The sequence below is a fragment of the Vipera berus genome (genome assembly GCF_964194415.1).
Source record: "Vipera berus genome assembly, chromosome: 3".
NCBI lineage: Eukaryota > Metazoa > Chordata > Lepidosauria > Squamata > Viperidae > Vipera > Vipera berus.
The window spans coordinates 114,218,652-114,344,422 of NC_138204.1; the positions used below are offsets into that span (position 1 = coordinate 114,218,652).

The 125,771-nt window shown below is 41.9% G+C and overlaps 4 protein-coding genes and 1 long non-coding RNA gene across 7 annotated transcripts; 3 read left to right on the top strand and 2 right to left on the bottom strand.

Annotated features, from left to right (window-relative positions):
- The first annotated feature begins 445 nt into the window (after nucleotides 1–445).
- Nucleotides 446–18,905, top strand: KIAA0040. The gene is made up of 3 exons (XM_081323691.1): nucleotides 446–624; nucleotides 15,993–16,076; nucleotides 17,255–18,905. Exon 3 carries the CDS (start codon nucleotides 17,391–17,393, stop codon nucleotides 17,712–17,714), a length of 324 nt encoding a protein of 107 aa, XP_081179817.1. The 5' UTR covers nucleotides 446–624; nucleotides 15,993–16,076; nucleotides 17,255–17,390; the 3' UTR covers nucleotides 17,715–18,905.
- A 4,370-nt stretch (nucleotides 18,906–23,275) lies between these two features.
- Nucleotides 23,276–66,981, bottom strand: TNN (tenascin N; the record flags this gene model as incomplete). Its single annotated transcript, XM_081325534.1, has 14 exons — nucleotides 23,276–23,422; nucleotides 31,285–31,448; nucleotides 37,689–37,856; nucleotides 39,892–39,988; nucleotides 41,721–41,872; nucleotides 43,625–43,757; nucleotides 46,372–46,502; nucleotides 48,444–48,707; nucleotides 51,121–51,384; nucleotides 59,234–59,323; nucleotides 62,120–62,302; nucleotides 63,831–64,094; nucleotides 65,472–65,843; nucleotides 66,579–66,981. 14 exons carry the CDS (start codon nucleotides 66,979–66,981, stop codon nucleotides 23,276–23,278), a joined length of 2,832 nt encoding a protein of 943 aa, XP_081181660.1.
- Nucleotides 66,982–97,515: 30,534 nt separating this feature from the next.
- Nucleotides 97,516–101,035, top strand: MRPS14 (mitochondrial ribosomal protein S14; the record flags this gene model as incomplete). The annotated part of the gene is made up of 3 exons (XM_081324784.1): nucleotides 97,516–97,590; nucleotides 99,113–99,271; nucleotides 100,727–101,035. The coding sequence occupies 3 exons, from the start codon at nucleotides 97,516–97,518 to the stop codon at nucleotides 100,907–100,909; spliced, it is 417 nt and encodes a 138-aa protein (XP_081180910.1). The 3' UTR covers nucleotides 100,910–101,035.
- Nucleotides 101,036–104,469: 3,434 nt separating this feature from the next.
- CACYBP (calcyclin binding protein) lies at nucleotides 104,470–112,091 on the bottom strand (the record flags this gene model as incomplete). Of its 2 annotated transcripts, XM_081325376.1 has the most annotated exons (6): nucleotides 104,470–104,798; nucleotides 106,340–106,434; nucleotides 107,253–107,352; nucleotides 108,152–108,248; nucleotides 110,842–111,037; nucleotides 111,948–112,091. In XM_081325376.1, the coding sequence occupies 6 exons, from the start codon at nucleotides 111,954–111,956 to the stop codon at nucleotides 104,642–104,644; spliced, it is 654 nt and encodes a 217-aa protein (XP_081181502.1). In that variant the 3' UTR covers nucleotides 104,470–104,641. The 2 variants fall into 2 exon arrangements, with proteins under 2 accessions (XP_081181502.1, XP_081181501.1); XM_081325375.1 differs by lacking the exon at nucleotides 111,948–112,091 and having other exon boundaries at nucleotides 110,842–111,052.
- A 614-nt stretch (nucleotides 112,092–112,705) lies between these two features.
- Nucleotides 112,706–117,232, top strand: LOC308666889. 2 transcript variants are annotated; one of them, XR_014026185.1, is made up of 2 exons: nucleotides 112,706–112,808; nucleotides 114,697–117,232. It is a non-coding gene; the product is annotated as an uncharacterized lncRNA (long non-coding RNA). The 2 variants fall into 2 exon arrangements; XR_014026186.1 differs by having other exon boundaries at nucleotides 112,791–112,885.
- The last annotated feature ends 8,539 nt before the right edge of the window (nucleotides 117,233–125,771 follow it).

Genomic DNA, 125,771 nt, shown 5'->3' on the forward strand with positions numbered 1-125,771 from the left:
CTCTACACGCTGGAGCCTACATACAAGCGCGACGCGTTCAAGCACTCAAATCCTCACTCCCTTTTCAGAAGTCAACCTTTTTTTAACGAGGGTTGTGTGTGTGTGGTTTTTTGGGAGGGGAGAAGGGGGATGCCTTTCGTTTCGTGACACGCTCCTTAGGAACCTGTTGTTTTGTGTAAGGCGAAAAGGACACCGAGACTTGCCTTCCCCCTTCGTAACTGGGCCGCTGAGTGGGACGGAGTGGCAATGGGGAAGCGGGGGCCAGGGGGGGGGGGCAAGGCAGATTGCGAGCACACGAGCCCGGCATCCTGGTCGTCTGAAAGGCGGTGACGCCACCCTGCGCGAGGAAGGCGCTGCTCTGTTCTGTTCTGTTCTGTTCTGTTCTGTTCCGGGACGGGTTCCAGAGCCGGGAGGGGAGGAAGCGTCGCCCCAGGAGCCCCGGTCCCGCCCAGGTGCAGCCGAGGAAAGGGGCGTGGAGGCCCAGGCAGGCAGCTGACAGCCCGCGGAAAGGCGGAGGCTCCCGTAGCCGTCGTGTGCGGAGCAGCTTTCCCTCCCTGCTTTCTTTGCCGGAAGATTGGAAATTGGTTAGCCGGCTGGAGAAATGGAGACGCTAAGAGGCAGCCGGTGAGTTTTGCTTTCAGTTCTCGTCCGCTTTCCTTTGACCTCCTGAAACTAAGCTAAAATCCGTACTAATCCGGGCTCCAGCCGGTTCAAACGGGCCAATCTTCCCCCGTAGTTTCCCTCCGTTAGGCACTTTCTCCCCGTTCGTTCCGACTGAAGAGTAGCGAGGCGCTGCCAAAACGTACTCAACTTGGAAATAAGTCCGGTTGCTCCATTCGTTATTTTACGCCAGCTAATTCGTTTGGTAAAAGTCGGCCGTGCTCAGTTCGTGCATTTGAATCAGACCAGCCACTTGAAAGCCTGAACCGATTGGGCTCTCGCCTGCCTAATGGCTGCCCACAGCTGGATTTGGGTTTCCGGAAATCCCACGCGCCCTCGAAAAGTGAGAGTTGTCCGGCCGGTCGTTGGCACTGGCTGTTGATTCTCGACAGCGGGAGGAGGAGAGGATCTTGTAACTTTCCTTGGAATGAGTTACCAAACAGCGTCACTATGATCCGTTGACGTAAGTGGATTTAATTAAAAAAAAATCTAAAATATTGCCAACCCTGCTTTAGTAGGTGGTAGAAGCCGAGCCTCCGTGGACAGTGTGCTACGGAGCAGAGATAACTGTTGCCTTCACCCTAGTTGTAGGTCTTCTCTCAGCCACTTGTTCGGCAGCTGTTGGAAAGCAGGTGCTGACCATCATGAGCTGTTAGTGCTATTAAGCAAAGCAGTTCTTGTGACTTTGGTAAGTTATGTAACTTGAAACAATGGTGTTGAAATCACACGGTTAGGACCAGGAGAGAGGAAAGGGCCAGCTGTGACTGTTTCCTGGGTGAAAACAAATGTGAGCTGCAGAGTGACCTACTCCAGCTCACTTAGCCAGACTGTGCCAGGCCCAGAAAAAGCAAGAATTTCCAGGGCTTTTCCTGGAGTCCTGAAACAAAAGTAAAGTCTACTTTCCTTGTCTTGGTAACTATAATAAACAAGGTTTAAAATGTAAATATAAAATACGTAAAATACTGTATTGCTTTCCCAGGGTTAGGAAGTGAGACTGGTCCTTTTTTGAATCCTGCACTATAGGCCATATCAGTTTGTCCTTCCTGTCATTTATTTAGCTATGCTGAGATGGGAAATGGAAGTCAATCACTTAGTTGCAAATTCCCATTTTATCTAGAAACATATTTTCTTTGCAAACCTACAATAAATGAGGTGGCGCAGTGGGCTAATGCCTCCTTAAGTAACACCAGCTGCCTGCAATTAGTGCAGGTTCGCATCCCACCAGGCTCAAGGTTGACCCAGCCTTCCGAGGTAGGTAAAATGAGGACCCAGATTGTTGGGGGCAATAAGCTGACTTTGTAATAATGCCGCTTGGGGGGGCCCAAAAGCCCTAATAAGCAGGCATATACATAGAATGAAGGCTATTGCTAAGCACATTGGTTTGTGCTTAAATTGTAAGCCGCCCTGAGTCTTCAGAGAAGGGCGGGATATAAATGGGATTAAAAAATAAAATAAAATGAAAAAATGAAAAAAGCACCATTACTTTTGTTTCATCACCACTGCCTTTGTAATAGAGTTTAATACAAATTATGTCTGATAACTTGGGCAAGGTGTGACAGATTCTCCACTCAGAATCCTTTTGGTGGCAACAGGATAGATATGAGATGCTATTGAGCTCTAGAAACTAAAAATGCACAAACTGAATAGGAACCGGATGAAGAGACACCCAGATTATGCACAGTGAGTGTACACACATCTGATCTTGTAGGTCTGAATTTGCCAAAGTAGAACTTCGCAACCTGTGTCCTCGGATATATTATCCTGGAAAAGTCCCTGAATTTTCTTGGCAGGATTTTACAAGTGATTTGCCATTGCCTCCTCCCTAGAGCTGAGAGAGTATGTCTAGCCTCCAGTCACCCAGCTGACTTTGGGCCCAAAATAGAACTAGAACTCCCTGTCACCCAATTTCTAGCCTGATGCCTTAACCACCACTGTACACCAAATTTGCTTTCTGGCTATAGTACGATTTCAAAACCTTATGACACCCGTAAAAGTAGTGGAGTTCTGATCTCATGATTGTAGCTATCATCTTGATATATTTTACCCTTCCTCTGCAAGCAGAAAGAAGGAAGAAGTGCTGAAGCATGGAGGAAAGGAAGGCCTATACTTGGCTGTAACTGTGGTTTCATCAGTTTGTTCATCATTTTGGAATGTTGCCCAGTTCCCAACAGATTTTCACTGAGGAAAAATTACCTACCCTGATCCAGAACTCAGAAGAAATATGTTGAGGTTCCCTTGATCATCTGAGAATTCCACTAGTTTCCCCATGCTGAGAATCAGGCTAGTTATTTATTCGCCGTGCATCCATGTTTTGGATGCACCAACTTTTATATAAATATTAAATACATACATGTTTTAAATTAGGACCCAACATAGTTTGGAAATTATCCAAACATTATTTGGAAGTTGTATAAGAATGGTACTTCCCTGCTATTCATTAAAGCAGGCCCTTTTTTCTTGCTCCACCCATAGAGAAGTGTGCTATGAAGCCCAACTTCTGACTCTTTTTCCAAGAGTACATACCCTTGGGCAGGGGTCTTCAAACTTGGCCCTTTTATGACTTGTGGACGTCAACTCCCAGAATTCCTCAGCCAGCATGCCTGGCTGAGGAATTCTGGGAGTTGACGTCCACAAGTCATAAAAGGGCCAAGTTTGAAGACCCGTACCCTAGAGGCTTCTGTAAGGGAGGTCTTTTAAAGAGTCAAGATCATGGCCACAATTCCACCTATGTTTGTGTGCAATGCATGTAAAAAGGGGCAGGTTTTTGGCTGAGTAGTTGTGGCCTGGCAACTATTCTGACCTTTTTTTAACCACCCCCCAGATGTTGCTGGCAAAGCCTTAAATATTAGTTAAGTTAGAAACTTAAAACTGCAGTCCTCTGCAATTCTGCTTACATGAATAATTCATAATTAGAATTCCTAGTCTGTATTTCCTCTCTTAATCATAACTAACATACAGATGCTAATTTGACTGGAGCAATAGAATTATGTTTACCTTTTTCCATCAACAGAATAGGGAGAAACTTTCTCTCATTTTCTCACCTGCCAAACTACTAAATATGCAACCAAAAAAGTGATTAGGAAAAAATGGAAGATTTCTGCTCCTGTTTTCCCCTCCTCCTCTCCCCCCCCCCTTCTTTTTTCCGGGTAGTAGATCTAATAGCTTCAGGTGTAGAACATTCATTTGGGAAAAGATGCAGAGGCATAGGGATAATTTCTTCCTCATAGCTGCTGCCATAAGACAGATAAAAGAGTTCTTAAATGTTTAAAAAGGCACCTGAAATCCAGTCCAGATAGTGTTTAATTTGAGATATTCCAGGGGTGTTCATCAGAAGGGCTCCATCAAAGATTTTTATTGCTTTTCACATCAGTGGGGAGGAAGGGAAGGGGAAACCGTCCTCTTGGTACAAATGAGTGGAGGTAATATATTATTGGTCCATGCTTACCTAAATGTACTGTCAGCCTGGATCAGGGTAGGCAACCTTGGCTCTTTTATGACTCGTGGACTTCAACTCCCAGAATTCCTCAGCCAGCTATGCTGAGGGGAAGGGAGAGGTTTCCAAGTTGAGCCATGCTGGCTCAGGAATTCTGGGAGCTGAAGTCCACAAGTCATAAAAGAGCCAAGGTTGCCTACCCCTGGCCTGGATCTTCTGGAGCTGTAGTGATTCTGCAGCCATTCCTTCACAAAGGACCTGGAGGATATGCAGCTCACTTGTTGAGGTTAGGCCAAAGGAAAAGGGGGAGGAGCTGAGCTGCTGGCCAATGATTTGATGCTTTAGTGCTCCAATGTTGTTGAAGGACATGGTCATTTTCTTCTGTTGCAATTTGGAACATGGACAGAGAACTGTAAACAGTTCTGTTAAAAACTAAAGTTGAAATTAGGAACTAAAGAAGAGCTTGCAAAAGGAAGCTTGCAAGGAAATGCCAAATTGAGTAGATAATACAGGACCTTGATATTGGATTTTATATTTCTCTGGTTACTGTTCTTTTTAACAACCTGCCCCATTTGTGTTTTTCCTTGGAAGTAAACGCGTGTTTTAAAATCCCTCTTATAAAGGCTGCTGTTGATCTTCTGGTAACTGCCCTTTTTTGAACCATATCCTTTTAACACACTCAATCTCATTTCAGGCCTTATTCTTCTTTAAAGAGATAAGTAGAAAAGAGTCAAACTAGATGTTCACATGCAAATAAAATGCACCTGCATATTAGAATATGTTTTTTTTAACAGTTTCTCCCCTCAACCCTCCAGATAACAAAACCACCTCCTCGTTACTGTACTTTTGGAGAACAGTAATCATATGGCTCCTCAGAAAGGTATTTGGAAATAAGGAAATCATGCCTATCCCAAATTGATTGATTCTACTAATTAATATCACAGGATGAAAAACAAAAATCAGTCATGCAAAGCACTTGGAATCTCCAAAAATGCAGTATATATGTGGGAGGAAAGAAGGAGTAACTTCTGTTTATCTGCTTAAATTACTCTTACCACGAAGGCTGAATCAGAGCAAATGCAAAGAGGTGAAGAAATCCATCTTCCTCTCTTCTTCATTGAAAATAATTTTCTTTAAAGTTGCTTCGAATCACTGGTTTTGTGTGGTGTGAGTGTGTGTGTGTGTTTTGGATGGAAATATAATTGTGGAAAAGGCATTAACTCCATTTTCCCACCTGCTATCCTGGCAGGCTAGGAATTAAGACAATAACTTGTAACTGAAGAAACATGATTGGTCAGTACATGTGTGAACATGCAGACTAGGTTTCTACTAAACATTGTTACAAACTGCAGTGACTAACTTCGTGCAACATATTAAGCCAATATAACCACACCACACCACATAATGACGTAGTATAAAGTGTATATGGAATTGGTTTTCTGGCCTACTGAGTAAAGCTACTAAGATTTAATCTAAAATGTAAATGCTTTAGCTTCCTCTCAGGGTCCTATGAATGAGGAACTGGAAAGCATGTTTTGTTTTGCTACGGTTTAGGATCTTAGCTCTGCCATTTAGTTTAATCTGTCCCCTAATCAGAGAATTGTAATTTTTCTGCCCCTACCAAGTATCATTACCAGGGCTTTTTTGTTGTTATTGTCATAGAATGCTCAGAACGAAGTTCCGGCACCTTTTTTGGATGGAACCTTGTTAGGCAAGGCGGGTTGTATAGCATGTGTGAGTTCCGGCACCTTTTTCTTTTAGAAAAAAAGCACTGATCATTACTATAAGCTCTGTCTTGCCTACGGTGCTTTAAAAGTATGAATTCAGGTACAATCTTTTGCATAGAATTAAGGGATCATGCTCTTTTCTGGCTACCCTTCTATACAGTAAAACATAATCTTGATTCCTGTCCGTTCTGGAAACATAAAGATTATCCACAAATTCTGTGCCAGTGGTTGAGAATATTGGTCAATAACCTAGAGGATTAAGATGGTTCACTGCCATTAAAGCTAATGCTTAATAAGGTAGACTACTACCTTAAGAGAGAATACCAAGTGTCTACTTCTTGGAGCCTTGGCTATAGAGTTTGTTTGCTTTATGGCAGTCAGCCATGACAAATAGTTCACTGAAGGGTGTAAACTGTAATCCTTTCCATCAAGATGATCCATCTTTTTTTTTCCTGTTGTAGACTTTTTCAGCTTCTGAGGGGCTGAAAGAAGCCATAGAAATAGAAAAATAGAAATAAAATCATAGGCCTGGAAGGGATCAGCATCTTTTTTGTATTGTGGCGATCACAAATGGATGAAGTATTCCAAGTGTGACCTCACTAGTACAGTATAGAGTGATACTGTTGCTTCTCATGATCTTGATACTATCCCTCTGTTGATGCAGCAGGACTGCATTGGCTTTTTCGGCAGTCGCAGCATACTGTTGACTCAGACTTAAGCTGTGGTCCATCAGACACCCACTCACAAGTACTACTGTTGCACCAGGTACTGCCTATTCTGTACCTGTGCATTTGGTTTTTCCTGCCTAAGTGCAGGACCTTACTTTACTTACCACTGAACTGTTGGATATGCTTGATATAAATGATTTTAGTGCCTGAGTTAAAGCCAAAAATTAGCCTGTTCCCTCCTAAACTACAGGAAAGTGACAAACAACTTTTATCAAAAATATAAACTAAAGGCCAAAGCACTTCTAAATCTTGGCAAATTCAATGTGAGAGTGTAGATTTGGCCATCTCTATACGAAACCCATAAACACAATTTAAGAGAAGTTGAAAAGCTACCAGCAAAAATAGGATGACTGAGGAGGGGCTATTGGTCTCAGGAGAAATCTACCATTGGGTGAAAAAAAAATCATTCAAGCATATCCAGTTATATTCAAATCTTGCCAATGTGAGTAGATCACTTCTCCAGATGTGACAACACTTGGGTTTAACTATATCATTAAGCTAGGGCTTAATCCTCTGCCCTACATCTTCTGCTTGAACATGGGGCTGGACTAGAAGACCTCCAAGGTCCCTTCCAGCCCTGTTCTATTCTACAAGTGAATTCCCACATACAAAGTTTACTTTTCTGTTAGTGGAAATACAGAAGGATTCCAACATAAATCATCAGGAGCAGTTTGAAAATGGGAAATTGTAATTTTTCAGGAGGCATAGCTTTGAGTTGGTAGCAGATATTTGGTACAGATAACAAGAAGTTCTTAAATTCCATGAGCAGAATAAGATATGTAAGCTATGCAGTTTTATTTTGCCAAGCATATAAGACAACTTAGATCATTGTACAATTCTGGGCCAAGAAAAAACTGGAGTAACAAAAAAAAGAGCAGTGGGCTAATGCCTCCTTAAGTAACACCAGCTGCCTGCAATTAGTGCAGGTTCGCATCCCACCAGGCTCAAGGTTGACTCAGCCTTCCATCCTTCCGAGGTAGGTAAAATGAGGACCCAGATTGTTGGGGGCAATAAGCTGACTTTGTAATAATGCCACTTGGGGGGGGGCGAAAGCCCTAATAAGCAGGCGTATACATAGAATGAAGGCTATTGCTAAGCACATTGATTTGTGCTTCTTAGATTGTAAGCCGCCCTGAGTCTTCGGAGAAGGGCGGGATATAAATGGAATTAAAATAAAAAAAATAAATAAAATAAAATATAACAATTTGGGGCAATGAAATTCCCTGCCTGTTCAATTGAACATGGACGTAGCTGGTAGCTGTCATTGTCACCCTAAAATACCATCTTCCACCTTAAATCAGCACCTCGGTTTCTCAGGTTGCTAGTGCCAAAATCAGGTAAGTAGAATGCTAGATTGCAAGGGGAGGAATTCTTGAACATAAGAAATTGGATATACTATGAGGGATTTTTTAAGACACATCAGAAATCCTACTTCATGTCAGTAGGAAAACAGTGAAAACAGTCACTTCCTTGTATATGCACAAGACAGTGTGGCACTAATTTTCTACACTATGCAAGAGATAACAAAAATCAACCAAACAATGGACAGCATTGCCAAATAAAATATTCTTTCGCACAGAAATACACTATCATGTAATATTATCCATTGTTTAGTATTTATGCTGTTTTAAATTCTTTATGCATGGCAAGACTATGATTGATGATTCTACAGCATATAAAAACAAAAAATATGTTGTGGGATTAGAATAGGAACAAATCACTAACTTGATATGAGCACTTTTATCAAACTTTTCAAACAAAGTTGACTGGATTAACTTTGACTTGAATTCTACTGCTAGGGCAAATTATAGGGAACTAACTTTGACAAACTGTTGTGTTTATATGAATTATTTTCAGCTTAATACTGAGGATGCAAAATATATGGGAAGATGAAGGCCACTGCTTGTCTCTTTGACTCTTGAGTCTCCTGGCTGATTAAATTGCCAGGTTGATCTGGCCTTAGATTAAGTAAGTGATCAGAGTTGAGTTTAGAATGTTTAAAGTAGTTATAAGACTTTTTGTGTGTGTGTGTGTGTGTGTGTGTGTGGAGACTGGTGAGTCTGAACACGGAAGTCTTTATAATTATACCTGTCTGAAATGTTCCATTCTGGATAAGGTCATATTGGTTGCTTTGCTGCTGTAGATGCATTTAAATGAAATTGACCATCTGGAGCAATTTCATTTAGAGTTTCATCCTGGATATATTCACGAGACAACTTGGGCTAACTTAGACTTTTGCCGGAAATTAGAAGAGGAGAGTATGTAATTGTTATTTTTCCCAGACCTTTCAGTGGTTTTCAGTATCATTGTTCACTGTATCATTCTGGATCATCTGGAGGGGTTATTCATGAAAGCAATTTTTCAAGGTTTCACTTCTTCTTGTCTACCCTATTACCCAGTAATACAATAGTTTACGTGGAAAAAAAATAATGTTTACCGTTTATGGGCAATTGTTTACATATTCAGAATAAAAAAAACATTTGTACTGATATGTTACAATTCTACATTTTTTTCTTTTATTGTAAAGTCATTAATAAGGTGATTGACACATCAGATCTAAACAGTCCAACAGTGAGAAATATTGATGAGAATATTTCCTTAAATAAAAAGATTTAAATGTTTGGCTGTAAGATATCAAGTGAGAGGAAAGAAATGGAACAAAGCTAACATTTGGCCGAACAGAGATATGCACCCTACCATCATCAATGATCTCAAAGCTCAAAAGGATTGATTGACCTATTTAAATGGGGTAGCAGGTGATTATAGCTGATAAGTAAACAGACATAGGCCTCCAAGTGTTAGATGCTACCAATTTGAACAGATAAAATAACTAGAAGGAAGTCAAATGAAAAGCCCCTATGCTCATTCTCCATATTTTTTGAATGATTTTCCAAAATTTCCCTTCTAAGCAACAGTTCCTAAACTTGTTCTGTCTTGGCAAGAGATCATAACATAAGGGCTTCTCTATCCCCATTTTATTTTTCCTTTGGCATTTCTGAATGAGCTGAAGAGGCAATTTAGGTTAGAGAAGGAGGCTGTTGTGCTTCAGGCAAAGAAAACATTCAAGACACAACGGGAAGAAGTTCCGTTCTTGGCTTTGCCTAAAACTTCCTGAACAACCTCAAGAAACTCACATGTTCTCTATGCCTTGATTTCCAGCTGCATTGGGGGGGAGGTAGTATTGGCTGGATGTGATGAGGCTTCCTTTGTCTATTTAGATAGTCATGCAGTTCTTAATGACCTTAAGTAACATCTAGTTGCAGAACAGGATGATCAGGTCAGTGATTTAGAGTAACATTGGCTATGCTACTCTTCCCCTCTCCCCTGATTGCCACCAACAAATGTCCTAAGAGAACTTCCTAGAATGAATTTTTTTAAAAATGGTTCGTTGTGATTTTTGTATTGCTCATTAGGTGCTTTGATGGAATTTATATCCTAAACAGTGAAAAACACATGGAAGCTATACGATTGGCCACATTGTTGTTCAAAAACCAAAGAAACCTCCAAACCATTTCTAACCCACATATGTGGCGTGGTGTGGTGTGGTGTGGTATTTGTTTTTATTTTTTTAAAAAATTCCATTTATATCCCGCCCTTCTCCGAAGACTCAGGGCGGCTTACCAACTTAGCAGTAGCCTTCATTCTATGTATATGCCTGCTTATTAGGGCTTTCACACACACCCCAAGCGGCATTATTACAAAGTCAGCTTAATTGCCCCCAACAATCTGGGTCCTCATTTTACCTACCTTGGAAGGATGGAAGGCTGAGTCAACCTTGAGCCTGGTGGGATGCGAACCTGCACTAATTGCAGGCAGCTGGTGTTACTTAAGGAGGCATTAGCCCACTGCTCCACCAAGGCGTGGTGTGGTATGGTGTCACCTACTTTGGGACCTTCAATACTCTTAAAATGTTGAATGTAGCATTTTGCAAGCCAAAGTCACATCTGTCTGCTTTAATTATCAGGGTTAATAAATCCTGTTTTTCCCATCAAAAAGGTATTAAAGCACTAATGTATGGGAAATAGATCATCAATCTGGCTCTAGCTACTGAAAATAGCAAATATGCGGTACTAAACAATAACTCTGGAGTGTGGCTGCAAGGCAATTACGCATCCCTGTATTACTATTATATTTCAATCAGACTTCCACTCTGTATAAGAATTTGCTTATAGTACAATTTTGTTCCTTGTTCTGCCAGCTAGGTGGGGTTTTGAGGAGTGGGGGGGAAGGATTCAGAAGACCATGGGGGATCGAAAGAGAGCATGTCAAGAGAAGCAGGACAGTCCTATTTTTGCTAGTCTTTGACAAGAGCATTTTTTATTGAGTGTCTATGGAGATTCTCATTCATCCAGATCATACTTGTCCCAAAGATGCTTTTTCACAAGGCAACTGGACTTTCTTGTTTTTCTTTGAAGATGTTTCGCTTCTCATCTAAGCGCTGAGGAAGCTTCTTGGATGAGAAGTGAAATGTCTTCAAAGAAAAACAAGAAAGTCCAGTTGCCTTGTGAAAAAGCATATTTGGGATTTTTCATTGAGGCTGGGAGGAGATGAAATAAGTACAATTCATATCTGAACAAGTCTTATGTGATCCATAATTTATTTCTAATGATATTGTTAGGCAGATACCCTATACCAATACCTATTCTGATTTCCCTAAGGCGAGATTTGCTTTCTATACTCCTCAGAATAATAAAAAAAACAAAGAGGGAGCCACAGATCTTATATTATTGAGAAACAGAGAAAGCATATTAGCCTGTGAATTACCTTTGAAAGGAGAAGGCAAATAGTACCTATTTATTTATTTACTTGATACATCTGAACAATACTTTACAATCCAGTTGTAGTAGGTAAGTTACAGTTTAGGTAATAATTTAGTCAAGGTAAAATGGTTTCCAGTGCACTTCAAAAAAAAAGATGTCAAAACATAACAAGACCAATAGGGTTGGTCAAGGCAGCCAAAGCTCTCCAAAATATTTGGAGGCTTGGCAGTTCTATAAGGACCCCTCAGGTTTAAAACTGCAATCATTTGGGAGAGAGGGGGTTCAAAAAAAGTCAAGGTGGGCAGAGTTTAGATCACAAGATTCTGGCTGCCATCTTGATTTTAGAGCTCCTCCCTGTATTTACCCTAACAATTATACAAGTGTTTCCTGAGGCTAATTTACATACAAATGTTTAAATTAAGTCCAAGAAAATGTCAGAATGGTTAATGAGTAAATAAACTAGCCAAAATGAGAAAATGAACGCCACTCCCAAATTAAAAGAACAAAAAAGAATGTACAGGAGGAAAAAAACATTTTATATAGGCTGCTTAGGGATAGTCTGAAAGTGCAAAGATTTTTTAAAGTAAAAACTGGCAAACCTATTTTTCCAGCAACTGGGTAGTAGAAAGACTATGAGCATATAAGTAATTTCATTGCAGAATTTTAAGAACCCATCTTCCCTCTCCTGGAAATGGAAAGAGAACATCCCCTAGGAGGATGCAGTATAGTATTATTTGAAAATATAAATTCAGAGCAAGAATTGCCTGACATTTTAAACACCGATTTACTGTATACAATTATTTTTGCATCAGCAAGCACATTTTTACTTATTTCGGATGGGAGCTGTTCGGGTGTTGAATGTTATGTGCATAAGGAGGCTTGAGAGAAATCCACTTTTTCAAGAAGTTTCTACCATTCCCGCTGTCTGAATTTCTCCTTAGATTTAGCTCAACTGTCCTGAATAAAATGTCATCCCTTTTCTTTATATATATTGTAGCAGTTACCCTACACTAGGGGTGTCAAACGTGACGTGTTGCAACATACCACAACTTTTTTCCCATTGCCAGCATTGGGGGGGCGCAGTTTCGGTGTGATGCATCCGGCCCGCCGGCCGGCAGTTTGACACCCCTACCCTATACAGAGCTAGTTATGAAAACTGTGTAGAAATAATTGGCTGCTCCATGCCTAGAAATGGCTGAGTTGGCTAAGCCATAAGGAGATGCAATCAAATTTGTGAGCCAGATTGGGCAACTAACAAATTTAAAGTTTGGAGCTGGTGATTCACCTTATTCTTTCAAACCTTGTACAGTCTTGAATTTAATTCTTGATTTTTATTAAATAGCATGTTACTTGATTATGCCAATCATATAATACATTGTTTTCAACATTTATTGGAATCATTTGGAACAAAAAGTTAAGTCACGATAGAATATTCATTTTAATTCTTGCAGTTCTTAATCCAACAATTCTTCCTGACCAAGATAATTCCAGCTTTCTCCATCTTGACATGTTTACTACTATATTCTCCCAAATCTATGAATAGTTACTTCTAAAAATGTCTTTATAATTTTTGTCAAATTCTTAGATATTGAATCTTTCAGTAATATTGAACTCTGCTATTTAAAGCAAATGTTAAGCGTCAAGTTTCATGTCAGCATTTGAGTCATACTGCTGTAGGTACCCACTAACTATTAACGAATGTAATATGTACAATTACAATTTATGTTCTTGATTTGCTCATTTGACTCCACAAATTGTGTTCTGTAAGGAGGGGAGAAGAATGAAACCAAAATTTTAGCCAAAATGTAATATGTGTAAGATCAATTCTATAAATTCTTAAACCAATGTCAAAGTAGGACAAAGTAAATACATGGAATATCTGTGAAACTGTGTGAACAAATATGGTCTTTTCTAGATTATAGATTGAATAAGAATGGAAAAGTTTGGACACCAGTCTGTCATATATTTTTCAGAGCTTCCTCTTTTGTTGTTGTTCTTGTTTTCTTTGTTGTGTATGTAGTAGGGTATTGTAATTTCAATTATGGCAGTTGGGGGAAGGATCATCATTCATATCTGCTATTATTGATAATATGGCAGTAGTGTTGCTAGATTAAACTGCGGTCTATTTATCCCTGTATTTTTTTTCTAGCAATAGCTAGCTACGTATTTACCAGAGCAAATATCATTTTATTTTTTTTAACATTTTTGTTCCCCACAATTCTGCCTTTACCCTATGGAGTAACCTTTCCAGACTAAAGTCTTCCAAATATATGGGGCTAGTATCCAAAATTCCAGCTCACCTGACCAATGACTAGAGCGTGCAAGCAACAGACTACAGAGATGTACAGATATTTTTCATTTGAGGCTTGAAGAGGCACTTTTTCCTGACATACAATTTTGTATTTCAGGTTGAGCATGCAGAAAATCATCCTATATATTTTGCAAGGGAAGCTGGCTCTTCATAGTAGTGTCTTGAGTACTATTAGTATGCATATTTTTGCCCTTCCTTAAGGAACTTTTCAAAGTTTTTTAGGATTTACTCTGCTTTTTAAAAGGGGGATGGAAATGGTGACAGAATAACATATTCTTAGAGCACTAGAAAAATAAATTTAAAAAGCAGTAGTAAGACTGCCTTAAGCAAGAAGATAGTTTGATTCACTGGATCCGCCAATGTATTGTGGAGTTAGTGGCTCTAAGGTTCAGCTGCAGTTGGGAGGATGAAGAAGCACTGGTAGTACTTTGCACCCTTTTTCTTATAAGTCAAACCATACTCTAAAAAGAGAAAAGAAGGGAAAGCTTCACTTATTCTATAATTTAGCATTTCCAAGTCTATTCTGCCTTCCTTTTTTCACATCTCATGTTACTGGTGTGTAAGAACTGCACATATTAAACATTAATCAAGGAAGTTTCAATTCTCCAGAGAGGGGGGACCCACTTTTTGTTGTAAATTGTGGCCCATTTTACTCTTGCATGCCAAAATATTTGGTATATTATACAAAGAATTACAATCAGATAAATCTTCCTTTTGTACATTAGCCTGGCTTATATTAGGCATGTCCAAAAGAGTTAAATCATGGAACAGCTGCCATCTCTGAGGATAAGTAATTATTTAATTCCCCTGCTCCTTTTCCTTCCAAGCATCTCCAATGCAGATAATAGTTTGAGGGGAATTAAACAAAGCACAATAGAAGTAACTATTTTCCTTTGGCAGACAATAAGGCCACTAACCAACAGGGACGCGGTGGCTCAGTGGGTTAGGAGGCTGAGCTTGTCGATCAGAAGATCGGCAGTTTGGCGGGTCGAATCCCGAGTGCCGCGTAACAGAGTGAGCGCCTGTTACTCGTCCCAGCTTCTGCCAACCTAGCAGTTCGAAAGCACGTAAAAATGCAAGTAGAAAAATAGGGACCACTCCGGTGGGAAGGTAACAGCGTTCCGTGCGCCTTTGGCGTCTAGTCATGCTGGCCACATGACCACGGAGACGTCCTCAGACAAGCGCTGGCTCTTCGGCTTTGAAACGGAGATGAGCACCGGCCCCTAGAGTTGGAAACGACTAGCACGCATGTGCGGGGGAACCTTTACCTTTACCTTAAGGCCACTAACCATGAAGTAGACCTTAGATACTGTATTTTTTTCAAGTACAACAGGTTTCAATTGTTTCTCAGTCTTTTCTACTATCTGGAAGATACCACTTTTCCAAACTGTACCAGCCTTCACTTCATGGATTGCCAACTACAGTTAAGCCATCTCATTCTTTAGATCCTTTTAACAAAACATTTGATTATCATCATAGCTGTCAACATCAAGAATACACGGAACACTTGCTATTCTAAACCAGCTCACTTTTAGCAAATTTAAATCTTAATTCTTGTGGATTATAGCAGCGCTGCCCATCATACCTACGTAAATACTGCAACTAAGTTCCTGATAAGCTGGTGCTGGATTGTCAGGCAGATCATCATCTGTCACAAGACTGTGACATCATCACTGTGGTTGGACTGTCAATGAAGATTACAGGGGAAATACTCTTGTGTCCCGAATGGGGTGATTTTAAAAAATGAATAAGTAAAATCTGAGATTTGTTTGTTGATAAGATGACATAATCGGTATCATCAATAGAAAGTGAGAGTTTGGTCTAGAATCAGCACAGTACAGGTAGGTGAAGTATCTCAGTTGTCAGCAAGGCCTTTTTTGTTGGGTCATTCTACAAATTACAAATAAACCAGAGTTGCCATCTTTAAACATACTGGCATTTTTAAATGAAAAATAGAGGCTTTGCACACTTGGTGAACTGACAACAGAACATCAACTTCAGCATACCTCCATCACTGTTTCTTTCTGCAAAAGTAAATTGAAACTACTGAATATTTATGCCGGCTGCTTACCTACCAATAAGTCTTTCACCTCTGTTGATCTGATGATGATGTGCCAGATTGATATTGACTATTAATTTGATATTGAAAAACAAGGGGCAAATAAAAATAAATGTCTCTGCCTCCACAAACCTTATTTTAAATAGAGGTAGTTTAATGGATGAAAAATGAAAATGACCCTTGAATAGAACACTTTTGTTATCTATATCTACTTCTCCACACAATCACCATAATTCATCACACATTTCTGCCAATGATAAATGAACTTCTTAAAACCATCATGAAAAAACTCTATACTTTGTCTGTTTGAACAGGTCATTTCCACCTGTTCCAACTCTGTTACTTGAAACAACAATGAAGAGTTCAGAAGCACAAGAAGAGTGCTGCAGCATGACAAGGTAAGGCGCTGCTGCATCTAGAGCCACCCGAAAGGCAATTGCAAAGTTGAATCTTATCCCCAGTGCTTTTTTTGTAAAAGAAAAAGGTGCCGGAACTCACACATGTCATACAACCCGTCTTGCCCTACCCTACAAGGTTCCATCCAAAAAAGGTGCCGGAACTCCGTTCTGAGCGTTCTATGAGGAAAAAAGCCCTGCTTATCCCATAGTCCAGGCTTTGTACCATGTCACTTTTCCCAACACAGAAGAAACATCCTCATGGGCATCTGAATGGGAATGGTCTGGCAAGATCTGGTTGAATAGGAAAAGTGTGGAATTCTTTCTTGATTAATTTACTAAAATGTCACTATTTAAACCAGAATTATAAAGGAAGGGGCCCTACTTTTCATTTAACCTTCACTTAAAAGATTTTTCTCCAGGATTATTTTCCCTCAACCTAGTCGTTCAATTCTTCTGATGATAATATTTATTGTCTCTGTAGATCTCCTTTCAGTAAAATATCTGATTATTTAATCCTACCATTTATCATTTACTGATCATGTCAGGTTGTACCAAACACTTAATGTACATTTTAGGATAGTTTAGACCAGTGTTCTTAGATTCATATTGCAGAAGGAGGAATTGAAATAGAAAATGACTGAGGTAGCCTACTGAGTTTATGTAGGGGTGATATATGACTTATGATTTTCCTGATTTGTAATTCTGCCACTGTTATTAGACAGTTCTCTCATAACTTCATGTCATGCAAAGAAAGAATTTTTAGCAATTACCATAGAAAAATACACCATGATCTCTGACATTTTAATCTGAATTTAATGGTAGCACAATTATGAGGGTATTTCCTATAGCATTTCATAACTTCCAATTCAACCTTTCTGTCATCCTCACAAACATTTCATTGTTAATAACAATGTGATGGTTAGAATGTTGAATGGATTCAAGGATGGGTGGGTTCACCATTCAGCTGTAATTATCTTGACCCATCTCTTCTCCTAACATACTTCATTAAAATATTGGAAGAATAATATGGAAAGCTGTATAGTCTGTCTTAAGGTCCTTGGCAAATATAAAATTTGGATCACAATGTATATTATGGTCATTACCAGCAGGTGCATTAACTGAAACATTTTCCCTTGTTCATTTGGCCCATTTTTATGTTTCATCTTCTACCTTTGCAGAGATTGAAAAACTGAAGACGTTTACATATCTTCAAAGACAAGATCCACAAAGAGTTTTCATCTAAGACAGAGGCAAAGGTCAAGGAAAGCAACTTTAATATCGTATCAGACCTGTTTCCAGTCTGTAAAAACTGCCATGGAGCAGATCAGTAATTTTTTCCATTCCATCTGGTCTTTTATCTGCTTAAAACATCAGGAGGGCATCTATAACACAATCTGTCTCGCTGTTTTAATGGGGTTACCTGTTCTTGTCCTCCTTGTAGGAATTTTCATCTGTTGCCATTGTTGTTTTTGTGGTCAGCAGCAAAGGGAGAAAAGTAGCCACAGCAGCAGTGGTCCAATCCAGGGGAAAAGAAGATATAATATTATGAAGAAGAAAAAAAAGAAAGAAGAAGATCTGTGGATTTCAGCCCAGCCCAAAGTGCTCCTGCTGGCAAAAAGACCATCATTGGTGGTTTAGAGGAATGCAGGTGGACAAGAGTTACTTCCCTTTCCCATACAGGAATATTCCTATTCCTATCTCATAATGTATTCAGCTCCACATCATAAAGCTGAGAACATGCCATTCCGTTTTACTTCCATATGAAGGAAGCTACTTTTTAAACTTAGGAATGTAGTTGCATTTTCAAGTTGGACACGTTTTACAAGCAAGCTGCAACATAGCACCAATGCAGAATGAATGAGTGGTGTGCATGCACGGAATGCATATTATTTCAGTGTACACCAAAAGAATATGCTTTCATGAACTCAATAGCAAATTGTATTCTACAAATAGGCACTTGTGCCCTTAGGATGCAGAATTCAAACTAGAACTTTTGCTTTGCCTAACATAGCTTGCACTGAAAGCTTACGTGCACTAGCAAGTAAGAAAATGGGCAAACACTGTTGTATACATGTAGGTATACATCATATATTACCATTCACATTTACTTATAGAATTGGATTGCACCGATATGTAAGCCAAGGTATTGGATTAGGTGATTAGGAAATTATATCATCATGAAGAAGAAGGCTGTCAGTGATTATTTGCTATTTTTGGAAGAAAATTGCTGAGCTAGTTGGGTCCTTGGTCTGAACATTTGGGCACACAAGAAATCGCCTTATTAACAAATGTCTCACATTCTTCTCTGCCTGAACTAGTCATAATTTTATAGGTTTTGCACATTGCTTGGCATACCAATAATCTCTACTTTCATTCTTAAAAGGGTTAGGTGTTTAAGACTTCTGGCTCTGCTGACAGCTTAGAATGTACCAAATTGGGGGAATGGGGTAAGCTGAGGATCAGAATGATGAAACATTAATATCCCACAAGTTATAGAAAAATAAACACCAATGTCATACCAATCAAAATGGTGAAAAATTTGGTGTGGGAGGGAACCCTCCAATCCTGGGACAACATATTACGACAGGGGAATAATAAATCTCTTGGTCAAGGCAATTGCAAATATATTTTTGCATTTTCATGAAAAGTCTATTACTCTGTGCTTAGATTAAGCAATGCAGTGATATAACAATTTGTTACCAATATGTATTCTGTTCTTTATTTTTCGACTTGCATCCTAGGGTTACCCTAGAGATCATTAAAAGAAACCCACAACCTTTTTATTTAAGAATAAATTTATTTTAATGAAATTGCTCTTGATTACATTTTGTGTCCCAACTTCTGCTGTCTATAGAAGAAAATGATTTGTTGTGTTATTTTTCGGACCATGGGGGAGTAATTTGCTCAAAAATAAAAACATAATCAAATGTGGATTGTTATCTTAAATAATATGACAACCACATGTAAAAAACCCCTCTATTTTCATAAGAGTTGTGTCTGCATAATATGCCAAGGACTGCCAGATGCTTTCCTTCACACTGAACTCCAGATGTTATGCTCTAATTCATCTCACTCACACACACAAACTGAGGGCCTGTTCCCATAACCTACTTATTGTTAGTGTGTTGTAGAAGTTCTGCAAACACAATCATCCAGGAGCTTACACAAATTCCACCCAGTCATATGGTATCTAAACCAAGGCATCAGACCTATTTTATATATATAGTCTTCCAGGAAAACATATAAAGCAACTGAAAAAGCAAGCCTCTTAGCTACAGAATTCACTGCTGAAGATTAGCAGCAGAGAATACACTTCCTATGCCCTGACTGGTAACCTTAGCAAAGTTATGCTTATTGCTCTGCATCTGGGAAGACTCTTCACAAGTTCATGAAGCCTTGCCAATACTCTCCTGATACAAGGATTCAATAACGTTATCTGAAAGAATATAGAGAGTATCTGTATTCCCCTAGTAGAATTCTTGTTAGGAGTGTGTATTGTGAAAACCATTGCTAAAGGAATTGGATTTGCAATTGTTTGGGTTAAGCATTTTTGAAGGAAAAGTCGTCATCAGGGTCCAGCCCAAGCCGGGAATAAACAACATGGTGACTGCTTTAGAAAGAAGGTTGTAATTTATTGAAGAAGGGAAGAGCCAGCAGAAAGATGGCTCTGGAAAAAAAAAGAGAGCACATGTAGGGAGTGAGTTTTTATACCCTCTTGAGGTTGTTTCCTGTTCCTGTTTGAGGCTTTGTATTTCCTGTGTCATGTACTTTGACCTGAGTCTGAGTGTGCCCCTTTGGCATCTGTGAGTTAATCCTATTATGTCCTGTCCTAGAGTTTGGGTGGGGTATGTTTTTGTCTTCCTAAGCTTCTAGCTGGAGGGCTCCAACCTTCCTGAATGGATTATTACATCTGCCTTTCTACAGAGCTGGTTTCTGCTTGGGGAAGGGAGACTTGCGGCTAGTAAGAAAGACTGGGCATGTTTTTCTGCCTCTTTAAGATTCTTGGTGGAAATATAATATACTGCTCTTTTAATATTTCCTTCTCTGGAGGCGGAAGCTGACTTCCCACAGCATGTTGTGAGAATGGCTTTGTAGTGCATTAATGGAGTATATCAGTGATGGTGAACCTTTTAGAGACCAAGTGTCCAAACTGCAACCCAAATCCCACTTATTTATCATTGGGTGCCAGGTGGGCGTGGCCACTGGGTGGGCGTGGCCACTGGGTGGGCGTGGCCACTGGGTGGGCGTGGCCACTGGGTGGGCGTGGCTGCAGTGGTAATGGCAGACTTGGTGGGCATGGCTGGGGTGGGTGTAGCCACCTTGATGTTTTTCATGGGGTTGCCTGTGGGGGCCGGGCATGGTTGGGGGAGATCCAAGGGGTCTCTGGCAGGTGGGACAGTGGGCAGGAGGCTCATCCTGCGAGAAGAGGCAGGGGGCAGGGCAGGGGTGCCACTTCCATTCAGCATTTCTTGCAGACGTCTCATGACCCAAACTAGGTAACATCAGCAGTGCCAGAAGAGAATGGGTTTTGTGGAGTAGGGGAGAAGAAAGGAAGAGGAGAAGGAGGGCCGTTGTGGGTTCCTTGGTCCTCTCTGAGCTTTGTGGCTTTCTTGTAGATGTCTCATGACCTAAACTAGGTAACAACATTAGTTCACTTATTATCCCACTTTGGGTCCTCAAATGTCTGCAAGAAAACCACCCTCCTTAGAGACCCCACCCCCAGGACCCTTCATTTTAACTCTGAGCCAGAAATATTCTCCTTGATTGGCATTCCAAACTGTCTCAGGGCAGAAGACCCTGCCCGGCAGGACCTCATTCCTCTTTCCCATGGGGCACATACCAATGCCCCCATCCTTCCTCCACCATTTCCTGGACCCTAAAGGCCAATGGAGTTTCTCTCAACCACCAGCACTGGCACTCCCGGTTCCTCTGAGCTGCTCCACCACCTCCAGTTTTGCCTAGCTCTCAGGGCTTCACTACCACCCCCGTTTGTGGATCAGGATGCTCCTCCAAAGGCCAACTGCATCCTCCCTCCTAGCTGCTCCCCCGACCTTTCATCGCCTCAGCTCCTCACAACCCCGAAATAACCTTCCAGGAGCAAATTCTCCTTTTTTCTCGCTCAACCCAGCTGCCCCTCACAAATACCTCGCCCTTCGCCCACTCCCCTCAGACACATAACCAGCGCCCTACTCCAGCAGCCCCACTCCAACTTTCAGTGGGGCTGGGTCCTTCGGTAATGGTGGGGGTGATATTGAGGGCCGGCAGCACCAGTTTTCTTTTGGCCAGAATGGCGGCAGTGGCAGCCATGGCGGAGGCTGGGGCTTGCATTTCGTAGTGTCTAGTGAGGGACCCACTTCAGAAGCAGCAGCAGCAGTGGGATTGTCATCACCAGGCTTGGCTGCCCTAAGCGATGCCGAGGCAGTAAGCGAGGCCTAAAGCTTTCACCCCAGCCCTGAGGTAAAAATGCAAATAGGTGAGAGGAGGAGAGGACAGGGGCATGGCCAAAGCGTAAGTGCGTCCTTGGGTGCACAAGGGAGAAACTGGGGAAAAAATCTTCTCCCATCAACTCACCATCCCGCCACTGGCTGGGGGTCTCGCCACCATCCACCCAACTTTTCCTCATGATTGGACGGCTTGCCCAGGAGGTTGAGGCAGGCCAGATAAAAAGACAGGTCGGGCCGTAATTTGAGGACCCCTGAGCTACAGCTTTGGTGGCTCTGTAGCTGCAAAATTCTCTTCTCTGACAGAGCTACCAAAGCAGCAGGTTCAGCGCCGGAGGCTTAGGGAGGGAGGGTGCTGAAGTGGGTGGTTGGGCCATTGGCAAGAGCAATGTATCTGAGTGGAAAGCGGCCTCAGAACAAGTGGAGCAGGTAAGGAAAGAAATCCTTCATCCCCCCAGAAATTGCCTTTCTTTCCTTACCTGACTCCTAGCCCCATGCCGTTTCTCCTTTGCAATCTGCCACTGCTGCCACGTGCAAGGAAACAAAGGAAGATTTTTTTTGGGGGGAAAGGTCAGTCAATTGCAACTTTCTGGGGGGAGAAAGGATTTCTTTCCTTACCAGCCCCACTTGTTCTGAGGCCACTTTCCGCTCAGACGTGTTGCTCTTGCCAATGGCCCAACCGCCCACTTCAGCACTGTCCCTCACCGAGCTTCCACACTCCACCTGCTGCTTTGGTCAGCCTGCCAGCCACCACCTCAAAGCCCTGGCCACCACCGCCCAGCATGGCTGCCCCATGGCTGCAGGGGCTGGCCTGGCATGGGATGGGCATGCACCCCACCCTCCCGCCACCATGCAGGGTAAGGTTGCTGCGCCTGCTCGCACCCAGATGCCCTCGCCTCCCCCAAGCGTTTTTTTTTATTATTAACCTGCATTCCATTTCTCCCTTCAGTTCTTAGCCTTCACCACATGTTTGTGGGACTATCGGTAAAAAAAAAGTTCCATCAGACTTTAACTTCTTGAGATCTCGTGAGGTTAGAAAGTCTGATGGAACTTTTTTTTTTAACTGATAGTCCCACAAACACGCGGCGAAGGCTGAGAAGCGAACGTAGAAATGGAATGCAGCTGAAAGGCAGGTTAGTAAAAAAAAATGCTTAGGAGAGGCGGAGGCAGCAACCTTAACCTGCATGGGTATTGATGCAGGTTGCTCATGGATGGGACGGAAGGCCTAGGACTGGGGCGACAGCACACATACCCACAGAGAGAGCTCTGCGTGCCACCTGTGACATGCGTGCCATAGGTTCGCCACCACAGCCCTAGCCTACCTGGCCTTGGGTTCTCAAAACTTGTGAAGGCAACTGAGTAGCATAAGCCACCTCGCTGTCAAGTATAGAGGGATAATGAAGACTGGATCAGAGCTCTAACAACTTTAACAGTTTCAAGCAGCCGTTATGGTCACAGGGAGCTTTAATGGTCACAGGGAGTTTAACCAGCGCCAGCACCACCAGCACTTGAGAATGTAACTGAGAATTTGGGGCTTTTTTTCCACAAGTAATGCAGACACATAAGGCAAGTAATACAGATGTAGTGCATATTTTGTTGTGTTCTCAACAAATTAAACCCGAAAATATTTCTAAGGAAGGATTGAAATAACTGGTGTGATTATACTTATATTAAAATGTGCACCAAAGGCCTGACACACTATTACATGATCATGCATTGCTGTGTGTGGTTAGCAAACACAGCGCTTCCAAAATACTTTTAAACTCTAGGCTCCTTCCTCTTTGTAGCCACAGATCTCCGTTTTCTACTCAAGACCGCCTCAAAGCTACGTGAACGTGGACGGATCTTCATTTCAGTGTAAGGGATAGAATATAAATGGCCTTTCCATGGCTCCCAGTTAATTCCCTGGAAAGGGGAAAAAATAGGACATTAGAGAGCTTGTTAGATCAAGCTTTTCGATCTATAAACAAATGTGCAAAACCTTATATGTAGCAATAATACAAAACTATATATCAATATTCAACTATTATTAGGGTTTAGTGGGTTTTGCATATGAATTTTATGTAAAAAATCTTTTTAGACAGACTGATAAATTGTCTCATTTAATCCAGTAACAACTATAATTACATGGTACTTCACATAAATTACTTTGTAATTAAGGATGTGCAGCCCCTCCACCAGTATCCGTACCCCTTAATGAAGCAGCATTTTTGCTTACAGTCCCAGGAAAGTGCACATTTCAGATAGGTGGATAAAAATGGCAAATCCAGTCTAAATATCTGGTTGACTGCAATGAACCATAATAATAACAATGCACATGAAGGCCACCACAAGGTAAAGAACACGATTTCATTTTTTGTATACATAATAGTAGGACCTTCACAGTCTGAGCATCTTAACCTTCAGTGTCTTCTAACAAGTGACATGCAGGGATCAAACTTAAAAAGCTTGACTGTCAACTACCATACATCATGTATGATATTACAGGCATCTTTTTGACTTTGAAGGATAAAAGTCATGACTGAAATGCAGCAAAGAAAGGCAATGTAGTTTAGTGGCCAAGATGTTATATAGACTGTAATGTATTGGGCCTTGTTTTACTGAGTGTACCACGTGAGTTTCAATGCTGGAAGGTTGCTTAAGCAGGGAGCTGGCTAACGGCTCCCAGCTCCTCAGACAACCCATCTCCAGAGCCGCCATTGGCTGCCTCTAGGGCAGCAATAGGTTGCTTCAAACCTATTCACCGCCACCTAGAGGCCAGGGTATAAATAGCTGCATTCGCAGCCCTGTTTCCCACTTCGGTTCTTGCAAGCAAATAAAGAATGTTCTTGACTGAACTCACTCGCCTTGTCTCTTCTCTCAAGCAACGAACCCAGTACACAACATTGGTGACAAAGGTGGGATCCTGCTCCTTCCACAGAGGTGAGAGTCACTAGGGGTGAGGCCGGAATGCGCCTGGCGGGAAAACAAGTCCCCCCCTACGGTCGGCTAGCACAGCCACGCTAGCGACCACAAACCCTGTGGATCAGTCCCTAGGCATACGGAGGAGCAGGATACGAAGACAAGCCCAGCCGCAAAGACTTCACCGAAATGGCGAAGGTTGGAAAGCTGGAAGAATTTGACCTAGCTCACCCAGAAAGATGGTCTTCATATTTATCCATGGTCAAGTACTATCTCCGCGCCAATCAAGTCGCCGAAGACGGCCTGAAGGCCGCAACGCTCCTGTGTGTTTGCGACCCAGCCATGATCAACATTGCAGAGAACTTGTTTGCTCTGACACCGCTGGAGTCTGTAACATTCACGGACTTGAAGAAACGGCTCAGTGACCATTTCCAGCTCAAGCTTTAGATAATAGTTTGGCAACATGCATTCGAGCAGAGGGTTCAACAGTCGGGTGAATCAGCATCCAAATTCATCGTGGCATTGAGGCAAGCTGCACGCCTGTGCCAGTTCTCCAACATGGAGGAGAGACTTCGGGACCGGCTCATTTGTGGTCTCCGAAATTGAGAGTTGCAACAAAAACTCTTCACCAAAGAGACTCTGTCATTTCCAGATGGGTTGAAGGAGATCATGGCGGACAAAGCTGCTGGCGGGGCTGTAAAAGCCATGCGGCCCGCCAAAAATGGACAACATGAGGAGACCATCCACCACGAGGATGCTGAACACGCTGAAGACTCCGATGACAACCTCAAAGTTGACAAGCTTCAACGGCACGACGATCAGCAACATCGCAGCAACAATCAACATGGAACAACCTACAAGGCAGGTCCCTTCCTTAGGTGCCCAGGGTCTCGTGGCCACCACCAACGCATGGACTGTAGATTCTGAACAGCCACGTGTCGGACCTGCAGAAAGACCAGCCACATCGCGTCCGTCTGCAGAGGTCACCAGAAGGACTGACAATCGATCTGCCAGTTGGACATTCCAATCAGGAGAGGTACCAGGGCCCCGGGGCAACTTAATGTAGGGTTTTACTCCAGCCACAGAAGCATTTGCCACACGGGAGCTCGCCGCCCCATTAAGCTGAAATTTTGACTTCAGGTCGAGCTGCAAGGGGTCCCTTGCAAAATGGAACTAGACACGGGGTGAGCCATGTCCATTATATCACTTGAAACATTCAGGTTTGTCTGCAACCACAGCAAGAGATGGGCCAAGCTTAGGCCATCTGACATTATACTGACCGACTTCCAGAATGCTAGAGTCGCAGTCAAGGGTGAAGCCACATTGGCAGTCAAATTCAAGGGGTTTTCTGGGCACCTGGACGTTGTCATAGTATGGGGTCAGCGAATGAGCCTGATTGGGCTCAATTGGTTTGATGCATTAGGCATCCAAGTCACCAGTATCAACCGGAAGCAAGTCACGAGTTTAGCGACAGTATGTGAGAAGTTTGCAGATGTGTTTGACTCAAGCCTAGGGACTTACAAGGGCCCGCCCAAAACTCAATCCTACTGTAATGCCTGTCAGGATTAAACCTCATAGAGTGCCATTTGCTCTTAAACACAAAATAGATGCCGAATTGGATAAGCTAGTCGAATAGGGGGTACTACAGCCCATAGATGGGGGTGAATGGGAAACCCCAATCATCACACCACTAAAAGCCAATGGAGAGGTCAGGATTTGCACTGATTACAAGTGCACAATTAATCGTGCGCTCAAACAGCATGCGTACCTGGTACCTATAGTAAGCCACATTCTGGCATCACTGCAAGGGGGTACAGTTTTTGCAAAGTTAGATTTGGCTCAGGCCTACCAACAGCTTCCTGTGGACGAAGCCACAGCCACAGCACAGACTATTATAACTCCCAGAGGGGATTTTAAAGTAAAACGCCTGCAATTCGGGGTTACTGTAGCCCCTGGCATTTTTCAAAGCATTATGGAGCGTACAATCAAAGGCATTCCGGGGGTCTGCCCCTACTTCAGTGATGTGCCGGTGAGTCCACTGAGGTGCTTGCAAGGAGGCTCAAAGCCGTCCTTCAACGGTTTCATGAAACGGACCTTAAACTTAAGAAAAACAAGTGTAGTATAGGAGTTCCTTCAACTGAGTTCTTGGGTTTCTGTATCGATGCCGGTGGCATCCACCCTGCCGAGTCCAAGCTGAAAGCCATTCAGATGGCACCCAGCCCCAAAACAAAGGTATGAGCCATGCAGATGGCCTCAGTAGAATTCCATTGCCTCAAATAGAGCCAGATCTAGCTCTAGCGGCTCTCATTTTGTCTATTCAGGACTTGCCTGAGTTTCCCCTCCACGCAGGGGATGTGGCCGCATAAACTGCTGCAGACAAGGTTTTAAGCAGAGTGCTATCCTGGATTCACACAGGGTGGCTGGAAAACAGCCCTGGACCTGAGTTCCAGAGCTACTTCACACATAGACACGAGCTTTCAGCTCACAAGGGTTGTATTCTATGGGGGAGCAGGGTCATTGTTCCCACTTCATTGAGAGACAGGGTAATCAATTCATGAGGGACATCCGGGCATTGTCCAGATGAAGGCATTGGCACGAAGCTACTTATGGTGGCCAGGGTTAGATAAGGCTATAGAAGCTCAAGTACATGGGTGTTACACATGTCAGCAATCCAGGCCTGAAATGCGACATGCTCCTGTACATAGATGGGAGGAGACACACACTCCCTAGTCGAGGATTCATATTGACTTCACTGGGCCCTTTCAGGGACAGCTATTTTTTATAGTGGTCGACAGCCACTCTAAATGGCTGGAAGTTATTCCAGTTGTGAATATGACTACTGCTAAGACCATCCAGGTGCTTAGGAAACTTTGTGCAATGCATGGGCTGCTGGTCGTCCTAGTATCTGATAACGGGGCCCAGTTCACAGCAGCAGAATTTCAAGCCTTCTGGAAGACTAACTTCATTTGGCACGTGACATAGGCTCCATTTCACCCTTCCAGTAATGGGCAAGCCGAACAAATGGTGCACACTACAAAAGAGTCACTGAAGTGCATAGTGACTGGGAACTGGCACCACAGAATGGCCGATTTTTTGCTCTGCCAGCATACCATGCCTTGCACAGCAACAGACAAGAGCCCAGCAGAGCTTCGCTGGGGAAGGCAACTAATCACAAAACTGGACAGGCTGCAACCTGACCGGCTGGCAGCAGACACCTCTCGCCCAAGGTCTCCGAGGGGATTACAAGTGGGTGATGGGGTGTGGGCCCGGAACTATGGGCATGGGAACTTGTGGGTGCCAGGCAAAATTGCTAAAATCTCAGGGTCTCTCTCATACGAAGTGACATTAGATGGCAGGTGAGTTGTTCGCCGCCATATTGATCAGCTGTGGAGGCGGTTTCCAGAATGGCCACAAAGTGAGGACCTCGTCCCAGGTCCAATTCAAGGACCTCAAACCAGCAGCCAAGCTGAGCAATTCACATGCTCTGAGGACCCCAGCAGTCAAAGCAATGGGTAGGTGGTCTAGGTGGTCATAGAGGGGCTAAGCCCGGGAGTGCAACATGGGTCTCCTGATGGGGAAAGTCAACCTGAACAATACAGCCGCTGTGCTAACTCTGCTCAAACAATGGACTCTGCGGTGGACCAACCTGGAATGGCCAGCCAGAGGAATTCGAGTCATGAACTCAATGATCCTGGTCTACCCAGCCCGGCGGGCAAGCTGGTAGACCGGGAGTTGCCGGGATCCCCCAGGTGATCTACAAGGGTTCGTAAACCTCCAGCTTATTTACAGGATTTTGTCCTAAAATAATTGTGCTGTAATGTTGTGTGTGTCACTGAGATTGCTGCCTGCTCAGGAAAGTCTCTGCATTAGTGAATACATTGGAACATGCTGAACGTGCATACTATTATCTTGTACTTTTGTAAACTCTGTAATTGCTGTACTTATTCCTTTTGTTGCTATAATGTGTGTACATTCTAGGGGGAAAGGGTATAATGTATTGGGCCTTGTTTTACTGAGTGTACCACGTGAGTTTCAATGCTGGAAGGTTGCTTAAGCAGGGAGCTGGCTAATGGCTCCCAGCTCCTCAGACAACCCGTCTCCAGCGCCGCCATTGGCTGCCTCTAGGGCGGCAATAGGTTGCTTCAAACCTATTGGCCGCCACCTAGAGGCCAGGGTATAAATAGCTGCATCGCAGCCCTGTTTCCCAGTTCGGTTCCTGCAAGCAAATAAGAATGTTCTTGACTGAACTCACTCGCCTCGTCTTTTCTCTCAAGCAATGAACCCAGTACACAACATAGACTATGATGGGAGAAGCCAACTTTGAAAATTTAACAAGCAGATGATTGTATATTAAGAAGTATCTCAACAAAGTGAAGCATCTGAAAAAAATGAGGATCACTAGACTGGAAAGATCTGGTTCGGTTCAAATGTAATTGAACAGTGTGACATAATAGCTCAAAGCATTAATGTACTTGAGATGGGATTAACAGAAGCAGAGCGTTCACTCAGAATATTTTTGTTTGGTTTTAATCAGGACATATTTGAGGTGCTGTTTATACTTCTGAACACATTTTAAAAAGAACTTTTATAAACTAGAGTATTTCTAGAAAAAAGCAACCAGGATGGTGAAAGAGCTGAAAATAAAGGAATGGAATTAAACCTATGAAGAATGGATGAAACAACTGAAATATTTTACAGAGTCCTATATTTTAGCAAAAAAATATAATTGCTAACAGACCCAATCTCTTGCTTCAGAAGAACAAAGTTTACAACAATGGAAAGAAATCAAAAGGAGGTCGATTTCATAATGTTATAAGAAACTTTCTAACAGTAAAAACTGCCCAACATTACAAGTGCCCTAAAAATGGGATGGAGAATTTTACTGCAGTATTTAAGCAGCGACTGGACAACCATTGGAAATATTACAGTACAGGCAGTCCTTGACTTACAACAGTTCATTTAGTGACCATGCAAAGTTACAATGGCACTAAAAATGTGACTTATGACCATTTTTCACAGTTATGACCTTTGCAGCATACCCGTGATCATGTGACCAAAATTCAGGTGCTTAGCAACCAGTTCATATTTATGACAATTGCATGGTCCCAGTATTTTAGTTTCTAAGATGGCGCCTGGATTGGCTGCGGCTGCATTGGCTGCCGAAGGTGAAAAAAAATTGGAGGGATATAAGGGATATAGGCCACATGATCTGGAAGGTTTTAATGTGTTTGAGCAACATAGTGGGACTAAGGTAACATACGACCGACAATCTTTGCTGGTATGGCGAGTTTTTAGCTGTTTCGGAACTGTTGGTGAGACCATTAAAAGTTGTTTGCACTGTTTGAAATTGTTCTGCCGGCAGCAAGATTTGACTGCTGGCACAGCGACGGATTCTATTGCAAATTGGGGCTGTTTCCAAAGGAGGTAGAGGAGGAGAGGTGCTGGGTCTTATGAAGTGAAGGAACTGGATAAGGCTGTCAGCAGGCCGAGACGATGGGAGAGAGGCTTTTGGAGGAGTTGATGACGGTGGCAGTGTGCTCCAGGGGCGAAAAGGAGCAAGGCTTCTTTAAGGAAAAGGTGGAAGAGACAAGATCATAAAAAGGAAAGGAGGCGAGGTTGTCATGCAGGAATACAAGCTAATTGCGGGCTAATCCACATGGACCTCCATTTCCATCTGTCCTGTTTGCTCCCTAGACACTAAAATGGACGTTCTGAAACTTGAGCTGGCCATGAACAAGGAGTGTATATCGGAGGTGGTGAACCTTTGAGAACTGTATGCTACAAAATTTCATTTTGATGTATGCCAATTGGTGTACATTCAAAGTGACAATAAAGTTGTTGTTGTTGTTGTTATTTTGCAGCCTTCTGACAAGCGAAGTCAATGGGGAAGCCAGATTCACTTAACAGCTTGTTACTAACTTATCAACTGCAATGATTCACTTAAAAACTGTGGCATGAAAGGTTGTGACATGGGGCAAAACTCAGTTAACAAATATATCACTTAGCAACAGAAATTTTGGGCTCAATTGTGGTCGTAAATCGAGGACTACCTGTAGTAGATTTCACACTGAAAAGACTGACCGGATCATGGTTTCTCAACCTTAGCAACTTTAAGATGTGCGGATTTCATCTCCCAGAATTCCCTAATCAGCATGATGGGCGGGAAATTCTGGAAATTGAAGTCGAGATGTCTTGAGTTGCCAAGGTTGAGAAACAATGGACTAGATCACTTTTAAGGCACCTTCAGAGTTTATGAGCTTCAATAATAGAAACTTCTTTTCCCCAATAGATGTGTATATGTATAAGTTATATATGCTAATCAAGAAGCAATCTCCTTCCACAGTCTACAGGAAAACTGCTATTCTTTTATTAAATAGTTATTGAATGTGTATAAATATTACAGTTAGTTTTTTTAATTAAATTTGTATACATATCATCCATACAAATGAAAACAGATCTGAAAAAAAGTTTTATTTTTAAATCTTAATTTATTAGCCATTTTAAAAAGGCATTCCCTCCTATGTAAAAAAAAATGGAGGAATGACCGTTAAGATATTGTTAGCTACCTTTACAATATTTTTAGAATCTGCTACCAACTTAACTGGGATTATCGTAAGCAGTGAAGTTTGTTAAATAGAGTCATTGATTCTTTTTTAAAAATTGCATAAGTGTTGCAGCCTTAGAAATAAGGATTCATTGTATTATTTCAAAATCAAGCAATAGTAGATAAATTCTCCTTTCCTTTCATAATAATGATTAAGATGGTCTAAACACTTAGTGGCTATCACACGGAGAAGTATTAACAGTAATTTGTGTATTCTTGAAATGGTCACATGTGATCTAGACAGATTATATACCAGACTCACCTCACTGTGCTTCTGTTCTCCATACTTCCCATTGAGATTAGCCAGGTGGCAGTTCTTATACCACCAGCCACCATGGTGTGTTATCGCGCAGTTGGTGATAGCTATATCATTATCCTTGTCCAACGTTGTAAATTTCCTACCATTATGGTAAGTCATGGCATCCCCTTAGGAGAGAAATGGAACATTAGAACCAAAGACATGTCCTGAGTGGGCAGAAATACAATTAAATGCCTTTCAGTGCCTTCACACACAGAAACAGACACATGCAGAACAGATATAAAATCTTGCCCAAGCATAATTTAATATCAGTTAATCCTGGGTTTCTCAGTGCATTACCCATAAGCATGAATGTTCAGCAGTCACCTCTCTTGCTGCCCTCAAGCTCCAATCAAGATTTTTTTTCCAATTTGTCTTATTAAGAATAATTAACCAAGAAGTTGAGCAATTTATCAGGTTGGCATCTTTATACAGAATACCTATAAATATGCATACACATCTTAAGTTGAGTGGTGCTGACAGGGAATGACTTAGCTTCAAAATGTGTCTCAGCACCAAGTTCCTTTTCTCCACCTGACGTCATCAATTTGACTACGTGAAAGTTTTTCCCAATCTTTAAAATTACTGGAAAGTGACTAACTGCAGTCCTTTATCAAGGCAATAAAAAAACAATATGGCTTCAGCAGAATTTCTCAGCTTCAGAAATTGGCTTTTCTTTCTCTGATTCCTTTTTTCCTTTCCTGATTTCTGAGAAATTGGACAGCTGGATAAAATTTCAAAGGGTGTTTTTCTTTTTATTTTGTTTGTATACTGTCTGCTTTGAACCAGAGAAGGGAATGGACAAGAGTGGGGAGGAAGAGGAAGCCAAAAAGGGTGTATGCATCTTTGTGAGTAAAGGAATGTAAATATAATTCTTGACACCTTGGCTAAACTGGTTTCTTTCTGAGTGAAAATATTATGGTTTCAAATACATTAATTTGCTTATTGTTGTTCAAACTCTGAAACTGCTTTTGCTTTCCAGGCAGACAAAAGGAAATACAGTATAGATATTTCCCAGATAGGTCTGTTCTGTGATTGACTATAATTTTTCTTAATTATATTTAAATGGAATAGGAGACACCATACTATGTAAGCAGCATGAAAGAACATGCTGCTGAGTGGTGAATGTGTTTTGTTCTGATAGACGAGGACTCAGAGTGGTTTTTGCAATGAACGAGTTTATTGAATACACAACTGTCAACTGGCAACTGTCAAGTGTTGCAACCTTTTATAGTGGAACTATTTGAACTGTAACCAATCAGAGGTGTTTATTCTCCCGCTTCTTGCTAACTGCAGCCAATGATTGCACCGGAATCTCCCGCTCAAACCTAGCTCTGGTGCGGTCTGCAAAATCCCTTGCTTGCAACTATTTACATACACAACACCCCTTACCCCCCAGTTGTTGTTATTTCTGAACAAAATCCTTCAAGTATTTAGGTGGCCTATGGATTCTAGAAGGGTATCTATTGCCCTGACTGCTAAGGACACCCTTACCGGATTGTCTGCTTGGCTGATTGTCTCCATTGGACCCGTGCTCTTGATTAACTGGCTCTGATGCTATCCTATTGCTGTTTTGTGGATTTGGTTGTGTTAGAATATCATCTGATCCTGGCCTACTCCGCAGGGGTATTTCCCAATCATACTGACTATATTGCTGTTGGAGGTTACCCGGGACTGAGTTGTTGTGCAAATCAGCAACCCCACTATCTGGCAGGTTGTTATCACTGAACCCGGGTGTAGTGTTCCCCACAAATATGCCAAGATCCCCTTCTTCTGGTGCGCACCCACTATTTCTCTTCCTCAACTGGTCTATGTGTCTCTTGCAGATCCTATTCCCTTCCCCCTCAATAGTGTATGACAGGGGCCCTAAAATTTCAGTGACCACCCCTGGAAGCCATTTGTCCCCTGGTGCATAGTTCCTAGCCCAAATTAGATCCCCCACTTTAAATGTTCTATTAGGAATGTCCGGTTCAGCGCTTGCTGGAAGTCTGTCAGGGTGTAATCTGTCCAATTTGGTTGTTAGTCTTCTTCCCCACCTCATTTCAGCTGGACTTTTGCCCGTGGCAGTACATGGGGTCGTGTGTTGGGTCAGCAAGAACTCGGCCAGTCTTTGATGCCAGTCACCTCTGATGATCCTTTTTAAAGCGTCTTTTGTGGTCCTCACATTACGTTCTGCCAAGCCGTTGGAGGATGGGTGGAAGGGTGCTGATGTCTTGTGCTTAATCGAGTTGGCCTTGAGGAAATCCTGGAATTCAACAGAGGTGAATTGTGGCCCGTTATCAGACACGATTACATCCGGTAACCCGTGAGTGGCAAAGAGGCCCCTTAATACCTGTATTGTTCTACCAGAAGTCGTAGAACTGACTGGTACTACCTCTAGCCATCTAGAGAAGCTGTCAACAACCACCAGAAATGTTAACCCTTGGAATGGTCCAGCGAAATCAATATGAATCCTGGACCAAGGATTCCTCGCTAACTCCCACTTATGCGTACGAATGTGTTGTTGTTCTGGCCTAGAGCGTTGGCACAGATGGCAATTGGCAACGCATTCCTCAATGTTGTTGTCCAACCCAGGCCACCACAAGTGGCTCCTAGCCAACGCCTTCATGCGTACTATTCCTGGGTGGCCTTCATGTAATTCTAATAGAATGGCTGGCCTGTGAATTTCAGGAATAACCACACGGTTTCCCCACAGTAAACAACCCAAATGAACTGACAGTTCATCTTTCCTTCTGAAATATGGAATGTACTGGGCATCCGGATTGGCATTAGGCCACCCACTTAGAACCCAGGCCCTTATTCTCTTTAAAGTAGGGTCAGTGTTTGTTGCCACAGCTATATCTTTAGCTGTTAAGGGCCAGTCTGGGATGTCCTGTAGGGACATGATTTGTCCCGCAGGGGCAGGGTCATCCTCAGTGATGTTCAAGGGCAGCCTGCTCAGGGCGTCAGCATGACCCATGTCTTTGCACGGTCTGTATTGAAGGGAAAATGAATATGCTGAGAGGAAAATGGACCACCTCAGCATTCGGGGTGACATAATTTGGGGAGTCTGTTTATCTGTGGTAAACAGTCCCAACAGGGGTTTGTGGTCAGTCAGTATGGTAAAGTTCCTACCGTAAAGGTAGTCATGGAACTTCTTTACTCCTGCCACAATTGCCAATGCTTCCCTATCAATCTGCGCATAATTCCTCTCGGCCTTGGTTAGTGTCCGGGAGTAATATGCGATTGGTCTTTGTATCCCTTGGTTGTCTAAATGGCTGATCACGGCCCCCACACCATAAGGTGAAGCATCACACGCTAGGTAAATGGGTTTATTCTCTATAAAGTGGGTTACAGTTGATTGGCTGGAAAGAATGTCTTTTAACGTTTGAAAACTAACTCTATGTTTATTCTGCCACTGCCAAGGAGCCTTCTTATCTAAAAGTCTGTGGAGGGGTTCTGCAATGGCAGCCTTGTGAGGTACAAACGTATGGTAAAAATTTACCAACCCAAGGAAAGCTTGTAATTCAGCCTTGTTTCTTGGCTCAGGAGCCCATTTAATGGCCTTAATTTTGTCAGGGGTAGGATGTATTCCATTCTTGTCTATCCTGAAGCCCAAAGAATCAGTGGACTTAACCCCAATGGAACACTTTTCCTTTTTTAATTTCAATCCAGCCCTCCTAAATCTGCCCAGTACCTGTTCCAGCCGCTCTACTAACATTTCTTCATCTTTTCCAGCTATCAGGACATCATCAAAGTAAGGGCATACACCAGGTATGCCCTTTAAGGTCCTCTCCATCACTTCTTGGAAGATGCCTGGAGCTGCTGCAATACCAAATTGCAGTCTGTGGACCCGGAACGCCCCCTTGTGGGTAACAATCGTTTGTGCTTCTGCAGCCTCTTCAGAGACAGTCAATTGTAAGTACGCATGCGCCAAGTCTAACTTGGCAAACATGGCGCCGTCCTGGATCGTCGCGAGGACCTGCTTCACCGTCGGGACCGGGTAAGCATGCTTTTTCATTCCAATGTTCAGGGTGGCCTTATAGTCAGCGCAGATTCTCACATCCCCATTAGGTTTGAGGGGTGTGACAATCGGCGTTTCCCACAGGCCGCCCTCAACAGGTTCTAGGACCCCTTGGCCTACTAGCCTGTCGAGCTCGGCCTCGATTTTTCCCTTTAGGGCGAAAGGCACCCTTCGGGCCTTAAGCCTGATAGGTTTCACTGAGGGGTCTAAGTTAAATTTAATCGGGGGCCCTTTATATTTACCCAAAGACCCATCGAATACGTCTGCAAATTCATTGCAGACTGATTCGAGGGTCTTATTTTTAATTACTGAATTTATTCCCCCTACCCAAATGCCCAGGGCTGGGAACCAGTTAAGGCCAACTAGGCTAGTCCTATGCCCCTCAGTAACTATTAAATCTAAGACCCCTTTAAAGCCTTTAAATTTTACTCTAAGGCTAACCTTTCCTTTTATTTTTATGGGGCTTTTTTGAAAGTCTGTTAACTGAATTTTTGTGGAACTAAGTGGAATTTTTCTTCCACTTAATTGTTCAATCCTCTCCAGGGTTTCACTGGAGATTATTGACACTGAAGCCCCTGAATCTATTTCCATTCTGCAAGGAACCCCTTGCAGATGGACTATGATTTTTAATTTTCCTTCTGGAAAATTGCTGTTTTTCCCTTTTCCCCGGCGGTAGACACGCGCCACCTTCCCTAGATTTGGAATTTTAACCCGGGGATTAGGGGTCTCTTTGCCACTAAAGTAAGGGGTTACCCTACCTTCGGGCCACACATCGACTTCGTGCAGGCGGTTGTCCCGAGCGCAGCTCCTACAGATGGCCTGGATGTGGCCCATCTTCCCGCACGCCCTGCACTTTGCATTTCGGAATCGGCAAGATGCTCGGGGATGGTTGCCTCCGCAGCTGCCGCACCGGTTTTGGCTGTCGTTGTCTCTCGGTCTGGTTGCGGTGTCCCTCCATGGTCGTTGTGCCGCGGTCGCCTGTCTTTGCGGAGTTGCGGGTTGTTGTCGGCGGTTAGGATCAGGCCCCTCACTTCTGGGCGATCTTGGCGCCAATTTTCCGAATCGCCTCGAGACTTCGGCGATGTCGTCTTCCCACTGCTGGTCCACCTCCCCGCAGTCCACATAGCCCTCTTGGTTGATCTTGGATGCCGCTGCCATGCTACTGCGGGGGGGGTCGCGATACCCGGTAGACTCGTACGTTAGGAGTTCGTCTATCACCTCCTGCAGATCGCCGGTGGGTTTGGCGATTATCCTGTTTTGAAGCTGCTCGTCACGCAAGCCCAGTACAACTCGGTCCCGAATTCTTATCTCTAAGTTATCGTATTTACACCGTACTGCGGCTTCCCTGACGGCAGCGACAAATTTTTGAATGGATTCTCCCGGTCTCTGGTTCCTTTTCTCAAAGATGCGGCGCCAAAAGAGCTCAGACCTCCTGGGGGTGAAATGGACCTTTAGTTTGGCTAAAAGGTCGGCATAAGGCACGCTAGAGACTGGTTGCGGTTGACACAGTCCTACAGCGATTCTGTAGACCGGTGTGCCGCAAATTGTCAATAATGCTGCCGCCTTTTTCCGGTCATCGGTGATTCCGTTCACTAGCAGGAACCCTTCCACTTGACCGATGTATTCTTCCCAATCCTCGGGGAAGTTTGGGTCGAATTCCTTCAAGGACCCTATTTGCGCCATTCGGAGAATTTTTTTAATTTCACCGCGGCCGCCGGTTGACTGTGACTCGTTTCGAATTTGCCGCCTTTGCGCAACAATTCGCCGATTCTCTGGTCTTCTGTCGATCCCACCTTCGTCGCCAATTGTTTTGTTCTGATAGACGAGGACTCAGAGTGGTTTTTGCAATGAACGAGTTTATTGAATACACAACTGTCAACTGGCAACTGTCAAGTGTTGCAACCTTTTATAGTGGAACTATTTGAACTGTAACCAATCAGAGGTGTTTATTCTCCCGCTTCTTGCTAACTGCAGCCAATGATTGCACCGGAATCTCCCGCTCAAACCTAGCTCTGGTGCGGTCTGCAAAATCCCTTGCTTGCAACTATTTACATACACAACAGAATGTTTGGTGTACATTTTTTTAATTTTAATTTTGCGGCTGGGCTTTCTCATTTGTGCACGCATAATCCCCTTACAGGAGTTACTTGCTAAAGCATCCCTGATATACATTTCCAAAGTGCCCATGAATATAAGTTCAGGAAGCCCTGAAAAATTGGTTGCTACTCAGATAGATGTGAGATTTTGCTTTTTCACTATTTGTTTCCACTTCTCCCTCTAATATCTCCCCACTTGGTTTTTTTATTTAATTCTTTTATTTGAAATTTAATAACATTTTATTTAAAAAAATAAAAGAAATATTTACCAGCAGTGCCTCTGTAGTTTCCCAAAGACAGCTTGTATCGATCTCTGCTGGAACCCACCTGGAAGAAGTCATAGGTGGCATAGGCTGACTCGTTGTGAGTCCGTAAATCTACCCTCAGCTCATAGGGAAGGCGGGCAGACCTGGTGAGGTTATTCAATTTTTCTAGGCCTGCAAGAAACATTCCAGAATCAAATTTAAGGTAGGCTGTCAAACAAATTTGTCAGACCTGTCCCAGCTTGGGTGTTCAGGAAAGAAAGACACTCGACTCCATTTGTAGTGAAAGATATATTTTTACTAATGCCAAGTCCAAAGCCAGATCTGAGGATTTCCTGCTTAGTTCTGGTAATTTTCCCTTCTCCCAAGCTCTTCCCCACTTGATCATCTTGGAGGTGTCCAATAAGGTTCCAATTAGGTGTTTTTGGTAACAGCTCCACATTTTGGAACCTCTTTGGCCCAACACTCCGCATTCCATTCCCAAGCTTCTGTCTTTGAATCTCTCATCCTGTCATCCCCTCTCCCTATATCCCTTTCTCCTTCCTCTCCCCCTTTATGGCAGGATGCCATCGAAGCAAAACAGGGATGAAGAAATGCAATGGCAGACCTGACAAAACTATTATATTCAAGGCATTTTTAAGTCAAGAAGAATTCTTGACTCCATAAGAAATGGAGTTATTTGTGTATAATAAACAAATACTACACAGTCATTTCACTCATGTCACTTTACTCCAGTTCATTAATAGAAATACTTCAATTTCCCATTCTAGGAATGTGTGCATGTGTGTTTGTGCATGCGTGTGCGCACACAGACATTTGTGTCTGTGTGTGAGAGAGAGTGACGGAGAGAGTGAGTGAGAGTGAGTGAGTGTGTGTGAGAGAGAGAGAGAAAGAGAGAAGATATTAACTCTTCCAAGTACATAATAAAACTGGTTTATCATTTATATATCCCTTTATCTGCTCTCTAGCAAAGTTTATGATGGAATACAGATGCCATTTAGTAATAGGAAACTTTAAAAACTACAAACTGAACATTAAAGCAATGTCACGCCCAAGCCCAGAGATGACACAGCAAAATCCTATCAAGTTCAGTCCTTTATTTGCTTACTCCCAATAGATTCTTGCCAAACTAAAGCTATAACCATCTACTAGATATATCTTGAGGGATTCTAGGCTGTGGCTAACCTGAACCTTCTCCTCTCTGGGTTTGAACTCTACATCATCAAAACTCTCCCTCACTGCTCCTGTAGAGACACATTCCATCACAGTCCATCACTACCACTCTATTCCTAGTAGCTAATGATTTTTAAGCAAAGTTATGACTCACTATAACACGGGTGTCAAATGCGCCATGTCACATGAAGTATCGTGATGTATCGCGACTTTTTTTGCATTGCTGGCAATGGGGTGGGCTTCAGTATGATGAAACCGGCCCGTGGGCCGGCAGTTTGACACCCCTGCTCTATAGCATTGCAAAGCATGATCTGAGGTGCTGGGTCCTTACATACTGTATAGCCAGATAGTACTAAATGCAATGTTATTGCTGTTTTTAAATAAAACTCTTAGAATCTGATCCTACTTTGGCACACTATAGGCATTCTTCCAGCCTTTTTATTATGATTGACCAGGACCTTTACAGACGTGACACTTACAATCAGAATCAAGCTCAGAATTTTTGTCATAAGTCATTGTAGTTGTTAAGTTGGTCACCACATAACCTGATTTGATTTTACAAGAGATGTTTAGTGAATACATGGCTGTTAAGCACATAGTTGTTAAACAAATCCAGCATATCCAATGGGTGCTTTTTGTTGCTTTCTGTCAAAAAATGGCACAAGTCACAAATCATGGTCATGTGATCACAGAATGATGGAACTGATTGTAAGTTTGAGCTGGTTAAAATGTGTTTGAAATACCACCATGTGACTGTGAGGGTACATGAAACAGCTGTAATTTCAATTTCAAAGGTCACAGGTTGTAACCTTTTTTGAAACCATAACTTTGAATGGATGTTAAACAACTGGTTGTTAAGTGAAGACTTCCCATAGTATTGAGACTCTAAGAACTGGGGGCATGGAAGGAATAGTGTGGAGATTCAACATCCATCATCAGAAAAGTAGAATCCTTTCATTAGTATTTCTGCATTAATAGTGGTTCTTCCAAAAAGCCTATACATCCATCATGAACTATGTTCAGAAAACAATAGTACCAAGCCAAAATTCTCCAGAAGAACTTCCAAAGCCTTCAACATAATTCTTCCATCTCTTAGAGAAATCCAGCTGTCCTGTGGACCTCCTCTGAATTATCTGTAAAAGCAGGCAGAAGCATATAAAAATTGATTCACTGAATATTAATTCTACTTATAGAGTATCAAACATAGAAGAAAAATGGAAGGTAAGTCAGTTCATAGTGCAGTAGATATAAATAGACTAGAAGAAGGTTTAGAATGTTACACATGAAATGCTCACTGAATTTGAGAGTTCCAGATAATACCAGTGGTGTAGCGTGGGTTGTCAGCACCCGGGGCAAGGCAACCGGAAGCGGAAATAGAGGGGTGGGCGGGCGGTGACGTCACGGCACTGCTGAAAAGACGCACCCCGCAGCGGCGTAGACTTTCCAAGAAGAGTCGCGCGCATGCGGGATGCTTCCGGGTCCCTCTCGAGGGCGGCTGGGCGGGGCTCCGACCTGCAAGAGCTGCTGCATTCAAGCTCGCACGTGAGCCCCGCTAAATAAAGCCACGCATGCGCACGAAGCTAGGCCAGCCGGCCAGCGGGTCCGTCTTCGCTCGGCCAAACCTGCCAGGGCGCCTGCGGGGCGCTTGCGGTTGGCCTGATCCTGGGCGGAGAGTTGGCCGCTTCTATTTATTTTATTCAGTTTATGTGGCCGCCCATCTCACCTGCCGGACTCATTTCGCTTTGCAAGAAAGAGCAGCTCGAGAGCGGAGCCAAGCCAACTCTGTGCAGCCCTTGGGGCTCCCTGAGCAGCTCAGTGTGAGCGCGCCCCCCCCAGATGTTGCGCCCGGTGCGGCCGGCCCCCCCTGCACCCCCCACGCTACGCCACTGGATAATACTATTTCATTTATGGAACAATCATGGTATCAAGCAAGCTATCCATTTTTATTTCTTCTTTGGTAGACAATTCTTCAAACCATTTAGTTCATATCTTCCCTTACTTTTTCATTTCCATGTTTCCTGGCTACAAAAGCACACACATACACTGACTCACAACAAACAAGGTATCCTCATGTGGTCTCATTAAAATTATTTGTTTATAGGTAAAGGTAAGGTTCCCCCACACATGCATGCCAGTCATTTCCAACTCTAGGGGCCGGTGCTCATCTCCGTTTCAAAGCCGAAGAGCCAGCGCTTGTCCGAGGACATCTTCGTGGTCATGTGGCCGGCATGACTAGACGCCAAATGCGCACGGAATGCTGTTACCTTCCCACCGTAGTGGTCCCTATCTTTCTAATTAATATGCTCTTTTGTGTACCAAAACATTTAAAGTGAGAAAAAAGAGAACTGCACCTGTTTCAAAATTCAAAGTATGTCTGCTTTTGTGCATAATACACCACACACACATACACACAGAGAGAGACTCCATATTAAATCATGAAACAGGAAAAATATGAGGTAAAACAGAAGGTCAGCAATGGAGACTCATGACTAACAATGAACTGTTTGTATTTAGAATCAAAGTCTGCAGAGGTTTCAAGGCTAATTCATTGCAACTGTGATAAGCATGCAGGAAAAATGGCACAGTCAGTCCAGGTAGGCCTCATTTAGTGACTGCCTCAGACAGCAACACTTCAGTTATGACAGTGAGGAAGAAGTAGCTTTGCAACCAAACCTTGTGTTTATGACCTTTGCAGGTCTGTACAGCAAAGCAAAGGTGAAGTAAGATCTGTTGCAGTTTCACTTAGTAATTGCTTTGCTTAACAGCCAAGTTGCTGATACCAATTGTGGTTGCTAAACAAAGACTACCTGTACTGGGAATAGCTGAAATTAATAATGTTTTGAAAGTAATGAAAACAACACTCACTATCCATCCCCCTCCATCAGTGGTCATGTCGCAATATACCTCAAGGGGTCTGCTGCTGTCACCGTTCAGATAGATGGTATATAGGCCGCTGATGGAATTACCATTTTGCTGGGTTTGGCTGCAGTCCACAGGGTAGGGATAATGCAAACTGACTTCAGGAGCAAAGCAAATAAGAGCTGACATTATTAAATCCAAAGATGAAGATAAAAATGCAGAAAAGTCTTTGAACAATCCTGTGGCAAAAGAAAGCTAAGGCCAACAATCTAAGCCATTAACAATAGAGAAAAAGAAAATAAACATTTGAATAGCGAGGCATGAATCTAAATTCATGTGAGTCTAAACTACTAAACGCTGATAAGACTTATACTTCCCAAGCAACGTTTTGTTGCTTGTTTCTTTCTTTATTTAATTCACATGTCACCCTAATCCCAGCAATTTAGGAACATTTTTACATACAACTGCGTTTTAGGATTGTGTCACTGCATTTACTCAGAGTCACCTGTCCATAAGCTTGTATTTCTCCATCTTCTACATTTCCCCCCACTATTTGATAGATTAGGTAGGAAGAGATGTCTACCTTCCTTTGAGAAAAAAGAAAGGAAAAGCAGGTGCCTGCCCCGAAGAAGTTTCCTAATATTCTGTAGAGTCCTGTTGCCCCTTTTGAAATTCCCTTCTCCATTCCTGAGACCCTGTGTCAGAATCATAAATGTATGTTTAAAACATTATTCCATGGATCCTGCCATCTCCCGAGGAGGAGGGAACGGATGTGTATTGAGCCTGTATTAGGCATTTCAAAGGAAAAGAGAAGCCTTTTGAACTGGGGGAACAAAAGGGAGGACTAGGGTAGGAGCATCTGGCTTGTGTTACGGAAGAGAGCAATAAACATAAAAGGTCCTAAGTTCCTTTTTCCCACGAGAGGGATGATACAAGGTAAATGATGGGGGACTGACCAAATGGGGTTAAGGGGGGGCTGAACTGGGAACTCTTTATAAGGGTTTAGTTTGTGGAACAATATTAAGTCCTGTCTTGTATTCCTACAACCAAGCATGTCATAGTAAAGATTTCTTTTGGACTAAGATTTGGCTCCAAGAGTTTTGTCTTCCTAAGACGTGGTTTGGAGTGGGTCCTGACACCCTGACAGCTTTCTGCACATTGCCACCTAAATTGGTTTCTCTGGTCTTTGTTGTGTAATATATTTTCTGAACAACGTGGCTGCTTGAAAGCTGTTACTAGGTCATTGAGAGTTGTATCGTGCTTTCCTACTTATAAATGTGCTATTTTTTTTAAAGTATCTTCCTTTAACTGTAAGTTTCCTTTTGATTCTCCAAACTGGGAAAGGCAGGCTAAATTTCAAATAACAAATCTGTCATTTATTCAGACTAATATTCCATTCCATTCCATTCCATTCCTTTCCATTCTGAACTGATGGATTGAACTAGACTCTAATCTCCAAATGCTGACATTTTTTTTAAACTACTAGCCTTCATCCTATTTCTGAATAGCTACTGCATTTCAAATTTGATTGTTATTTCTTTTATCATTTTGGATTTTTTTTCAGACGAGTTTATTAAATCAATAATTTTCCCATATGAGAAACAGGAGTTCTAACTTACAAAACGAAAATGCAAACGTTGGTTAGTTTATTCTAAGCCCCAAAGTCTTTTTGTATTTGTTATGATATCATCAAATACTTGGTTATAAATATAAATATTCTTTTTTATTATTGTGTTTTCAGTTGCATATTTTCCTACTACCATTCCATTTTCAAACCATCTTTTACCGTAAGTTCTTACTCCAGACAAAAGTCATTCCAGTTCAAGTTCATTCCAAGTTCCTTCTTCTTTTAAGGACACGCGGCATATTTAGCACCTAAACATTACAATATGAGCGTTCACAAGGCTTACTTGTAGAAAAAGTGGTGGTCACTGTTGGACTCCTGCGATCTCCCTTGAAGGCTGTAATGTATAAGGTGTACCTAGTACCACGACTTAAGTTTTCTAGAACAAACTTTCGATCATTTGCTCCAAGTCGCACTTCCTGCCACAAAGAAAAGAGACTGAAACTATATTTCACTAACACATTAACCCTCCATTCCTATGAGCTGCTTTCCCCCAAAGCTCAGTGATGAATAGGAAATTACTTGACTGGCTAGGATCACTGGGGACAGCAGGTGACAAAAAATGCATGCTGTTCTGAAACATTAAAATGCAGACAGTATGTGAATAAAATAGGATGCATTTATATTCTGATTTACACAGGGGACTTTTTTATTTCCTGAATCACAAATGCTCTTCAACCATTTTGCGAAACCTATCAATCTTTAGGGTTTTACACCCTGCTGCATTTCTGAATGCACAGTTTTTATCACCATTGCTTGTCTCATTTACTTTTATATTTTTAGGTGCCTTTTGGATAGTGTAATAAAACATTGTGTGTCTGCAGCATAACATTTAACACTGAATACGAGGCAAAACCTTCTCCTCATACTTCGTGACAGTTTGATCTAGTGGTTAAGGCACCAGCCTAGAAAGCCAGAGACTGTGAGTTCTAGTCCTGCCTTGGTCATGAAAGACAGCTGGGCAACCTTGAGCCAGTTACTGTCTCTCAGCTGAACTCATTTCACAGGGTTGTTGTTGTAGGAAAAATAGGAGAGGGAGTAATGTTGGATATGTAGTGCCACCCCTGACAGGGCCACTAGAGTCTGGATTCCTCTATCCCCTTTCTACAGGTACCCAGGCTCTTCCCTGCTACACAGTCACTCCCCAAGTGTCTCAATGTCTGTTGTTCTGGACATCAGTCTCCTCTGATCTCTTGCCCAAGCACCTCCACTCACCCAGTTTAAGTCACCTCCACTGCCGACTTGGGTGTCTGGCACTCCTCTGTTCACTGGTCTGCCCACTTGCCTGGGTCAGCTCACCTCTGCCATCTGCTGGTACATCTGGCACCACCACCACCCCACCCCCTCTAGTCACTGGCTTGCCCACTTGCTTTGGTTGATTCATCTTCTTGGTGTCTGGTCACTCGCCCACTAGTCTGGGTCTGCTCGCCTCTGCCGTCTCCTCTCCCCTTTCAGGATTCCAGCCAACTCTCCCCTCAAAAGTCTTCCCACGAAACCCCGGCTTAACCCCCTTCTCTCCTTTCCCCATCTCCTTCTCCTTCCCTGGAAGCTTCAGGGCTATTTTAGCTAAAAAATCCTAACTCCTCAATTTCTAACCTTGTCTGAGATAAATACCCACCTCCCACTCACTTTCAAGTTTCCAGCCAACTCTCTCACCAAAAACCTGACAGAACCCCCCCCACACACACACACACCCTTTTCTCCTTTCCCTACCTCCAGGCCTCCCCTTACTACAAATGTTTGCCACCTTGAGTTATTCGTAAAAGTAAGGGTAGATAGAAATAAATAAATAAAATGACAGATAGACGTGAAGGCATGGCAAGAACCATTTTCAGCCTTTCTGTACCACACGTACACTTTTTTCTGTATCAGGGATATCAGCATCCTCCACAGACACAGTATGAATTTCTGCAGAGAGGGCCCTTCAGCATATGCATGTCTGTGTGATGGAATGTGCACCTGCTGGAGCAATGGTGGTGGGATTAGCAGTGTTTTCCCAGAAAGGTGCCCAGATTAAAAGACTACACAGTCCCAAGATGGATGGGCGAATGGGGAAGAGGATCAGAATAGCCACACACTAGAACAACCAGCCCGCTGCCAGACCCGTCACATGGAAGCTGAGCACACCCCATTGCCAGCCATGGCAAAACAGTCCCGATATGTCACATGACGTCACGTGGCGTCGCAAGTTTGGCATGTCTGCACTAGAATCTCCCAGGATATATCTAGCAAATTAGAAGATTGTAGCTTTAGTTTGGCAAGACTGTATCTTCAAGTCAGTTTTTGACTCCTGCAATTGACTGGATTAATCCCTGCAGTTTTTTGGAAGTAATTTGCCCTTGCCTGCTTCCTAGGGTTGAGAGAGGGGGACTGGCCAATGCCTAATATGGGACTAGAACTGACAGTCTCCTGATAGTCATATATGTGGCATGTAAGATCCTCCTTGCAGATTTTTGCAGCTGACATCATAAAAAATCCACCTTGCTGCTCATTCCTTTCTTGCATTAGTGCCCAGCACTGGAAGAAAAGGTGTATTTTCCAACATGCTGGGCCTTTTCATGATGCATCATTTGCTGATAATTGTAGCTTAGTTTCTATGAGCCATTACTTGACTGCTATTGTAAGAATGCCATTGCCTGAATGCATTTTTCATCTTGTATATTATTTTCCTGCTCTATAATTTGTTTTTATTTTGAAGTAATTATAAGTTATTTGTTTTTACTTTAAAGAAATTATAATAGTTATATGTTGTGAATAATTATTGAAATAATCATATTATTTTATCAAGTTTTGAGGCCACATGTTGTGTTTTATTGCATATATCTTTTGGATTTAGTATGAGCTGCCTAAAACTATAGAACATAAAAACCTATGTACAAAAGAAGACAAAACAAGACATTAGAATCAGGCTCAATTTATGGCAAATCTAGATGTGTTGTTGTGTGTCTGTTGTCTGAAATGACCTAAGCAAGTCTGCCATATGCTAACAGCTGGGCTGACCAATTTCACATATGGTGCATTTAGCAGGCTTACCTTACTGGTGCCAACTGGATCTTGATAGGTGAGATGATAGCCACTGATTTGAGCATCTGGGGGCATCCAAGTGACTACTCCACTGGACTGTGTCAAGTCTGATACACGGATATTCTTTGGTGGATCAATATCTAGACAAAGCAGTGACCAGCATGAAAACACTCAGAAAGCTATTATGAGACTCAAAGAAATTGTATGCGTATTCTGTGTTGCCTTTCTGCAAAGAGGAGTTGAACAAATTCCACTTTATTCTATGTATTCCTCTTTGCTCTTTTCCATGAGCAGCTATATTGTTCTACAATTACCCTTCCTTTTAAAATACTTGGGGCTGCAATACTCTTCTCACTTCTGCCCAGGTTTGTCTCAGAAGAAGCAAAGATTGCTCCTTTGAAAGTACATGTCCATGTAGTTTTCTGGACAACAATGATGTAGTACTTCGTTACAGTCCACTTCCAGAATATTTCTTTCAGTTCTAAAATTTTCATTTCACAAATCACTGTCTTAATTTGTCCCACATTGAAACTATAAAGATAGCACTTGTTACTGAGGCAGAATAAGGCTAAGTCATCGAGACAATGCAATTTATATTGGCATTTTTTCTGCCAACGAAGGGACCAGAAGATAGCATATTAATACAGCCATTTGGATGTGTGCTAAGAAACAGAGAAATTAGGGAAGAATCAACCCCAGAATCAGTAGCTGAAGGGAAAATTTATGCACATGCCTAGGAAATACTGAAGGAGGTGCTGAGATCCAGCAGTAATATCTCGGAACCCAGCTGTTTCTTTTTTTCTTTCATCCAAGATATACGGCTTTAGAATACATATTAAGATACATATTCTATGTATACTGGCATGACCTTTTTATACTGAAGAATGACAAACCAGCTCTATCACCCTGTAAAATATTATAGTCCTCAATTCTATGCATATAATCTAAGAATTTCAGGAAATAGATGTCATGGTTCCGACAGATGAAACTCTTCAGAAGAACTTCGAGGCATTGTTTACCTTAAAGAATCAACACTGCTAACATCGGATGTTCTTGCTTTGACAATAGGTATATAATTTACAGTAAGCATATATTTTAGCTCTACAAGAGGCTGAATCAAAGATCTCGTAGATAAATGGGGCAGTGACATATGCAAGAGAGAAAAAGCACAGTTCTGTAAGAAACTTTCTAATGCCCCAAAATGAAAAAGCCAAAGACTGGAGATCTATGACACAAATCTACCAACGGATCTTTTATTTCAATTCTACTACATTTTCTGCAAGGTTTCTAATTATATATTTCCACTCCTATCCTTCCTTGAACATGTAGCAAAGATATCAGAACCTAACTGGATATTTATGAGCTCACTTCCCATTAAATCCAAGTAACAGGGAGAGAGGAATACTTATAGAATAACTGACTGCAGGAGAGAAGAAATAGTACATTTGTAATGTATGGTTAGAGGGACGCGGTGGCTCAGTGGGTTAGGACGCTGAGCTTGTTGATCAGATGGTCAGCAGTTTGGCGGGTCGAATCCCGAGTGCCGCGTAACAGAGTGAGCACCTGTTACTCATCCCAGCTTCTGCCAACCTAGCAGTTCGAAAGCACCTAAAAATGCAAGTAGAAAAATAGGGACCACTATGGTGAGAAGGTAACAGCGTTCCGTGCGCCTTTGGCGTCTAGTCATGCCAGCCACATGACCATGGAGATGTCCTCAGACAAGCGCTGGCTCTTCAGCTTTGAAATGGAGATGAGCACCGGCCCCTAGAGTCAGAAACGACTAGCACGCATGCGCGGGGGGACCTTTACCTTTAATGTATGGTTAATATCCTCATTTAGACAACAGAGAGTGCTGCAAGGCTCCCTATATCTCCTTGTTCTGTCCCTAGCATTTCCAAAGCAGCCCTTTCATGCAACTGTGTAGATGGAAAATATATAGTATCATTGGTACTAGAAAACATAAGGAAAAATAGTATAGAACTCATCAGCCCTGGTAGCAGTAAGATTATACCACTGTCATTTCCAAAGGACACTGTTTCATGAAACCTATCATCCCACTCCCACTGCCCTACTCAAGTTACCTGTCATAGTTTTTGTGCTTGCCCTCTTGCTCTGCTGGCTTCCTTTCACTGCCCAGATGTGGAGAACATATTCTGTGCCTGGTTTCAGGTCTGTCAAGGTAGTCTTGACGTTATCCTTCCCAACAGGTACCTCTCTGGTTTCTCCATCCGCAGATGTATAGCTGAGGATGTTCTGTTCTACAGGTGCCCAGGCCTTGTTCCAAGACACAGTGGCTGAGTTTTCTGTCACTTGGTCTGTTTTCAGATTGGTGGGTCCATCTATTTCTGTGGACCAAGGTACAGTGTATTGCATTCTTTTTTCTCAGTAACATTGGATTATATATTCTTTTTTAAAATCCTCCATTTTCTTAAAATGATCAGTCAATCTTTACTGAAGAAGCCATATGGCCATGTGTAAACTTGAGCATAACTATTAACAAATATCAGCTATGCTTGTTTCTTGATGTCTGAAAATTTAAATTAATTCATTACTAAAAAGGAACCAAGAATCTGGGGATTATTTGTACTGTTTCTGAATAGTTTTGTTTTGTTTTGTCAGAATCAGTGGCGTAGCGTGGGTTGTCAGCACCCGGGGCAAGGCAAGTAATTTGCGCCCCCTAACCCGTGGATTTTAGCACTCGAGTCTCTTCCACTAGCTCAGGAATTCTGGGAGTTGAAGTCCATGAGTCATAAAAGAGCCAAGGTTGCCTACCCCTGAGTTAGGTTCAAGGCAAAAAAGGGTTTCTGGAGAAGAGGGAAAATGCTAGTTTAACACTGAAACAAGGCAACTTTAAGGTGCCTCAGCTGTGATTTAGGATGAGACAAAGAGAGGACATGGCGTTGAAAATGGTTAATGGGGCATGTTTGTTCCACTCTTAGTGGAAGTCAAGATAAACCCCACGAGAGAATGACCTTACAACAGATGTGAATAGGCTTGGACTACGTTTGTAGATTGAGTGCATACATCACATGGAGCGATGATGGGCTTCATCAAGATTTATGATCCCACAATTGGCTAGTTTTCTCCATCTTGTCCTAAACCCTGGATACCAACCACGGTTTATGGCTTAGTATGTGGTGTGGGGTGACCCAACATGTTAGGCAACAAACAATGACTTCCAACTTACAATGCCTCAGCTTCCCAAGGTTATTCCAAAGCCGGAAAAGCCAACCAACCCACCCTGCAGCTTTGCCTGCTTAGGCTGAACCCCAGGAGTTCATACTTGCTGCGGTGCCCGACCTATTTTCTGCCCAGACGCTGCTTATCCAAGCCAAGCCGCCTCCTTCTCTTTGGCACCTCACCCCAAAGATTCGCCGGCCTGGCTGGAAACTCTCGCTGCTGGCGACGTGTGGGGGGGGGCGGTCCCGATCGCCTCCTGCAGGGGGAACCGAGTGGCCGCAGAGAGTCAATACAGCAGGAGGAGGAGGAGAAGGAGGAGGAGGAGGAGCAGCAAGCAGCCGCAGGTGCGGCGGCTGCAGTTGTTACCTTTACCTCCGGGAAAGGAGATGGGGGCGGGAGCTGGGTCGGGGGGGGCGGGCTTGCAGGTTGAGAACCAAGCGGAGGAGAGCCGCGGCGGGAGAAAGAGAGGGAGGCGAGACGCCGCCAAGCCTCCCCACCCCCACCCGAGAAAGGAGGCGATCCGCAGCCGCGAGAGGACGGGATCCCGCTCTGGCTGGGCGCAGCGAATGCGGTTGCTTTCTATGCTCCGCCCACTCACTCGCTCCTCCGACCCTCGGCGAAGCAGAATCGTCCCCCTCCGGCGAGCTTAATGGGCACCCCCCCAGATGTTGCACCTGGTGCGGCCGGCCCCCCCTGCACCCCCCACGCTACGCCACTGGTCAGAATTGTCATATTTAGTTTCAACAAAGGCTGGATATGTCAGAAGCATTATACATATAACTCTGCCATCTTGTTCTGATCATGCCTGATATAACAATTACTGTACTGAAAAGAGGAATGTCTGATTTATTGATGTTGCCAAATCAGATGGTGCTGGGATTGAATAAAAACAATTGGAAAAGAATTCAAAATACTGGGACTTGCAGGTTGAAGTAATGCTTATGGAAAAAGAAATCTCTTATTATACCAATAGTGGTTGTAGCCCATGGAGCAATACTTTAAGGACTTCCTCGATATCAGGAAATACATTGAATTTATCAGACCTAAACAACTCTAATTTACAAAAAGCCACCTTGCTTGGCAGTGCCCAAATTCTTAAATGCCACCTTAATAATTCTTAGGTCCTAATTTAGGATTTGAATTAAGTTTTCACCACTCTTACTCTGTGAATGTAGATTACCTATACATAATACACAGACATGCATACATGCAGATATATATCAATATAGGATTATCATATTAAACCAATTACTATATTATTAAAAGATTTGTTATTTATTTGTCTGGTTTCTCAATAGTTCATTCTGTCCAGAATTTAACAATCAGTACTTGCATGACATCTTTCAGGTTCTAAATTCACAAACTGAATGTGACTTGTCTTGACAAAACTGAGAAAGGAAAAGAAGATACTTGATTTTTTCAGCAGACTGTAAATCTTCAATCTGCTGCCAGAGTTCTAGTACTCCTTTGCATATAACTTGTACAGTTTAGCATGTCTAAAAAAAGAACTCCACTGAGTAGAACTAAAACAGAGGAACTCATGAAGATTTCACAATTTCATATCTATGGAGTGAGTACCTGTTTCAGCTTCTGTGCTTGCCCTTCTGCTCTGCTGAGTTCCCTTCACAGCCCAGATGTGGATAGTGTACTCCATGCCAGGCTTCAGGCCCACAAGAGTAGTGGTTCTCTTGTCCTTGTCAATGGATATCTGTTTGGTATCACCACCAACTAAGTTGTAGCTCACTACATAGCTATCAATGGGAGCCTGGGCTCCATTCCAAGAAATGGTTGCTGTGTTTTCTGTTACTCGGTCAGTTACTAAATGTGTCGGGCCATCAATGTCTAGGAAGGAAATAGATACTTAAATTAGGACAGTAATTCTGACAGGTTTTCCATTGTCTACCAGGAGCCACTTTTCAAGGCTAATTCAGAACATTTTGATGGTTGGGGGTATATAATCTACATGGCACCCTTTCTTCCCACCAGTTAACAAAAGGCATAAGCCAACCTGAGAAGATTTTATGCCTGGGGCTGGCACAAAGAAACCTTCCCATGGATGGTGCTCATGTGGGTCAGTTCTGCCTCATCTGTTCTTTTAAGACCAGTCAGAATTCACTACTTCTTTTGTAATCAGCTGATTTCTGCACCTAATACTGATTTAAATACTAATAACAACATCTGTCCACAAGCTCTTGTCAGAGTCACATTCATCATGCTTTGTTTTAGAAAATCTGTGTTGTCTTCTTAAGTACACTGGCTGTCTTCTAGTGGCATACATCTCTTTCCCCCACACAGATCTTTTCACTGAGAGTCATCATCACCTCAAAGTCATCCCTTATTGTTTCATATCTTGTTTTTCCTCTTTTGCATCAGCAAAGAATCTTTGCCTGAATCCCAGATTATCCCAGAGAATAGGGGGTCATGCTGCTGGAACTGAGATGTAGCTTTCTCTGCGTGCTCCTTCAAATATATGCAGCATTTATTATAGTGATTCCACATATCAGACAACTCATTCTGAATGTGAGTTCTAGCAAAACCGTTTCTCCTCCCATTTCTAGCATTCAAGTTGCCTCTTCAGGAGTACACTTGCTTAATATAGATATTATTACATAGGGGATTATATCCAGTGTCTTCAACTGGAATCTTTTTTATATATAATATTTTATTGGATTTCTATTTTTACAAATCATAAGTGCTTAGTAAACAACATGTTGTCTAGGTTCATTTTTACTTAAAGACACATATTGAATTCCTAATCTCTACCCCTTTTTCCTGGCCAGTGATAACCTATATCCCATATTTGAAATTATTCTATGTCTTCTTTTTCTTTGACCTTCAATATCACTCTGCCCATTTCTCCACATTCCGATGTTTTCTTGATCCTCTCTTCTTCAGGTAATATTTCTTTGTTTTTCAAACACTAAGCAAATAAAATTCTTACTGCTATTAATACATACAGCATTAAGTATATACTTGCTCATCATATTTTTCTAATATTATATCTAATAAAAATAGTTCCAGTTCAGAACATCTTTTCTATCCAGCTCATATCTCAATTATATTTGCAATTAAGATCACCTTATACCCTGTTTTCCCAACTCTTATTTCAATTTTAGTTTCCCTTCATTATTCAAAATATTTTTATAGGTTACAATTTTCTCAGAGTTGATTAAGTTTGGGTGAGTAAGTTTCCCTAGTTAAAAGCCATCCTGATGTTTTCATATTTCCCATCCCATAGAAAAGTATGCCATCCTAATTATAAATCCTATCTTTCTAAGTATAATGATCTTTTAGTATCTAAGGATTATCTATTTCTTTTAGCCATATTCAAACACCTGTTTGATAGTATAGGGCCCCATCCAATAGGTCGAGTCCTCTATTTTTTTAAATCTAAATCTAGCTTTTTTCTTTTGCCAGATAAATTTCCAAATCAGTATATTTATTTAGATCATCAAAAGATTTTTTCTCTCTCTTTTTATGGGTACTATTTATAGTAGAAAAAGTCATTTAGGTAAGATATTTCTGAGGGGAAGTTCTACCCATTTATATTCATTGAAAATCTCCCACCTTCCTTCTCCCTCAGCTTCTCTTTTCATTTCTTATTTCCCAGTTTCTAATGTTTCCCCTGAAAGCTCTATAATCTGTTCTATAAAGTCTTCTTCCTTATCTTCAGATATGTTCTGAAGTCTTGAGGGATGGTGTGCCTTTTCCATTTCTGGTATTATCACTAAGTCTTCTGTGTTTTCCTTTGTCTGCAATTTCCTTTCTTTGTATTCTCCATCTTTAGATCAGTTTCTTCTGGTTTGTCTTCTATTTTCTGAGTTCTTTGTTCCTTCTTTATAGTTGTTTTCTGAAGGTTTTCTAATTGTAAGTTTAAGTTAAAAACTTGTTCATTTATCTTATCCAAATTATCTTTAGTCTCATCATAGTTTCTTCTTGAGTCTTCTTTATGTGAATCGATTGCCACTTGAATTGATTGATAGCATTTCCTTCTGAAAGTTGTTAGCTTTTACTCTCTGATATTTATTTATTTATTTATTTATTTATTTATTTATTTATTTATTTATTTATTTATTTATTTATTTATTATGGGACTTATATGCCGCCCTATCTCACGAAGGACTCAGGGCGGCTAACAACAATAAAATACAGAATACAAATATTAAAAAAAATTAAACTATCACAAAGCCCCACTAAAACCAATAAAAACATTAAAAACATAATTAAAAACCCTTATCATCAGTCCAGGTTGGCCTGTTGCCAGGTTGGGGGCTTCAGAGGCAAATACTGGGGATGGTTTTTTACCACTTTTAGCTAGGTATGGAGCACTCATTTTTCTTCCCACTCTCTATTATATTTCCCAAGCTTATCTAACATGACCAATCTTATAGTCAATACAACAATACACTACTTAAATTTCAATTTAAAGTTCTTATATTCTTTGTATATAGCCTTTATAGTCCAATAAGTTCCAAAATATAGGTCCACCACCAAAAGGAGTACTTTGTAAGGGTTCCTCTGTCCAGGAATCCAAGAATTATCAGTCAACTGATGTTTGTAATCCAAAATGTCCAACCACCCTATAATCAGTCCATAAGTCTCCCCCAGGCAAAAGTAACCAAGAGGCAGAAAGTCAAGAGTTAAAGTTCAGTCAACGTTTGTAATCCAAGACAGTCAACAAATTTCAAAACTGTTGTAACTCCCACCATGCAGAAAATAGCCCAGAATGTTTTTCTCCATTGCCATCTACTCTCTGTTGAACTAAGAGCTTCACTAAAGATCAAAGAAGCTAAGTAGTTATCTGTTTCTGGACATTCTGCCAAGCCCACTCTAGACATAACAAAATTAGTGCTGTACCTTTCTGCTGCCAGTAGATGTCCTTAGATATCCATTTTCCAGCACTTAAAGCAAACATTTATTTCAACTTTAAAGTTTCTTGAATTTCATCCAAATGTTCTTTCAAAAAAAGATCTTAACAGTTTTCTCAGTTCTCAAGATTTATCAAAGCTGTGTCTTTATATTACTTCCACTTTAGTATTATATTCTTCTCTATTTTCGTCCCCTAAAAAGAATTGAACTGCCACTTTCAGGTCTCTGGAAGGGTGGGGCAAAAATCCCCTTCCTTCTCACGTTTGGGGATTCTTGCTTTTTGGGAATCTGTCTTTTCCAGGGAGTCAAGAATCAAAATAGTAGAGAAAGGATCAATATTCTCACCCAGTTCCAAACACACTGTTTAAAATGCTGGTAAGTGCTTTTTTTGTTCAGTTGTCAGTAGCTTGGACTAGCCACAGAAATGCAGCCAGTCTTTCCCCTACCAGTTTGGAGGGCTTTCCTTGGATCAAACAGATTGACCGCCATCTTTCCATGATCGACAAGGGTCCTTTCCTTCTTCATCGCCTCTCTGGGGCAAATTTAGGCCTGTTTAGAACCCACTGGCAAGGAGAAAGCAGCTGTGGAAAGCAGCCATGCATTGCCACAACACAAACCGGAAGTCCCCTTCAACCGGACATCTTGTTACAAGCAAGACAGCTCTGGCATATTTAAAACTTCAGACTAGTCTAATTCCTGGGAATTCCCAAAGAACCAGTGTTTTGTATTCCTCACATTTCTGACATATTTGTTTTTAGCATATTTGCTTGCCACTCCCCTTCCTCCTATGATGCATTCTTTTCTTCATGATAACTGTTTTCCTGTCAGCTGTACCACTGATAAACTCAGTTCTTCCAAAGGTCTCAAAAGCTCCACAGAAGTAGAAATACTCTCTTAATATACTCAAACATCCAACTTTTTCTTGGAAAGAGATCCTAGTGCCATGTTAAAGGGTTTTAGAAAGCCTCATTGCTTAGGACAACATGGAAGAAATGTATATTCACTTTACAGCATCTTTGGTAAACTTCTTAAATCAAATGGGCTGCCGTGTGGTAGTTTCTACAGGCAGCATAAGAACTGTAAACACTTCATGATAAACCAGACCAAGAAGCCAACGTCTCATGTAGGCCATTATCACTGTTACTATAAAGATATACCTAGTAACAGAATTTTGCAGGTCTGGATATGGTTTCCTGCCCTACTACAACTTGGTGACAATTGGGAAAGATTTTGTCTGAAGTATTTTCTTATATCATATTTCTTCCCCAGAAATGTGTACAGATACAGAATATATAACCATTGCCTTGGTAGCAGATTTTCCTCCTGCACCTCAAGGCCTTTACAAGAAAAGGAGTGAAACTGCTGTGTTTATTCCAAACTGCTCTTACCTGCAAATAACTGATGGAGGGAGGGGAAGAAATTCCAGCTGAATGTGAACAAGTACTCTGCCTCTTTCCCCTTGGAGCATCAATGTGGTTTACCATCACCACCATCTAGTTTCATGGTGAGTTTTCTCAAATTATAAATAATTACTTTGATTTTTGTATAATTTGGGGACATTTTAAACAAGTTATGTGGAGTCTATTTTTCTGAGGGCAGCTCTTTTGTGTGGCTAGAGTAACATTCAAATGACCTAACCACTTGGCAGAGGTTGTCTGTGTGGTCTTTCCACAGAATTGGCCTAAAACATCTTGTGGAGGGCCAATTCTATGATCAGAGCCTGTGCTGATCCCTTGCTCCTCAGGAGTTGGATCATTTTTTCCTGCCTCGTATGTAAAATCATGCTTGGGCAGAGGTCTTTCCCACTACTGTGTTAGCATTATATACCTGCCCATGTGGTGGTAGAAAGCAATGCAAGCATAAAATTTGCTATCCCCATTGCCAATCCCTACCATGCATCCATCATGTCTCTGCTAAGTCACTGTCAAATACTATTATCCTAATTTGTGATGGTGCCATAATAAAGGCAAGGTGATTGTCTTTCTCCTCTGGCTTTGTTGCCACCTACCCCCTTCAGCAAATCATCAGCCAGCAGATAAAACATATCAGCCTGAGCATTCTGATAACAATGATGGACTTTAGGATTTTATCTTCAAATGAGCTGCTTTGGAGGAGTAATTAAAACTGGCAAATAGAAAGAAAGTAACAAATGAGTAGCAAAAGCTCAGTTTGACATCCCTCGTTATTTTTGGAACACTGCATGAAGATGAGGTGGACTGTTATATCTACCTTTGCTTTCTTCTCTCCTACTTGTTCAAATCCTGGAGTGAAGTTGGTATCAGAAATAGACAGGACTGGTAATTTCCAATATAAAAGGCATTCCAGAAATAAAACTACTTGTGGAGATACTGAGAGGGGAATTGTTGCAATGGTTAGTGATCAAAAGTTAGGGATGTGTCCTTGTCTTCCAACTCTCCTCAAACACATATAAGGCCTAGCTTTCAAGATAATGGCTGACAAATCATTACAAAGCTGTGGTGTAATGGTTCCAATAATCTCTTTTTCATACAATGATACAGCTGGGCAGTTTGTGTTTTTGACATCTATATTTATGTGATGCTTTTCTGATTTTCTTGCTGGTTTGCCAGAATGTGTGGTGAGAGAACCTATTTCTTTTAAATAAAGGAATGGTTTTAGAGAACTCCTGCAAATACCTCAAGAAAAACTTCGTTTGTTTATGAAAACATTCCATTGAAACCACAACTGTTCCTTCAGATATATTGAAGACAGCATCATCTCCTTCCTCCAAAAAGCATTCTGATTACTGAGGCAAATGGCAGGGGTTAGATGAGGGGATGGGTCTTCACATCATGTCCCTGTGTCTCCTTCTTACTTGGCCAATGGTGAGTTAAATGAAATTCTATGTTAACAAAGGCAGCTTCCTCTCTTTTGCTGGTCTATATTATAAAGGTAAGGGTTTCCCCTGACTAATCTTGTCCAACTCTAAGGGACAGTGCTCATCTCTGTTTCTTAGCCAAGGGAACCAGCATTGTCTGAAGACATTTCCATAGACATGTCGCCAGCAAGATTATACACTGAAGTGTACAGAAATTTTTACCTTCCCACCAAAGTGGTACCTATTTATCTACTCGCATTCGTATACTTTTGAACTGCTAGGTGGGCAGAACCTGGGGCAAATAACAGGAACTCACCCCATCACTCCATTCAGATCTTGAACACAGCTACTAACAAGTAGCTGTGTCTTTAACTGCTGAGCCATTGCACACCCTGGCCTATACTACATGACCTTTAAAATGTGGCTTAGAGAAAAGTAAGGCTTTTCAGTCTTATGTATTTCTTAACAAATTTATCTTTCTCTTTAAATATAAGGAATGTCTGTTATATTCATTGAAAACTGGGCTAAGCTTAATCTGCAACCAAGACAAAAATACTATGAACATTTTCTGATTTTCTGATGCTACTTAATTATTTGGTATCCTTTTAGCATTCTGCATGTTCTTAGAAGCACATCTTCTAATAAGACTTCTGCCAAATTCAAATCTCCAGTCAAAGGGACATTTTCTGATCAAGCCATTTTCAATGTACCAGCCAACAAATAACTAGCAAAGCTTCACTTACACCAGGGGAGGGCAACCTTGGCTCTTTTTGGCCCTGACTTACACCAATACTGTCATTTGGGGGGGGTGGGGTTATACAATTAGAAATAAGACTGCAATGCCAAAACTTGCAACTCCAGCAGTCTGCCCTCTGACTGATGTCATGCTAGACAATTCATTCTTGGGTGATTCTGAAGCCAGATTTGTGGTCTTTATTCCAAAGCCAGAAGCTTGGTGGTAGCCATCCCACACAGAAGCAAACCATGAAACCATGAAAAGTTACAAATGTATAAACATCACTGAGCACATAATATCCTGATGTTTTAATCTGAAATAGTCAAAGCAGCCTGGGTTAACCTCTGATACATTTTAAAATAGTTTCCAAAGGCTGGAAGGCCAAAACGGTGGTCATCATGTCAACCTCACTCCCAAGTTTTCAGACTAGTAACTGAAGACATAGCAATAGGAAGTCTGACCTGCTACCCCAGATGCATTTTCCTCTCCATGCATTGATTTTAACCATTAGCATAGAGCCTGCATTAAATATAAATCTACAATGGCCTTTGGTATGTGGCTTTCTGTGGAGAAGTTTCAAAATAGAATTCAGGGCCAATAAACTTCAAGGTGGGGAAGTTTCTCCCTAAGATTTGTAACAGAAATTAAGGGGCAAAAGATTGTCAGAAAGCTTCCAGTGGTCCAATTATGAAGTGACTAGGTCATGAATGACCCCGTGAAGGTCTCCCAGTTGAGGAAAGGGCACCACAAGATGGATCACAGAGCTGTATACTAATCTCAAATGGGTATTGCCCCAAAGGCTTTCTACCTGAAAATTCTGGAATCTGGAAGGCACAAAATTAGAAACAATTATATAAGTCCTACTCAAGTGGCTAAAATCTCTCTAAATTCAACATATGGGGGAGCCATACCCCCAACCTTCACATATTGAGATTAATCTTGAGCACACAGCTATATGAACTCAGAGAACATATACTGTATGTATCTAATCCATAATTGTCAAGACTCTGCATACCAACCAAACAACTCACAGAAGTTGGGACCAGATCATCTCTTTTCTTCCTGGCATGCCTGTTGTTTCTTCCTGGACACTACCTTTCAGTAAAGTGTGATTGGAAAGAATGGGGAGCCATATTTGGCAGTCTCAGCTGAATGGCCAATTGCTGCAACAGCTGTGAAGACCAATAGCGATTGTGCTGTGACATTGTGTAAAGATGTCATTATGCTACAAAAAAGCCTTCTGTTTATACCTGTCCATCCATGTACAGAAGATGGCTTCCCTTCAACCTCATTCTTCACAGATATGACAGTGATCTTATATTTGGTTCCTGGCTTCAAGCCTATGGAAAGGAGAAACAGAAAGGGGGAAAGATAAAATGGTCTGAGACATAATTGTACATTTATTTTATTTTCTGTCAAGGTTTAATGGGACAAGTTTGCTTTACATTTCCTCAATAATATGTCCAGAGTAATACTTTGACAACATATTTGAGGAAGGATAAAGTTTCACTTTGGTTCTACATTATTGCACTCAAAACAATTACATCACTTTTCAACTGTTTCTGACATCATGGAAGCTGTTGGTGCAAAGCTTTAATGTTTTGTATCAGATTGTATGAACAAATTCTTTTGTTAAGTCTATGGCCGCAATCTGCAGTTTTCATCACAGGCTTTGTTGCATAATGCACTTTATAGCCACACAAGATAGATCTTTACTCAGTGGTGGGATTCAGGCAGTTCACACCACTTCAGCAGAACTGGTAGCTAATTTTTTTGTTGCCCAGGCCCAGAATGGACTTCCAGAAGCGGCATCCACACAGAGAACCAGTTGTTCACATATGTGAATCTCACCATTGCCTTTACTGTAGCAATACGACAACTACTGAACAGTTTCCATTCTAGTGAATTTTAAATTATCTAAGGCAAGGGTGTCAAACTCGCCGTGTCACGTAATGTGTTGCGACGTATTGTGACTTTTTCCCCATTGCCAGAGCTGGGGTGGGCGTGGCTTCCGCATGACGCCTCCAGCCCATGGGCCGGCAGTTTGACACCCCTGATCTAAGGCTAATTATAGTCTAATAAAGTGCTGAGAGGTTTTGTAGATTCCAGTACTTCCTCAGGTTCAGCTCCTTTGAAGAAGGTCATAAAAGGCATTTGGAATTTTATAAAATATATGTTTTGTTTACTGATATACAGGTTGGGTAGAACTGATGTTCATAGGTATGGTGCCTACAAATGGTATACGAGACATATTAATGACAGAAAATGGTTGGTTTTTCTTTCTTCCCCTTCCATCAGACATTACCAACCAGCAAAGAAATATCCATCAGTCACCCTCTTATCATGGGTTGGGTCTGGAGAAGCAACTTTTAACAATTGTAGTTTCATGGAAATTTGTCAAAGGGTAGCCTAAATTTCAGCTGCTAAACTTCATCTGGAGACAAATTTAGTGCTACTCTGAAATAGTATTAAACCTATGTTCAAAAACAGTTTGGACAAAGAGACCAGGAGTAGGGAGAATTTTGCCTTTAGCAACAAAGACCAAAATGGATCTTTCTCCCTACTTTATCCTTCATCTTCTGCAATAATAAGTCAGCTAGGTCCAACAGTAATAAGTCATAATAACAATATTAACCATAATAATAAGAATAACTATACTGGAGAGACCAAATGGCCTACAAGAAAGACCTACAATGAAAAGCAGAAAGGAGGTTTTGGAAGACAAAACAATGCATGGCCAGTACATTAAAAAAATAGCAGGGAAAGCAGATAATAACAAGAACTGGCAATGGCTAAGAGCAGGAAAGTTGAAGAAAAAGACCGAGGGACTAATTCTGGCAGCATAAGACCAAGCCTTAAGAACAAATGTGTTAGATACTGGGTTTGTTGCTTGATTGACGAGACAAGGCGAGCGAGCTCAGCAAGAATCATTCTTTATTTGGGTGCAGGAACTGAACTGAGAAACAGGGCTGCGAATGCAGCAATTTATACCCTGGCCTCTAGGCGGCAGCCAATAGGTTTAAAGCAACCTATTGCCGCCCTAGAAGCAGCCAATGGCGGCGCTGGAGACAGGTTGTCTGAGGAGCTGGGAGCCGTTAGCCAGCTTCCCTGCTTAAGCAACCTTCCAGCAATTAACCCCACGTGGTATACTTAAGTAAGACTAAGCCTAATACATTACAAAATGCATACAAAACCAGAATTGAGAAGACAACAACAGACAATAAGTTCCACCTATGCAAAGAAGCTGAAGAAGCAGGTAGCTGCTGGAAGAAGATAGCACAGACTGACTACAAGCAGCGGCATGACAAAGAAGTAACAATGGTACATTGGAAGATCTGCAAGAAATGCCATTTGCCTGCAAGCAAGAATTGGTGGGACCATAGAAAGGAGAAAACAATAGAAAATGAAGACACTAAAGTGCTCTAGGACTTTAGAATTCAAACAGATAGGCACCTGCAACATAGTACACCAGATTTAGCAACTGTCAATAAGAAAAACAAAAATGTCTGGTTAGTGGACATGGCAATACCTGGAGACAGCAGAATAAAAGATAATAAAATACAAAGACCTGCAAATAGAAATAGAACATCTGATAAAAGAAAAAAAGGTAGTAATAGTAATAGGTGCATTGGGTGCAAACCCAAAACAACTGGAGCACCACTTGAACACCATCGGCATTGACAAATTCACTATCAGTCAATTACAAAAGACAGCTTTCTTTAGAACAGCTTACATCCCGTGACTCGATAGGTAGAAAAAAAAATGCCAAATCCAGTCTGTACATCTGGCTGACTGTGCGGCAAACCATAAGATTCATACCATTAACATCATAATAATGGAGCACATCTTTTGGGGTTCACCTGCCTCCCTGCCATTTGTGGACTTCAACTCCTAGTATTACCCAGCCAACCATGTTAAAGTTGCCAAGGCTTGAGGCTTCCTTTCCAAAGAAATTGATCTCTATCCCAGAAATGGAAAGCACATAACAAGACAATAAAATATAAATAGACAAGAACCCTAACTCTGAAAACAGAAGCTTTCTTCATTCCTGCTATTGCTCAGCCAACTTGGTACCAAATGAACAGACTTATTGTCCTTATTCTGGATATGCACACATGGACCCATTGATAGCTTACCTGTGATGATATATCTGCTCTTGACTTCATTACTTTTGGGAACCACCACTTCCTTCTCCTCTCCAGGCAAAGAACTGAACCTCAGTTTGTAGTAATCCACTTCTGCTGCCGGATTTTCCCACTCCACTTCCAATGAGTTCACAGTCTCCTCCGTCACCCAGATAGGCCCAGTGGCAGAAACGGCTAAAATGAACATTGACAAAGAGGACTCCAAGGCTACAACAGCCAAGCTTTTTGTGGGCAGTGTTAATTATAAGGACATTTTTAATATGAAGAATTATGTAATCACTTATCTATGCTAAACAAAGGAGTGCGTTTATACTTGCAGCTTTCCCAAAATCTGCTAGTGATTTTTGCATGAAGCAAAAATCAGATTTTTGTATTAGCCTTCAACTAATACAAATAAATTTTGGTATTAGCCTCTACAGCTTCTGCTACTGGGATGGGCCTGCATGGCAGCCATTTTCTAAAATGGCATATAGCTTCCCCAAATCTTGTTCAGAACTGGACACACACATTACATTCACACAAATGGACATACTGTGCATGTTACCTGAAATCCTCACTATGACAAATAGGTTTTAAAATAGTACAGTATTCACCCATATTAATGATTTAATCAATCAATATTAATAATTAATATTAATTATTTTAATGCCTGGTTGCAGCACAAGACAGTATTTCTTTGAAGATCCTGGAGCAAGAATTGGTCCTTTCTTCCTCAAAAGTACCCAGTAGGATTATATTTTATGACATAGTAAAAAGCCTCCATACATGATAAATGCACTTTTTAGAACACTGATTTGACTGAAAACGTAAGTTTGGGGCAGGGGAAGTTTTCCCTTTTCCTGAGATTCTCCCCACCATCCAAAAAATATGCTTCCATACATACAACAGGCATTAAAACAATCCATGATCATCAGTGGGGTTAGGGTTAGGGCTACTGGATGGAAGGAAAGGCTTCATTTCTGATCTTTAATTATGAGTTTTTGCCTTTTTCTAAACTTGGAGATAGGAAAAGATACCTTGGAAAAGAAGCTTTCAAACCCTCAGGCAAACTAATTTAGGCCATGGATATTTACTCCTCGTGTAATTCTTGGCTGTGGCTACGATCATGAAAAAAGCTACCCAAACTCTGGAGAAATCTTGAGGGAACTGGATTCAGAGGGAATATTAGCACTATCTGCTAAAGTAGTCAATTAGAGTTAATTCTTGTCTTTAAACTGTTGTTTTTCAGAGAGAAACTGCCACTGACATGGCACAGATGTACACATAATTCCTCCCCCCCCCCAAAAAAAACAAAGGACAGAAAATCTGAGCGGGATGAAATGCTACTCAAGTCAGATGGGGGGGGGGGTGCCCACTGGCCTCATTTTGGCTATGGAGGTAACCAAGGAAAGAAACAAATGAAAAAGATAAATTAATTAAGTAGATAAAAACATTGCAAAAAGAGTTACAGTTAAGCTGATCCCTATCAGCTATTTTCCTTTTTTTTGTAGGATACTAGAATCCAAGTTGGGATAAAATATTAGAAATAGCTACCATTTATTCATTGAGACATTTGTTCATCCAAACAGGCATAATTCATATAGGGTACCATTTCCTTAAGAAACAATGTTTGCATTGTTAGTTTTTCAAAGTCTCAGCCTTCTGTTGATGTAAAGATCCTTGCAGGTTCAAAGATAATGGAAAGAGAATTGCAGTGTCCTACCTGTGCTAACTTGCAAGAATTCTGGTTTACTGAAGACTTCCTTCTTTGCATTGCGAAGTGTGATTACATATTCTGTGCCAGGAATCAGACCCAGAATCTCATAATTTGTCTGATCTTTGGGCACCCTTATTTGTTTCATCGAGGCCTCTTCCCCAACAGGAAAGTAGCTGAGGAGGTAGTAGTCCACATCTGTTATCTTATCCCAGCCGATGACTAGGGAATTTTCGGTGGTTTTAAGGAGACGGACATTCCATGGGGCAAGCACTATTGGAAAACAATGGGAAGATTTTAAAATAATGCACCCTGTGAGTCAAGCAAGACATATCACTTTTCATTTTGTCTGTATAATTTGCTTAGCAATTTGTAGATCAAAGCATCTCGTTTTTATATAATTAGTGGCACAAGTGTTGTCAATATATATTTGCTGACATTGTTTTTTATGCATTAAGCAGCAGAGTGTCCAATTCTTTCTGAACTCAATTTTTTTCATCATCAAGTGCAGATCTGGGACCTAATAAAATCTACCCATTTTAAGTTGCATTAACTTAAGTTGACTTCCTTTTTTTAAGCAAAATGTTTGATCAAATGCAAAGAACCCAGAGATAACTTAAAGTAACTGTAGGGGCAGGGAGGGGGGGGGAAGAAATGTAGATTTCTGTTATCTTCCTTTAAAGATATAGGAACTGTATCTTTTTTTGCATTTTGTCCTTCTATGGCTATCCAAGTAAGGTCAAAAACACCCTTTCATCAGAATGGCAGTTAAAATCCTTGACAGTTCAATAAATATTGATATGCAGTGTAAGAGTCCATTAAGTGACTTCATGTATCATTATAGCATTTAGAAAAGTAAGTAGATTAGAAAAGTGTCAACTTTGCTGGAAGAGAAACTGGCACTCTTGAAGTACTTAGCTGCACTCCTTTAAATGAGGGATAATGTACCTCGTATTCACAAATCCTATGGCAAATTAATCAGAGCTCCCAGTTCAGTGAAACTGGAATTGAAAAGGACAAATGCAGCACCCAAGGAAACAGGGAGAATCCCAACCAAGACCTATGGCATCTACATATACCTTTAGCCTCTTTCATATAATGTGACCATATGAACAGCGACAATCAGGGCAACCAAATGATTTTGCACAACTACCCATACATACATCATACCATAATGGATTTTGTTTGGCTGTAATATTTTTAAAAGATGGAAAGATTTTTGGAAAATTGGAAAATAGGTGTGTTTTTTTTCAAGACCTTCCCATAAAAATATTTGACTGAAAAACAAATAAAGGTTGAGAGAACAGGAGCAGTTGCCTAAGGCCCATGCTTGGAGAGGGCTCCGCCCAAAATACAACTCAGTTTTTGAAATAATATAGTGAATTCAAGACACAAAAACTAATCAGTGAAAGAGCTTCCCAAAAGTTATTCAATATTTTGAATTTCTCTAAACGCTCTCATATTGACTTAACTGATTAAAAGAAAGGCAGAAAGAAGAGAGGCATCCTGGCCTTGCATGCTATGAGGGAAAAGGTGTGGTTCAGAAGTGATTCTGCCCCCCTCTTCCAGACTGGGTTGTGTTGAAAAAGCAACGGCAGAATGGCCGCTCAGTGAAATCTTCATTTGGAGGCATCCGGGGAAGGCTCTTACCTTCAGAGCAGTCCAGCCCTGTGAAACCATCCTTGCAGTAGCACTCGCCACTGTCACAGTACCCATTGCCACTGCAGTCATTAGGGCACCTCTTCTCACTGCAGTCCTCTCCAGTGAACTCCTGACGACATTGACAGACCCCATGGACACAGGCCCCGTTTCCACTGCAGTTCTCAGGGCACAGGAGTTGACTGCAGTCATCACCAGCGTAACGAGCATTGCAAACACACCGGCCATCAATGCAGTGCCCATTACCACTGCAATTTCCTGGGCACGTGGGGTTGGAACAGTCCTGTCCTTCCCAGCCTTCCTCGCAGTTGCAGCTGCAGATCTCTTGGAGGAAAGTGCCATGGCCGCTGCAGGATGACACCCCTGTTCAGCAGGAGGCCCAGAACATAGGAGAAAAATGGAAGACAAAGACACATGGGCACCAAGATCCCAACTCACCTGAAAAGAATAATGAATACTGACGCCTTGTTTACATGCATGAGCTCGTTTTAAGCAAAAAGCACCTTGAGCTAAATGCTGTCCTTTTACCCTTAAGCCAACACATGCAATATTGCTCTTTACTTTTAAGGATAATAATAAAATGAATGACTGAATTTTTATTGGGTACAGGGTAGAACAGAACAGAACGGAACGGAACGGAACGGAACGGAACGGAACGGAACGGAACAGAACAGAACAGAACAGAACAGAACAGAACAGAACAGAACAGAATAGAATAGAATAGAATAGAATAGAATAGAATAGAATAGAATAGCAGAGTTGGAAGGGACCTTGGAGGTATTTTAGTCCAACCCCCAGCTCAGGCAGGAAACCCTATACCATTTCAGACAAATGATTGTCCAATCTCTTCTTTAAATGCTGTGGAGCATTCACAACTTCTGGAGGCAGGTTGTCCCACTGGTTAATTGTTCTAACTGTAACTCTGAAAAAAAACCCCATGAAATTGTTTACAAAAGTCTTGAAGTCCACTAAGCTAAATCTGGAACCCCATATACGGATGATAAGCAAACCAGTGTTTGGTGGGTGATATAAGGCAAGTGTCAGGCACATGATAGGGCACAATATACAGTCAGCAGGCTATACAAATAGCTTCCTCACCTTGCCCTCTTCCACAACACCTTTGCGGGTTACAGATCCCTTTCAGATGTACCACTTCTAGCTCTAAATTTTCCAGTCTTTCCAGCAAAGCTTTAACATGTTCAAGGAGTTCACAGTCTCTTTTAGGAGTTTGCAGCCGAATGTTATGCCTGAATACAATGTTTTGCTCCTCGCCCTCATCTGCTTCGCCATTAGTGAACATGTGATTGTCGCCTTGGAGAGGCCCTGGGTCGGGTTCCACCTTGAACTGAAAGGACTCGGGCAAATTAAACTTATATGAGTGGCTAAAGCTGATCTTCTGGCTTTGGTCAGAGCAGTTTTCGGGCTGAGCAGGCAATTGTGTCAGGACCTCCAAGAAGGAGCAGTGCATCAGAATCCCCAGGAAAATAATCCACATGGCCATTGTGCTTCTGTAAATACAAGAATAGAAAGGCTCAACTGGGGAAAGAAACAAAAAGAAAAGATGAGGTAAACAATATAAAAGCTATTTTCTAGATATTATAAAGAGGGAAGGAAAAATATTCCTGGCAATCTTGACTGGGGAATTCATCAAGAGCTGATCTAGGCTCATAGGGCATTGGTTATCCTTGCAGAATGCACTTTGACAATCCCTTGCCTCTTGCATAATAAATACATAAATACATACCCATTCTTTTACACCATGTAACCTATGCTTTTCTGTTGTTTGGAAAAATAGATTACTTTGTGTAGGAAGTAGGTTTGGGAGGGAGTATTTTTTAAAAAATGCTTTCAAGGGAGCATTTAATCATGCATGTGCCACTGAGCTTGAATTATAGTTTGACTCAAAGTGTGTGTTTTTTCTGCTTCCCAAAAGTATGAAAAGTGACACATAAACCATCAGAAGGTTCCTAAATTAATTAGGACCCCTCTGAGCAAGACTTGTAGAGCAAAATTTATGAGGTGAAGCCTTGTCAGACAAAGTAGTTTTGTGTTTATGCTATGTGTTTCTGCATGGATTGGAGGTGGAATATACACATTAAGGAGCAAGAAGTAAACCTGCTGGAGGAAGCAGGCAACCAAGTTAGAGAAAAAAAACTCTAGGAGGAGGAAGGATGGATGTATGACTGAGCAGCAAGCAAATCTGGAAGAAGGATCTGTAGAAGGGAGTGCCCCTAGACCAGAGGTAGGCAACCTCGGCTCTTTTATGACTCATGGACTTCAACTCCCAGAATTCCTGAGTCAGCTATGCTGACTCAGGAATTCTGGGAGTTGAAGTCCATGAGTCATAAAAGAGCCGAGGTTGCCTACCCCTGCCCTAGACAAACAACTGTAGTTCCGTTGGAAAAGGAGTAACAATGTAAAGAAGCATGACAAAGGAGATAGCTTTCCAAGAAGCATGACCAAGGAGATAGCTTTCCAAGAAGCTTAGGGCTTGTTTCCACCCTCCTCCCTAAGCTGCAAGCAGAAGTAAAGATACAGGTAATCTTCATAAACAAACATCAGTTGGGACCAGAATTTCCATTGCTAAGCGATGCTGTCATAAAGCACAATATCACATGACCACATCACTTAGCAATGGCAATCCTGGCAGTGCCAGTTGCTGTTATAACCCTGGGTCAATAAGTGGGAAGAGGTGGGAGTTCCAGGCAAGCAGGCTGTGCTGCAGACAAGCCCTGCAGAAAGTGAATGTGTGCATACAGTAGGTACCATGAGTGTGTGGGTGGGTGTTATGGGCAAATGCTACAGAGTCTGGGAAGACAAAAAAAGTGCCTGACTTCCTGTTGGCTTCCCTGTTGACTTTGCGTGTGGGAAGCTCACAAGGAATGTCAGAAATTACAATCACGCTGCGAGGTCATAATCGTGAGCTGGGCACTGACCACTTGGACTGCTATCACTTGATCTTGGAGACACTGCAGCAGCTGGAGCTCTGAAGAACGTTGAACAATTGCTGAAGGAGTGTTTGTAACCCAAGGATTATCTATAAGATAAAGGCGTTTAAAGAGGAAAATAATGTAACAAAGCAGTGATAAAGTTTATCCAATGGTGTAAGATAAGGGAGGGTAATTTCAAGCAGTTAAGAAGCTCTGTATATAGATGGATGTTTGTTTATGAAGACCACTAAATATTCCATTTATTTGTACTATTACAATAAAAAAAATCATTTGAGTTGGCAAAAGAAAACCTCAAGTTTGTTTGTGGTGATTAATTTTTGTTGCTTTGTCAACACAGGTCTCTAGTATCTGAATTGTTCAAGTTCAGCAAAGCTGCATCCATATCCAGGACGCTCTGTTCAAACAAAGCAAATTCCACAGTGGGGTCTGGGGTCAGTGCAAAATTGATCTTTCATTGTTTATACCCACCTACAAAGTTTGAACTTTGTATAACCACCATCATTTCATTTCCTGACCAAAGAATGAGAATAGTGCTACCTAATCATTTCTAAAATTGAAATTTCCTTTGGGCTCAAAGAACGTACCCTGAAGCAGGCTTACAATTTCATGAGTATATTGTATTTTTCTGCTGTGTTTGGAATGCACTGGTAATCCAAATGAATTCAATGAGATGTTAACATATAAGAATAAGTTATTAATTTCTACTCCAACTTTATCAGAAGAAATGTAGCTAAAACAGTTCTGCTGAAACAAAAACATTGCACTGGGTTTTTCCAAGTTTGAGCAGTTCTGCAAAGTTCATTTCTCAAAATATGGGGCAAATTTGCATTAAAAGTTTATGCTTCAAACAATGCCTCTGTATTTTCCTGCTGTCATCTAATGACCTTCCTAATGTTTGCAACCCACATCTGGTAGAAAGATCTGTTTGACAAGATTTTCCTTAATTAGCTCCACTTTGCTTTATTAGCTAATAAAAATTATTTCAGACATAGAGTTTGAAATCTATAGATGTGTAATGACAACATAGCTGGAAGGCAGTAAATTGGATGCCAAAAATGAGGCTAACTCTTAGGTACCATTTTTATCTGTTCTCATCCATTTAGATCCAGGTGAAATTGTGGCTACAATGGACACAGCATGATATCTTTTCTAAACCTGTGTCTGCACACACACATGCAGTTTTGGAGTTAATGTGGACTCCTGGTAACTGTCCAGATACATTCTTGCAGGGATTTTGGCAAGAAGTGGCTTGCCTAGAGCTGAGAGAAACTGGTTGGTCCAAGGTCATCCATCTGGCTTTGCATGTAGGTGAGACTAGAACACTCCTAGTTTTTAGCCTGGTACCTTAATTATTAGACCAATCTGGCTCTGATTATTTTCCTACCACATGCATATTTTTTTCAAATTTTCTTTCTCGATTCTATAGTAAGGTTCCATAACAATATCACTAAAACTATTTTTTTTAAAAAAAAAAATACAGCTGTTGGGCAGAATGAACAGAGTCCAGAATGAAATCAATGTGCAATTGTTTAAAAATCAGCAAATGCAAATGTTAAAATGATACTATTTTTACTGCATCTTACCTTAAAATGATTTAATCCAATACAATGTTGAGATTGCACAATAAATATTCCAGCCAGAAGCACCTCTTGAGGGAAGCTTTAAAAAAACAATTATTAAATGACCAAATAGGCTCCTTTCTCTTCCCTGTCACAACATACCATTCTTCTGAAATAGCTTCTCTTCCCAGCTATCGTGTGGTTTGGCTGGTTACCTGTCATCAAGGACATTGCTAAAAATCTGCTATTTTATTTTCCAAACTTTCTCTCTCACCACAGAAATTAGTTATCTCGGTGTGCCTCTAATTCCTAGTTTACTCTGAAAAACATTATGCCAAAACTTTGGATTTAAACTGCCTAAATGACTGCAGTAAAGTGCAATAAGGATGATCCATGATCTTATTTGGCAGTGTTTTGTTCCAAAACTGCCAATTACAACAAGTCATTTACTCTTTTAAATAAACCTCCTTCCTTCAGTTTTGCCGCATGACATTCTGAGCCACAAGCGTGACTTTGTAATTAGAGTTTGTCAGGGCCACAAATTGATTCCAGCTTTGCTTGTTGCAAATCCATCAGAGTAAAATTCATCTTTTAAGTAGCCTAAAGATGGGCCTGACTTTCTTGTTGGGACAGAGGCCTATTATATAATGAAATTGAATCACTAGGTATGGATTAAGGAAGAACCAAGACATCTACGGTTGAAGGGATACATTACAGTGAATTATAGCAGAAAAATTATCTCTTAATAAGGCTTATTGGGTGATATCTATACTAGTCTCAGCAAAGATTCTTCCAGATACCAAAGAAAATTAGTTGTTCCACAATGATGTACATTGGCTGACATGAACATTAATTGGCATGGTAACAGTAATTTTATGAAAGGGCCACTCTGAAAAGAGGAATGTGGGATTGCATTGAAAATGGCAGGAATCTTTGCTGACATCTGTATTGTTTTCTTGCAAACTAAGTTGTCACCATATATATTCCCTGCTTACCTATGTGCACATATGGGTCTCAGTCTAAAAGGTAATTGGACTTACATGACACAACCCCAGGGGTTGCTTACTGGGATAAGGATGGGAGCAGTGAGATCTCCCTATGTAGCACAGTCCCAGTTTCCATATCCTGTACAGGGCAACTGGCACCAGAAGAAAGAAGTTTCCCAGTTTGTTCTTTCCTTCTTGTAGCCATCATCATCATCAGCAAGGCTACAGGGGGTGGCTTCCACCAGGTACATAAAGACGAGGCAGGACTTCAAGGCGATGGACATGCCCATCTTTTGACATTGTCAGCCATGTATTTTCTGCAGATTTTTATTAACTTTTTATGTCACCCATCTCACAACTGAGCAACTCTCAGACATCCTTAATATCTTTATTTTTCCTGATATTCACTAGCAAAAACCGTGTGTGTGTGTGTGTGTGTGTGTGTGTGTACCTTTTGGTTCACTTTGCAAACAAATCCAGTATTTAAATAATTATTTTCATCATAGTAAGGTAAAGGTAAAGTTTCCCCCGCACATGCGTGCTAGTCGTTTCCGACTCTAGGGACCGGTGCTCATCTCCGTTTCAAAGCCGAAGAGCCAGCGCTTGTCCGAGGACGTCTCCGTGGTCATGTGGCCGGCATGACTAGACGCCAAAGGCGCACGGAACGCTGTTACCTTCCCACCGTAGTGGTCCCTATTTTTCTACTTGCATTTTTACGTGCTTTCGAACTGCTAGGTTGGCAGAAGCTGGGACGAGTAACAGGCGCTCACTCTGTTACGCGGCACTCGGGATTCGACCCGCCAAACTGCCGACCTTCCGATCGACAAGCTCAGCGTCAAAAAGCAAATGTTGAAATGGATCTACAAATTAACAAAAAGTACAGTTAGATTATGAATAAAGGAAGGGGAAAATGTTCAAGCTCTGTCTAGATAGTTTTCCTCCTTAGCTCAAATCCTAGCAAAAAAAACCCCACTATTTTTGTAGCTCATCCCAGCATTCTGGCAGTATAGTTCACAGCTGTCTTGCTTTCAACTGCATTTCTTCTGTCTCTGGACTATTCTCTGTAACTTGTTTTTCTTTATGATTAGCTTTTGAACTGATATACAGGTTTACTTACTTACTGTATCTTTTGAACTAATTTGCAAATTTCATGTGTTAGGAGTGGTAATAAAAGATGGAAACTGAATAAATGTTCAGCCGATCAAAATAACAGATTGTTTTTATTAAAATCCTGGTTCTAGGTTATAATTATCAATAAATTTACCCCACGGCCCATTTTATTTGTGAAGCACTATTGAGCCAATAATTCCCTTTATGAAGCTTTATTATTGGATCATCTGTAATTATCCAAGCTTTAGAGATAGCATCGGATATGGGAGAAATTATTTGTCCTCTATCATTCATGCATACTGCAGCAGTACATGGTTCAAACTACAACTATAACATAGTGCTGCAGTTATGAAAGGAGAGAAAGTAACACATGTTATTCTCAAGTTTCTGGAAAACCATCCAAACCCATCTCTGAATTAGTAGCCAAAGCAATATATTAGCCAGAGAATTTATATTTAATAAGCTACCATTTTTGGAATAGGTCCTGTAGAATCTCATCTGCTATTCCTTCTGCCTTGTTTGAAATATGGAGTTTACTACAGTTGTTATATTTTATAAGGTTATGCACAAATTAGTGATAGTAAATTCTTTTAAATACTATATAAGTATAAAAATCATCTGAAGTTGAGTCTCACACTGTGCTGGAGCAAATACATAAGAATTCAAACTATTAAGGTGGCAGAAAATATGTGTGCCAGAATTATGATAAAATAGTAAAATTACATTATTAATTTAAATTAACAAATTGGAAAGTAGTGAATCTGGAACTATTAGAAGAGGAATATTCCAAACAGGTTCAAAGTTGTTTTAGTTTTGGATTTAACATACCAAAATATACTATGTTTGAATAATAAATATTTTTGATGTGATTTATTTTTATCCTTACTACAAGCATACAATGCTCCAATGAGAAATTTTAAAATGTTTGATAATAGTGCACACAGGCCCTACAACAAGATACTGAGTTCTGAACCTGATCTTATGTATGTTTATTCAGAAACAATCCTACCTTGTTCAAAAAAGAATAACTTCTGATATATTAGGCATAAAATGAAACAAGACAATCTTTTTTTTAGATGACCACTTTCAATCAAATGTATTCATGTTGAAATCAGAATCAAACAGTTACTTTTCAAAAAAAACAACAACAACCAAGGAACTGTTGCTTGAAGGCTGCATATTTATTCCAATATGATCAATTTTATACTAATTTTAATGCAACTTTAATACCTGAAAGATCTGCGTGGCAAGATACTAATGGCAAGAGATAGCAATGGAGTGAGAAAAAATTGCAGATGCTGTTATTAAAGATATTCCTCCTTTGGTACCTACAACCAAACCCCAGATGATCACACAATTACTATCTGAGATGTTTTATGCTGTTTCAATCAAAATACATCTCTCTTTACACCTGGCAGTTTGTCCTTAGATCTGCAAAAAAAAAAAGATGCTGAGTGGCCAGATTATAAACTTGCAAAAGATGGGTAGGTTGCTTACATCAATGCTAACTCTCAAAAATAAGGAACCAGATTTGAATGTGAATGTGGGTTCAATCTTGCAAGGTAGAAGGAAGAGGAAGAGTTAAGGAATATTTCTTACCATCCTTCTGTGTATCACAAGCTGATTTTTCCATTTTAAATGTCCTGAGAAAAAAGAGACTAGTAGTTCCCTCAAATTCTGCCGACTAGAGAAAAGTCTCCCTTACCTTGGAGATGTATCTTTCTTCCAGGTGAGTATCTTATGAGCAGTCTGGTGCGGCCCACATTTGCCACAAGGAGAAGCAAGCGAAGGGCCAGAGAGGGATGCCTTTCCTCTTCTCTCCACTGAAGATTTAAATTTCTTTGGGAACAGATCAAAGAACCAATAGGGTTATTGGGTGGTTCCCTTCTGAGTTTTTTCCCCCTTGTCTGATGGATGGAGGTGGTTTGGATGATGGAAAAAGGAATTAAAGTTTGTTTTCCTTGTTAGGGCTGAAGAAATTGGACTGTGTGGTGCAAATGGATTCAAACAGAGAAGTACAAGCATGAGTTTGCCCATTTAGGGTAAACCCAAGGGCTTCAGCTGAGTCTGCTGAGACCTGGAATCATATCTCTACTAAAGCATGGGCTTTCTGGGAAGCTACTGGCAAGATCCTGCTTCTCATCCCATTTCATGAAATAGTGAGTCCAGCAGCCTACCTGAAAAAGCAGTTCTGAAGACAGATAACTTAGCTATTTGGGTTCTTCTGGCTCTTGAATCTAAGCCACAAAACTAGGGCAACCTTTACTTCTAAATTAAACATACCATTTCTTCCTCAAGAAATCAGTGCTTTAAATATCCAAGTTTCTTGCTTCAGTTACTATTTCTTGAAATGAAGCTTCATGCTCTAATCATACATAAGGTAAACTTGCACTTTTTGGTTGTAGTCATTTGCTGTTGATGAGCGAGATGGGAAAATGCCAGTAGCTTTTCCTGGCAGAAATGAACTGGTTGGCCCAACTCTATGGGGAGAATGCAGTCTCAAAACTAATTAAGTTACAAAGGACTTTAAAGGTTGCACTTTAAATTGCTCCTGAAAACCCGTTGGCCCATGTCAGTCATGTAATATGCTGGCTGACATATAGGCAGCTGCACTTGGAACCAGCTGAGGCTTCTCTTTTTAAAGGCACCCCATGTAGAGCTTGCTGCAGTAGTCCATGTGGGTGATGACCAGGGCATCAACCACTTGTAGCTAGGTTCCCTCACCTTAAGTAGGACCACAATCACCCAGAACTTGGCAAAGGCCCCCTTAGCCATAGCTTCCAGTTGGTGTTTCAGCATGAATCATGTATTCAGGAAGACCCCCAAATTGTGGGTTTGCTCATTCAAGTGTTGAGCTCCCCCACAGACACCAGTGGAGCTTTGATAAACAATAACTCAATTTTACTAGGATTCAATACTGAACTGTTTTTTCACATCCAGATCATCAGGTCCTCCAGATCCAAGAGAAGACTTTGAAATCCTGAAGTCAAGGCTTGCAAAGGTCAGGGGAGTGGTTTGGGTTCAGAAGGATCCCTGGGAGTATTTAGGAAAGTGCAAGAGCTGCTGTGTAGGTCAGGGATGGATGCGAAATGGGGAGCAGCACAGATTGGGAAAGGTGTGTGGGGTTGTCCAAGAGGTCCACATGGGGATGGTGAAAGAGCTCAAGATGCAGGCTGGGGAAGGTACATGGGGGAGGGGAGGGAAGAGGTGCTCTGAAGGCATGCATGGAATGAGCAAGACAGAGAAAATACACGAGAGGCAGCACAGGTTAGGGAAGGTGCATTGGTAGAGCACAGGTCAGGGGAGCATGTGGAGAAGTGGCTTAACCAGAAAGAGAATGCAGGAGTTCTTTTCTTCCCCTCCCTCTTTTCCTCCTTGCCTTTCCTTCCCTTTCCAGCAGGAAGGTAAGTGGCTGCTCTTGGGTGTAGGAGGAAGGGAGGGATTGTGAGACTGGCTGGGAAACTGTCATGGAACTGAAGATCACATGATTGCAGCAGCAGCAGCCCAGCAATGCAACAGTAGCCAGCATTAAGAAAGCAGCTTTCCCAAATATAATTCCTTCAGGAGTCATGGCTCCTGGATTTTGGACTCATTCTGAAAGTCAATCGATTTAAGGTATCCTGGTTCAAAAATTGATACACCATTTTGCCCAGTTAAGAACATGAGAAGAGTTTCATATAGATACTATATCATATAATATATAATTATTTCCAATACCTCATTGATTTTGACAGAGTTAAATTTGCTGTATATATACATCAACTATGAAATGTGTTATGCTTATTGCAAGTTCCTGCTGGGCCCAAATGTTCCTTGATACAAAATCTGTAAAATTATATTAGTTCATATACTGTTCATCTGTGTATTCTTTTCTGGTGCAAATGAGATGAATCATGTTATTGCCATTAATCCACTGATAATAGAAATGGGGGGGGGGGAGGAAATTGTGATGCTGGTGGCAGCAGCACCATGGATTCCACAGATCATCCTATGGATGGCCTTCACTATCAATGTGGAAAACAAGGATTTCACTTCAACTCACCATCTTGGTTCTCTCCATTTGTAGTACTCCAGATACTGAACAGAGAGACAAGACTCAAGACCATAATAATATGTGCAAAGGCACAGATGCAGCTGAATTCCAATGAAAATCAGATGAAGAATAATTAATCTAAACTAGAATTCATAACCCCTTCATGGATTACTGCCTTTTTGTGTCGAAGGGGCTTGCGTAATTCAATGAAGCTATGAGCTATGCCGTGCAGGGCCACCCAAGACGGACAGGTCATAGCAGAGAGTTCTGACAAAACATGATCCACTGGAGAAGGAAATGGCAACCCACTCCAGTATCTTTGCCCTGAAAACCCTATGGACAGTACGAAAAGCCAAAACGATATGACACTGGAATATGAGCCCCTCAGGTCGGAAGGCATCCAATATGCTACTGGGGAAGAGTGGAGGGCTAGTACTAGTAGTGCCAGAAAGAATGAAGCGACTGGGCCAAAGCCGAAAGGATGCTCAGCTGTGGATGTATCTGGTGGTGAAAGGAAAGTCCAATCAATGCTGTAAAGATTTTTTCTCCATAGGAACCATGAACAGTGCAAAGAAATAGAAGAAAACAATAGAATAGGAAGGACCAGAGATCTCTTCAAGAAAATTGGAGAGATGAAGGGAACATTTCATGCAAAAATGGGCATGATAAAGGACCAAAATGGCAGGGACCTAACAGAGGCAGAAGAGATTAAGAAGAGGTGGCAAAATTACACAGAAGAACTATACAAAAATGAGCTTAATGTCCCTGATAACCACGATGAGGTGGTCACTGACCTTGAGCCAGACATCCTAGAATGTGATGTGAAGTGGGCCTTAGAAAAACTGAGCAACAACAAAGCTAGTGGAGGTGACAGTATTCCAGCTGAGCTATTCAAAATCTTAAAAGACGATGCAGTAAAAGTGCTACACTCAATTTGCCAGCAAATTTGGAAAACTCAACAGTGGCCACAGGATTGGAAAAGATCAGTTTACCTTCCAATTCCAAAGAAAGACAGTGCCAAAGAATGTTCAAACTGTCGCACCATTGCACTCATTTCACATGCTAGTAAAGTTATGCTTAAAATCCTACAAGCTAGACTCCAGCAGTATGTGGATCGAGAACTACCAGAAGTACAGGCAGGATTTCGAAGAGGCAGAGAACTAGAGATCAAATTGCCAACATACGCTGGATCATGGGAAAAGCTAGGGAGTTCCAGAAAAACATTTACTTCTGCTTCATTGACTATGTTAAAGCCTTTGATTGTGTGGATCACAACAAAATATGGCAAATTCTTAAAGAGATGGGAGTACCAGACCATCTTATTTGTCTCTTGAGAAACCTATATGCAGGTCAAGAAGCAACAGTGAGAACTGGACATGGAACCACTGATTGGTTCAAAATTGGGAAAGGAGTCCGGCAAGGCTGTATACTGTTGCCCTGCCTGTTTAACGTATATGCAGAGCACATCATGAGAAAGGCAAGGCTAGATGAATCAAAAGTTGGAATTAAGATTGCCGGGAGAAATATCAACAACCTAAGATATGCAGATGATACCACTCTAATGGCAGAAAGTGAAGAAGAACTAAAGAGCCTCTTGTTGCAGGTGAAGGAGAGTGCAAAAATTGGCTTGAAACTTAACATTAACAAAACCAAGATCATGGCATCTGGCCCTCTCAATTCCTGGCAAATAGATGGTGAAGAAATGGAGGTAGTGACAGATTTTATTTTCCTGGGCTCCAAGATCACTGCAGATGGGGACTGTAGCCAAGAAATTAAAAGACGCTTGCTCCTGGGGAGGAAAGCAATGGCAAATCTAGACAGCACACTAAAAAGCAGAGACATCACTCTGTCAACAAAAGTGCGTATAGTCAAGGCTATGGTCTTCCCAGTTGCAATGTATGGCAGTGGAAGGTGGACCATAAGAAAGGGTGAGTGCCAAAGAATCAAGGCCTTTGAACTATGGTGCTGGAGAACACTCCTGCGAGTCCCTTGGACTGCAAGGCGATCAAACTGGTCAGTCCTAAAGGAGATCAACCCTGACTGCTCTTTACAAGACCAAATCCTGAAGTTGAAACTCAAATACTTTGGCCACCTAATGAGAAGGAAGGACTCACTGGAGAAGAGCCTAATGCTGGGAAAGATTGAGGGCAATAGAAGAAAGGGATGACAGAAAATGAGGTGGATAGATGGAGTCACTGAAGCAGTAGGTATGAGCTTAAATGGACTCCAGAAGATGGTAGAAGACAGGAAGGCCTGGAGGAACATTGTCCATAGGGTCGCGATGGGTCGGACACGACTTCGCAGCTAACAACAACAGAATTCATAAAATCTTCGTGATTAGCTCTCAGGCATTCCTCTTTGAAAACCCAGCTTTACCAATCTTTTCATCCCAAAGGAATTACATTCGTTTAAAAAGGAATAAGGCTGTAATCACTGAATGTAGTAGGGCACACTTTTGAAGAAATACATGAAAGGTCACACTGCATCATGCTGTGAGAGGAGAGCATAACAAAAGATTATAAAATTATGAAGGGAAAGTTGGCAGAAAGAAATTGTTCTCCTTTCATATAGCTAGAATGAAATTGCCAACAGGTGCAAAGCAGGGAAAAGAAAGATGCTTACTCAGTGGAAAGGCTACCAGAGTGAACCTCTCCCACTGTCCCATTCAAACCAGCCACTCATTCAGAAGTGTCTTGGGAAAAAACCAGTGGAAAAGATAAGAGACAGCAACACAAACCAATAATTCTTACTTTAAGATTCAGGGGTTTATTTTTCTAATAATTTGGAACATAGCAAGCATAATAACACATCATCACATACATTAATAACCCATTGCGATGAGGACCATATGGTTATAGCAAATTCCAATAGGACAGCTATAGGCCAATGGCAAATCAATCAGGTCCAGTCCCAATCTTTTATACCCTTTCTTGTTCTAACACTGACTTCTGCTGACTTTTGCTGACCTCTTACTGACCCCCTGCTGATCTACTTTCAACATATACTTTCTGCTGAACATAACTTTCCACATAAGTTTCCACATATACATTGGAACCCGTATCCAGCAGCTACTTTCAGTTCCCTATTTCTCCCACGGTTATAATACTATGTTCCAAATACTGTATACATAGCCTATCTAATTTGCAATTTCATATTGCACAAAGCTCAGCAGATTACAAATAGTAAATTCGTATTGTGAAATAATATAAAGTTCAAGTTAAAGCTTTGTTTTAAATCACCACTGTGGGGCCTATCTCAGGTTTTCTCCAGCCTCATCTTGTTATATGAGGAGGGGACTATATTTTCATCTCCCACAGAAGTTAATTCCTATTCTTTTTTATATAAATATTTTATTAATTTTCTATTTTTTTTTTAAAAGTGTTTAATAGACAACATGTTGACTGGGTCCATTAGTGATTCTGTGGTACATATACTGTAAGCTTCTACAAACTAAATCCAATATTACACCATCTAATTCCTCCTCTCTTCTTCCAGTAATAAACATTTTTTCACATTTTGTTGTTGTTAGCTGCGAAGTCGTGTCCGACCCATCGCGACCCCATGGACAATGTTCCTCCAGGCCTTCCTGTCCTCTACCATCTTCTGGAGTCCATTTAAGCTCATGCCTACTGCTTCAGTGACTCCATCCAGCCACCTCATTCTCTGTCATCCCCTTCTTCTATTGCCCTCAATCTTTCCCAGCATTAGGCTCTTCTCCAGTGAGTCCTTCCTTCTCATTAGGTGGCCAAAGTATTAGAGTTTCACCTTCAGGATCTGGCCTTCTAAAGAGCAATCAGGGTTGATCTCCTCTAGGACAGACCGGTTTGATCGCCTTGCAGTCCAAGGGACTCGCAGGAGTGTTCTCCAGCACCATAGTTCAAAGGCCTCGATTCTTTGGAACTCAGCCTTTCTTATGGTCCAACTTTCACTGCCATACATTGCAACTGGGAAGACCATAGCCTTGAATTTGAATTTATTAAATTTATATGCCGCCCTTCTCCCTAAGGACTCAGGGCGGCTCACAACATTAAAAAGTCAAAAACACAAAATACAAAATTTAAAAAACAATTAAACAATACATGTAATAAATACATAACAATTAACCCAATAAAACCAAATTTAAAACTATAGTCAGTCCAGGCCCGATTGTTGGAACATCCATGTCTTCAGGTTATGGCAGAAGGACCGAAGGTCAGGGGCTATCCGCAGCTCCAGAGGCAACTCATTCCAGAGGGTTGGTGCACCCACAGAGAAGGCTTTCCCCCTGGGGGTTGCCAGCTGGCATTGCTTAGCCGACAGAACCCTGAGGAGGCCGACTCTGTGAGAGCGAACCGGGCGATGGGAGGTTGACAATGGCAGCAGGTGGTCTCGCAAGTACCCCGGGCCTAAGCCATTTAGGGCTTTAAAGGTAATTACCAGCACCTTGAATTGCACCTGGAGGGCAACGGGAAGCCAATGCAGCTCACGCAGGAGTGGTGTAACATGGGAGTATCGAGAAATGATACTGTGCGAAGGCCCCCCTGATCACAGCAGTTGGATGATCCTCCAAGTTAAGCCGTGAATCCAGGAGGACACCCAACTTGCGGGCCCTTTCTGAGTGGGGCAATACCTCCCCCCCATCAAAAGAGATGGAACATGTTGGACAATACGAGATGCCGATATCCACAGCCACTCGGTCTTGGAGGGGCTCAGCCTGAGTCTGATCCTTCCCATCCAGACTCGCACCGCCTCCAGGCACTGGGACATCACGTCAAGGGCATCAATGGGTTGGCTCGGGGTGGAGATGAACAACTGGGTATCATCCGCATATTGGTGATACCTCACCCCAAAGCCACGGATGATCTCACCCAGCGGCTTCATATAGATGTTAAACAGGAGGGGGGAGAGAACTGACCCCTGAGGCACCCCACAAGTGAGGGGCCTCAGGGTAGATCTCTGCCCCCCTGCCAATACAAACTGTGAGCGGCCTGAGAAGCAGGAGGAGAACCACCGTAGAACAGTGCCTCCCACTCCTAACCCCTCGAGCCATCGCAGCAGGATACCATGGTTGATGGTATCAAAAGCCGCTGAGAGGTCAAGTAGGACCAGGACAGAGGAACAACCCCTGTCCCGGGCCCGCCAGAGATCATTTACCAGTGTGACCAATGCCGTTTCCATGCTGTAACCAGGCCTCAAACCGGACTGGTGCGGGTCCAGATAGTCCACTTCATCCAGGAATTGTGGGAGCTGATGTGCCACAACACTCTCAACAACCTTCGCTACAAAGCGAAAGTTGGAGACAGGACGATAGTTATTCAAGGAGGCTGGGTATAGGGCAGGCTTCTTGAGAAGGGGCCTCACCACCGCCTCTTTTAAGGCGGAGGGGAAGACACTCTCCATCAATGAAGCATTGACAACTGCCTGGAGGCAGCCCCCGGTCACCTCCCCGGCGGCCGAAACCAGCCTTGACTATACGCACTTTTGTTGACAGGGTGATGTCTCTGCTTTTTAGTGTGCTGTCTAGATTTGCCATTGCTTTCCTCCCCAGGAGCAAGCATCTTTTAATTTCTTGGCTACAATCCCCATTTGCAATGATCTTGGAGCCCAGGAAAATAAAATCTGTCACTACCTCCATTTCTTCCCCATCTATTTGCCAGGAATTGAAAGGACTGGATGCCATGATCTTGGTTTTCTTAATGTTAAGTTTCAAGCCAATTTTTGCACTCTCCTTCTTCACCCGCAACACAAGGCTCTTTAGTTCTTCTTCACTTTCTGCCATTAGAGTGGTATCATCTGCATATCTTAGGTTGTTGATATTTCTCCCGGGAATCTTAATTCCAACTTTTGATTCATCTAGCCTTGCCTTTCTCATGATGTGCTCTGCATATAAGTTAAATAGGCAGGGTGACAGTATACAGCCTTGCCGGACTCCTTTCCCAATTTTGAACCAATCGGTGGTTCCGTGTCCAGTTCTCACTGTTGCTTCTTGACCCACATATAGGTTTCTCAAGAGACAAATAAGATGGTCTGGTACTCCCATCTCTTTAAGAACTTGCCACAGTTTGTTGTGAGCCACACAATCAAAGGCTTTAGCATAGTCAATGAAGCAGAAGTTGATGTTTTTCTGGAACTCCCTAGCTTTCTCCATGATACAGCGTATGTTGGCAATTTGATCTCTAGTTCCTCTGCCTCTTCAAAACCCTGCCTCTACTTCTGGTAATTCTTGATCCACATACTGCTGGAGTCTAGCTTGTAGGATTTTAAGCATAACTTTACTAGCATGTGAAATGAGTGCAATGGTGCGATAGTTTGAACATTCTTTGGCACTGTCTTTCTTTGGAATTGGAAGGTAAACTGATCTTTTCCAATCCTGTGGCCACTGTTGAGTTTTCCAAATTTGCTGGCAAATTGAGTGTAGCACTTTTACTGCATCGTCTTTTAAGATTTTGAATAGCTCAGCTGGAATACTGTCACCTCCACTAGCTTTGTTGTTGCTCAGTTTTTCTAAGGCCCACTTCACTTCACATTCTAGGATGTCTGGCTCAAGGTCAGTGACCACCTTATCGTGGTTATCAGGGACATTAAGCTCATTTTTGTATAGTTCTTCTGTGTAATTTTGCCACCTCTTCTTAATCTCTTCTGCCTCTGTTAGGTCCCTGCCATTTCGGTCCTTTATCATGCCCATTTTTGCATGAAACGTTCCCTTCATCTCTCCAATTTTCTTGAAGAGATCTCTGGTCCTCCCTATTCTATTGTTTTCTTCTATTTCTTTGCACTGTTCATTTAAGAAGGAATTCTTATCTCTTCTAGCTATTCTCTGGAATTCTGTATTCAATTGGGCATATCTTTCTTTTTCTCCCTTTCCCTTTGCTTCCCTCCTGTCCTCAGCTATTTGCAAAGCTTCCTCAGACAGCCATTTTGCTTTCTTGCATTTCTTTTTCTTTGGGATGGTTTTAGTTGCTGCCTCTTGTACAATGTTGCGAACCTCCATCCATAGTTCTTCAGGCACTCTGTCTATCAGATCTAATTCCTTAAATCTATTTGTCACCTCTACTGTATATTCAACAGGGATATGATTTAATTCATGCCTGAGTGGCCTAGTGTTTTTCCCTACTTTCTTCAGTTTAAGCCTAAACTTTGCAATGAGAAGCTCATGGTCTGATCCACAGTCAGCTCCTGGTCTTGTTTTTACTGACTGTATAGAGCTTCTCCATGTTTGGCTGCAGAGCATATAGTCAATCTGATTTCTGTGTTGACTCTATGGTGATGTCCATGTGTATAGCCGTCTCTTGGGTTGTTGGAAAAGAGTGTTTGTTATTTTGTCTTCTCTTGACAAAATTCTATCAGCCTGTGCCCTGCTTGATTTTGTACTCCAAGGCCAAACTTGCCTGTTATTCCGGTTATCTTTTGGCTTTCTACTTTAGCATTCCAATCCCCCATGATGATAAGGACATCAATTTTTGGTGTTAGTTCTATAAGGTGCTGTAGGGCTTCATAGAACCGGTCAGTTTCATCCTCTTCAGCACCGGTGGTTGGGGCATAGACTTGGACTACTGTAATATTGAATGGTTTGCCTTGGATTCAAACTGAGATCATCCTGTCATTTTGGGGATTGTATCCCAGTATTGCTTTTCCTACTCTTTTATTGACTATGAAGGCTACTCTATTTCTTCTGAGGGATTCTTGCCCGCAGTAGTATATCTGATGGTCATCTGAATTAAATTCACCCATTCCTATCCATTTTAGTTCGCTGATTGCTAAGATGTCGATATTCAGTTTTGTCATCTCTTGTTTGACCACGTCCAGCTTGCCTTGATTCATGGATCTTACATTCTGGGTTCCTATGAAGAAATTTTTTTTACAGCATTGGACTTTCCTTTCACCACCAGATACATCCACAGCTGAGCATCCTTTCGGCTTTGGCCCAGTCGCTTCATTCTTTCTGGCACTACTAGTACTAGCCCTCTGCTCTTCTCCAGTAGCATATTGGATGGCTTCTGACCTGAGGGGCTCATCTTCCAGTGTCATATCGTTTTGCCTTTTGGTACTGTCCATAGGGTTTTCAGGGCAAAGATACTGCAGTGGGTTACAATTTCCTTCTCCAGTGGATCACATTTTGTCAGAACTCTCTACTATGACCTGTCTGTCTTAGGTGGCCCTGCACGGCATAGCTCATAGCTTCATTGAATAACGCAAGCCCTTTCGCCACAACAAGGCAGTAATCCATGAAGGGGTTTTTCACATTAAGCAAATACAATTCTTATTGTTATTAATAGATATACAGTTGAATATCATCATTTATTACAGTTTTCTGATAATATCAATGATATCAGTTTAAAATATCTTTCCTAACCAAAACATATCTTTGCACTCAATATCCATTTATTCAGTCAGTATCCTATTTTTGCTTTTTTTTAGTTTTAATTTCCCATCCATATTCAAAATACCCCAATCATTTATAGTTTCCAAACAAGTTATATTTGGCTAACCAAAAGCTTCCCTTATTCAAACTTCTTAGCATTTTCTTATTTCCCTTTTCATGCCAAAATATGTTATTCTGATTACCAATCTTATCTATCTAGTTGTAATAATATTTCTATTTCTAGCAATCTATTCTTAACCATATTCAAACATCTAATAATATAACATCCCTCTAATAGCTCAAAGCTTCTGTTTTCTTCAGTCTTACTCTAGCTTTCTTTCTTTGCCAACTAACTTTCCAAGTCAGCACATTTGGATCATCAAATAATTCTTCCTCTATTTTTGTATATATTATTTGGAACAAGAAAAGCAATTTAGTTAAAGTGTTTTTGGAAGAACTAGCCCATTGATATTCATTAAACAGCCTCCCTCCTTCTCCATTTCTCCATGGTTCTGTTAACAACTCTATCTTCCATTCCATCAACTCTCCTCCCTTATCCTCCAGTATGCTTTGAAATCTTGGTTGGTAGAATGTCTTTTTCCATTTCGAATATTATCATTATATCTTCTAAGTCTTCATTTGTCTGAATCTGGCTGTTAGTTTCTTCCTTTCGATCCTTCATATTTGTGTCAGCATTCTCTAGTTTTTCTTCTATTTTCTGAGTTGCTAATTCCTTCTCTGTAGTTATTTTCTGAGTTTGTAGATTTTAATTAGAAAATTGTTCTTTCATCTCCTTTGTGTTATTTTTAATCTCATCACAAGCTAAGGCAATTGTTTCTTGTATTAATTTCAACATGGAGAGAATTTCTTGGTGGTGTGTCCAACTGAGGCTTCTGGAGACAGATACTAAGGATAGTTTTTTACCATTTAGAGGTAAATATAGAACATCCATTTTACTTTTTGTAAGTGGCCTTTATAGAAAACTGTTTAAGAGTTTAGAAAGTTTCAGTTAATTGTCATTGGAGCTCCAGATTACCAAACCAACTTATCAATCCATTCTTAAACCTTGCTTAAGCAAATATAAGTAAAATTCAAATTTTTCTGTCCAATGAGAAATATATCCATTCTGTCCAGGGAGAAGAAAGAACCATTAAAGGTTGTTTATCAATCAAGATTTATAATCCAAAATGTTCCATCATATCAGACAATGGTGTATGTTTCTTCTACAGGAAAATAGTTCCACAATACAGTTCTGAAAGTCAGTATTTGTGTTCATAGTTCAGACAGGCTGATTTTAGAGTAGTTTATCATCTCTGCCACACAGATAAGCAGCCCCCAGGTCTGTTCCCTTTTCTCAGCTGCAATATTCAAAAGTGAATGCTTCCAAGGCCAGCCAAAGTGTTATCTAATTCTGGGCTTCGAGCCAGGTTTCTTTTAGGCATAATAAGTTTTAGTGCCATAATTCACCACTAGATGTCATTAATGCCATTTTTAAATTTTTAAATTCAAAACTTATATTGTAAACTTTTCAAGTCTCTTTAACAAAAGGTATTAAAAGCACTTTTAGTCCCCAAATTTCCAACACACACACACAAACACAGTTTGGAGAGTTTCCTTGGATCAAACAGAAGGGCTGCTGCCCCCCAGGAATCAACGAGGGTCCCCTCCTTGCTTGCCGCCTCTACAGGGCAACTTTTAACCCTTTCCAGGGTTGCCCAGCAGGGCGAAATTGAACACGAAAGACAGAGCCCCATCTTCCTGTGTCCATATCGCCGCGACGTCACAACCGGAAGCCCAGAAGTGAATTCCTATTCTAATGGCTGTTTCATCCTCTACTTGGCCAGGCTTTTGGCAAATCAACACACTCACCACAATCAACAAGGGGAAAAGGGAACAAAAAGTCCTAAGCACCTCTCCACCAGCAATCAGCATCCAGATGAATATAGATTAACTCCAAGATTAACATCAGACCAACAATCCAGTAAACTATACCCGAATCAAGGAACTGCCAAACACGCCAACAGTAAACACCCCAACTGAAGAACTTCTAAGACCACCCCACACCAACAATGACAGAGCAAGCCACTAGAAAATAAACTGAGAGCAAACCCCCACTCTATTAGCATGATGATGTTACCTAGTTTGGCCAATGAAACATTTGCAAGAAAACAACCAAGCTCAGAGAACATGAAGGACTCCCCAGAATATACAGTGTAGACAATTTTGCCCCCCCCCCTTCAAGGCCAGGATGCAAGTAATGTAAGTCCTATAGAAAATAAGTACTAGGAGTGACATGATAGTAGTGTCCCAGTATTTGAGGGGCTGCCACTAAGAAGAAGAGGTTAACTTATTTTCCAAAGCACCAGAAGGCAAGACAAGAAAAAATGGGTGGAAACTAATCAAAGAGAGAAGCAATTTAGAACTAAGGAGAAACTTCCTAATGGTGAGGACAATTAACCAGTGGAACAACTTGCCTTCAGAAGTTGTGGGTGCTTCATCACTGGAGGTTTTTAAGAAAAGACTGGACAGCCATCTACCTGAAAGGGTAAGGAGTGCTGATCTACCTCAATGACATTCTCGTTTACTCAGAGACAATGGAAGAACACATGAAATTAGTGAGGGAGGTGCTGCAGAAGCTACTGAGAAGCCAAACTCTATGCTAAGCTATGCAAGTGCAACTTCCACAAGAATAGCCTGGACTAGTTAGGATATCACATATCAAGCGATGGGGTGGAAATGGACCCTGGGAAAGTGAAAGCCATATTAGAGTGGGAAGCCTCCCAAATCTGGATCCAGTTACAGAGCTTTCTGGGGTTTGCCAACTTCCACTTACATCCAGTCCTTTACACAGATAACCTTGCCTATTACTGAGCTGGGAGGGCTGAAGCCCAAGGCGAGCCAGCTGCTCAACTGGACTATGGATTGTCAAGCGGTTTTTCACGGCTGAGCCAACCCTTAAGCACCCGGACCCAACAGTGACCTTTGTAATTCAAGCAGACACTAGTGATGTAACTGTGGGGGCGGTCCTGCTCCAAGAGAATTAAGAAGGGAAGCTCCAGCCGTGTGCCTACACCTCTCACAAGTTAAATGACACTGAGAGGCACTGGGCAGTGTGAAAAAAAGAAGCTTATGCGGTCTGTTTGACATTGCTTACCTGGAGGCAGTTCTTGGAGGGTAGTAAAATCTCTTTCAAGGTGTGGACGGACCACAAGAATTTGGAAGCCCTGAAGACCCCAAGGAAACTATCCTCCAAGCAGGTCCGGTGGGTTCAATACTTCAATTGAATTAACTTTATTCTTCAGTACCTGCCGGGGGGGGGGAATTATTGGCAGATGCACTATCATGCCACAATACAAAAGCTCCATGGAGGAAGGAATTACCGTAGTTAACTCAATCATTCCCTTGGGGCAGCTAGCAGCGCAAGGCTCTATGAGGCCAGTTCTGCTGTCTCCCTCTCAGTCAACTGATAATGAGGTCATCCAAAAGCTGAGAGAAGCCCTGGAGGAAGATGAGTGGTTTAGGAACCATAAAGGGGACATGATGATGGGCCTTGCTTGGAAGGGTTCCAAGCTATATGTGCCACTCAACCTAAGACCCCAAATTTTGCAAAGGTGTCACATCGTAAAGCCAGCAGGTCATTTTCGTTTTGTGAAGACCCTCCATTTAGCCAGGAGGCAATTTTGGTCGCCCAAGATGAACAAGGACATAGAGAACTACGTTGCTGGTTGCCCGACCTGCACTTCTACAAAAAGACCACCAGGAAAGCCTCCTGGATTGTTGCAGCCGGTGGCTAACCCCCACAGCTTCTTGGAGGAGATAGCGATGGACTTCTTTGTGGAACTGCCTGAGAGTTCTGGGAATACTGTAATCTGGACTGTGATTGACCTCTTTTCAAAGCAAGCGCATTTTGTGGCATGCCTGAAGATCCCATCGGCTCGGATCTTAGCCACATTGTTTGTGCAGCATATATATAGGCTGCATGAAGTCCCAAGGTGCATTATCTCTGACCGGGGGGGGGGGGGTCAGTTTAACTCAAAGTTCTGGTGTGAATTTATCAAATTAATAGGGTCTTCACAGGGGCTTAGTTCTGGGTTCTATCTGAGTACTAATGGGGAGGGGAGCAGAGAGAGCTAACTCAGTGATAGAGCAATATTTGCACTGTGATGTGAACTATCAGCAGACCAATTGGGCAGAACTTCTGCCTTTTGCAGAAGTAGCTTACAATAACACTGTAAATAGCAGCACTGGATTCACCCCATTTAAAGTAATGACAGGAGCGGATTTTGTGCCTATGCCAGAACTACCATGTGGGGGCGGGGGGAGAGCTTCCTCATTGTCCTTAGTTGATTGGATGCATAATTTGAAAAGTACATGGGGGAAGGTGCAGAAGATGTTGGATAAAGCTAGGGAATCATATAAGAAGCAGGCTGGTTGGAAGAGGGCTCTCCAAGAGAGTTATAGGATTGGAGGCCATGTATTTCTGTCTACTAAGTATCTCAAAAGCTGTGAAAGAAACTGAGTCCTCAGTACATAGGACCTTTCCCAAATGTGAAAATTATTAATCCAATAACTGTGGAGTTATGGTTACCGAAAGAATGGAAGCAAGTTCACCCAGTATTCCATTGCAGCTTATTGGAACCATTCCAAAAATCCAGTTTAAGGCCAGACACAGAAGAACTTCCTCCTCCTATATTGCTGGAGGGGGAGAAGCATTATGAAATTAATAAAATATTAGACTCAGGGATTTCTAGGGGAAGTTACAGTCCCTAGTCCTGTGGAGAGGCTACCCCTCAGCAGATGCGGAGTGGGTAAAAGCCCAGGATGTTAAAGCCAATCCATTAATGTGTAACTTTCATGAGAAATACCTGTAACGCCGAAGGAGATGATGCTTCAGTGTTTGAATATGCATACTTATTGTTTCCTTATGTCTACCTTCTTTTCCAGAGGGCCGGCATGTCAAGGTTGAATTGATAAGATGCTTGCTAACCTCTGTCTCTACTCAACTTGCCATAGAAACAAGGGGGAGGGAGAGATAGGAAAGAAATGGGAGTTTCAAAAAGCCATCCATAGACCGCGAGACCCAAGGTCATCAGAAACAGGTGACAAGAGAAGCAGACCATTTCAATAAAAATCAAAGGGATGTGATTGGGCAACATGGACACTGGTGGGTGGGGGTTATGAAAATCACACGGAAAATCTAGAGTTGATTTTGCTTCTTCAGTGACGGGATGTGTATTCAATAAAGATTATCTCTTATGGCACCTCAAGACCATAGAGTTTCTTCAATATTGAATTCGCCAGCCAGTTGACAGGAGGATACTATGCCCCATTTATAGAGTCCCAGAAGATGCTGTGTGAGGTGTGAATCTTATTCAGGATTATCCATTGCTGGCGTGACACCTTTTTTGTGAGCTCAAAGCAACCGTTTAGGCTTTCCATTGGGAATCAATGTTAAAGTTGTTGGGCAGATGTTGTGCAAATGCTGGGGGGGGGGCTTCCTGGATTTGAGTCTTCTGACTGTTAAATGAGGGTGTGCACTAGTAGGAGTCAATTGTTCATAATTTTCCCAGTATTCTCTCACTAGTGCACAGGTCTGCAACCCACGGCTCCGGAGCCGCATGCGGCTCTTTCAGCCATCTCCTGCGGCTCCCAGTCCTCTGCTATGTGCAGTCCAAAAAAAACAAAAGTGGGACTAAAAAATTTCGACCAATCAGTTCAAATATGCAGGGTAGGTGCATATCTTGCCTTGGCTCCACTCTTCAGTCAAACCCTGTTCTGCGCATGCGCGCATGTACGCGCATGCACACACATTTTTTGCGGCTCCCAGTTTTTCCTTTTGTGAGGGAACCGGTTCCGAGTGGCTCTTTCACTGTTTCAGGTTGCTGACCCCTGCACTAGTGCATCTTCAGTATTCAAGGTCTTTTTTTTGCCGTCTGTTTTTTGAGTCGATTATACCCTTGGAATTCAGTAAAATGCCCTATTATACAAGAAGCATGTCCAACCTGCAGCCCACAAGTTTTTTGTTATACACATTAACTATATATTGTGTATGTGGCCCAAGACAATTCCTCTTCACTCAAGACAAAAGCTCAAACCATGTTACACACTCACCTGCCTTGTAAATCCAATATGGTATGAGGTCAGAGTTGTAACTCCTGACATATTCTGCCCGTGTAGGGTTTATGTACTGAACTTGTCTTGGTACTGATTTATGCTGTGTCCTATATTCAGCCTTCCAGAGTGGCCAAGGCAGGAGCTGATGAGAAGGCGGCTTTCCTTAATATTTTTTTTTAAATTGGTAGATATGGCTTGGTGCCATCTTCACATCACCGTTTCAAGTGTTTAATTTTTTTCCCCTTAATTTGATGTATTTGCTGTACCTTTTTATGATTGGCACTGCTCTGTAAATACATCGTTACTTGTTTATCATTTTGTACAAAAATCATGTATGTTAAGGCTAAGTACCGCATGCTCAATCATGATCATGAAGGGACTTAGAACTATGAAATGCTGTATTTGTAAACCGAACCATGGGTATACAGATAGGAATTGGGGGGGGGGGGAAAGGGAGGTTAATGGAGAAAGCAAATGTGTTGTAATTATAGAACTGGAGACACTGATGTCAAGGAGGCGAATGACCACATTTGTGCTTTATCGTGAACCTTCCATAGCATCATATTTTCCACTTGGAAGTCCATCCCACACGATTTTTATAAAAACTCACATCCCAACCACCAGACCTCTGTGGTGTCTAGAAACCCTTACTTGAGGCTTTTGCAATTTCTACTAGCAACTGAATTCAATATAAAGGCATTTATTTGCACTGACATCAGCACTGGGATGAAATCCCTGTGCATCATAACCTATCATAATAACTATTTTTTCCCCTCCTCATTCCATTAAGATGCTTCAAAGAATTTCCTCAGATTTATGTATGCAAAAGATAAATAATACATAATAGTTTATTCTGGAATTTAATCGGTCTAGTAAGAGGGATACAGATTTCACATATTTTCCAAGTTAAATCAGGTTTACTCAAGTCTGAAGATGAATTTAGAAGAATTGACTTTTGTAACCTTCTTCTTTCAATTTGTAACCTTCTTCTAGCTCACTTAGCTATTCTTTTCAAATTAAAATTTGCTTTATTTAAAGAATTTACATGGCTACTTATTCCACAAAGTGATCCTAGGCAGCTCACATCCCAATAAAATAAAAAAATAATAGAATTATAATACAATAAGTACAGAATCAGACAAGAAATTCCAGCTGACAGGGATAGAAGGCCCTTCTCGGCCATGGCTCCTGCCCTTCGAAACATCTTAACCTGAGGTGTGATCAGTTCCCATCTTTCTGGCCTTCCATAAGGGCCTGAAGACCTGGCTCTGCCAGATGGCTTGGGGCCCCAGTGGGGGAGCATCACATTGAACTTGGTTGAGTTTAGAGGCAATCCCACCTCTTCCCTCCTGTACATCCTACACCCTCCCTACCCATCTTGAACTATAATTCCATTTTGATTGTAATTTTCATTCTCATTGTTTTAAAATCTCTTGTAATTTTAATGATTTTAATACTGTAAGCCAGAGTCATTTTGGAACAGGATAGGCTGCAAATAAATAGGATAGGCTGCAAATAAATTTAAATAAATGAACAAATGGATGGATATCAATCAACCTTCATAAAAAGGTAAAGGTTCCCCTGCACATGCATGCTAGTCCTTTCCGACTCTAGGGGCCGGTGCTCATCTCCGTTTCAAAGCCGAAGAGCCAACGCTTGTCCGAGGACATCTCCGTGGTCATGTGGCTGGCATGACTAGACACCAAAGGCGCATGGAACGCTGTTACCTTCCCACTGTAGTGGTCCCTATTTTTCTACTTGCATTTTTACGTGCTTTCGAACTGCTAGGTTGGCAGAAGCTGGGACGAGTAACAGGCGCTCACTCTGTTACGCGGCACTCGGGATTCGACCCGCCAAACTGCCGATCTTCTGATCGACAAGCTCAGTGTCCTAACCCACTGAGCCACCGCATCCCTTTCAATCCTTCATACCAGGTACCAAAACAATGTAAGTATTAACCTTCTGACTAAACCCTTATCCTAGCTCAGTGTTTTGGGGAAAGAGCCAGGTATTTATGGTCCTCCATGAATAATAACTACACAGTGTGTTCAGAACTGATAGCAATAGTAGGCTCCCATCTGGAAACATCTAGAGATGTTTTTATAGTCCCTATGCCTGTCAAGAAGGCTATTGACTCAATTTAAAAAAAAACCCTAAAGGTTTTGTTCCTTACACTAGTATTGGGTGAAGAGATGATGTTTTACAATTTGGAAGAGGATGTGTAACAAGATTTAAAGCAAATGGTCTTCTCCAACCTGTCCCAGTTAACATGGCACTTAATAAAGAGAGGGCCTAGGTAATCAATTTTAGGAAAAACTCAGAGGAGATGATAGGCCATGGCTAAATGTTTAATACTGAAATGAAGATTTCAAAGAAGCAATTCTGCATTACAGATGGAAATAAGAAAGTTTTGTAGAAGAAACCATGATGAAACATTAGGACAAACATTGGCTCGGAGAGTTCAGGAGTTCTGTTGTCTATACATGCTCAAAGTATTGAAAATTAAAATGATTTTAGCGCCTTATACTAAAATGATTTTGGAAGTATAATTGAGGTATGATGGCATTACAGCAACTGAAATATGCAATTGGTTCAAAAGGAACAGAGCAATGCAGAAAAAAATTGAAAATTGTTAATATCTACACCTGCTTAAAAATGCAAAGGAATTATTTCACGAATGTTAAAAGCATCTATATTAAAGTATGCAAAAGAATCTATAATAGCAATCCTATGGTTGGTATCATACTACCAATGCAATTTGCCAGAAATATAAAGTAGTAGACACAAATTACACTGCCATTTGCTGGCAGTTCCAGTGCATTTCTTCACTTGTATTTAACTATGGTGCACACATATCCTAGCACCCTCTTTTATTTATAAAATTTATTTCCCTCATTTGGATAGAAACAAGATGCCAAAGGATTCTGTCCTGGGAATAGTATACTTTGAATTTTTATTAATGATCTAAATAGTAGATGGAAGAAATGTTCATTACGTTTGCCAATACAGATGGAATTTGGGGAAATGGTAACAACAGACAACAAAACAAAATGCAGAATAGTTTTAGGAGATGAGGGAAATGGATGGATATTTCATGAAGATAAAAATGTGTACATTTTAGGCAGGGTGGAAATCAAGCACCCAGATACTGAATGACAGCTTAGTAATATTATATGTGAAAAGATCCTGGAATATAATGGATCGCTACCGTGTATCCCCGAAAATAAGATCCGGTCATATATTATTTTTGCTTCCAAGAGGTATTAGGTCTTATTTTCAGGGGATGACTTATATTTTTCGTGACACCTGCCTCACCTCACAGTGGCAGCAACAACAACCCCATCCAGCAGAAGCCCACGTGGCTGCTGGCCCACTTCTTCTGCGGCCGCTTGGAGCAGGCTGTGCGGCACATTGTGCCACTGCCACCACAATGAGCCAAGACAGGTGGGGGAGGGGGTGGAGTTCAGTCAGACCTTCCAACTTTGCAAGATCTATTTTTTTTCCCACAAGAAGTTGGAAGGTCTGACTGAACTTTTTTTAGTCCCACAAACTCCCTGCAGCAGGAGAGAAATGCGACAGAGATGGAAAGCAGATTAATGAAGAAATGCTTTCGGGAAGAGAAAGGAGCTGGGCGGTGGTGCACCAAACTCTACAGCAGTGACAGGAGGAGAAGCGGCAGAAAACGGGGCTGCCATTTCCAGAATGAAGAAGGGAGACGCAGGGCGGCAAGCAAGTCCTCTTCTCTGCTCTGCATCACTGTGCAGAGCTGCTCCCCTCCCCGTTCTCTATTCTTTCCAGTGGTGGTGATGGAGGGCTGGCAGAGGGAAGTGGCAGGGGAGGCCTGCACCACCCAGTCATGGCGCAAGCCATGGGAGAGTTGGCGGAGGAGGTGGCTGCCACCAGGCAGGTGATCTGTGGGGTGAAGCGCAAAGAAAGCCTGTCCAGCAGCGCAGAGCTGCACCGAAGCCTTTCGCTGTCACTCCCCGCTGGCTTCAAAACGTCAGAGGAGGACCGGGCCTACCCCGCCCACCCTCCATAGCACGACAGTATGGCTCGGGAGGGGAGTGAAAGAGAAGGTCAGCGAGCAAGGAATGGCCTGGCTGGGAGGGGCGGGGGGGGCTGAAGTAAGTAGGTGCAGGGTGTGTGGGGCAGCTCCACCCCCTCCCCCACCTGCCTTGCCTTGTTGGGGCGGCAGCAGTGCAACACACGCTCTCCTGCCCATTGCGGCAGCGAGCTGGAATGGAGAGGGTGGGGTCCTAACTAGGGCTTATTTTGGGGGTAGGATTTATATTAGGTCCACCCCCCAAAAATCAGGGTAGGTCTTATTTTGGAGAAAACATGGTAGTTGAATCTCAGCCACTTGACATACCTGCAAAAATGAAAGACAAAAACAATTTTAAAATGGATCAGCACAAGCATTATTTCCAAATCACAAGAAAAATAGAAACTGAATATCTATTTCTGCATATTCTTTAATCTAAATTCCTAAACTGAATTGGTGGCCCTGATATCCTAAGTAGCCCCTCTAACTCTATGATTTTGTGATTTAATGATTCTATTTTTGGCTGTGATAGAATTGAAATGATTGTACTAACCCTCTAAAAATTCCCTCTTACATGTGAATAAGCACTACTTCAGTTATGTGAAGTCTGAAAGTCAGAAAACTGTAATTGTTGGTTGTAAAAGGACATGGCTAACAACAGCACTTTTTTCAGTCACTAGCACCCCCTAAAGTACATTTTGATATTAGAGCCACAAGACTTAACTAATTGAATGAACCTTTATTGTCAAAGTACAACCATGTATACATTGAGATTGGATGAGCCTCCCTTCGTGCCCCCCGCCCCCCAACTCACAGTGACAACAAACCCTCCATCTTATTACACCATGTGAACTAATTGCACAACACACCGGCCTCGCAAGTCAATTCTGCATAAAGTTTATAAAAAAATATTTCCCGTTCAAAAGCCTAACAGCCCATGGATAAAAGCTGTTTTTCAGCCTGTTGGTGCGGCTGGCTATACTCCTGTATCTCCTATACGATGGTAGGAGAGTAAAGAGATACCGTCCAGGGTGTGAGTCATCCCTGAGAATTTTCCTCACTCTTCCAAGGCAGCGAGTCCTGGAGATGTCATCCAGTGGTGTCAGGGGACAGCCCACAATGTCTTGTGCTGTGCTCACCACCCTCTGTAATACTTTCCTATCCGCGGCTGTCAGACCAGCATACCAAACCACAATACCATACGAGAGGACGCTCTCTATAGTAGACCGGTAAAAGAGGGTCATTAGCCGTTGTTCTACCCTGTTCTTCCGCAAGACCCTAAGAAAGTGAAGCCTCTGTTGGGCCTTTCTAGCCACCTGGGTTGTATTAACTTTCCAGGTCAGATCTTCGCAGAGGTAGACTCCCAGAAATTTAAAGGAAATTTAATTTAAGTCCTCTAAACATCTGTATTCATTGGAAAGAAGCAAATGTTCTACTTTGAAAAAACTTAATCTACTATTGCAAAATATAATTAGCTGAAAAGGAAGGAAGGTTTCACATGTATTTAAATGTAGTTGGCTGAACAGACACCACTTTGACAAAAGAATAAGGAGCTGGTTAATCTTTGGAAACAACTCTCTGATCTCTTGTTCTGCTTGGAAACCCTGAAGCTCTGACCATTGGACTGGCTGACAAACTTGATTTGGTGTTCAAAGACCTCGGATTGAATTTTGGCTTCTCTTCTGACACTACTCAGGCACACTTGTATTTCCAGACTCCTTAGATTTTGGATGTATGTTTCTTTCCTTGTTATCTATATGGCCCTGAGTACATTTCTCTTCTAATCTAACCATGTGCGAGTCGAAACCTGAAGGAGGATGGCTTGTTCCATACACACACTCTCCCTGCCTGAAGAATTAAAAACTTGTGAAACTACTTGCAGCCAGAGGCTGCTGAAGGTGTGTGTGTCTTACTTTGTTCTGTGCCTTGCCAGAAACGTGGGAGCATTTGGGGGAAATTGGAGCAAATAAAGGGTGGTTTGAACTGCCAGTTGACTGTTTTACCTCTGTGCCGCCGTGCCCTGGGTCATCACATGGCCCTTAGTTTCATCTAGCACTGTTACCTTCTCAATTCCCCATATCCGAGTGCTGAATTGTGTCAACTTCAAAACCAAGCATACAAACAAAAAACGCTAATCCAGAATTCCCTTTATGTATTCTATTAGTACATGAAATTAACAATTATGACTCTAGATTTGCTTACTAAATCTAGCTGCTTGGGTTAATATAACATATTAAATACATATTAATATAGAATGAAAAAACACCCTGCTCCAATACTGGAATGCTCCAACATTGGAGGCTTTTAAGAAGAGATTGTATAGCCATTTTCCTAAATGGTATAGGGTTTCCTGCCTGAGCAGGGGTTTGGACTAGATTCGGGGTAGGCAACCTTGGCTCTTTTATGACTCGTGGACCTCAACTCCCAGAATTCCTGAGCCAGCTTGGCTGGCTCAGGAATTCTGGGAGTTGAAGTCCACGAGTCATAAAAGAGCCAAGGTTGCCTACCCCTGGACTAGATGATCTCCAATTTTATTATTATTTGAGAACGCAAAGCAGGCATAATAGCCTTCTGGGTGTAACTATGTTTGTGCGAGTTATGTGTAGATAGATTATATATACACAACTCGTACATACACGCACACATATACACACGCATATATTATTTACTACACACGCACGGAGAATTTAATTCTATAGACATAATAAAAGCTCCTACACTCAACCTTTAAAAAAACCTCAATTCATAACATCCATATTTTGTTAAATTTTGCCGCCCATTCTCACGAACCTCGCTCGCTTCTTCCGCTCACCCGCCCACTTCGGCTTCCCTTTCCTTCACGTCTTTTCCGCATTTTCATGCACTGGCGGGTTAACTTCTGCCTTGTTGCGAGCAACGCATGCGCAGTTCAAATAGTGTCGCTACAGGGAAGATGGCGGCAGTATCCTTGATGCTGCGATCGGCGTTTCGGCAGGTTAGAGTTGCGGCCGGGAGCGGCTGCTTTCCTTCTCGCTTCCTCACTTAGCGTGCTGTCCTCGTTACGTCAATTTTCACTTCTGCCGGGTGCTTTTTTTCCCCCCGCTCCGAGATAAGCCCAGGCTTAAAAGTCAGGAATTTGGGGGCTGGAACGCTGTGCATGAGCCGTCGACCTCCCAAGAGTCCCGTGGCGGATTCGTGTGGCCTGCCCTTTGCAGCTTTTTTAAAGTTCTTATATCTTGCTCGTATTATGGTACTGAAAATGAAGTCGTTCAGAGCTGAATTACATTTTTATTTTTTTATTTTAATTCCATTTATATCCCGCCCTTCTCCGAAGACTCAGGGCGGCTTACAAGCTTAGCAGTAGCCTTCATTCTATGTATACGCCTGCTTATTAGGGCTTTCACACCCCCTCCCAAGCGGCATTATTACAAAGTCAGCTTATTGCCCCCAACAATCTGGGTCCTCATTTTACCTACCTTGGAAGGATGGAAGGCTGAGTCAACCTTGAGCCTGGTGGGATGCGAACCTGCACTAATTGCAGGCAGCTGGTGTTACTTAAGGAGGCATTAGCCCACTGCTCCACATGCTGTCTAAAACGGTGCGGACTAAAACTAACCAGAAGGTGCCTTAAATCAAGCTTATGAATTGGGCACCCGAGGCCATCATGTGATTTTTCTCTGCTGTTGTTAGTTGCGAAGTCGTGGCCGACCCATCGCAACCCCATGGACAATGTTCCTCCAGGCTTTCCTGTCCTCTACCATCTTCTGGAGTCCATTTAAGCTCACGCCTACTGCTTCAGTGACTCCATCCAGCCACCTCATTCTCTGTCGTCCCCTTCTTCTATTGCCCTCGATCTTTCCCAGCATTAGGCTCTTCTCCAGTGAGTCCTTCCTTCACGTTAGGTGGCCAAAGTATTTGAGTTTTAGCTTCAGGATTTGGCCTTCTAAAGAGCAGTCAGGGTTGATCTGCTAGAACTCGTTAAAGGAAGGTGCAGCTGATAGGCTAAAACTAAGAGCTTTTCTGCAGACTTTTAGGTATTGCTGAAGTGCAGTCCCTGGCACCTCACATCATTGGCCATGCAGTTGTTAGTTGTAGTTTGAAGAAATGGTAGCAAATTGTTCTGTAAAACTCCTCTGCCACTATATAAAAAGAGTTGGAAGGGACTTTGGAGGTCTTCTAGTCCAACCCCCTGCTCAAGCAGGAGACCTTAGACCATTTCAGACAGGTGGCTTTCGAGTCTTTTCTTAAAAACCGCCAGTGATGAAGCACCCACGATTTCTGAAGGTGACCTATTCCATTGGTTAATTGTTCTCACTGTTCGGAAATTTCTCCTTAGTTCTACATTGCTTCTCTCGCTTAATTTCCAACCATTCTTTCTTGTCTTGCCTTCTGGTGCTTTGAAAAATAGGTTGACCAGTATGGCTGCTTTGTTTTTTTTAAAGATTTCAAACATTAATACTTGCATCAGCATAGCCATTTGCCTGAACAAAAAGCTGATTGTAATTTCTTTTTATTAGTTCTGCCCCTTGCCATGTGCTGGTCAAATAAGAGGATATTATGTGGACTGGAGGATGGTACGTGATGTTAAGAGAAGGAAAATGGCTTTTGATTATGCAGATCAGAGATTACGGCTGAATTGCATTAGGAAAAATAAAATTTTGCCTAAAGAACTCCAGGTAAGAAGCATATTATTTTTGTCAAGGGGTTATGAAGTAGCACAACAAGAAAACTTGTTTGAAAATTTATCTCATATGCTTGACTTTGGGCAATTAATAGTTAAAACACCAAATTAAAAATAGCATTAACACCACTAAGTTTTATTTAATATTTAATATAACCATGACCGAGAAATAGGCTATATCAGAGCCCTAGGCTTGATGGCAAACCTAAGTTTGTAATGTTGTGTGAAAGGCCAGCAGGGTTAGGGCAAGTTTAATCTCTCTAGTGGAATGTTGTTCCAGGGGCTAAGCACCACAGCAGCATCTCTTCCTGGGCCCTGCTAGATGATAGTCTCTGGAAGCTAGGTTTCTGAGCAGCTGAATCCAACATGATGATGGGTAGACACCAGCGGGTCTTAATACTAAATATATAACAACAACAATAATAATATTATCCTCTTACATTAATTGTATCTATTGGGAATGTGATATTGTTCCCCTCTTGTTAAAGAATCTCAAATGATGTAAAATAGATTGTTATGTTCAGACAGTTAAATTGCAGTTCTTTTTAAGTTTAAAAAATTTATTTTCCTGCTTTAGTTTTAATTACTAGTATCCTTTTTAATAATAATTAATTCTTCAGCTAAGCGCTGAAGAATTAATGCTTCCGAGTTGTGGTGCTGGAGAAGACGCTTGAGAGTCCCTTGCACTGCAAGAAGATCAATTTTTTGTTGTTGTTAGTTGCAAAGTCGTGTCCGACCCTGACTGTTCTTTGGAAAGACAGATACTCAGGCTGAAACTCAAATACTTTGACCACCTAATGAGAAGAGAGGATTCATTGGAAAAGTTGAGATGTTGGGAAAGATTGAAGACAGAAGGAGAAGGTAATGACAGAGAATGAGCTGATTAGATAATGTCATTGACACAATGAATATGAATTTGAGAAAATTCCGAGAGACAGTGGAGGACAGGGGCCCTGGCGTGCTATGGTCCCTGGGATTGCAAGAAGTTGGACATGACTTAGCAACTGAAGAACAACATCCTTTTAATGTGTTTTTTTCTATTTAAGATACTTTATGGTATGTTAGGCTATGAAAAGTGCAAAATGTATTTTTTGTTGATTAGCCATCTGTACATGCAATTAGAAAATTCTATGCAAAAAATTCTAATTATTCAGAGATATCTTGGATATTTTAGTTGAGAAAAAATGGTTCAACTTCATATCTAATTCTTATTGGAGTAGTTAAAATGATTATAGGACTTCATATGAAGGATTCAGTGTATTTATTAAGAGAATAAATACAGATTTAAAATCCTGTGATCCCAGATTCTCTACCATGTCAGTTTAGGATTGGCAGTTCCGGTTAAAAACAATCTTTGAGATTCTTCACTCTCACTCTATGCAACATAATTGTACAAATCTTTGGTTAAGTATAGGAGGGTAATTTTACATTTTTAAAAAACTTATTGCAGGAAATTACCGATAAGGAGATAGCTGATCTGCCCCGAGATAGTTGTCCTGTGCGGATCCACAATCGATGTGTTCTGACATCCCGACCTAGAGGTTTGAAAAAAAGATGGAGGCTCAGCCGAATTGTCTTCCGCCATCTGGCTGACCATGCCCAGCTCTCTGGGGTACAGAGGGCAATGTGGTGAGCTGCAAGCAAGTAATCTTTTCAAACATCACAAAACTGAGTCCTGATTGAAAATTCTTGAATATAATTCATGGAATGCAAGAATGAGAGATGGTGAATGCTAAGCATGTTGACAAGGATGTCAGTCTGATATTATGAAAATGTGAACCTTCTTTTGCAGCTTAAGAGAAGAACAAAAAATAAACTCACTGATTTGACTGGTTCATTTCTTGCACTTGGAATATTTTTTTTAACTTTATCATTGCAATTTTGAAAAACAACACTGCAGGCTATAACCAAGTTTACATATCATAACTACTTGCAATAATTTCCTGACTTTTATAACATAAAAATAAGACTTCAGAAAAGATTAGGAGAGTTCTAGGCAGAGTAGAATAGTACTGTGTTCCCCGAAGGTAAGACCTGCCCTGAAAATAAGCCCTAGCTTGATTTTGGGGGGTGGGCCTACCCCAAAAATGAGACCTAGTTTTGGGGCGAGGTGCAGACCTGAAAATCAAGCTGAGGATGTGGAGCTGCCCCATGCGCCCCGCATCACTTAACCATGGCAACCAAGCCCCCCATGAATTGACATCTGCCTCGCCTCACCGACCCACTTCTACAGTGCCCCCAGCCTGCATTTCGCCATCAGAGGCCTTCCGGAAAGGCCTCTGCAGCCGAGAACCGAGCGACGGTTTCAATCTGTAGCTTGGTTATCATCTGCAGAGGCCTTTCCGGAAGGCCTCTGACAGCAAAATGCAGGCTGGGGGGCACCATGCACATCAATCTGGAGCTCCATTCTCAGCTGCAGAGGCATTTCCTTCAGCTGCAGAAGAAGTGGGCCAGCTGGGCATGGCTGTTGATGCCGCTGCCACAAGGTGAGACTGGGAAAGACATCTTCCGAAAATAAGACCTGGTGCCTCTTTTGGAGGCAAAAAAAAAGACCGTGTCTTATTTTCGGGGAAATGTGGTATATGCATGGCCCAAAACTAGTGTTTAGAAAAATGGGGATTTAAGTAGAGAGTACAAGTTGAACTATAGTTCATCCAATAACCATTCCTGCTCATTTGGTCCACATCCCCACTGAACAGACATCTAATCCATTTGAACTCCACATCCCACCCCTCAGCAAAGGAGAATCCCCTTGTCCGAGGACGTCTCCGTGGTCATGTGGCTGGCATGATTAGATGTCAAAGGCGCACAGAATGCTGTTACCCTCCCACCATAGTGGTCCCTATTTTTCTACTTGCATTTTTAGGTGCTTTCAAACTGCTAGGTTGGCAGAAGCTGCGACGAGTAACAGGCGCTCACTCTGTTACGCGGCATTTGGGATTCGACCCGCCAAACTGCTGACCTTCTGATCGACAAGCTCAGCATCCTAACCCACTGAGCCACTGCGTCCCTTGTTTAGCTAGTTACTGCCAAAAAAAAAATCTTCCCTCCCATTTTATTTAAAATTGTTGGTCTTTTGCCAGCTTTTAGTGTGACACCCATAAATATTTGTAAACCTTTATGAAATCTCTCCTCAGTCTTCCTTTTCAGTGTAATATACCTTAACTGTTCTCCTTAGGGATTGATTCACCCTCATTCTCAAAGCATTTCTGTGAATGTGTTCCAGCTTTTTGTTCCTTTTATTGTGGTGCTCAGGTTTCTATTTGAAGTTCAACCAATGGAGTACAATGACACTATTTGTCCTGAAACCTGGAGCGAATGCTCTCATTCAGGAATCCCTGGTACCACCACATGCAGTGCCAAATGAGGTCATAGAATCCATCTCTTAGATACAGGCCATCTAATCCAAAATGTCATTGCCCCTTTTGAACTATGATGCCTGCAGCTGAACACAATACTCCAAGTGGGACCTGACCTGGCCAGAGTAATGTGGAACAATAACCTTCTATAATCTGGACTCAGAACACTTATTAATGAAATGTTCCTTTTTAACAACTAGATCACACTGATGGCTTTTATTTATGGGCCCTCAGATTCTTTTCACATGTATTAGCACCAAGTCAAGTCTCATGAATTTATTACTCTGCCTTACATTTTTCCTATTCACCATGGAATAAATTTATATTTTGCATATTAAATTCCATTCTTATGCCTGCTATTGAAAACCCTCTTTGAATTTTCTATCTGAAGTTATTAGCCACTCCTTCCAATTTTGTGTCATTTGCAAATTTTTCAGTGTTTCTTAACTCCCTTCATTCAGGTAAGTGATGAGTGTTAAACCAGCAGAAATCCAGGATGGAGCCCTGTAACATTCCACTCAGTGCTTCTCTCCAAGCTTTGGTGGAGCTATTAATCACCTTTGAGTGCAATCATTCAGCCTACTGTGAGTTCATCTAACAGTAGTGGCATTTAGTTTATATCTTACCGTTTTAGTGAAGGGGAAAACCATGAGGCGCTCTCTCAAAGGTTTTGCTAGATAGTAATTATCAAGAGATAGTCTAGTACAACTTCTGACAAACCCATGCTGGCTCCTCTTAATTGTACCCTATCTAGCCAAGCGCTCATAAACTTATTGCCTGATAGTCTGTTTAAAGACTTGGCCAGTATAGATGTCAAGCTGGCAGGTCTTAAATTTATTGAGTTTTCCTTTACCCTGCGTGACCTTTTAGAGAGTTCTGCATATATCATCACAGTGCTGGCTTCTTCAGATTTTTCTTGCTTTTCCTCATAGGAATTGTTCGCAATTATATCTTATCTCGTTTCATAGCATTTCCCATTCTTCCTGGATACTTCACAGGGATTTTAAACCATTGGAAAAGCCAATCTAGCTTCCCTCCATGTTTGTCAGAAACTGTTCTTTTGAAGACCAGTGCTACAGACCTGACATTTCTCAGATCTTTTTCTCAGCCTCTTCCCAGCTGCTGGCACTGGTATATGTCAAAACGAAAGCCTACCTACAGATCTTCTCGTCGGATAGGACATCATAATGTACTGTATTTTTTATGTAGCAGCAATCAAAATTTATGGATAAGCAAATACACTGAAAAAGATTAATCATTATTACTGTCATTAAGCTGAACTCTTTTCCTCTAATTAAAACCACCCATCAGTTTCTCAGCCTAATAACTTTGCAATAATTTCCCATTAGTTGACAGAGACAAAATACTAGCTCTGAGTTTTAATCTTAGTTTTAATCTGTTTTATACTATATTTGTAGCATAGTTTATTAAATCCAAATGTTCAAGAACTTGCATAGATTTGGTATTAACTAGTTTATATTTGTTCTATTGCACGATTTTTGTCTGGTTGCTGTTTTAAGCTAGTGATTGACTAAAGGAACATATGAGAGGATTTTATATTTATCATAATTGTACATCATCCTGATAACTTATCATCTTGCTTGATATCTAAGTATATCACTTTATTGTGATGCAATACAATTCCCTAAGCCCATACTTCTCAGAAAACTGGAGGTTTCCTTTCTAGGCTAACCTCATCTGAAGAATCAGTATTTCAACTTTTATCTGAGAAACTGGAATCATTTACCTAAGATTATTTATCACTGTGTACTTGAATATGTAACAGTCTGGGAATTGCCAAGAGGTGCTGGAAAGACAAACATTTAAGGAGACATGAGGTTTTACAGTATATTTTATTTCCCATCTCCAATCTTAAAACATAAATTTTGTAGTCTTTGCTTTGAAGATGGCTATATAAAGCACATGTTCTCTGAACAGAATATTGCAACAGAACCTCCATACATAAAATGTAGATTAAATTGGCAAGCACGATCTTCAACATTTGTTCAAATGTCTAATGGCAAATCTTTGGATTGCTTTTCGCGACTCTCCACCCACGCTTTGTTAATTGTTCTCTTCATCTCATCATCTCCTTCTGCATACATCTTTTTCAGTAGATTCATCAATCCTTCATTGGGGTCAGATGTATCATAGGAAGCTTTCCTAAAGGATGTACGTGGACAGGAAAATATTATGCTGTCATGTATTGAGTTTAATACATTCCATAACAAGAGCTGAATGCTCAAATATTTAACATTGTAATCTTATGGCCTGTGATTTATCTATAATCCATCTCTCTCTGTGTGTGTATATGTGGGTGTGTAGAGAGAGAGAGAGAGGTATATGTGTATTCTTTCAAGAGCGGGCAGTTTAGAAGCTACCTATTTTCACATGTGGTGGACTTGTAGAAATATAAAAGCTTTTTGGATTAAAATTTGGTGGAACATTCAAAAGATTTTTAAGAGAAAGATAAAGTTTTCTCCACAATTGTTTCTATTGGGTATTGTTGTAGATTGTGATGTTAAAGAAACTAACCTGATGTTGAACATGATAACAGCAGCACGGTTACTGGTGGGACAATATTGGAAGGATAGTTTGCCCTCTATAGAAGAATGGGTGTTTAAAGTTTCGAATCTTGCAAAAATGTCTAAGATTTCTGCTTATTTGAAAGATCATTCACAGGAAAGATATATTTCAGTTTGGAGGAGATGGATAAATTATATTCAGAACAAATATGGGACTAAAAAGTTCCATTTAGCTTATGAGTAGATTTTAGTGGGATATTGTTATTGGCACGTTGTTTGTAGTTATATTAAAGGGGAGTTAAAGCACATTATGAATTTGGATAATTGTATATTATGCATAATTTTTATTTAGAATATGATTATTGTAACTATAATCCTGTATTTAGCTCTGGGAAGTGGGGGGGGGAAGTGGGGGGGGGTTTGGGGTGGGAGGGATTTGGGGATATATTGTAAAATTTTGTTTTTGTAAAACTCTTTAATAAAAAAAAGAGCGGGCATCAGTATTTCAATTTTTAATGTGTCAGTGTGCTCACAGAAAAAGGTGCCAATAAAGCTTATCATCTTAAGTCCTTCTGCACCAGACTGAACTTGTCATTTGAAAAAATAATTTGATTAAAACAAACATCATGGAGTAAAATATTTTTCAGTACCTAACTTGTTTCTTCTCACACATCTCCCAAAACTTAACTAATGCAATAGCTCTGGAGATCTAGTAATAGACATTCATTCATATGCATTTGGTAAGATTAAAAAGTTCAGTTTATTAAACTGTTTTGTGCACATTGTATTATACTAAAAGCTGCTAAAATACAACCAATACTAATTTAAATAATGTTTAGTTATATTTTTTCATGTAGGAGGGGAATGCCATCATGTATCACTCTGATATTCAATATATTCAGTATAAAAATTGCCTGTATAAAAGATTTGGGGTTTTTTTAGTAAGCATGTTCCAGCAACTGGCCATAAAATGCAATTTCTATAGAAATCTGGATTTTTTTCCCCACCACGTTTTTTAAGAGCAAGAACAGGATAAGTATAAATATTTAAAATCTGTTCATCTTCCATGTGTTACAAGGATTAAAGGAATCTTTGTTTATTGAATTTTAGCTTGCAAGACTTTTTCAATAGTAACAGCAATATCATACTGCTGGAACAAGCAAATGAAGGGACACTTACTCTTTTTCCTTAGTTTCTTTTTCAACCTGTGTTAGGCACTCCCATTTTTCTTCTTGCTGCTTCTTACATAATATCAAGATCATATCAGTTTTGATCTGTAAGAAGGAGGAAGGCAGAATTCAAAATAATGCAAGAAGCCAGAATTACCAGAAAGGAACTTGTTTGGATTATTTTCAAAATCCAATGTAGATATATTATTTAAAATAATTTACTTTTGTAATCTTGTAGAATATAAAAAACCCCATAATTTAAGAAGTTTAAATGCTGTTCATGAAATTCAAAACCACAGGTTACTTATCTTTCCACGATTCCCCTCTATATCTGTCACTGCTTTAATAATTGCAACATGAAAGCATTAGGTACAAGTCTCCATTTGTGAATGGCACTGGATTGATCAAGTTGTTCTAGGCAGAAGAGACTTCCTATTCTCAAAACTGAGACTACACTTTCTAAGAATGATGAACCTGGATGTGACATGAATGATTTTAGTTGTGTTTTTTTTACACCTTTGCAAGATGAAGAAAACTCTGCCAGGGGAAATAGTGCTCCAAGTAAGATTTACCAATTCACTCAGAATTAGTCCTATGATATTTAGGAGCTGGTTCCCTCTTACTCAGGACTAAGAAAAATAAAAATGCTCTTTGGGAATAGGAACTGCAAGGGTAATTGCCTATCAATCTACCAAAGAAATAGACAATCTAGTGATAAAACTTAATTTACAGGAAAACACCAGAAAGCAGAAATCAACTTAAAAGTCAGGGTTTTGCTTCATTCTACACCTTAGATTTTTTAACCATTGTTCATTGAATAAACCACAAATTACAAGCTCCATATTAAGCCCAAACCACATAAAATATGTTATGTATAAATGTATATGAACAGTATTAAAATTGACTACATCAGATATACTGACCTTCCATGAGCTGGTTTTAGCTAAGATTGGTTTCAGAAGGTTGTTGAACGTCATTGTATAATTTTTGTTGTTTAAATTTGTCACCAGCAGATGAAATGAACTAAGAGGATAAGAAATTAATCAGAATTTTCTAATGAACAATTACATCAAATAAACATCAAGAAGAAGCCACCCTAATGGCAAAAAAGGGGAAAAAAGCTGTAGGTTCATTTGGGCCTAAAATTTAATATAGCTGAGTGTCTAAAAAATGGTTAAATATGGATGGGTAAGACCCTAGCAAGATTACAACTTGAGTGGCAGCCATACATTTAAGTTGTTATATATAATGGCTCTATCAGAAATAAACCAAAAACAGTATGGGATAACCTAGTATCAAAGGGGACACAATCCTGGTTTTGAACAGAATTCTCTCTTTTCCTCTGGTCTTGTATAATGGCACTCATGTAACCAACAGTGATCAGGATTATTCTAACTAAACAGTGGAACAAAAATAAACATTGGTTATATAGCCAAGCTACTAGGATAGTTGATTGGTTGCTGGCAGTGGACCTCCTTTACCATGTTACATGATGTTGGCTTTGTGGTTATCTTAGGCATGATTATGACTATTCTGGCATTGTCGGCAAATATCCTAACCATAGTTATCACTAGACTAAGCTTTGTTTAATAAGCAAGTATACCTTTAAGGGAGAGGTGGTCTTTTTTTCCCTTTTTATAAAGGTTGGAAGCAGCAGCAGGTGGTATAACATGCTATCAGTAAAACCATACACTGGGAAGAGAAGTCATCTCTTCTTTCTATATAAGAGGAGGGATCAGTTTCCTCATCTCTGTGAAAGCCAATAGTAGTAGCAACAGCCCCGATGTTGCTTACACATTGTATCAAAAAAACGAAAGCCCACCTTTCTGTAAAGTGCACCTGAACATTCTCAGCTGGCAGATGTTGAACACCACTTAATGTGACATAGATTTTCACAAATTTATCAGACTGATCCCATGCTAAAGGAATGAAAAAAAGCATTTTGGATATTAAAAAGGGAATACTGGTTTTAAATAACATTTCAATGCGTTTATTTATGTAAAATTTATTAGATTTGTGTGCCAAAATCTAAGTTCATTTTAATTCTGAAACAAGCTTTAAAAATCCTATTAGACATAAAAATAAAGACTAGAAAGATAACCCCACCCACAGAAATAGGATGATGCAAACCTTTGAAGGTATTTGTTTCAATTAAGGTCCTTTCAACGTTATTATATAAAATGAATTGCAGCCTAGAATCTAAAAAAAAATCAAATAAAGCAGTCTTCTGTGCACTTCACTGCCTCAAACTGAATAGTTCCTTCAATCACATTTAAACAGGCTCTGTGGAGCAATCCTGTTCCTCACATACCTACCATATCAGAAACCGTGGTTTTTATATATCTGCATTTAACAATTTTCACATTTGAGCTGATGATTTAATTAGCCAGTCAATATAATCAAGGCATACAGTGCTTGGTCAGCTGCACTGGTTTCTAGAACATTTCAAGATTCAGTTGAAAGAATTCAACATTTAGCATTTCTAAGGGCAAAGTATCAAAAAGAATAAACTCCTCACATGATCTTCCAGTTATCTCCATTTTCCCACACTGAAACTATCAAAAGCAAATGGGTCACAGTCAGGGCTTTTTTTTGTCATAGAACGTCCAGAACGGAGTTCCGGCACCTTTTTTGGATGGAACCTTGTAGGGTAGGCAAGTCGGGTTGTATGACGTGTATGAGTTCCGGCATCTTTTTTTTTTTAAACAAAAAAAAAGCACTGGTACTGACAACTTATCCACTCATACATTTCTCTCTTTACAAATCTTTACAAACTGGAGGTCAACTTCAGGTTAAATTACAAGAAAGGAGATAAAATGAATCCAGCAAATTATTACACAACTGGCCTCCTAAACATAAGAAGTAGATTATAATCCAGTTACTGGATATATCCCAATTGGCTGATGCCACTGTATTGAGTCCCCTATCTACTGGAAAAATATTCTAGCTATTTTATAACATCACTATTATTAATTTAAAGGCAGCATTTGATTCAATGCCTAGAAATAGGATATGGATAAAACTGACATCTAAAGTTGTTGACTCTCAGTTTCTCCCTTTGATTATGAAGACTGCATATCTCAATACAGGTTAGACATGCCTTTTCAGTTACTTTTCTGTCCTAAATCCCATTTAAAAAGTATTTAAGCAAGAGTACTAGCTTGCTTCAATCTTTATATCCATTTGTATTTCAAACTCTGACAAAAACAGAATTCCATTCTCCAAAGCTTGTTTCACTTCTCTTTTATAGTGATGAAACAACCCCATTACCTCACTAGTAGGCTTATATGGAGCTTCCAAACCATTTCCTCATACAAGGAATAAAGCCTTGTCATCAGCTTTGCCCAAACAAAAGTAGTGGTTTTCATTTATAAGATTTTCAAGTTGGACCACTGCTGGAAGACATTTTTTTCAATACAGAACAAATCAAGGCATCTAAATATAACAATAAGATTCTAGTCCAACCCCTTGCTCAGGCAGGAAACCCTATACCATTTCAGACAAATGGCTGTCCAGTCTCTTCTTAAAAACTTCCAATGTTGGAGCATTCACAACTTCTGGAGGCAGGTTGTTCCACTGATTAATTGTTCTGTCAGGAAATTTGGAAGTATAATCTAAACTTAAGCCTTGGGGTGAAGGCCAATAATGCTATCACATCTCTGGCTCTTAAGATTACCAAACTATTTTTGAATTAGCCAACAGCACAGGGAATAATTATGTTCTTGCTCCTATAACTATCTTTATAGAGTAGAAGTTACTACCTACCTTTTCAAAGATTTGCAGCATTCTCACTAAAGAGACTGAACACCTCAAAGATCCAGTCTAAAGTCCTAATAACTGTGGTATGAGCATCTTGGCATCTTTTCAACTCCAACTATATTCAAAATTTAGTCAAGCTTCTTTAGCTTTTCCTGACAATAATTCTTCTGATTACTCCCTTGCCTCCCTGATCCCATAGAATATTTTTTAAATCATTTTGGAACAAAGGTACCAAATTGGATCTACAGTTCTATGACTTCACTTGATATTGAAAAAGAGCTGCAACAGAGCTGAAACATCATGCTCTTAGAACTGATCTTCAGAATTACCTCAGTACAACTCACACTTTTATCGTGCTGGTTTTCTTGACTTTTTGTTCCATACAAAGACATCAGAGTCTGCTTTCTATGCTAATGTCAAGAAAATTCACTATTTTCCCAAGTTAGCATTAGCATAGCATGTATGACTGTTTCCAATGGGAAAAATTGAGTTACACATCTTATACAGTTTGAGGTACAGATTTAATATCACTCCTCCTATCTAATCTGTACTGGATTCAATACAAAAAAATAGATGATTTATCTCTGGTATTTTCAAAAAGGGGTTTTGTAACAATTATTAATATCAATGCAAATCACTCCTGGATTGAAATGTAGGTTTGAAGCAATTTATGTAGCTTATTGTAGTACTGTGACGGCTACAATATTTTCTTCTACTGCATTCTGTAATGAGGAAAAATAAATCCATTCCTACCATAATTGTTGATTTTCACTGTATATCCAGTGACTATTGGTTTTTCTTCTTCAGATCCTTCAGCTTTTAGTTTGAGTGGCTGCCAATTCTTGATTTCTCTCTCTATTTTGTTTTTTTCTGCCAGCAGAAAGTCACATACTCTCTTTCTTGTTGCCGTTTTCAAAAGCTCCTTCACCTCTTCCAAATCTTTCTGCAGCTGCATGGAATACATTGATTATACAAATTAGCATTTCTATCAAACATTCTATCAACATCTGCTTGATGGGCAAGCTTATAAACAGTGGGACAATAAAGATCAAACCCCAGAGACAAACTAAAGGCTAAAACCAGGCTACCGACATTTAGAAAGAATTACAACAGCATTCTAGTTACTTAAATGGAGAGCACAGCAACACTGACCGTTGTCCCGCAAAAAGAGAACTTACCCACAGAATGAAGAGACGGACTGTGGCAAGGAGATGAAGTGGTTTTAAGGCCACCTAAAATCTGAACCAGAGAACCACTTCCGCGTAGTGGTTAAGGCACCAGGCTAGAAACCAAGAGACCAGGAATGCTAGTCCTGACTTAAGACACAAAGCCAGCTGGGACAGTCCCCTTCTCTTTTAGCGCTAGCAAGGAGGCACTGTCAAATCACTTCAGAAAAACCTTGCCAAGAAAACTGCAGGGACTTGTCCAGCCAGCGGCCAGGAATCAAGCCTGACCGAAGGGGGGGGGGGGGAAGTTGTAATAAATTCTGAACCAGAAACATTCTGGTTCTATCATCTATATTCAAAGGGGTCCACCTCTGTGCAAGAGCATCCCTCCGCTGACTTGTCTGGCATCCTAAGCCCAGGTGATGCCCCTAAACCAGAGGTAGGCAACCTTGCCTCTTTTATGACTCATGGACTTCAACTCCCAGAATTCCTGAGCCAGCACAGCTGGCTCAGGAATTCTGGGAGTTGAAGTCCATGAGTCATAAAAGAGGCAAGGTTGCCTACCCCTGCCCTAAACCCACCATCCAACACGCCCGCCCCCGCCACGCCCAGGCCAGCGAAGGGTTGTTCCCCATCCCGCCAGCTCGGATATGGATCTCCCTGCAGGGACAGAACTCCCCCCCCCTTTCTCACCTCCTCCATCTCTGAGCAGAGCACCAGCTTATTTGATGGTCAGGGTCAGGCGTTGGCGCAGCCGCAGAGATTCCCCTCTCGAACTTTCCCGTCGATTCTGCCCGGCCTCCCAGAGCCCTCAGGATTGGTCTGCTCGCCCAGCCAATGACGGGACGTCTTCCTACCCCGGAAGCAGAAGAAACGCGAATGCAGCAACATAAATCTAGAGAGGGGGGAAAAAATACAACGCTCGCTTTTTTTTGTATAGCTTCCGGGTTGATGGAAACGTAGAGCTATTTAAACAGGTAATAATAGAGGTAAAGTCTGAAGATTCCTGTCGTTTCCCCCCCAAAAAAACCCCTACATCGCTCTGCCGCTCAGTAGAACGAGCAAAAAACACAACAATTACCACATTTTGCAGTCTTCTATTGGACGTCGGGATTTTTGGACTTCACACCGTTAGCCCTACGCCAGGGGTTTTCAAACTTGGCTCTTTTGTGACTTGTGGACTTCAATTCCCAGAATTCCTCAGCCAGGCATGCTGGCTGAGGAATTCTGGGAGTTGAAGTCCACAAGTCATAAAAGGGCCAAGTTTGAAGACCCCTGCCCTACGCGGTGTATAGTCTTGTTGCATTTTGCCTCGGCAGGTGGCAGCCTTGGGACTACCACGCCTGGGCTCAGAAGCTAAGCAGGCCAGGTCGTTCGGTCCAGCGTTTGCCGTTCTGGCCCGTGCCTTTCCCTGTCACGTCACTTCCTGTTGCAAGCCTTGACGGGAGAGAGAAAGGAAGGGAGGGAGGTCGTTCCGGCCTCTCTTCCCCGGGCAGGGAAGCCCCCTTCGCAGTTCTCCAGCATGCAGCTTGGATCCATTTTCGAGCACGGCCGGTTAGCTGCTCCTACCCTACGTACATTTAGGCAGGCTGGGCCTACCCTGTTTGTTTTCCTTTAGTTTTACCTCTGTGGTAAGTGAGTGGCTGGTAATAGCCGCTTGCAAGGCTGTCTGCAGACTGTGTAGCCCAGGGGTAGGCAAGTCATAAAAGGGCCAAGTTTGAAGACCCCTGCCCTAGAGGCTTCTGTAAGGGAGGGTCTTTTAAAGAGTCAAGATCATGGCCACAGTTCCACCTATGTTTGTGTGCAATGCATGTCAAAAGGGGCAGGTTTTTGGCTGAGTAGTTGTGGCCTGGCAACTATTCTGACCTTTTTTTAACCACCACCACCCCCCCCCCCAAGATGTTGCTGGCAAAGCCTTAAATATTAGTTAAGTTAGAAACTTTAAAACTGCAGTGCTGCGCAATTCTGCTTACATGAATAATTCATAATTGGAATTCCTAGTCTCTTATTTCCTCTCATAATCATTACTAACATGCAGATGCTAATTTGACTGGAGCAATAGAATTATGTTTACCTTTTTCCATCAACAGAATAGGGAGAAACTTTCATTTTCTCGCCTTCCAAACTACTAAATATGCACCCAAAAAAGTGATTAGGAAAAAATGGAAGATTTCTGCTCCTGTTTTCCCCTCCTCCTCTCCCCCCCTTCTTTTTTCCGGGTAGTAGATCTAATAGCTTCAGGTGTAGAACATTCATTTGGAAAAAGATGCAGAGGCATAGGGATAATTTCTTCCTCATAGCTGCTGCCATAAGACAGATAAAAGAGTTCTTAAATGTTTAAAAAGGCACCTGAAATCCAGTCCAGATAGTGTTTAATTTGAGATATTCCAGGGGTGTTCATCAGAAGGGCTCCATCAAAGATTTTTATTGCTTTTCACATCAGTGGGGAGGAAGGGAAGGGGAAACCTTCCTCTTGGTACAAATGAGTGGAGGTAATATATTATTGGTCCATGCTTACCTAAATGTACTGTCAGCCTGGATCAGGGTAGGCAACCTTGGCTCTTTTATGACTCGTGGATTTCAACTCCCAGAATTCCTGAACCAGCAAGCGGCTATTACCAGCCACTTTCTTACCAAAGAGCGCAGCTAGAGAGGCTTCTAGTAAAAGAGAGTCCCAGGTTTCACAGAGACTGCAACCAGCCCAGATGCCAGCACTCGGCCTCTTTCAATTATGAATATGTAAACCAATGGCAGATTCGTTCTTCTTATTCTAACTTCTTAGATTTAAGGGCAGAATCACCAAAATTAAAATATATTATTAGACTATAAGTCCACCAGTCTGGCTTCAGCACAGTTTCGCCAAAGAGGCCTCTTCACAGAAAACCTTGTTTTATATTTATTCCTAACTCTTAGGATGGCATTACTAACAAAATCAACATTTACTTTTATCTTTTTCATACCATAAATAGTGGTGCCATCTAAATCTTAATTCATTGCCCTTTTAAGTCATAACCTCTTATTCTGAAGATTCACCCACTCATTTAGCCAGACCAAATAAGTGTCGAAATACAATTTCAAATCTGGTAAACCCAAACCTCCTTTTTCATTAGCATCTTGCAATAATTTTTGTCTAATTCTTGGTTTTCTCCTTTGCCATTTGGGGTTTTGGCAGGTTTTAAACAAAGCAACAATGCTTATTAAGAATATGACCTCTCAAGATGGTGACCTATTGACTAAAAAGTCTAGTTGTAAGGTTGAGAAAAAAGGTGAAATACTTGAGGGTTATATTGGCAAATACCAATGCAACACTGTTTCAAAATAACTGCCTCTTTGGAATGATATCCGAAAAGGGTTTGCTGAGATGGGATAAACTGCAATTATGATTATTGGATAGAATTTCTGTAATTAAGTTGTTTTAGCAAAAATGCTTTTTTTGTTTCAGACATTACCAATATTTGCAACTGATACTCCATTTAAACAATGGTAGATGGATATTTCTAAGTTTATATGGCATGGGCTTCCACCGATCTCTGTAATTGTGCCACGATATCCTGCAACCAAGTATCCTCATGCAAGAGCAGGTCGCAGATGCTCAGTAGCACCAAGCAACCATCAGCAGTACGGCCCTATTGCCCGTGCAAAGGCTGAAGCAGCCAAGAAACAAGCCGCCTTTCCCGACCAGGACATGCAATTAAAGATAGAGCAAGCACCTGGAAGTGGCAAAGAAAAAACTTCCCATAGAAAGGGAAGCAACAGCTGCTGTGGCAGAAGCCCTAGAAGCAACTACAGACTTTGACAAGGAGCGTAGTGTCCCCAGCAACATGCTAGGCTCAGAGCATGGGGTGCAAGATTCTATGCAGCGCACTTCAGAACACGTGTACCAGCATTCAAGATCAGCAGAAGACGTCCTGTCGCCACAAGAATCAAAGGGTATCAAAAGAATCATCTGCACACCGCCAGCATTAGGACAGAAAGAGCCTGGTGATCATCCTTCCAAAGTACAATAAGGGGTCTAGACTTAATATACACCAAGGAGATGGACTTCTTAGTCCAATGGCTTGGGAAAGACTCTGCTCAGCATGCTAGGAGGATTAGGAACATTAACTAGAATGCCAGAAACTGGTCTTAAGATGAGCTGGGAAAGATTAGAGGAGTGTTGTGGCTCAGCGGAGGTAATTGAAGAGGCAATTTAACAAAGTTGAGGATTTCCCTAAGATAACCAGCAGGGGATACCAAAAGCTCAGAGAACTAAAGGATTTCTTGCAAGAGCAACAAGCTGCCAAAGAAAAGGGTGATCTGCCAGGCCTCTTTCTTGGACACAGCCAGGGGGATTAGACCCATAATCTTGAAGCCCCCTCATGACCTACAACACAAGTGGGTTACGTACGGGTTCAAGCATAAGACAAATCCAAGCTGCCATTTCCACCATTCAGCGTATTTCTGGACTTTGTCTCAGAGCAAGTGAAGGTCATGAATGATCCTGGTTTTGACCTTATACTGGCATACACCAGACCTCCTGGCTCCAAGTTGAACAGGTCACCAATGGCAGTGTATAAAACTCATCCCTCCTCATCAGATTCGCCTTACAGGTCACCAGACTCCTCTCACCCAGATGGCAAAAGTGGAGACCCTGAGAAGCAGTGCCCTCTCCATAAGAAGCCGCATCCTCTTCTGAAATGTAGAGCCTTCAGAGAGAAAACCATAAAGCCTTCCTAAAAGAGAATCACATCTACTTCAGGTGTTGCTCATCCACATCACACCTTGCCAAGGACTGTAAGGTCAGTATATCATGCAGAGTGCAAAACCACAGCCCAACCACAGCACTATACCCCAGACCAGCTCCTTGGACCGACGAGCCAGCTGACGATGCCAACAGGCAAGGCGGGGAGCAGAAGAACATTGTTTCAAACACGCCAGTAGTCACCTCTCAGTGTATGGTGGTATGCAAATATCCTGCAGGTGGCAGGTCTTTTTCAAAAACCTGTCTAGTGAGAGTGTAATCAAAGGGTCAGAGGAACAAGACCATCAAGCTGTATGCTATTCTAGGGGACTTCTGGTTTGGGGGGACTTCCGGTTTGCGCTTGTAGTGCATGGCTGTGTGAGAGTGGACTTCCACTCCCCACAGCTAATTTCGCCCTGCCAGGGGGACCCTAGATGGGTCCAAAATCGCCCCATAGAGGTGACTGCGAAGGAGGGGTGCCCCATTGATCACGAAGCGATGGCAATCTCTTCGTTTGATCCCGGGAAAGCCCTCCCTCTGAATCCAACAGGAGAAAGTCTAGCTGCATGCCAGCGTCTACTCTAGCCCAGGCTACTGCAGCCAAACTCCAAGAGCACTACCAAGAACAACAGTGAACAGCGTGCTTGGAACTGGTGAGAGTATTTGATCTCTCCCTTATTTTACAACTAGTCCGTGGGAAGGATCCCCAAAGCAAACAACCTCCAAAAGTGAGGGGACGGGACTACATTCCCATTCCCCCATAGTCAGAAGCGGTGAAGTAACCTTTCAGGAGGAGAGAACTTTATTGAAATTAAATTCAAAATACTACAATTGTCAAGTTTCCGACGGATGAGCTCTTCAAAGGACTCTGAGGCATTGTTTACCTTAAAAGTCTTTTATTAGAGCCCTATAACATCGGCAATGCTTGCTAGGGAAGCTGGAATCTGAATTCCCTTCCTGGTAGCACAATATATCAAACACAATTCTCCTCCTTTTATTGCTGTCATTAATCACATTCTCCAATTAGTTTGAAGGGTCAGTTTTCCCTTCTGGTAGACCAGGGCTTTTCAACCTTTTTACCCATTGTGCCACTTTTAGGATAAGGCACTATCCAAATATCACCAGTCGCCCAGCAAGGTGTCAAAAACATGACCAAAAGAAAAAAAATGATAAAAGTACAGGTAGTCCTCGACTTACAACAATTCGCTTAGTGACTGTTCAAAGTTACGACAGCATTGGAAAAAGTGACTTATGACCATTTTTCACAGTTATGACTGTTGCAGCATCCCCAGGGTCATGTGATTTACATTCGGATGCTTGGCAACAGATTCATACTTATGACGGTCACAGTGTTCCAGAGTCATGTGATCACCTTTTGCAACTTTTTGACAAGCAAAGTCAATGGCCGGGGGGGAGGGGAACAGCTCATCACTCAGGTTGCAGGGTGCCTGTGTGGGGGGAATCCATGGGTCTCTGGTGGAGGGGTGGGTTGGGCTGGGGTGGGGTGGGTGCCCTCTCTTTCTCCCATTGTCCCTTCCTTCTTTCCTTCCTTTCTTTCTTACCTCCTTTGTTCCTTCCTCCTTCCCTTCCTCCCTTCCATTGTCCCTCCCTCCCTTAGGTTGCAGGGAGCCTGGGGGGGGGGAATCCATGGGTCTCTGGTGGAGGAGGTGGGACTGGGGTGGGTGCCCTCCTTCCCTCCCTCTCTCCCATTGTCCTTCTTTCCTTCCTTTGTTACCTCCTTCTTTGTCTCTTCCTTCCTTCCCTCCCTCCCTCCCTCCCATTGTCCAGCGCTACGCCGCCCAGACCCCAGCCTGGAGAAAATCACGTCCCTCCCTGTGCGTGTGCAGAGGCAGAGGAGAGTACCACCTTTAGGACATGACAATATTCAAGTACCGCCAGTGGCAGAGCAAGGTGTCAAAATCTTTACTGACCAAACAAAAACAGGGAAAAAAAGAACCAATTTACCACACTTTTAATCTTCTCTGTATCGTTCCAATTTTAGTATATGTGCTGACGAAGCGAGCACAATTTACCACACTTTTAATGGGAAACTTGTGCCTGCTTCTCTGCCATTAATCTTTGCAGTCGTGGCTGGAGAGTGCTTACTGACAGAATTAAGTCAGGTTCCAGCTGAAGGCAATTCCTTTCCTTAGTTTTTATACATGTGGAAGAAAATGCCTTCTCGCACAAGTATGTGGAACCAAATGACAGTAAGGCTGCGATAGCCTTTCCCCCAAGTTTTGCAGCTTGGCTCCAGAACTCAGTCAGTGTTTTTTCATTGAAAAGTTCCTTGGAACTGCGGTTTGATATCAATTCCAGAAGTGCCTCTTGCTCTGGAGAGGAAAGGTCAGAGTTCTGAACATTCCTCATGGTGAAGGGTGATGCAACCCAGCAAATTCTAGTATCACATCCTGTTGAGGCGAATGGAAAATACAACACAAACTCTGTGCAATTTTTCCAAACGATTTTTGATGGCTGTTTCAATGCCCTCAGTGTCAACAATAGAATTTAGTTCAATAAACTCTGACACATTGGGAAATGAGGCAATATTCTTTTCTACTTGTCCTATCCACAGGGAGATTTTTTTGTGGAAGGCACAAACTTTGTCTTCCATAACAAACACGTTATGACCTTCGGCCTGCAGTGACGATTAAGTTCATTTAGGTTTTTTTAAATATGTCAGCCAAATAGGCAAGGCAGGATACCCAAAAGACATTTTGAAACTTTTCTGCTAGGGGTGATGAAATATTTGTCAGGAACAGGTGCATTTCATCTTGTAGCTCAAATAATCTTGATAATGTTTCACCTCTTGACAACCAATGTACTTCTGTATGAAAGAGAAAAGTGACGTGCTCAGAATCCAAATTGCCGGAATAAATGTCCATTCAATGGCTGGCTTTTGATGAAATTTATTGTTTTTGCAGCATCCTCCAAAGTCTCATGTAACACTGGGGTCATCCATTTAGAAGCAAGTGCATGTCTATGCAAGATGCAAAGATTTGAAACAATCGAGCTGTTTCTTGGCTTAGCTCGTGCTATCACCCCTGAAGCTCTTCCTGTAAGAGCTGCTGCACCATTAGAACAAATTCCTACACGCCAAGTCCATAATATTCCATATTCAGTGAAAAAATTGTCAATTATTGTGAATATTTCTTCCCCAGTCGTTCTGCCAGGTAGTGTGCGGCAAAATAATATGTGTTCCAGTATATCGTCCGAATCAGGAACACGCACACAAAGACTATTAATTGCGCCTCATCAGCGATGTCAATGCTTTCAGCCAATTGAAATGCAAATTTTTCTGCTGCTGTTATTTTTTCCATCACTTGTTGGATAACATCTTTGGCCATATCTTGTATTCATCTTTGGACGGTGTTATCAGAACATGGAGTATTTTATTTATTTATTTATTTTATTAGATTTATATACCGCCCTTCTCCCAAAGGACTCGGGGCGGTATACAGGGCAGTTAAAACATGGCATACAAAGTTAAAAATAAATTAAGTTTAGCCCTGTAATGTCTGCGGCGGGTTCTGGTAAAGAGGACAGCAGGCTTAGGTGTGATCAGCTGTTTATTACCTCCACGGGAACAAGCAAGCATGTTTTGAACCCCCTTATATAGTGGTGCCGGCGAGCCTCTGGCCAATCCCCGCTCGTGGATTCTCCCGCCGTTTCGGTGTTATCCAATCTGCGCGGACCGCATGCGCAGCTGTCAGTTTCAGCTGTCATCGGTAGCCACGTGTGGAGCTGTCAGCTGTCAAAAAGCTGTCACTTGCGTTTCTTTAAGTTTAACAGTGTTTAACTCACATATATTACATCCCTTCCCCCCAACAATTGAACAATTAACTATTTTACATGGTATTGCAGTGTGGCGTTCATTTGGCCTGACCCTTGGGTTTCAGCCAAACAAAGTCCTGTAGGTATGCAGGTGGTCTCCTGGTTCTGCTGGAGCGACTTGGGGGCTGGCCCCCTGTACTCTCCCTGGGTGGGGGTAAGGGATTTGCCGTCTCGGAGTCTTGGTTGTCTGGGTGCCTTGTTTGTGGGATGGGGATTTCCCCTGGGTCTGGGAGGTTCCTGGTTTCCTCATGCTGGGGTGAATCCACAGTGCTAGGGGTAATGTTCACTGGTTCCCTTGCAACTGGGAGCTCCTTGGGGGCAGGGGGGTGGTTACTTGATCCCCTTTTCCTTAACTGGTCTATGTGATGTCTTAACTGCCGGCCCCCTTCCCCCTCCACCAGATAGGAAACTGGCCCTATGCGTAAAATAATCACCCAGGGTAGCCATTTGTCTCCCAGTCTGAAATTCCTGGCCCATACGGGATCCCCAATGTCAAATTGTGACGGAGGGGGTGGTAGTTCAGGTCCAGTTGCTACCCTGTCCGGGTGTAGTCTGTCCAGTCTGGTGATCAGGCGAAGGCCCCAGTGTAATTCCGCAGGGCTCTTGCCTGTGGCCATGCAGGGGGTCGAGTGCTGTGCTAACAGGTACTGTGCCAGACGTTGGTGCCAGTTGCTGGAGATGATTCGGCGTAACGAGTCTTTGGTGGTCCTTACCATGACTTCTGCCAGGGCGTTAGTGGAAGGCCGGAAAGGAGCCGAGGTGACATGTTTAAGTTGGTCTTGGTGAAAATCTGGAATTCAGCAGAAGTGAATTGTGGTCCATTGTCAGACACTATTATATCTTGGAGACCATGAGTAGCGAAGAGCCTCCTAAGCACTTGTACAGTGCTGGCTGTAGTTAGACTTCTAACAGGGATGACCTCTAGCCACCTAGAATAGCTGTCAATTACAATAAGGAACAGCTGTCCTTGGAAGGGTCCGGCAAAATCTATGTGGATCCTTGACCAAGGCCTGTGTGTAGGCTCCCACTTGTGTAGTGGTGCATGAGCAGGCCCTGGTCTAGACTGCTGACATGGGTAGCATCCGGCTACGTGCTTTTCTATGTGTTTGTCTATTCCTGGCCACCAAAGGTAGCTCCTTGCTAAGGCCTTCATTTTTACTATGCCAGGATGACCCTCATGCAGTGTTAGGAGGGCCTTGGCCCTATGTCTTTCGGGGATGACTACCCTACTCCCCCATAAAACACACCCCTGGTGAGTTGACAATTCATTCTTCCTATTGAAATATGCCTGGAATTCAGGCCCTGGACACTGGCCCTGCCACCCGGATGTTACCCATACTAGTATTCTACTGAGAAGTTTGTCTGAGGCTGTAGCTGAGGCTATGTCCTTAACATAGCCTCAGCTACAGCCTGAGGCTGATGCCTTAGTGGAAGCCTGGGAAAGGGCAGCCACTGAGGCACTGGACCGAGTTGTACCCTTGCGGCCCCTTATCCGGTGCAGATCCCAACGAGCTCCATGGTTTTCCGCGGAGCTCCGGGAGATGAAGCGTCGGAAACGGGGCCTAGAGAGCTGCTGGAGGTCCAGCCGATCCGAATCCGACCGGTTGCGGTTAAGAACCTATATTAGGTCTTATCTCGCAGCGATGAGGGCGGCGAGGTGTAATTACTTCTCCGCCCTCATCGCGTCCGCAGATAATCACCCGGCCGCCCTGTTCAGGGTGACTCGCTCCCTCCTTAATCAGGAGGTGAGGGAGGATCCCTTGCAGGGTCGTGCCGAGGAGTTTGGTCAACATCTGTCGGATAAAATCGCTGGGATTCGGACCGGTTTGGACTCCAGCTGGGCAGAGTCTGACGATCAGGACACGGGCGCTCTTGTCAATGTTATCTGGGAGGAGTTTGATTCTGTGACCCCTGATGAAGTGGACAGGATTATGGGGAGGTTGAGCTCCACCACATGTTTATTGGATCCGTGCCCTTCCTGGCTAGCCTATGCAGCTAGGGAGAGGACACGAAGCTGGTTCCAGGCGGTTATATCTGCTTCTTTGAGTGAGGGTAATTTCCCCACCATCTTGAAGGAGGCGGTGGTGAGACCCCTCCTCAAGAAGCCTGCCTTGGACCCAGCTATGTTGAACAACTTTCGTCCAGTCTCCAACCTTCGCTTTCTTGCGAAGGTTGTTGAGAGTGTGGTGGCGCATCAGCTCCCTCTGGTCCTGGATGAAGCGGATTATCTGGACCCGTACCAATCGGGTTTCAGGCCCGGGTACAGCACGGAGACGGCATTGGTCGCTCTGGTGAATGATCTCTGGAGGGCCCGGGATAGGGGATGTTCCTCTGTCCTAGTCCTATTAGACCTCTCAGCGGCTTTCGATACCATCGACCATGGTATCCTGCTGCGGCGTCTCAGGGGATTGGGAGTGGGAGGCACGGTTCTTCGGTGGTTCTCCTCCTATCTCCTGGGACGTTCGCAGTCTGTGTTGGCAGGGGGGCAGAGATCGGCCCCTAGATCTCTCGTTTGTGGAGTTCCTCAGGGGTCGGTTCTCTCGCCTCTCCTGTTCAACATCTACATGAAACCGCTGGGTGAGATCATTCGTGGTTTTGGAGTTGGGTATCATCAATATGCTGATGACACCCAACTTTTTATTTCGACCCCAAACCACCCCAGTGATGCCCTCGCTGTGATGTCCCGTTGCCTGGAGGCGGTTCGGGTCTGGATGGGGAGGAACAGACTTCAACTCAACCCTGACAAGACTGAGTGGCTGTACATTCCGGCATCCCGGGACATTCAAAATGTTCCATCGCTTTTTATGGGGGGTGTCTTTACCCCCCGTGGATAGGGCGCGCAACTTGGGAGTCCTCCTAGATTCACGGCTTACCTTAGAAGATCATATAGTAGCCGTGACTAGGGGGGCTTTCGCTCAGGTTCGCCTGGTGCGTCAGTTGCGGCCCTATCTAGACCGGGATGCCCTGTGTACGGTCACTCATGCGCTCGTGACCTCTCGTCTTGACTATTGCAATGCTCTCTACATGGGGCTTCCCTTGAAGACCACTCGGAGGCTCCAACTGGTACAGAATGCGGCCGCGAGAGTTGTCTTGGGAGTTTCCCGGTACTCCCATGTTACACCTTTGCTCCGCGAGCTGCATTGGTTACCAGTTGTCTTCCGGGTGAGGTTCAAGGTGTTAGTGATGGTTTTTAAGTCCTTACATGGCATGGGTCCGGAATACCTCGGGGACCACCTGCTGCCGGCGTCAACACCCCTCCGCCCTGTGCGTTCCCACAGAGAGGGCCTCCTCAGGGTGCCTCCGGTCAGAGAATGCCGGCTGGTGGCCCCAGGGGGAGGGCCTTCTCTGTGGGCGCCCCGGCCTTGTGGAATCAACTGCCGGTTGAGCTCCGGATGGCACCGGATCTCCACTCCTTCCGGCGCGGGTTAAATTTAATTTTTAATTTAATTTATTAATATTTCTATACCGCCCTTCTCCCGAAGGACTCAGGGCGGTGTACAGGGCAAGAATAAAACACAAAGCTACAAAAATTAAAAAGTAATTAAATACATGCCCATAAAAAACAATAAATACGTTAATAAAACCCCAATAAAATGATAGTAAAAACCCCACCAATCCCCCCTCAGGCCAGGCCGGCTTGTTCGAACAGGTATGTTTTCAGATCGCGGCGAAAGGAGCGAAGATCGGGCGCCGTCCGGAGCTCAACCGGTAACTGGTTCCATAGCTCCGGGGCGCCCACAGAGAAAGACCTCCCCCTGGGGGCCACCAATCTACATTCTCTGACCGGTGGCACCCTGAGGAGGCCCTCTCTGTGGGAACGCACAGGGCGGAGGGAAGACCCACTTATTCGAACAAGCTGGCCTGGCCTGATGGGGAGTCAATTTAGGGTTTTAATTATTTGTATATTCCTATTGTTTTATTTTGGGCATTAATTTAATTCGTTTTTTAACTTTTGTACTTTTGTATTTTTATTATATGCCCTGTTCACCGCCCTGAGTCCTTCGGGAGAAGGGCGGTATAAAAATCCAATAAAACTAAACTAAACTAAACTAAACATGCAGGGGGCAATCTGGCAATTCTTCGATGGCCAGGATTTGTCCCCCGGGTGCTGGGTCTGGCTCAATATCGGCTAGGGGAAGTCTGCTTAGTCCATCAGCATGACCCATTTCCTTACCTGGTTTGTGGATTAATTTAAATGAATAAGCTGATAAGAATGTGGACCAGCGCAGAACCCTTGGGGACAGTATTTAGGGGGTTTGTTTATTGACAGTGAAAAGTCCCAGCAAGGGTTTGTGATCGGTGTAAATTGTGAATTCCCGACCGTATAAATAATCATGAAATTTTTTAACCCCGGCGACAATGGCCAATTCCTCTTTATCAATCTGGGCGTACCATATATACTTGAGTATAAGCCGACTCGAGTATAAGCCGAGATCCCTAATTTTACCCAAAAAACTGAAAAAAGTTATTGACTCGAGTATAAGCCGAGGCTGGGAAATGCAGCAGCTCACGGTAAATTTCAAAAATAAAAATACAGGTAGATAACAATAAAATTGCTTTAATTGAGGCATGTGGAAAAGAGGGTCAACAAAAACAATATATTATCAGTATATTCAACAAAAACAATATATAACATTAAAGTATTAACAATAACTTTAAATGCACAAAAACCTTAACTCAATAAGCAACCAAGCTAAAACACAAGCATCAAAATCCTTCAAAACTGGATTCCTCCTCCTCATCTGTATGTCCAAACAGAGCTTCAGCTGTAGCTGGTGTGAGGTTATTATCATATACATTGTCACAGAGTTCGCAGTCATCACTATCACAGCTGTCGTCCTCATACAAAGCACTGTCTTCACTGCCATCCATAGCATTACTTATGCCACATTTCTTGAAGGCGTGCTTCACCATGTCCTCTGGAATCTCTTCCCATGCATCACGAACCCACTTTGCTATCAGTTCTATGTCAGGCTTCATCATATTTCCACCTTTTGTTAGTCGGGCTTGACCAGATGACATCCATTCGCACCACATCTTTCGCACACGGTCTTTGAAAGGTTTATTTAAACACACATCTAAGGGCTGTAATACAGATGTAAGCCCACCTGGAATAATGGCTAAAGTAACTTGAGAAGACTTTGCCAATATTTTTATGTCATCAGATGTGTGGGCTCTGAACATATCCCAAACTAGCAATGATGGTTTCTTCTTTAAGGCTGCTCCTGGTCGTCCGTTCCAAACTTCTTCCAGCCACTTTTTTGTTCCATCTTCATCCATCCAGCCTTTAACATGTGCGCGCACTGTAATTCGTGGTGGGAAATTGACCTTTTTAGGCAAGGTCTTTCTTTTAAAAATAATGACAGGCCGCAGCTTAGTTCCATTAGCCAAACATGACAGAACGACTGTAAAATGGTTTTTCTCATTACCTGTGGTTCTGAGTAAAACAGTTTTGTCTCCCAAACTTGCCACGGTTCTGTTGCTTGGAAGATCAAATGTCATAGGTGTTTCATCCATATTCCCAATATCTTCCAGGTCATAGTTATGGATCTTTCTTTGTTTTATGATGAATGAATGGAATGACATCACTTTTTCATCAAGGTCTTTTGGCAACTTCTGTGAAATCTTTGTTCTTTGCCGCAAACATAGGCCATACCTATTCATGAAGCCAGTACACCATCCTGCTGACGCAACAAAATTTTCAATGCCTGGTGCTTTTAATTTGTCATCTTTAGCCATTTGAAGGGCACGTAAGCGAATTCCCATGCGTGTGTTCTGTACCAGCCTGCTACCGGCCTTGCAGAAAAGGCAACCCCTTTACAGACGGCAAAAGGCTGGAATACGTCTGCCAAATTTATTACAAAAACAAACAAAACATGAAACAAGATACCGGAGCTTTGAAACACTATCGGAGCGGTTGCTTTCAGCAAACCAGCCCTCCCCCAAACATTCCCTTTATAAAG

What these genes read in the sequence shown, in the direction of transcription:
- KIAA0040 (XM_081323691.1), top strand. Translation starts at nt 17,391, where the DNA reads ATGGAGCAGATCAGTAATTTTTTCCATTCCATCTGGTCTTTTATCTGC.